The sequence below is a fragment of the Cherax quadricarinatus genome, chromosome 13, assembly GCF_038502225.1.
Source record: "Cherax quadricarinatus isolate ZL_2023a chromosome 13, ASM3850222v1, whole genome shotgun sequence".
In the NCBI taxonomy this organism is placed as follows: Eukaryota; Metazoa; Arthropoda; class Malacostraca; order Decapoda; family Parastacidae; genus Cherax; species Cherax quadricarinatus.
Genome location: NC_091304.1, coordinates 26,810,963 through 26,949,424, shown reverse-complemented (window position 1 = coordinate 26,949,424; position 138,462 = coordinate 26,810,963). Strand labels below are relative to the sequence as shown.

Below are 138,462 nucleotides of genomic sequence, written 5' to 3'. Positions count from 1 at the left end.
AAACCTTTGTTCCATACCCGCTCAAGGACACTACCAGTGTTAAGTGCAGCTACATAGGTGATCATTTAATTCATGGAGCAGCTGGTGCTACATAGTGGAATGGTTCAAGAGAGCAGCTAATTCTGAAACCACGTTGACGGCCACGCAGTAGATAGAGATACTCGTAGAGATGTTGTTATTTGTTAGGAGATTATTGTTTCAAGGATTTTGTCAGTGACTGGTAGAAGTGACACCTGTGTCTGGTTGTTGGTCACCGATGGTGTCTTTTGTTTTGTGACATGGAACAATGTGTGTTTTCTTCCACTAACAGGACACTTAACCCTGTGCGAGGCAGCGTTGGTTGACGTGAGTTAGAGGTGATACTGGTCGTCATGTCTCGTAGGTGCTTGCTGGTCATCATGTCTCGTATTCTTCTCCTCGAAAATCATCTCAGTATCTTCTATTGTCTTGGGAATTAAGAAGGAAACATACGTCATCTTGTCTTACTTTCTTGCAGTTGGTCCTGGAGGTTAGTTAACTGAGTCTGGGACCTACGTACATATTGGCATCAAAATGGTCTGTTGGTCACTGGTAGCGACACTGCCACCCATCTCTTGCTTAAAGTGGAATAATGTCATCAGGTGAATATTGCTGCTGGCCCGTTAACAAAGACCACCAGGTGCTGGAGACCAAGAACCACCAGGTGCTGGAGACCAAGGATCACCAGGTGCTGGAGACCAAGAACCACCAGGTGCCGGAGACCAAGGACCACCAGGTGCTGGAGACCAAGAACCACCAGGTGCTGGAGACCAAGAACCACCAGGTGCTGGAGACCAAGGACCACCAGGTGCTGGAGACCAAGAACCACCAGGTGCTGAAGACCAAAAACCACCAGGTGCTGGAGACCAAGAACCACCAGGTGCTGGAGACCAAGAACCACCAGGTGCTGGAAACCAAGGACCACCAGGTGCTGGAGACCAAGGACCACCAGGTGCTGGAGACCAAGAACCACCAGGTGCTGGAGACCAAGAACCACCAGGTGCTGGAGACCAAGAACCACCAGGTGCTGAAGACCAAAAACCACCAGGTGCTGGAGACCAAGAACCACCAGGTGCTGGAGACCAAAAACCACCAGGTGCTGGAGACCAAGAACCACCAGGTGCTGGAGACCAAGAACCACCAGGTGCTGGAGACCAAGAACCACCAGGTGCTGGAGACCAAAAACCACCAGGTGCTGGAGACCAAGAACCACCAGGTCTGGAGACCAAGGACCACCAGGTGCTGGAGACCAAGAACCACCAGGTCTGGAGACCAAGGACCACCAGGTGCTGAAGACCAAAAACCACCAGGTGCTGGAGACCAAAAACCACCAGGTGCTGGAGACCACTCTTCCTAATGCTGAGTTTCTATCAGTGTGTCACTTTGCCGCCATCAAGAAATCTTGCACAGGTGAACTTCGAACATTTTCCTGCAGTCTTGCAATAATAGTTCTTCATCCATTTCTTAGTATTTCCACCTTTTTACCCCTCCCCATCGTCCCTTTCTCTTCACCCCTCCTCTTCGTCCCCTTTCTTCACCCCCTCTGTACCACAAACCAGTCGCCCCTCCAGGTGGCAGCTTTCGCTTTGAGAAAGTGGTCCTCCAATTCCTGGGCGCTGGGTAATTTAATGTTACCAGTGAAAGCGTTGTTCATCCTCTCGTCTAGACGCTGAAAAAACATACATACACACACACACACACACACACACACACACACACACACACACACACACACACACACACACACACACACACACACACACACACACACACACACCTGCCTGCTCTGAAACTGACTCTAATAAAAGAATTCCTGTCTTAAACTCACTGACAATCTTACATTTAGTCTCTCTAATTAAGTTTGAAACCAGTTGACTACACGAGGGTCAGTCAGGCTGCATCCTCACCCGTCAAGAAAAATTTAATCAATAAAATGGGGATTAAAACTGGGATTTTTAGGTTTTTTTTTAAGCGACTGTGGTTAATAATATTAAATTTATAATTTCTTTTATTTTCAGTTCAGAAATGTTTACCGAAATTTCAATATTGCGCTTGTAAAGTAAAAGGACACAAGTGCAACTAATGTGACATTTTATTGTGGCAACGTTTCGCTCTCCAGGAGCTTTGTCAAGCCGATACTTGACAAAGCTTGACAAAGCTCCTGGAGAGCGAAACGTTTCCACAATAAAATGCCACATTAGTTGCACTTGTGTCCTTTTACTTTACATATTGTCGGTAATTCTACCAACTTTATTACAATATTGCGCTTGCTAAATTCTATACAATTTTTGAAGTGGAACTCAAAATGATGAACATTTATTATGAGGTAATGATAATTGTAAAAAAAAAAAACGGTAATATTGGCAATAATAATATTAATACTCTTAATACTAATGAATATAATAAGTGGAATACGTTCATAATACCGCAGATGACAGGGAACACCAGGTAACTTGCACAAGTGTTGTCTCTGTGTGTGTTGGAGCCCGTCAAGCCACGTCCTGACTCACCTCTACACACACACGTCACTGGGATACACCAGGAAGATGATAATAATGGATATACTAGGTAGACAGGGAGAGGAACCTCGAAGTGGCTGACAGTTCTTTTCTTCCTAGGTAGACAGTGAAAGGAACCTCGGAGTGGCTGACAGTTCTTTTCTTCCTAGGTAGCCAGGGAAAGGAACCTGGGAGTGGCTGACAGTGCTTCTCTTCCTTGGTAAACAGGGAAAGGAACCTCGGAGTGGCTGACAGTGCTTGTCTTCCTCTAATATTATCTTTCATGGCTTTAAAACTTCTCGTCCGATAGACTTTAAGTATTGAGTTGTGATGTGCTGTAACGAGGTTGATACAACGGCAGGTAGAAGGTAGAGTGATACCCTCCGTTATACATGAGGTGACACAAGTACAAAGACACTGGTCATGTTTATTTGATATGTTAAGGTCCTGGCACCTTGATCACTCCAAATGGCCAACTCTTCAGGGCCTAAACGTGTCCGATAAAAACGTTCGAAATATACGCATTTACGTACTTTCACGCAAATTGTTGGTATGGACGAAGGCAGAATGAACACTCTTGCAGAACTGTGTCGTACGGAGATTAAGTCTTCTTGAAGATAACATAGAATGTATGGCAACCATTGGAATATTTACGTGTGATAACAGTAGGAGAGGTGAACAATTGTGAAGGTCACGTCAAGGGTGACCTGACCACGTGAACAACTGTGAAGGTCAAGTCGAGGGTGACCTGACAACGTGAACAACTGTGAAGGTCAAGTCAAGGAGTTTCTTGAACAAGTGGGACTTGCAACCTGATAATTTGTTAGAGGTGTGTGTGTGTGTGTGTGTGTGTGTGTACTCACCTGTTTGTGGTTGCAGAGGTCAAGCCATAGCTCCTGGTTCCGCCTCTTCACTGATTGCTGCTAGCTCCTCTCTTTCCCTGCTCCATGAGCTTTATCAAACCTCATCTTAAAACTATGTATGGTTCCTGCCTCCACTACGTCACTTTCTAGGCTATTCCACTGCCTGACTACTCTATGACTGAAGAAATACTTCCTAACATCCCTTTGACTCATAGGAGTCTTCAACTTCCAATTGTGACCCCTTGTGTCTGTGTCCCATCTCTGGAACATCCCGTCTTTGTCCACCTTGTCTATTCCGCATAGTATTTAATATGTCGTTTTCATGTCTCTCCTGACCCTCCTGTCCTCCAGTGTCGTCAGGCCGATTTCCCTTAACCTTTCTTCGTAGGACAATCTCCTTAACTCTGGGATTAGTCTTGTTGCAAACCTTTGCACTTTCTCTAATTTCTTGACATGCTTGACCAAGTGTGGATTCCAAACTGCTGCTGCATACTACAGTATGGGTCTGACGTATATGGTGTACAGAAGCTTGAGCGATTCCTTACTGAGGTATCGGAACGCTATCCTTGGGTTTTGTCAGACGCTCGTGTGCTGCAGCAGTTAGCTGACTGATGTGCGCCTCAGGAGATGTGCTCGGTATTATACTCACCCCAAGAGCTTTTTCCTTGAGTGAGGTTTGCAGTCTTTGGCTACCTATCCTATACTCTGTCTGCGGTCTTCTTTGGCCTTCCCCAATCTTCATGACTTTGCATTTGGCAGGGTTAAATTCAAGGAGCCAGTTGCTGGACCAGGCTTGTAGCCTGTCCAGGTCTCTTTGTAGTCCTGCCTGATCCTCGACCGATTTGATTCTTCTCATTAACTTCACATCATCTGTAACCAAGGACATTTCTGAGTCTATCCCTTCCGTTATGTCATTTACATATACCAAAAACAGCAGAGGTCCTAGGACTGACCCCGGTGGAACCCCGCTCGTCACAGGCGCCCACTCTGACACCTCGTCACGTACCATGACTCATTGTTGCCTCCCTGTCAGATATTCTCTGATCCATTGTAGTGCCTTTCCTGTTATGTGTGCCTGATCCTCTAGTTTTTGCATTAACCTCTTGTGAGGAACTGTGTCGAAGGCCGTCTTGCAGTCCAAGAAAATGCAGTCTACCCACCCCTCTCTCTCTCTTGTCTTACTTCTGTCACCTTGTCATAAAACTCCAGTAGGTTTGTGACACAGGATCTTCCTTCCCTGAAATCATGCTGGTTGTCGTTTATAAGCTTGTCTCTCAAGGTGCTCCACCACTCCCCTCCTGATGATCTTCTCTACGACTTTGCATACTCTACACGTTAGTGATACAGGTTTGTAGTTTAATGTCTCGTGTCTGTCTCCTTTTTTTAAAAATTGAGGCTTCACTTGCCATCTTCCATACCTCAGGTATTTGCCCAGTTTCAGTGGATGTGTTGAAGATCTTTGTTAGTGGCACACACAGCATCTCTTCTCCCTCTCTAAGGACCCACGGAGAGATGTTGTCTGGTCCCACCGCCTTTGAGGTATCAAGTTCACATAGCAACTTCTTCACCTCCTCCTCGGTTGTGTGTACCTCATCCAGCACTTGTTGGTGTACCTCCCTGTTCTGAATTCCTGGATTCCTCCCTGTCTTCACTATAAATACTTCTTTAAATCTCATGTTGAGCTTCTCACATACCTCTTGGTTGTTTCTTGTGAACTCCCAATCATCCTTCCTCAGCCTGATTACCTGGTCCTTGGCTGTTGTTTTCCTCCTGACTTGGCTATACAACAGCTTCGGGTCCGTCTAGACTTTCGATGCTATGTCATTTTTGTATTGTCGCTTACCCTCCCTTCTTATCTGTGCATATTCATTTCTGGCTCTTCGGCTGATCTGTTTATTTTCCTGGGTCCTTTGTCTTCTGTACTTTTTCCATTCTCTAGTACACCTAGTTTTTGCCTCACTACACCTTTGGGTAAACCAAGGACTCGTTCTGGTCTTCCCATTATTTCTGTTGCCCTTGGGAACAAACCTCTCCCCTGCCTCCTTGCATTATTTTGTCACATAATCCATCTTTTCTTTTACTGGTTTTCCTGACATTTCTTTCTCCTACTGAACGTCTTGCAGAAAGTTCCTCATGCCTGTGTAGTCCCCCCTTTTGTAGTTTGGTTTCTCCCTTCCTGTTCCTGCTACTCTCTCCAATTGTAGCTCAACTATGTAATCAAAGCACAGAACCACATGATCACTAGCTCCTAGGGGCCTTTCGTATGTGATATCCTCGATGTTCGAACTACTCAAGGTGAATACTAGGTCCAGTCTTGCTGGATCATCCTCACCTCTCTCTCTGGTAGTGTCTCTAACATGTTGATGCATGAAGTTTTCCAGTACCACATCCATCATCTTGGCTCTCCATGTTTCGGGACCCCCATGGGGCTACAGGCTTTCCCAGTCATTCTCCGTGTGATTAAAATCACTTATAACTAGTAACTTGGCTCCCCCCATGTGAACTCTTCTGGCCACCTCAGCTAGTGTGTCAACCATTGTTTTGTTGCTCTAGTCGTATTCTTGTCTTGGCCTCCTGCAGTTCTGTGGCAGGTTGTACATAACTGCAATTATCACCTTATGGCCCTCAGACTGGATTGTTCCTACTAAGTAGTCTCTTTCGCTCATTCCATCCATTTCTTCCATTTCCTCAAATCCCCACCGGTTTTTAATGAAGAGTGCTACTCCTCCTCCCCTCTGCTCCCTTTATCTTTCCTGAGGATTTGATATCTGGGTGGAAAGATTGCATCTGTCGTCATCCTGGTGAGTTTCGTTTCTGTTAGTGCTATTATGTCTGGGGATGTCTCCTTGATTCTTTCATCCCACTCCTCGCAACTATTTGTTATTCCGTCTACATTTGTATACCAAACCTTTAACTTCTTTTCTAAAACTGTGGTCTGGGTGGTTGCTGTGAAGGTGGAGTTTGTAATGAGTTGGGTGGGGGGGGGGAGCACTGGGGTATGGCATGTGTGTTTTGGGTTAGAATGTTTGGTTGCATTGAGGAGCTCCTGGTCGGGGGGGTTCTGTAGCTGGCTGTGAGGGAGGTTGTATATGATCCTCCTCCTGAGTCTGGCTTCTGTCCGGCTCCATCTTCATCTCTCTTTCCTTCTCTCGTCTTTGAACCCTTTCTTTCAGTTTTTGTGTGTGTACTCACCTAACTGTGGTTGCAGTGGTCAAGACTCGGCTCCTGCCCCCGCCTCTTCACTGCGTATGTGTTTGTGTGTGTGTGTGTGTGTGTGTGTGTGTGTGTGTGTGTGTGTGTGTGTGTGTGTGTGTGTGTGTGTGTGTGTGTGCGTGTGTGTGTGTGCGTGTGTGCGTGTGTGTGTGTGTGTGTGTGTGTCAGATTGTTGTAGATTCGCCAGTACTTTTCCCTGCCCGGGCCTTTTACAGAGAGTGTTGGTGGTGGAGAGTTGAGGTTGACACTGGTAAATAACAAAAAGGCACAATACCGTGACTGGAACGATACACAAATAACCCGCACATAAAAGAGAAAAGCTTACGACGACGTTTCGGTCCCACTTGGACCATTTACAAAGTCACACTGTCACAGTGTGACTTTGTAAATGGTCCAAGTGGGACCGAAACGTCGTCGTAAGCTTCTCTCTTTTATGTGCGGGTTACTTGTGTATTGACACTGGTAGCCACAGGTCTGTGTACTGACAATGACTGTTGGAACAGTGAACAGCGAGAACAGCAACAGTAGCGACATAGTGCTTGGTATTGTTAGTTTTCCTGTCCAAAACTGTGTTCCTGTCCAGGACTCTTGCTATCCCAGTCTGTGTTCCTGTCCAGGACTCTTGTTGTCCCAGTCTGTGTTCCTGCCCCAGTCTGTATTCCTGTCCCAGACTGTGTTTCTGTTCATGACTGTGCTCCTGTTCCACACTGTCTTCCTGTCCCAGACTGTGTTACACTCCAGGACTGTATTCCTGTCCCTGACTGTGTTGCTGTCCAGGACTGTGTTGCTGTCCCAGACTGTGTTCCTGTTCAGAACTGTGTTCCTGTCCCAGACCGTGTTTCTGTCCAAGACTGTGCTCGTCTCTCCGTCTGTGTTCCTGTCCCCGTCTGTGTTCCTGTCCCAGACTGTGTTAATGTCCCATTCCCTGTTCCTGTCCAGGACTGTGTTTCTGCACCAGACTGTGTTACTGCCCAGGACTGTGTTCCTGTCCAGAACTGTGTTACTGTACAGGACTGTGTTCCTGGACAAGGCTGTGTTCCTGTCAACGACTATGCTACTGAACAGGACTGTGTTCCTGTCCCTGATTATGTTCCTGTCCAGGACTGTGTTCCTGTTAAGAACTGTGTTACTGTACAGGACTGTGTTCCTGTCCAGGAATGTGTTCCTGTCCCAGACTGTCTTCCTGCCCAGGATTGTGTTCCTGTCCAGGACTGTGTTACTGTCCAGGACTGTGTTCCTGTCCCTGACTTTGTTCCTGTCCAAGACTGTGTTCCTGTCCAGGGCTGTGTTCCTGTCCAGGACTGTGTTCCTGTCCCTGACTGTGTTCCTGTCCAGGACTGTGTTACCGTCCAGGACTGTGTTCCTGTCCCTGACTGTGTTCCTGTCAAGGACTATGTTCCTGTTCAGGACTGTGTTCCTGTCCCTGACTGTGTTGCTGTCCCTGACTGTGTTCCTGTCCAGGACTGGGTTCCTGTCCAGGACTGTGTTGCCGTCCCTGACTGTGTTCCTGTCCAGGACTGCGTTCCTGTCCAGGACTGTGTTTCTGTCAAGGACTGTATTCCTGTCCCAGATTGTGTTCCTGTCCAGGACTGTGTTCCTGTTCAGGGCTGTGTTCCTGTCCCTGGTTGTGTTTCTGTCCAGGACTGTGTTCCTGTCCAGGATTGTATTCCTGTCCCAGACTGTGTTCATGTCCAGGACTATGTTCCTGTCCCTGACTGTGTTCCTGTCCAGGACTGTGTTCCTGTCCAGGACTGTGTTCCTGTCCCAGACTCTTTTCCTGTTCAGGACTGTGTTCCTGTCCCAGACTGTGTTCCTGTACAGGATTGTGTTAATGTCCCAAACTGTGTTCCTGTTCAAGACTGTGTTCCTGTCTCAGACTGTGTTCCTGTCCGGGATTGTATTCCTGTCGCACACTGTGTTCCTGTCCAGGACTGTGTTCCTGTCCCACTCTGTGTTCCTGTCCAGGACTGTGTTCCTGTCCATCACTGTGTTCTTGTCCAGGACTGTGTTCCTGTCCCAGACTGTGTTCCTGTCCAGGACTGTGTTCTTGTCTAGGACTGTGTTCCTCTCCCAGACTTTGTTCTTTTCCAGGGCTGTGTTACTGTCCAGAATTGCGTTCCTGTCCCAGACTGTGCTCCTGTCCAAGACTGTGTTCCTGTCCAGAACTGTGTTCATGTAAATGACTGTCCTTCTGTCCAAGACTGTGTTTCTGTCTCAGACTGTGTTCCTGTCTCAGACTGTATTCCTGTCGCACACTGTGTTCTTGTCAAGGACTGTGTTCCTGTCCAGAACTGTGTTCCTGTCCCAGTCTGTGTTCCTGTCCAGGACTGTGTTCCTGTCCATCCCTGTGTTCCTGTCCATCCCTGTGTTCCTGTCCAGGACTGTGTTCCTTTCCAGAACTGTGTTACTGTCCAGGACTGTGTTACTGTCCAGAATTGTTTCTGTCCCAGACTGCGTTCCTGTCCAAGACTGTGTTCCTGTCCAAGACTGTGTTCCTGTCCAGGACTGTGTTCATGTCCAAGACTGTGTTCCTGTCCAGGACTGTGTTCATGTCCAAGACTGTGTTCCTGTCCAGGACTGTGTTCATGTCCAAGACTGTGTTCCTGTCCAGGACTGTGTTCGTGTCTCAGACTGTGTTCCTGTCCAGGACTATATTCCTGTCTCAGAATGTGTTCCTATCCAGGACTGCGTTCCTGTCCACTACTGTGTTCCTGTCCCAGACTGTGTTCCTGTCCAAGACTGTGTTCCTGTCCCTGATTATGTTCCTGTCCAGGACTGTGTTCCTGTTAAGAACTGTGTTACTGTACAGGACTGTGTTCCTGTCCAGGAATGTGTTCCTGTCCCAGACTGTCTTCCCGCCCAGGATTGTGTTCCTGTCCAGGACTGTGTTACTGTCCAGGACTGTGTTCCTGTCCCTGACTTTGTTCCTGTCCAAGACTGTGTTCCTGTCCAGGGCTGTGTTCCTGTCCAGGACTGTGTTCCTGTCCCTGACTGTGTTCCTCTCCAGGACTGTGTTACCGTCCAGGACTGTGTTCTTGTCCCTGACTGTGTTCCTGTCCAGGACTGAGTTCCTGTCCAGGACTGTATTCCTGTCCCAGACTGTGTTCCTGTTCAGGACTGTGTTCCTCTCCAGGATTGTGTTCCAGTCCCAGATTGTGTTCTGTTTTCCTTTCCAGGACTGTGTTCCTGTCCCTGACTGTGTTCCTGTCAAGGACTATGTTCCTGTTCAGGACTGTGTTCCTGTCCCTGACTGTGTTGCTGTCCCTGACTGTGTTCCTGTCCAGGACTGGGTTCCTGTCCAGGACTGTGTTGCCGTCCCTGACTGTGTTCCTGTCCAGGACTGCGTTCCTGTCCAGGACTGTGTTTCTGTCAAGGACTGTATTCCTGTCCCAGACTGTGTTCCTGTTCAGGGCTGTGTTCCTGTCCCTGACTGTGTTCCTGTCCCTGGTTGTGTTTCTGTCCAGGACTGTGTTCCTGTCCAGGATTGTATTCCTGTCCCAGACTGTGTTCATGTCCAGGACTATGTTCCTGTCCCTGACTGTGTTCCTGTCCAGGACTGTGTTCCTGTCCAGGACTGTGTTCCTGTCCCAGACTCTTTTCCTGTCCAGGACTGTGTTCCTGTCCCAGACTGTGTTCCTGTACAGGATTGTGTTAATGTCCCAAACTGTGTTCCTGTTCAAGACTGTGTTCCTGTCTCAGACTGTGTTCCTGTCCGGGATTGTATTCCTGTCGTACACTGTGTTCCTGTCCAGGACTGTGTTCCTGTCCCACTCTGTGTTCCTGTCCAGGACTGTGTTCCTGTCCATCACTGTGTTCTTGTCCAGGACTGTGTTCCTGTCCCAGACTGTGTTCCTGTCCAGGACTGTGTTCTTGTCTAGGGCTGTGTTCCTCTCCCAGACTTTGTTCTTTTCCAGGGCTGTGTTACTGTCCAGAATTGCGTTCCTGTCCCAGACTGTGCTCCTGTCCAAGACTGTGTTCCTGTCCAGAACTGTGTTCATGTAAATGACTGTCCTTCTGTCCAAGACTGTGTTTCTGTCTCAGACTGTGTTCCTGTCTCAGACTGTATTCCTGTCGCACACTGTGTTCTTGTCAAGGACTGTGTTCCTGTCCAGAACTGTGTTCCTGTCCCAGTCTGTGTTCCTGTCCAGGACTGTGTTCCTGTCCATCCCTGTGTTCCTGTCCATCCCTGTGTTCCTGTCCAGGACTGTGTTCCTTTCCAGAACTGTGTTACTGTCCAGGACTGTGTTACTGTCCAGAATTGTTTCTGTCCCAGACTGCGTTCCTGTCCAAGACTGTGTTCCTGTCCAAGACTGTGTTCCTGTCCAGGACTGTGTTCATGTCCAAGACTGTGTTCCTGTCCAGGACTGTGTTCATGTCCAAGACTGTGTTCCTGTCCAGGACTGTGTTCATGTCCAAGACTGTGTTCCTGTCCAGGACTGTGTTCGTGTCTCAGACTGTGTTCCTGTCCAGGACTATATTCCTGTCTCAGAATGTGTTCCTATCCAGGACTGCGTTCCTGTCCACTACTGTGTTCCTGTCCCAGACTGTGTTCCTGTCCAAGACTGTGTTCCTGTCCAGGACTGTGTTCCTGTCCCAGACTCTTTTCCTGTCCAGGACTGTGTTCCTGTCCGAGACTGTGTTCTTGTCCAGGATTGTGTTAATGTCGCAGACTGCGTTCCTGTCCAAGACTGTGTTCCTGTCTCAGACTGTGTTCCTGTCCAGGACTATATTCCTGTCGCACACTGTGTTCCTGTCCAGGACTGTGTTCCTGTCCAAGACTGTGTTCCTGTCCCAGTCTGTGTTCCTGTCCATCACTGTGTTCCTGTCCAGGACTGTGTTCGTGTCCCAGACTGTGTTCCTGTCCAGGACTGTGTTCTTATCCAGGACTGTGTTCCTCTCCAAGACTTTGTTCCTTTCCAGGACTGTGTTACTGTCCAGGACTGTGTTACTGTCCAGAATTGCGTTTCTGTCCCAGACTGTGCTCCTGTCCAAGAATGTGTTCCTGTCCAGGACTGTGTTCATGTCCAAGACTGTGTTCCTGTCTCAGACTGTGTTCCTATCCAGGACTATATTCCTGTCCCAGAATGTGTTCCTATCCAGGGCTGCGTTCCTGTCCAAGACTGTGTTCCTGTCTCAGACTGTGTTCCTGTCCAGGACTGTGTTCCTGTCCCAGACTATGTTCCTTTCCAGAACTGTGTTCCTGTCTACGACTGTGTTCCTGTCCAGGACTGTGTTTCTGTCCAGGACTGTATTCCTGTCCCAAACTGTTCCTGTCCTAGACTGTGTTCCTGTCCAGGACTGTGTTCCTGTCCAGGGCTGTGTTTTTGTCCAGGACTGTGTTATTGTCCCAGACTCTGTTCCTGTCCACTACTGTGCTTCTGTCCCAGACTGTGTTCCTGTCCAGGATTGTATTCCTGTCCCAGACCATGTTCCTGTCCAAGACTGTGTTCCTGTCTCAGACTGTGTTCCTGTCCAGGACTGTATTCCTGTAGCACACTGTGTTCCTGTCCAGGGCTGTGTTCCTGTCCAGGACTGTGTTCCTGTCCCAGACTGTGTTCCTGTCCAGGACTGTGTTCCTGTCCAGGACTGTGTTCCTGTCCCAGAATGTGTTCCTGTCCAGGACTGCGTTCCTGTCGAGGACTGTGTTTCTGTCCCAGTCTGTGTTCCTGGCCAGGACTCTGTTCTTGTCCCAGACTATGTTCCTTTCCAGGGCTGTGTTCCTGTCTAAGACTGTTCCTGTCGAGGACTGTGTTTCTGTCCAAGACTGCGTTCCTGTCCAGGACTGTGTCCTTGTCCAGGACTGTGTTCCTGTCCAAGACTGTGTTCCTGCCCAGGACTGTGTTCCTGTCCAAGACTGTTTTCTTGTCTCAGTCTGTGTTCCTGTCCAGAACTATATTTCTGTCCCAGACTCTGTTCCTGTCCAGGACTGCGTTCTTGTCCAGGACTGTGTTGCTGTCCAGAACTGTGTTGCTGTCCAGGACTGTGTTGCTGTCCAGGACTGTGTTCATTAATCTCTTGGTTGTGTAGGTGTTGCTGGTGTGTTCCTTGGGTTCCACTGTGTTGGACCCTCCCTGGAACTATGTTACGGTCTCTGAGGTGCTTCAATGGTTGTTCTTGTTGTCACCTCACGTGTTAAAAACGGTGGCAACTTTGCTGAGTTAGGTATAAACATTAACACCTAGGTGTCTACACTGTAAACTTAATTATTTGTATCGTAATGGCGCTAAAACTAGCTTATGACACTGAGCTTGACTCTGCCATCATTGTAGGCTCTTGACTCACAAAATGACTCCAACAACATGCTCATTGGAAAAACCAGGTATAGATACTAAAAAATCCGGGAAAAGTGAATTAATGTACAATTGCTATGGATCCCATCAAACATTGGATTACTCCTTCATGATAAAGTTGATATGTTAGCCAAGAAGAGTATCCAGAAGGAGAATGTAGAATATAACTTTGGTATAACTGTGTCTAGCATTAGGAATAATATTAGGAGAGAAGTAAATAATGAAAATGATTGTTATAGGAATGCAGTTAGAAGCCTGAGTAGATCTATAACCCACTATGATAACATGAACGTAGATAAGTATGTTCATGGAGCAACTTGCAATGTGAACAGACTGACTGATGTTGTAGTGGCCAGGCTTAGGCTTGGTTACAAGTACTTCTGGAAGTTTGGCAGACACACAGATGATGATCAAACTAATTGCAAATTACATCAGGCATATGGTCACTGTCTTGAACACTATGTGCTTAATTGTCCACTTATTGAGGAATACAGAGATAGACAGTATAATAACCTATGTGACATGTTAAGATATCTTATTGATGAAAATAAGATACCACATGTTTTAAGCAAATTTCTTAAATTTGCTTGTAACAGATAAGTGAACTGTAGATGTAAATCCAAATATAGTCCTCTTAACCCTTTTGGGGCCTAGTTATTAGACCTTTTGTGTATCCACATGTTCTTGCTCTACCGTCCACAGGATGGATGTGCGGTGGCAATAAACTAGCCTCTTCGGTGGCAAAATCTAAATCTTCAATGGTTGTTGGAACAGTGTTGCAAGAACACGGTTAAGGAACACAGTGTTGCAAAAACACGGTTAAGGAACACAGTGTTGCAAGAACACGGTTAAGGAACACAGTGTTGTGAGAACATGGTTAAGAAACACAGTGTTGTGAGAACACGGTTAAGAAACACAGTGTTGTGAGAACATGGTTAAGAAACACAGTGTTGCAAGAACACGGTTAAGGAACACAGTGTTGTGAGAACATGGTTAAGAAACACAGTGTTGTGAGAACACGGTTAAGAAACACAGTGTTGTGAGAACATGGTTAAGGAACACAGTGTTGTGAGAACATGGTTAAGAAACACAGTGTTGTGAGAACATGGTTAAGAAACACAGTGTTGTGAGAACACGGTTAAGGAACATAGTGTTGTGAGAACATGGTTAAGGAACACAGTGTTGTGAGAACACGGATAAGAAACACAGTGTTGTGAGAACACGGTTAAGGAACACAGTGTTGTGAGAACACGGTTAAGGAACACAGTGTTGTGAGAACACGGTTAAGGAACACAGTGTTGTGAGAACACGGTTGGGAAACACAGTGTTGTGAGAACACGGTTAAGGAACACAGTGTTGTGAGAACACGGTTAAGGAACACAGTGTTATGAGAACATGGTTAAGAAACACAGCGTTGTGAGAACACGGTGAAGGAACACAGTATTGTGAGAACACGGTTAAGAAACACAGTGTTGTGAGAACACGGTTAAGAAACACAGTGTTATGAGAACACGGTTGAGAAACACAGTGTTGTGAGAACACGGTTAAGGAACACAGTGTTGTGAGAACACGGTTAAGAAACACAGTGTTGTGAGAACACGGTTAAGAAACACAGTGTTGTGAGAACACGGTTAAGAAACACAGTGTTATGAGAACACGGTTAAGGAACACAGCGTTGTGAGAACACGGTGAAGGAACACAGTATTGTGAGAACACGGTTAAGAAACACAGTGTTGTGAGAACACGGTTAAGAAACACAGTGTTGTGAGAACACGGTTGAGAAACACAGTGTTGTGAGAACACGGTTAAGGAACACAGTGTTGTGAGAACACGGTTAAGAAACACAGTGTTGTGAGAACACGGTTAAGAAACACAGTGTTGTGAGAACACGGTTAAGAAACACAGTGTTATGAGAACACGGTTAAGGAACACAGTGTTGTGAGAACACGGTTAAGGAACACAGTGTTGTGAGAACACGGTTAAGGAACACAGTGTTGTGAGAACACGGTTAAGGAACACAGTGTTGTGAGAACATGGTTAAGGAACACAGTGTTGTGAGAACACGGTTAAGAAACACAGTGTTGTGAGAACATGGTTAAGGAACACAGTGTTGTGAGAACACGGTTAAGAAACACAGTGTTATGAGAACACGGTTAAGAAACACAGTGTTGTGAGAACACGGTTAAGAAACACAGTGTTATGAGAACACGGTTAAGGAACACAGTGTTGTGAGAACACGGTTAAGGAACACAGTGTTGTGAGAACACGGTTAAGGAACACAGTGTTGTGAGAACACGGTTAAGAAACACAGTGTTATGAGAACACGGTTAAGGAACACAGTGTTGTGAGAACACGGTTAAGGAACACAGTGTTGTGAGAACACGGTTAAGGAACACAGTGTTGTGAGAACACGGTTAAGGAACACAGTGTTATGAGAACACGGTTAAGGAACACAGTGTTGTGAGAACACGGTTAAGAAACACAGTGTTGTGAGAACACGGTTAAGGAACACAGTGTTGTGAGAACACGGTTAAGGAACACAGTGTTGTGAGAACTTGATTAAGCATAAATCTTTGATGAACATCAGTCTTGATAGATGGAGTGAACACAACAACTCCGGGCTCAGGGATTGATTCCTTCAACCTCCTCCTCAACTTCCACTCTTTCTCTACATTAGACTGAAGAATCCACTGCCTGGCGATACCTTCCCTGTTTACAGACACCCAAATATTACACAAGCGTTTTAAATGTTATGTTGTTAGTACTAGGCTGTTGTGTGGGACATCCTGACACCTGCTGTCACTCTTCACCTAGCAGTAAGTAGGTACCTGGGTGTTAGTCTCATGTCACCTACTGTCACTCTTCACCTAACAGCAAGTAGGTACCTGGGTGTTAGTCTCCTGAAACCTGCTGTCACTGTTCACCTAGCAGTAAGTAGGTACCTGGGTGTTAGTCTCCTGGCACCTGCTGTCACTGTTCACCTAGCAGTAAATAGGTACCTGGGTGATAGTCTCCTGTCACCTGCTGTCACTGTTCACCTAGCAGTAAGTAGGTACCTGGGTGTTAGTTTCCTGTCACCTGCTGTCACTCTTCACCTAACAGCAAGTAGGTACCTGGGTGTTAGTCTCCTGACACCTGCTGTCACTGTTAACCTAGCAGTAAGTAGGTACCTGGGTGTTAGTCCCCTGTCACCTGCTGTCACTGCTTACCTAGCAGTGAGTAGGTACCTGGGTGTCAGTCTCCTGACACCTGCTGTCACGGTTCACCTAGCAGTAAGTAGGTACCTGGGTGTTAGTCTCTTGACACCTGCTGTCACTGTTCACCTAGCAGTAAGTAGGTACCTGGGTGTTAGTCTCCTGTCATCTGCTGTCACTGTTCACCTAGCAGTAAGTAGGTACCTGGGTGTTAGTCTCCTGACACCTGCTGTCACTGTTCACCTAGCAGTAACCAGGTACCTGGGTGTTAGTCTCCTAACACCTGCTGCCACTGTTCACCTAGCAGTAAGTAGGTACCTGGGTGTTAGTCTCCTGACACCTGCTGTCACTGTTCACTTAGCAGTAAGTAGGTACCTGGGTGTTAGTCTCCTAACACCTGCTGCCACTGTTCACCTAGCAGTAAGTAGGTACCTGGGTGTTAGTCTCCTGACACCTGCTGTCACTGTTCACTTAGCAGTAAGTAGGTACCTGGGTGTTAGTCTCTTGACACCTGCTGTCACTGTTCACCTAGCAGTAAGTAGGTACCAAAGGCGTTGACGGGGGAAAAGGGGGAAGGAAGGGGGATATGGGGAGGGAGGCCGGGGAGGCCGGGGAGACCGGGGAGACCGGGGAGACCGGGGAGACCGGGGAGGGGTAGGGGGATGCAGGAATCATAGGAGAGAGAGAGAGAGAGGGGGGGATGAGGGGGATGAGGGAGGGGGAAGGAGTGGAGATGAATATGGGGGATCGGGTAGGGGTAGGGGGAGGGGGAGATGTAGGGGGAGGGGGAGGGGTAGGGAGGGCGGGGAGGGGTATGGAGGGCGGGGAGGGGTAGGGAGGGCGGGGAGGGGTAGGGAGGGCGGGGAGGGGGGAGGTGCACTAAGCTATATATACATGGCAGCGGGTGCTGGGAGCGTTTGTTTCCCAGCTGGAGCGACGAAGGACGTTAACTTTGCTAAAGGGTTGAGAGACGACCATCCTAGGATACGTAGTGTGTCATATCTAGTGTGGGTGAGTGGGCTGGAGAGTGTGATCTTAGCAGTGATTTTAGAGGTGAAGAGTGTGTGATCTTGGTGGCGATCTTAGCAGTGATCTTAGAGGTGGGTAGTGTGTGACCTTGGCAGTGATCTTAGCATTGATCCTAGAGGTGGAGAGTGTGTGATCTTAGCACTGATCTTAGAGTTGGAGAATGTGTGACCTTAGGAATGATATTAGAGGTATAGAGTGAGTGATCTTAGCAGCGATCCTGTGTGTGATTTTAGCAGTGATCCTAGAAGTGGAAACTGTGTGATCTTAGCATTGATCCTAGAGGTGGAGAGTGTGTGATCTTAGCAGTGATATTAGAAGTGGAGAATGTGTGACCTTAGGAGTGATATTAGAGGTATAGAGTGTGTGATCTTAGCAGTGATCCTAGAAGTGGAGAGTGTGTGATCTTAGCAGTGATCCTAGAAGTGGAGAGTGTGTGATCGTAGCAGTGATCTTAGAGGTGGAGAGAGTGTGTGAGCTTAGTAGTGATCTTGGAGAGTGTGTGATCTTTGCGCTGTGAGCTCAGCGGTGGTTCACGGTATTAACGCTTCTCTTATGATCTTAACGATGAGATGGGATCCTAGCGCGTTTTTTGTGATCTTAGCGATATGTTCTGTGATCTTAGCATAGTGATATGTGATATAAGTGCGGTGATCTGTGATCTTAGCAGAGCTCTGTGATCTTAGCAGTGCTCCGTGAGCTTAGCAGTGCTCCGTGATCTTAGCAGTGCTCCGTGGTCTTAGCAGTGCCCCGTGATCTTAGCAGTGCTCTGTGATCTTAGCATTGCTCTGTGATCTTAGCAGTGCTTCGTGATCTTAGCAGTGCTCCGTGAACTTAGCAGTGCTCCGTGATCTTTGCGGTGCTCTGTGATCTTAGCATTGCTCTGTGATCTTAGCATTGCTCTGTGATCTTACCATTACTCTGTGATCTTAGCAGTGCTTCGTGAACTTAGCATTGCTCTGTGATCTTAGCATTGCTCTGTGATCTTAGCATTGCTCCGTGATCTTAGCAGTGCTCCGTGATCTTAGCATTGCTCTGTGATCTTAGCAGTGCTCCGTGATCTTAGCAGTGCTCCGTGATCTTAGCATTGCTCTGTGATCTTAGCAGTGCTCCGTGATCTTAGCAGTGCTCCGTGATCTTAGCATTGCTCTGTGATCTTAGCATTGCTCTGTGATCTTAGCAGTGCTCCGTGATCTTTGCGGTGCTCTGTGATCTTAGCATTGCTCTGTGATCTTAGCATTGCTCTGTGATCTTAGCAGTGCTCCGTGATCTTAGCAGTGCTCCGTGATCTTAGCATTGCTCTGTGATCTTAGCATTGCTCTGTGATCTTAGCAGTGCTCCGTGATCTTAGCATTGCTCTGTGATCTTAGCATTGCTCTGTGATCTTAGCAGTGCTCTGTGATCTTAGCAGTGCTCTGTGATCTTAGCAGTGCTCTGTGATCTTAGCAGTGCTCCGTGATCTTAGCAGTGCTCTGTGATCTTAGCAGTGCTCCGTGATCTTAGCAGTGCTCCGTGATCTTAGCAATGCTCCGTGATCTTTGCGGTGCTCTGTGATCTTAGCGGTGCTCTGTGATCTTAGCGGTGCTCAGTGATCTTAGCAGTGCTCCGTGATCTTTGCGGTGCTCTGTGATCTTAGCGGTGCTCCGTGATCTTAGCAGTGCTCAGTGATCTTAGCAGTATTGTGTGGTCTTAGCAGTATTTTGTGATCTTGGTAGTGCTCTGGTTTTAGCACGGTGCTCTGTGATCTTAGCAATGTTCTGTGATCGTAACAGTTTTCTGTGATCTTAGCAGTGTTCTTTGGGCTTTACACTGTGCTCTATGATCTTAGAACACCTCTATATGACGTGTTACGTGTTCCACTGTGATGGTGTTCTGTGTTCCATTATGGTGGTATTCTGTGCTCCACTGTGGGAGTGTTTTGTGCTCCACTGTGGGAGTGTTTTGTGCTCCACTGTGGTGGAATTCTTTGCTCAACTGTGGTGGTATTCTATGATCCGCTATAGTGGTGTTCAGTGCTCCACTATAGTATTCTGTGCTCCACTGTGGCGCTCAATGCTCCTCTATTGTGTTCTGCTAGACGGAGGTGTTCTGAGCTTCTGGATGGCGCTTTTCTTATCTCCCAACGGTGTTCTGTTACCTAGCATGGTGTTATGTTGCCTAGCATGGTGTTTTGTTACCTGGCATGGTGTTCTGTGTGTTAGTGGCAACCATTGTGTTCTGAATGTTAGTGGCAGCCATTATGTTCTATGAGGTGGTGTTCTGTGTGATAGTAAGGAACCATTGCGTTCTGAGTGGTGCTCTGTGTGGTAGTTAGGAGCCACTGTGTTCAATGAGATGGTGTTCTACAGAAGATGTGTTGACGCTGAGGATGACCTCTGTGGAGGTGGAATTTGTGGGAGGGGGAGGAAAGAACCGGTTTTTGGGAAGTGGTTAGGGGGGGGGGTGGAAGGTGAGCCAGTGACCTACACTACTGATCTTGTTTTGGGGGTTAGACGAGGTGGCACCTTAATAATAATATTAATAATAATAATAATAATAATAACACCTAATAACTAACCAGTCACACCTCAGAACACCTGGTAATTAACCAGTCACACGTCAGAACACCTGGTAATTATTATCCAGTCACATGTCATTAACAGGTCATGCCTGTCAGTCTTGTTGATTCCCACGGTCATCTAGCAGGCTAGACTGGTTCCATCCTCTAGCCACACCGTGACGCTCTTGTAGGTGAGGTCAGTAGCAACAGCCTGGTTGACCTTGCAGCAACTGCCGAAGCTGGTGGAAGCCTTCACAGGAAAGGAGGAACGATCCTCCACCACTTGTGCTGCATCATCCACACGGTCAGTGGATGACATAGGCTTGCTGGAAGCTTATATTAACAGACAGAGAGCCGGCTGTCAGCCTGATTACGTTGTCTTTAGAGGCACGTAAGTTCCCCCGTCTTCTAATAAGAAGTTCATTTATCCACTATAATCTATCTTGTCAATAATTACTATCACATTTGCTTTGTCTGTTTCGTGAGGTGAAGTCCAGGATCTTTCCTTAATTCATGGTATAACTTAACAAATCTTTGATGACAGTTGTGTTGTAGATGTGTGAGCGACCTTCAGGTGTGTTGTAGTGAATGGTCGCCGTCCTTGGTGCTTAATATGCAACACATGTGTCAGTTACGCACACTCTGCTTCATTAACTAATAAAACATATAAGCTTCACCTTGTCAATTAATATCTCTGGATAAAACAACAGAGAGATTACTACTTACTGTCCGGTTGAAATCACTTAAAGCACACACACACACACACACACACACACACACACACACACACACACACACACACACACACACACACACACACTCACCTACTGAACGAGGGTTCCAACGGGAAGGAAAAAGACAACTTATGCTAAGGCCCTATCAGCTCATTAAGCAGGGCCCAGGAATGGAGGAGGAGAGCAGCTGGGAGTGGGGATGGAGGTGGGGGATGGGGATGAAGGTGCAGAGGCACGACCATGCCACTAAGAGCTACACGAAAAAAATAAGGGAGAAAATGGCCCATGTACAAACAGAAACCAGAGACACAGAGGGAAAGGCAATGGGAAGAGGAGAGGGCTAAGTCAGTGTATATTCATGGGCTTCAGGAGAGTGAGGGAAGGACACATACTGAAAGACGGCAGGCAGAAAGACAGGAGAGTGAGAACATCATCAAAGAAATAGGCGAAAAAGACATGTCTGAGATTGTAAATTTTCAGAGAAAAGGAGGGTACTTGAATGTGAGAAAACAGCCGATCAAGCTGATTTTCAGAACAGAAACAGTGCTGAACAGGATCCTGTAAGAGAAACCACGGTTGACGGAATCGTCAATATACGAGATGGTGTTCCTAGACCAAGACAGAACAAAATCAGAACGACAGCAGCTGAGGGAGAGGACATAAGAACATAAGAAAGGAGGAACACTGCAGCAGGCCTGTTGGCCCATAGTAGGCAGGTCCTTAACAATCCTTCACACTAACAAAATATTTGCCCAACCCAATTTTCAGTGCTACCCAAGAAATAAGTTTTGATGATTCTATTTACTCATTATACAAGTCTCACTCAAATCCAAGCCCTCTCACTCATGTGTTTACCTAACCTAAATTTAAAACCACCCAACGTTTTAGCTTCAATAACCGTACTAGGCAGACTGTTCCACTCGTCAACTACCCTGTTTCCAAACCAATACTTTCCTATATCCTTTCGAAATCTAAACTTATTTAATTTGAACCCATTATTGCAAAATGGGCTAGAAAGAGAGACAAGGACAGAATCAGCAGAGGACAACCAGAGCAGGGCAGAGCAACAAGAGCAAGCACACACAGAACCATCCCCAGAACCCCACAACCAAACATGCTATCCCAACACGGACCCCAACTCCACACTCACAGCCCCCACCCCACACTATGCTGTAGAATCCCGCAGCACACTGCCAGGGCCCCCACCCTTACAGACCCCCAAAACGCAGTGTTGGAGAGGAAACTGAAGGTATGGTACACCAAAGCTGATGGAATAACGAGAGAGTCAAAGAGGCATCACCGGACATCATAGCCCTCACAGCAACCAAGTTCACAGGCATGATAATAGATGCCATCTTTCCAACGGGATATCAGAGCCTGAGAAGAAACAGAGGGAACAGAGGGTGTGGAGGTGTGGCACTGCTGATCAAAAACCAATGGGATTTTGATGAGCTGGAAAGAGGAGACAGAGGAGAAGCAAGAGACTACATAATAGGAACGCTTCAGTCTGGAGGTCCCAAGGTGGTAATTGCATTGATGTATAACCCACCACAGAACAGCAGGAGGCCAAGTCAAGAGTATGATGAGAATAATAGGGCGATGGTTGACACATTGGCTGAAGTGGCCAGAAGGGCTCATGCGAGCAGGGCAAAGCAATTGATCATGGGTGACTCCAACCACAAGGATATCGTTTGGGAGAACTTGAAGCCACATGGGGGCCAAGAAACGTGGAGTGGTAAGATGTTGGAAGTGGTACTGGAAAACCTCATGTACCAACACGTAAGGGACACTATCAGAGAGAGAGAGAATAGGATGAACCAACAAGACTGAACCTAGTATTCACCTTGAGTAGTGCAGATACTGAGGACATCACATATGAAAGATCCCTTGGGGCCAGTGATCATGTGGTTCTGAGCTTCGAATACATAGTAGAGCTACTTGTGAAGGGGGAAGCAGGAAGGGCCGGACGAATGAAGCCAAATTACAAGAAAGGGGACCATGTATGCATGAAGAACTTCCTGAACAGGGTTCAGTGGGACAGAGAACTGGCAGGGAAGTCAGTAGACGAGATAATGGAATATGTGGCAACAATATGGAAGGGAGCTGAAGAGAGGGTTGTACTCAAGGGTAACAGGAATAACAAAAAAGCCAGGATGAGCCCGTGGTTCACTCAAAGGTGCAGAGAGGCCAAAACCAAGTGTGCTAGGGAATGGAAGAAGTAAAGAAGGCAAAGGACCCAAGAGAATAAGGAGAGCAGTCGTAGAGCCAGAAATGAATATGCACAGGTAAGAAGGGAGGCCCAAAGGCAATACGAAAGTCAAATCTGACCCAAAGCTGTTGTACAACCACATCAGGAGTAAACAACAGTCAAGGACCAGGTAATCAGGTTGAGGAATAAAGAAGGGGAGGTCACAAAAATGACCGCAAAGTATGCAAGGAGCTCAACATAAGATTCAAAGAAGTGTTCACAGAGGAGACAGAAGGGACTCCAGAAAGGTGGAGAGGTGGGGTACACCATCAAGTGTTGGACACAATACATACAACCGAGGAAAAAGTGAAGAGGCTGCTAAGCGAGCTAGATACCTCAAAGGTGATGGGTCCGGATAACATCTCTCCATGGGGCCTGAGAGAGGGAGCAGAGGTGCTTTGTGTACCACTTACAATTATCTTTCAACACATCTATCGAAACAGGCCAACTACCGGAAGAAAGGAAGACATCAAATGTAGTCACAATTTTTAAAAAAGGAGACAGAAACGAAGCATTAAATTACAGACCAGTGTCACTGACGTGTATAGTATGAAAGGTCATGGAGAAAATTATCAGGAAAAGAGTGGTAGAGCACCTTATCAACAACAGCCAGCATGGTTTCAGGGACTGGAATCCTGCTTCACAAACCTACTGGAGTTTATTGACAGGGTGACGGCAGTAAGACAAGAGAGAGAGGGGTGGGTAGATTGCATTTTCTTGGACTGTAAAAAGGCGTTTGACACAGTTCCACACAAGAGATTAGTGCAAAAGCTGGAGGACCAATCAGCGATAACAGGGAAGGCACTACAATGGATCAGGGAATACCTGTCAGGAAGACAACAGCGAGTCATGGTGCATGACAAGGTGTCAGAGTGGGCCCCTGTAACGAGCGGGATGCCACAGGGATCAGTCCTAGGACCGGTTCTGTTTCGGGTATTTGTGAACGACATGACGGAAGGAATAGACTCCGAAGTGTCCCTGTTTGCAGATGATGTAAAGCTGATGAGAAGAATTCAATCGGACGAGGACCGGGCAGAACTACAGGGGGATCTAGACAGGCTGCAGGAGTGGTCTAGCAAACGGCTCCTGGAGTTCAACTCCACCAAGTGCAAAGTCATGAAGATTGGGGAAGGGCAAACAAGACCACAGACGGAGTACAATCTAGGGGGCCAGAGCTTACAAACCTCACTCAAGGAAAAGGATCATGGGGTGAGTATAACACCAGGTACATCTCCTGAGGCGCACATCAACCAAATAACTGCTGCAGCATATGGGCGCCTGGCAAACCTAAGAACAGCATTCCGACATCTAAATAAGGAGTCATTCAGGACCCTGTACACTGTGTACGTTAGGCCCATATTGGAGTATACAGCGTCAGTTTGGAACCCTCACCTAGCCAAGCATGTAAGGAAACTAGAGAAAGTGGAAAGGTTTGCAGCAATACTAGTCTCGGAGCTAAGGGGTATGTCCTGCGAGGAGAGGCTAAGGAAAATCGACTTGACGACAGTGGAAGACAGGAGAGATAGGGGGGATATGATAACGACATATAAAACACTGAGAGGAATCGACAAGGTGGACAGAGATAAGATGTTCCAGAGATGGGACACAGCAACAAGGGGTCACAGTTGGAAGTTGAAGACTCAGATGAATCATATGGACATAAGGAAGTATTTCTTCAGTCACAGAGTTGTCAGGGAGTAGAATAGTCTGGGAAGTGATGTAGTGGAGGCAGGATCCATACATAGCTTTAAGAAGGGGTATGAAGGCGCATGGAGCAGGAAGAGTGACCCAGCAGCGACCAGTGAAGAGGCGGGGCCAGGTGCTATGACTCGACCTCTGCAACCACAACTAGGTGAGTACACACACACACACACACACACACACACACACACACACACACACACACACACACACACACACACACACACACACACACACACACACAGGATCTGTGAATCGACCCCTGCAACCTCAATTAGGTGAGTACACAGACAAACATCGTTTGGGAGGGTTTTTAAACAACATTATTACTTACCACTTGGGGCAGAGAGTTTCGCTGAGTGACAAGTGGTAACAACTATTTAGATATTATTATTATTATTATTATTATTATTATTATTATTATTATTATTATTATTATTATTATTATTATTGTTGTTGTTGTTATTTAGAATAAAAGGGAGTAAAGCAGCTCGGACAGACGGATTGAAGCAGAGATATTATAAGCAAGTGAGGGCACAGTTTTGAGAAGATAAGACCATAAGAATGAAGGAGGACTAGAGCAGGTTTACCGGCCCTTGCTAGGCAAGTCTTTGTATGGTTCTTGGAGTCAATATTTCAATGAAAGGTTGGAAAATACCCGAGAACTGGCAGAGATCACGCATGGCTTCTTTGTATTAATGAATAAGGTAGAACAAGACAGCTTGGTAGTGAGTATTGATACTGGAAGAGACAGTCAAGGCTGACAGTATGAGAGTGGAGGATCACGGATGAGTGAGGAAGATTAGATGTGTAGATCAAGTGGTTACACTGAACCACATAAGTGAACAATACTTTAAAGTAAGGAACTATTTGTTACACTTATGGATTTAGAAAAGGTATATGATAGGGAGGATAGAGGGAGCAATGTGTCAAATGTTGCAAGTGGATGGAATATTTGGTTGGTTACTGAAATCAGGCAATAGTTAGTATGGTAAGATATGGTTAGTATGGCGACGAAGTGGACAATATTAAGTCAGTGTGGGAGTGAAGGTGTCGGTGGATGGATCAGTTACAAGTCAGTGTGGGAGTGAAGGTGTCGGTGGATGGATCAGTTACAAGTCAGTGTGGGAGTGAAGGTGTCGGTGGATGGATCAGTTACAAGTCAGTGTGGGAGTGAAGGGGTCGGTGGATGGATCAGTTACAAGTCAGTGTGGGAGTGAAGGTGTCGGTGGATGGATCAGTTGCAAGTCAGTGTGGGAGTGAAGGGGTCGGTGGATGGATCAGTTACAAGTCAGTGCTAAAACTAGCAAGGAAGTGTAATAGCAATGTTAGTTTTAGCAGTGACTAGTCCAGGCTTCAAGCTCCGCTTCAGTTGTTTACACTCTTATTATCCACATTTCGCCAGTCAGAGCGAAGTATTGCCTCAAATAAAAGCTTCTTTTACATGGTGTCTCTTCACTGTTGTCTGCAGTCAACAATGTGAATCCAGATCATGTCTTATTTTATTTTCACTACGAAGGATTGTTTGTACCACTGAGAACTGCTTGTTATGTTACTTTTCTCCTCTGTGTAGTTAGACTCCTCAGGCACTGTATTATCCCTGGCACTGTAGTGGTTAATGCCTTGCGAGTCGTGGGTCACTGTTTCTGTAGTTAAAAGCGTGTCAGCAAGCACAGGGATATGTTTATTTTTCGGTTCCTGACCACTTCTGATAAAGTTTGCTCACGTCTGTTTTTAACCAACTTGTCCGTATTTATTGCTATGTATTATATTATGTTATTTCTATGTTGCAGGAGCAGCTGATGATGCTGTGGCTTCTTATGTTGGTGGCGGCGGCGGCGGCGGGGACGGCAGGGCACCCGTTGGAGGCGCAGCGGCTAGAGGGCAGAGCCATAGGGCAGGGTAGAGGCGTAGGTTGGCTGTGGAACCTACCCTTCGCTGACCATCCTCGTCAGCAATTTGGTGAGTGACCTTTCCCGACCCTCAGTGCTGATCCCTCTCACCTCCTTGTCTCTGTGACCTGCAACTGGGTCCGTGACCTTCCGCTGGGACTCTGGGACTTCCTACCATTTGTGTGACCTCCCACTCTCTCTCTGTGACGCCTCACTGTATCTCACACTCACTTTCTCTCACGGAGTCTGTTCTACTTTCCACTTTAGGGGTGATCTTCACCGCACCCTGCCTAGGTACAAGGATGACCTGTGACCCCTCAGGTAATCCTGAGGGTCACACTTCCCTTCCACAACATTCAACATTTTTGTGAGGACTGTCATTCAGTTACATTAGACTGGTATCAATATCAATATTATTGTTTGTACAACTGTGTACTTAGCCATGTTCTGTATCATAGTTCTTCTCAGGTGCACTTGCTCTTTCTCGCGATTAACGAACGGTGGATCAAACCTCCATTCCTTGTACTGAATGACTCCAACAGGTTTAATGCTTCAAATGATGGTGATGTTGATGATGATGATAATAGTATAAGTGTGGATGTGTGAGTGTGGTTATGCTGCCTGACATATTATTTACAATGTGTCGTGTCTGCTGGAGTTGCTGCACCAGCCTCACACTTATAACTGACTCACGAAATCGCAATACTCTCCATATACTCTACTCTTCTTATAACACTTCTGCTTTGTAAATACCTCTCGTAAGCTACCCTTTTCTCTTTCATCACACCCTTTACTTCATCATTCCACCAATCACTCCTCTTTCCTCCTGCACCCACCCTCCTATAACCACAAACTTCCGCCCCACATTCTAATACTGCATTTTTAAAACTATTCCAACCCTCTTCAACCCCCCCCCCCCCACTACTCATACTTGCACCAGCCGTCTCCCACCGAGGCAGGGTGACCCAAAAAGTGTATCTCTCAGTGTAAATACACTGATGCTTACTTTAATTCCTATTTTTAAGTATTCAAGTATTCTTACCAGGTGGTGAACAGGTGACATGTGACCTTAATGATCGAAAACGATCATTGATGAGTAAGACCACATATACGTACAACACGTGGGTATCTTTGTTGTTGAAACGTTTCGCTTACACAGTAGACTTCAGTAAAATACTGAGGCAGGAGTGAAATGAAGACGATGTAATCAGTCTATGAACCTTGGAGAAATAGTATTAAAGGCGGTCAGTCGCTCATCCTGGAGAAGAGTTGTGCTCCATGAAGGTGAACTCTTCTTCAGGCTGAGCACTGTCTCACTACTACACTGATGACCCTGTACTGGACTGAAGAACACTACTGCCTAGAGGAAACATTTCAATAATAAGGATATCCAAATGTTGTTCATGTGTCTTACTCATCAACCTTAATGATCCTCTACGGAATCGATAATTTGTAAGTCCAATTAGCAAACCATCATGACCACCAGTGTCTGTACTCGGCCTATCGTCCTCAACTGCAGAAGTACCAGAGGCGCGGGAGGAGGGTCGCAGGAGGAGTGACTCCGTCACTAAGGTCAAGGAGGAATTGGTGGAGGGTGACCTCAGCGGTGGCAGTCCCGTCACTCATCACGAGGAGGAGCTCCTGGAGGAGGGCCGACGGAGAAGCAGCCCTGAAGACAAGCCTAGCAAGCGGAAGCCTTCCAAGACTCTTCGTGATGGCACTCTTTCTGGCAACGTTGGGGTGCAGTTGAGTGCCACTGGATTCCAGGGTGCCGCTGCTGCTCCAGCTGCCTCTGGTGCCAGCACTACCACCCTCGTTGGTCATAATGTGAGTGCCATTCTGTGTGTGTATTTAATATTCGTATGTATGGGGCAAGTGTAGGGTACAAGGAATTAATTCAAAATATATCTCATACACAAATAACCCGCACATTGTAAATGGTCCAAATAGGAACGAAGCGTCGTAGTAAGTTTCTCTCCTATGTCCGGGTTATTTGTATATTGTTCCAGTCAGGGTATTCTGCCTTTTATGTTTTTTATATCTATATTATCAACTACTTGTTCAAGGGACAAGCGCCCCCGCAGCCGCTCACACACCACGACTCCTCAGTAGGGTTAAAAATATAACATAACCAGGAACTATCAAGAGACACGAGTCAAGAAAACTCGGCTCCATCCATACAAGACTCATCTTCAAATAAATCCTTTATAAAACTGGAAAATTGATAAATGACACACTTGGGCAACATTTTGGAATCTTTATTCTGGAAACGTTTCGTCAGCCAGTGACTTCTTCAGTCCAATACAGTGGAAGAAGAGCAGAAATTTGAGGTAATCAGTCCCTCAGCCTGGAGTTGTCGCCTTCACTCCATCAGTCGTGACTGATGTACCCAACACATTACCCTGTCTAGTTATGTCTCTCATTGAACACACTAGTAATGTCTCTCATTGTACACACTAGTAATGTCTCTCATTGTACACACTAGTAATGTCTCTCATTGAACACACTAGTAACGTCTCTCATTGTACACACTAGTAATGTCTCTCATTGAACACACTAGTAACGTCTCTCATTGTACACACTAGTAATGTCTCTCATTGTACACATTAGTAATGTCTCTCATTGTACACATTAGTAATGTCTCTCATTGTACACACTAGTAATGTCTCTCATTGTACACATTAGTAATGTCTCTCATTGTACACACTAGTAATGTCTCTCATTGTACACATTAGTAATGTCTCTCATTGTACACATTAGTAATGTCTCTCATTGTACACACTAGTAACGTCTCTCATTGAACACACTAGTAATGTCTCTCATTATACACACTAGTAATGTCTCTCATTGTACACACTAGTAATGTCTCTCATTGTACACATTAGTAATGTCTCTCATTGTACACATTAGTAATGTCTCTCATTGTATAGACTAGTAATGTCTCTCATTGTACACACTAGTAATGTCTCTCATTGTACACACTAGTAATGTCTCTCATTGTACACATTAGTAATGTCTCTCATTGTACACACTAGTAATGTCTCTCATTGTATAGACTAGTAATGTCTCTCATTGTACACACTAGTAATGTCTCTCATTCTACACACTAGTAATGTATCTCATTGTACACTAGTAATGTCTCTCATTATACACACTAGTAATGTCTCTCATTGTACACACTAGTAATGTCTCTCATTGTACACATTAGTAACGTCTCTCATTGAACACACTAGTAATGTCTCTCATTATACACACTAGTAATGTCTCTCATTGTACACACTAGTAATGTCTCTCATTGTACACACTAGTAATGTCTCTCATTGTACACATTAGTAATGTCTCTCATTGTACACACTAGTAATGTCTCTCATTGTATAGACTAGTAATGTCTCTCATTGTACACACTAGTAATGTCTCTCATTCTACACACTAGTAATGTATCTCATTGTACACTAGTAATGTCTCTCATTATACACACTAGTAATGTCTCTCATTGTACACACTAGTAATGTCTCTCATTGTACACACTAGTTTACCTGGAGTTTACCTGGAGAGAGTTCTGGGGGTCAACGCCCCCGCGGCCCGGTCTGAGACCAGGCCTCCTGGTGGATCAGAGCCTGATCAACCAGGCTGTTGCTGCTGGCTGCACGCAAACCAACATACGAGCCACAGCCCGGCTGATCCGGAACTGACTTTAGGTGCTTGTCCAGTGCCAGCTTGAAGACTGCCAGGGGTCTGTTGGTAATCCCCCTTATGTGTAATGACTCTCATTGTACACGCTAGTAATGTCTCATTGTACACACTTGTAATGTCTCTCATTGTACACACTAGTAATGTCTCTCATTGTACACACTAGTAATGTCTCTCATTGTACACACTAGTAACGTATCTCATTGCATAGACTAGTAATGTCTCTCACTGTACACACTAGTAATGTCTCTCACTGTACACACTAGTAATGTCTCTCATTGTACACACAAGTAATGTCTCTCATTGTACACGCTAGTAATGTCTCATTGTACACACTTGTAATGTCTCTCATTGTACACACTAGTAATGTCTCTCATTGTACACACTAATAATGTCTCTCATTGTACACACTAGTAACGTATCTCATTGTACACAGCAGTAATGTCTCTCATTGTACACACTAGTAATGTCTCTTATTGTACACACTAGTAATGTCTCATTGTACACACTTGTAATGTCTCTCATTGTACACACTAACAATGTCTCTCATTGCACACACTAGTAACGTATCTCATTGTACACAGTAGTAATGTCTCTCGTTGTACACTCTAGTAATGTCTCTCATTGTACACACTAGTAATGTCTCTCATTGTACACACTGGTAATGTCTCATTGTACACACTTGTAATGTTTCTCACTGTACACACTAGTAATGTTTCTCACTGTACACGCTAGTAACGTATCTCATTGTACACAGTAGTAATGTCTCTCATTGCACACACTAGTAACGTATCTCATTGTACACTAGTAATATCTCTCATTATACACACTAGTAATGTCTCTCATTGTACACACTAGTAATGTCTCATTGTACACACTTGTAATGTCTCTCATTGTACACATTAATAATGTCTCTCATTGTACACAAAAGTAATGTCTCTCATTGTACGCAGTAGTAATGTCTCTCAGTGTACACACTAGTAATGTCTCTCATTGAACACACTAGTAAAGTCTCTAATTGTACACACTAGTAATATCTCTCATTATACACACTAGTAATGTCTCTCATTGTACACACTAATAATGTCTCATTGAACACACTAGTAATGTTTCTCATTGTACACACTAGTAATGTCTCTCATTGTAGACACTAGTAATGTCTCTCATTGTACACACTAGTAATGTCTCTCATTGTACACACTAGTAATGTCTCTCATTGTACACACAAGTAATGTCTCTCATTGTACAGAGTAGTAATGTCTCTCATTGTACAGAGTAGTAATGTCTCTCATTGTACACACTAGTAATGTCTCTCATTGAACACACTAGTAACGTCTCTAATTGTACACACTAGTAATATCTCTCATTATACACACTAGTAATGTCTCTCATTGTAAACACTAATAATGTCTCATTGTACACACTAGTAATGTTTCTCATTGTACACACTAGTGTCTCTCGTTGTACGCACTAGTGATATCTTTCATTATACACACTTGTAATGTCTCTCATTGTACACACTAGTAATGTCTCATTGTACGCACTACTAATGTCTCATTGTACACACAAACAATGTCTCTCATTGTACAAATTAGTAATGTCTCTCATTGTACACACTAGTAATGTCTCTCATTATACACACTGGTAATGTCTCTCATTGTACACACTAGTAATGTCTCTCATTGTACACACTAGTAACGTCTCTCATTGTACACACTAGTAATGTCTCTCATTATACACACTGGTAATGTCTCTCATTGTACACACTAATAATGTCTCTCATTGTACACATTAGTAATGTCTCTCATTATGCACACTAGTAATGTTTCTCATTGTACACACTAGTAATGTCTCTCATTATACACACTAATAATGTCTCTCATTGTACACACTTGTAATGTATCTCATTGTACACACTAGTAATGTCTCTCATTATACACACTAGTAATGTCTCTCATTGTACACACTACTAATGTCTCTCATTATACACACTAGTAATGTCTCTCATTGTACACACTAGTAAAGTCTCTCATACACACTAGTAATGTCTCTCATTGTACACTCTAGTAATGTATCTCATTGTACACTAGTAATGTCTCTCATTATACACATTAGTAATGTCTCTCATTGTACACACTAGTAATGACTCTCATTGTACACACTAGTAAAGTCTCTCATTGTATAGACTAGTAATGTCTCTTATTGTACACATTAGTAATGTCTCTCATTATACACACTAGTAATGTCTCTCATTGTACACACTAGTAATGTCTCTCATTGTACACACTAGTAAAGTCTCTCATTGTACACACTTGTAATATCTCTCATTGTACACACTCGTAATGTCTCTCATTGTACACACTAACAATGTCTCTCATTGTACACACTAGTAATGTGTCTCATTGTACACACTAGTAATGTCTCTCATTGTACACACTAGTAATGTCTCTCATTGTACACACTAGTAGTATCTCTCATTATACACACTAGTAATGTCTCTCATTGTACACACTAATAATGTCTTATTGTACACACTAGTAATGACTCTCATTGTACACACTGGTAATGTCTCTCATTGTACACACTAGTAATGTCTCTTATTGTACACACTAGTAACGTCTCTCATTGTACACACTAGTAATATCTTTCATTATACACATTAGTAATGTCTCTCATTGTACACACTAATAATGTCTTATTGTACACACTAGTAATGTCTCTCATTCTACACACTAGTAATGTCTCTCATTGTACACACTAGTAATGTCTCTCATTGTACACACTAGTAACGTCTCTCATTGTACGCACTAGTAATATCTCTCATTATACGCACTAGTAATATCTCTCATTATACACACTAGTAATGTCTCTCATTGTACACACTAATAATGTCTTATTGTACACACTAGTAATGTCTCTCATTGTACACACTAGTAATGTCTCTCATTGTACACACTAGTAATGTGTCTCATTGTACACACTACTAATGTCTCTCATTGTACACACTAGTAATGTGTCTCATTGTACACAGTAGTAATGTCTCTCATTGTACACACTAGTAATGTCTCTCATTGTACACACTAGTAATGTCTCTCATTGTGCACACTTGTAATGTCTCTCATCGTACACACTAGTAACGTCTCTCATTGTACACACTAGTAATGTGTCTCATTGTACACACTAGTAATGTCTCTCATTGAACACACTAGTAATGTCTCTCATTGTACACATTAGTAATGTCTCTCATTGTACACACTAGTAATGTCTCTCATTGTACGCACTAGTAATATCTTTCATTATACACACTGGTAATGTCTCTCATTGTACACTAATACTGTCTCATTGTACACATTAGTAATGTCTCTCATTATACACACTAGTAATGTCTCTCATTGTACACACTAGTAAAGTCTCTCATTGTACACACTTGTAATGTCTCTCATTGTACAGACTCGTAATGTCTCTCATTGCACACATTAGTAATGTCTCTCATTGTACACACTCGTAATGTCTCTCATTGTACACATTAATATCGTCTCTCCTTGTACACATTAGTAATGTTTCTCATTGTACACACTAGTAATTTGTCTCATTGTACACACTAGTAATGTCCCTCATTGTACACACTCGTAATGTCTCTCATTGTACACACCAGTGATGTGTCTCATTGTACACACTAATAATATCTCTCATTGTACACATTAGTAATGTCTCTCATTGTACACACTAGTAATGTCTCTCATTGTACACACTAGTAATGTCTCTCACTGTACACACTCGTAATGTCTCTCATTGTACACACCAGTAATGTCTTTCATTGTACACACTAGTAATGTCTCTCATTGTACACACTAGTAATGTCTCTCATTATACACACCAGAAATGTCTCTCATTGTACACACTAGTAATGTCTCTCATTGTACATACTAGTAATGTCTCTCATTGTACACACTAGTAATGCCTCATTGTACAGACTAGTAATGTCTCTCATTGTACACACTAGTAATGTGTTTCATTGTACACACTAATAATGTCTCATTGTACACACTAGTAATGTTTCTCATTGTACACACTAGTAATGTCTCTCATTGTACGCACTAGTAATGTCTCATTGTACGCACTACTAATGTCTCATTGTACACACTAACAATGTCTCTCATTGAACAAATTAGTAATGTCTCTCATTGTACACTCTAGTAATGTCTCTCATTATACACACTGGTAATGCCTCTCATTGTACACACTAGTAATGTCTCTCATTGTACACACTAGTAACGTCTCTCATTGTACACACTAGTAATGTCTCTCATTATACACACTGGTAATGTCTCTCATTGTACATACTAATAATGTCTCTCATTGTACACATTAGTAATGTCTCTCATTATGCACACTAGTAATGTCTCTCATTGTACACACTAGTAATGTCTCTCATTATACACACTAATAATGTCTCTCATTGTACACACTTGTAATGTCTAATTGTACACAGTAGTAATGTCTCTCATTATACACACTAGTAATGTCTCTCATTGTACACACTACTAATGTCTCTCATTATACACACTAGTAATGTCTCTCATTGTACACACTAGTAAAGTCTCTCATTATTCACACTAGTAATGTCTCTCATTGTACACACTAGTAATGTATCTCATTGTACACTAGTAATGTCTCTCATTGTACACACTAGTAATGTCTCTCATTGTACACACTAGTAATGACTCTCATTGTACACACTAGTAATGTCTCTCATTGTATAGACTAGTAATGTCTCTGATCGTACACATTAGTAATGTCTCTCATTATACACACTAGTAATGTCTCTCATTGTACACACTAGTAATGTCTCTCATTGTACACACTAGTAAAGTCTCTCATTGTACACACTTGTAATGTCTCTCATTGTACACACTAACAATGTCTCTCATTGTACACACTAGTAATGTGTCTCATTGTACACACTAGTAATGTCTCTCATTGTACACACTAGTAATATCTCTCATTATACACACTAGTAATGTCTCTCATTGTACACACTAATAATGTCTTATTGTACACACTAGTAATGACTCTCATTGTACACACTGGTAATGTCTCTCATTGTACACACTAGTAATGTCTCTCATTGTACACACTAGTAACGTCTCTCATTGTACACACTAGTAATATCTTTCATTATACACACTAGTAATGTTTCTCATTGTACACACTAATAATGTCTTATTGTACACACTAGTAATGTCTCTCATTCTACACACTAGTAATGTCTCTCATTGTACACACTAGTAATGTCTCTCATTGTACACACTAGTAACGTCTCTTATTGTACGCACTAGTAATATCTCTCATTATACGCACTAGTAATGTCTCTCATTGTACACACTAATAATGTCTACTGTACACACTAGTAATGTCTCTCATTGTACACACTAGTAATGTCTCTCATTGTACACACTAGTAATGTGTCTCATTGTACACACTAGTAATGTCTCTCATTGTACACACTAGTAATGTGTCTCATTGTACACACTAGTAATGTCTCTCATTGTACACACTAGTAATGTCTCTCATTGTGCACACTTGTAATGTCTCTCATCGTACACACTAATAACGTCTCTCATTGTACACACTAGTAATGTTTCTTATTGTACACACTAGTAATGTCTCTCATTGAACACACTAGTAATGTCTCTCATTGTACACACTAGTAATGTCTCTCATTGTACACACTAGTAATGTCTCATTGTACGCACTAGTGATATCTTTCATTATACACACTAGTAATGTCTCTCATTGTACACTAATAATGTCTCATTGAACATATTAGTAATGTCTCTCATTATACACACTAGTAATGTCTCTCATTGTACACACTAGTAAAGTCTCTCATTGTACACACTTGTAATGTCTCTCATTGTACACACTCGTAATGTCTCTCATTGCACACATTAGTAATGTCTCTCATTGTACACACTCGTAATGTCTCTCATTGTACACATTAGTAATGTCTCTCATTGTACACATTAGTAATGTTTCTCATTGTACACACTAGTAATGTGTCTCATTGTACACACTCGTAATGTCTCTCATTGTACACACTCGTAATGTCTGTCATTGTACACACCAGTAATGTGTCTCATTGTACACACTAATAATATCTCTCATTGTACACATTAGTAATGTCTCTCATTGTACACACTAGTAATGTCTCTCATTGTACACACTAGTAATGTCTCTCATTGTACACACTCGTAATGTCTCTCATTGTACACATTAGTAATGTCTCTCATTGTACACACTAGTAATGTCTTTCATTGTACACACTAGTAATGTCTCTCATTATACACACCAGAAATGTCTCTCATTGTACACACTAGTAATGTCTCTCATTGTACACACTAGTAATGTCTCATTGTACACACAAGTAATGTCTCATTGTACACACTAGTAATGTCTCTCATTGTACACACTGGTAATGTCTCTCATTGTACACACTAGTAATGTCTCTCATTGTACACACTAGTAATGTCTCTCATTGTACACACTAGTAATGTCTCATTGTACACACTAGTAATGTCTCTCATTGTACACACTAGTAATGTCTCTCATTGTACACACTAGTAATGTGTCTCATTGTACACACTAGTAATGTGTCTCATTGTACACACCAGTAATGTGTCTCGTTGTACACACTAGTAATGTGTCTCATTGTACACACTAGTAATGTGTCTCATTGTACACACTAGTAATGTGTCTCATTGTACACAATAGTAATGTCTCTCATTGTACACTAATAATGTCTCATTGTACATATTAGTAATGTCTCTCATTATACACACTAGTAATATCTCTCATTGTACACACTTGTAATGTCTCTCATTGTACACTAATAATGTCTCATTGTACATATTAGTAATGTCTCTCATTATACACACTAGTAATATCTCTCATTGTACACACTAGTAATGTCTCTCATTATACACACTAGTAATATCTCTCATTGTACACACTAGTAAGGTCTCACTGGAACAGTTTGTTAGGTAAGATCACTGAAGTGTTCAGTTTGTCACTTTAGACTGGGAATGTGTATGGGAATAGGATGTCTGGAATGAGTCAGTAGGTCTCCTGCAGTGCTCCTTCATTCCTGTGTTTCTGTTTTTACAGACACCACTGCTTCCCCTTGCCGGGAAACCTATCGTGCTGCCCGGCGTCTTTAATGTCCCGGTTAACCCCCCTGCTGCTGCCGCCCCTGCCGTCGCTGCCGCCCCTGCCGTGGCTGCCGCTCCTGCCGCCACCGTAGCCGCCACCGCCCCTGGCTGGGCGTGGGGTTGGCTGCAAGGTCTCTTGAACAAAGTGAACAGACCCGCAGTGGGAGTAGGGGTGGCCGCCCCCACCGGTGTGGACATCAACGCTAATCTTCAGGGTCAACTGACTATCAACCAGGCTGCCGCGGCCCTGAAGCCGGTGGTTGCGCAGGCACCAGCCGTGGTAGTACCTCCCAAGCCTAGCAAGTCTGAGGTGATGGTTCTCAGGTACCCAGAATTTATCAAGACCATAGGACAAGGCATTAAGAAGGTAAGACCACGGGTTGAGCCTGAGACATGCTTAGTGAGTGGCCAGGGTGAGTGAGGGTGCTCAGTGAGTGGACAGGGTGAGTGAGAGTGCTTATTGGGTGGCCAGAGTGAGTGAGGGTGCTTAGCGAGTGGCCAGGATGAGTGAGGGTGCTTAGTGAGTGGACAGGGTGAGTGAGGGTGCTTAGCGAGTGGCCAGGGTGAGTGAGGGTGCTTATTGAGTGGACAGGGTGAGTGAGGGTGCTTAGCGAGTGGCCAGGGTGAGTGAGGGTGCTTATTGAGTGGACAGGGTGAGTGAGAGTGCTTATTGAGTGGCCAGAGTGAGTGAGGGTGCTTAGCGAGTGGCCAGGATGAGTGAGGGTGCTTAGTGAGTGGACAGGGTGAGTGAGGATGCTTAGTGAGTGGCCAGGGTGAGTGAGGGTGCTTAGTGAGTGGCGAGGGTGAGTGAGGGTGCCTAGTGAGTGACCATGGTGAGTGAGGGTGCTTAGTGAGTTGGCGAGGGTGAGTAAGAGTGGTTAGTGAGTGGCTAGGGTGAGTTGGCCAGGGTGGGTGGGAGTGGTTAGTGAGGGGCCAGGGTGAGTGAGGGTGCTTAGTAAGTGGCCAGGGTGAGTGAGGGTGCTTAGTGAGTTGGCCAGGGTGAGTGAGGGTGCTTAGTAAGTGGCGAGGGTGAGTGAGGGTGCTTAGTGAGTGACCATGGGGAGTGAGGGTGCTTAGTGAGTTGGCGAGGGTGAGTAAGAGTGGTTAGTGAGTGGCTAGGGTGAGTTGGCCAGGGTGGGTGGGAGTGGTTAGTGAGGGGCCAGGGTGAGTGAGGGTGCTTAGTAAGTGGCCAGGGTGAGTGAGGGTGCTTAGTGAGTTGGCCAGGGTGAGTGAGGGTGCTTAGTGAGTTGGCCAGGGTGAGTGAGGATGCTTAGTGAGTGGCCAGGGTGAGTGAGAGTGGTTAGTGAGTGGCCAGGGTGAGTGAGGGTGCTTAGTGAGTGGCCAGGGTGAGTGAGGGTGCTTAGTGAGTTAGCCAGGGTGAGTGAGGGTGGTTAGTGAGTGGCCAGGGAGAGTGAGGGTGCTTAGTGAGTGGCCAGGGTGAGTGAGGGTGCTTAGTGAGTGGCCAGGGTGAGTGAGAATGGTTAGTGAGTGGCCAGGTTGGGTGAGGGCGTTTAGTGAGTGGCCAGGGTGAGTGAGGGTGGTTAGTGAGGGGCCAGGGTGAGTGAGGGTGGTTAGTGAGTGGCCAGGGTGAATGAGAATGGTTAGTGAGTGGTCAGGGTGAGTGAGGGCGGTTAATGAGTGGCCAGGGTGAGTGAGGGTGGTTAGTGAGTGGCCAGCGTGAGTGAGGGCGGTTAGTGAGTGGCCAGGGTGAGTGAGAATGGTTAGTGAGTGGCCAGGGTGAGTGAGGGCGGTTAGTGAGTGGCCAGGGTGAGTGAGGGTGGTTAGTGAGAGGCCAGCGTGAGTGAGGGTGGTTAGTGAGTGGCCAGGGTGAGTGAGGGTGGCTAGTGAGTCGCCAGGGTGAGTGAGGGTGGTTAGTGAGTGGTCAGGGTGAGTAAGGGTGGTTAGTGAGAGGCCAGGGTGAGTGAGAATGGTTAGTGAGTGGCCAGGGTGAGTGAGGGCGGTTAGTGAGTGGCCAGGGTGAGTGAAGGTGGTTAGTGAGTGGCCAGGGTGAGTGAGGGTGGTTAGTGAGTGGCCAGGGTGAGTGAGGGTGGCTAGTGATTCGCCAGGGTGAGTGAGGGTGGTAAGTGAATGGCCAGGGTGAGTGAGGGTGGCTAGTGAGTCGCCAGGGTGAGTGAGGGTGGTTAGTGAGTGGCCAGGGTGAGTTAGGGTGGTTAGTGAGTCGCCAGGGTGAGTGAGGGTGGTCAGGGAGTGGCCAAGGTGAGTGAGGGTGGTCAGGGAGTGGCCAGGGTGAGTGAGGGTGGTCAGGGAGTGGCCACGGTGAGTGAGAGTGGTCAGGGAATGGCCAAGGTGAATGAGGGTGGTCAGGGAGTCGCCAGGGTAAGTGAGGGTGGTCAGGGAGTAACCAGGGTGGGTGAGGGTGGCCAGGGAGTGGCCAGGGTGAGTGAGGGTGGTAAGAGAGTGGCCAGGGTGAGTGAGGGTGGTCAGAGAGTGGCCAGGGTGAGTGAGGGTGGTCAGGGAATGGCCAGGGTGAGTGAGGGTGGTAAGGGAGTGGCCAGGGTGAGTGAGGGTGGTCAGGGAGTGGCCAGGGTGAGTGAGGGTGGTCAGGGAGTAGCCAGGGTGAGTGAGGGTGGTCAGGGAGTGGCCAGGGTGAGTGAGGGTGGTCAGGGAGTGGCCAGGGTGAGTGATGGTGGTCAGGGAGTGGCCAGGGTGAGTGAGGGTGGTCAGGGAGTGGCCAGGGTGAGTGATGGTGGTCAGGGAGTGGCCAGGGTGAGTGAGAATGGTCAGGGTGAGTGAGGGTGGTCAGGGTGAGTGAGGGTGGTCAGGGTAAGTGAGGGTGGTCAGGGAGTGGCCAGGGTGAGTGAGGGTGGTCAGGGAGTGGCCAGGGTGAGTGAGGGTGGTCAGGGAGTGGTCAGGGTGAGTGAGAGTGGTCAGGGTGAGTGAGGGTGGTCAGGGAGTGGCCAGGGTGAGTGAGGGTGGTCAGGGAGTGGCCAGGGTGAGTGAGGGTGGTCAGGGAGTGGCCAGGGTGAGTGAGGGTGGTCAGGGAGTGGTCAGGGTGAGTGAGGGTGGTCCGGGAGTGGTCAGGGTGAGTGAAGGTGGTCCGGGAGTGGTCAGGGTGAGTGAGGGTGGTCAGGGAGTGGTCAGAGTGAGTGAGGGTGGTCAGGGAGTGGCCAGGGTGAGTGAGGGTGGTCAGGGAGTGGCCAGGGTGAGTGAGGGTTGTCAGGGAGGGGCCAGGGTGAGTGATGGTGGCCAGGGAGAGTGAGGGTGGTCAGGGAGTGGCCAGGGTGAGTGAGGGTGGTCAGGGAGTGGCCAGGGTGAGTGAGGGTGGTCAGGGAGTGGTCAGGGTGAGTGAGGGTGGTCAGGGAGTGGCCAGGGTGAGTGAGGGTCGTCAGGGAGTGGCCAGGGTGAGTGAGGGTGGTCAGAAAGTGGCCAAGGTGAGTGAGGGTGGTCAGCGAGTGGCCAGGGTGAGTGAGGGTGGTCAGGGAGTGGTCAGGGTGAGTGAGGGTGGTCAGGGAGTGGCCAAGGTGAATGAGGGTGGTCAGGGAGTGGCCAGGGTGAGTGAGGGTGGTCAGGGAGTGGTCAGGGTGAGTGAGGGTGGTCAGGGAGTGGCCAGGGTGAGTGAGGGTGGTCAGGGAGTGGTCAGGGTGAGTGAGGGTGGTCAGGGAGTGGCTAGGGTGAGTGAGGGTGGCCAGGGAGTGGTCAGGGTGAGTGAGGGTGGTCAGGGAGTGGCCAGGGTGAGTGAGGGTGGTCAGGGAGTGGCCAGGGTGAGTGAGGGTGGTCAGGGAGTGGCCAGGGTGAGTAAGGGTGGTCCGGGAGTGGCCAGGGTGAGTGAGGGTGGTCAGGGAGTGGTCAGGGTGAGTGAGGGTGGTCAGGGAGTGGCGAAGGTGAATGAGGGTGGTCAGGGAGTGGCCAGGGTGAGTGAGGGTGGTCAGGGAGTGGTCAGGGTGAGTGAGGGTGGTCAGGGAGTGACCAAGATGAATGAGGGTGGTCAGGGAGTGGCCAAGGTGAATGAGGGTGGTCAGGGAGTGGCCAGGGTGAGTGAGGGTGGTCAGGGAGTGGTCAGGGTGAGTGAGGGTGGTCAGGGAGTGGCCAGGGTGAGTGAGGGTGGTCAGGGAGTGGCCAGGGTGAGTGAGGGTGGTCAAGGAGTGGCCAGCGTGAGTGAGGGTGGTCAGGGAGTGGCCAGGGTGAGTGAGGGTGGTCAGGGAGTGGCCAGGGTGAGTGAGGGTGGTCAGGGAGTGGCCAGGGTGAGTGAGGGTGGTCAGGGAGTGGTCAGGGTGAGTGAGAGTGGTCAGGGACTGGCCAGGGTGAGTGAGGGTGGTCAGGGAGTGGTCAGGGTGAGTGAGGGTGGTCAGGGAGTGGCCAGGGTGAGTGAGGGTGGTCAGAGAGTGGCCAGGGTGAGTGAGGGTGGTCAGGGAGTGGCCAGGGTGAGTGAGGGTGGTCAGGGAGTGGCCAGAGTGAGTGAGGGTGGTCAGGGAGTGGTCAGGGAGAGTGAGGGTGGTTAGGGAGTGGCCAAGGTGAATGAGGGTGGTCAGGGAGTGGCCAGGGTGAGTGAGGGTGGTCAGGGAGAGGCCAGGGTGAGTGAGGGTGGTAAGGGAGTGGTCAGGGTGAGTGAGGGTGGTCAGGGAGTGGCCAGGGTGAGTGAGGGTGGTCAGGGAGTGGTCAGGGTGAGTGAGGGTGGTCAGCGAGTGGCCAGGGTGAGTGAGGGTGGTCAGGGAGTGGTCAGGGTGAGTGAGGGTGGTCAGGGAGTGGTCAGGGTGAGTGAGGTTGGTCAGGGAGTGGTCAGCGTGAGTGAGGGTGGTCAGGGAGTGGTCAGGGTGAGTGAGGGTGGTCAGGGAGTGGCCAGGGTGAGAGAGGGTGGTCAGGGAGTGGTCAGGGTGAGTGAGGGTGGTCAGGGAGTGGCCAGGGTGAGTGAGGGTGGTCAGGGAGTGGTCAGGGTGAGTGAGGGTGGTCAGGGAGTGGTCAGGGTGAGTGAGGGTGGTCAGGGAGTTCTCAGGGTGAGTGAGAGTGGTCAGGGAGTGGTCAGGGTGAGTGAGGGTGGTCAGGGAGTGGTCAGAGTGAGTGAGGGTGGTCAGGGAGTGGTCAGGGTGAGTGAGGGTGGTCAGGGAGTGGCCAGAGTGAGTGAGGGTGGTCAGGGAGTGGCCAGGGTGAGTGAGGGTGGTCAGGGAGTGGCCAGGGTGAGTGAGGGTGGTCAGGGAGTGGTCAGGGTGAGTGAGGGTGGTCAGGGAGTGGTCAGGGTGAGAGAGGGTGGTCAAGGAGTGGCCAGGGTGAGTGAGGGTGGTCAGGGAGTGGTCAGGGTGAGTGAGGGTGGTCCGGGAGTGGCCAGAGTGAGTGAGGGTGATCAGGGAGTGGCCAGGGTGAGTGAGGGTGGTCAGAGAGTGGCCAGAGTGAGTGAGGGTGGTCAGGGAGTGGCCAGAGTGAGTGAGGGTGGTCAGGGAGTGGTCAGGGTGAGTGAGGGTGGTCCGGGAGTGGCCAGAGTGAGTGAGGGTGGTCAGGGAGTGGTCAGAGTGAGTGAGGGTGGTCAGGGAGTGGTCAGGGTGAGTGAGGGTGGTCAGGGAGTGGTCAGGGTGAGTGAGAGTGGTCAGGGAGTGGCCAGGGTGAGTGAGGGTGGTCAGGGAGTGGCCAGGGTGAGTGAGGGTGGTCAGGGAGTGGCCAGGGTGAGTGAGGGTGGTCAGGGAGTGGCCAGGGTGAGTGAGGGTGGTCAGGGAGTGGCCAGGGTGAGTGAGGGTGGTCAGGGAGTGGCCAGGGTGAGTGAGGGTGGTCAGGGACTTTGCATAAGAATCATAGTTAAAGAAATAAAACGGTATTTTCATAATTTAAACAGTTAGGCCTAAGTGGTGCCTGTGATTTCCACGATTACATCAGGAAAGCTGCGTGTCATACATACTGCTGGCTGCGTGTCATACACACTGCTGGCTGCGTGTCATACATACTGCTGGCTGCGTGTCATACATACTGCTGGCTGCGTGTCATACATACTGCTGGCTGCGTGTCATACATACTGCTGGCTGCGTGTCATACATACTGCTGGCTGCGTGTCATACATGCTGCTGGCTGCGTGTCATACATACTGCTGGCTGGTGTCATACATACCGCTGGCTGCGTGTCATACATACTGCTGGCTGCGTATCATACATACTGCTGGCTGCGTGTCATACATACTGCTGGCTGCGTGTCATACATACTGCTGGCTGCGTGTCATACATACCGCTGGCTGCGTGTCATACATACCGCTGGCTGGTGTCATACATACCGCTGACTGCGTGTCATACATACTGCTGGCTGCGTGTCATACATACCGCTGGCTGCGTGTCATACATACCGCTAGCTGGTGTCATACATACCGCTGGCTGCGTGTCATACATACCGCTGGCTGCGTGTCATACATACTGCTGGCTGCGTGTCATACATACTGCTGGCTGCGTGTCATACATACCGCTGGCTGGTGTCATACATACCGCTGACTGCGTGTCATACATACCGCTGGCTGCGTGTCATACATACTGCTGGCTGGTGTCATACATACCGCTGGCTGCGTGTCATACATACTGCTGGCTGGTGTCATACATACCGCTGGCTGCGTGTCATACATACCGCTGGCTGGTGTCATACATACCGCTGGCCGCGTGTCATACATACCGCTGGCTGCGTGTCATACATACCGCTGGCTGCGTGTCATACATACCGCTGGCTGCGTGTAATACATACTGCTGGCTGGTGTCATACATACCGCTGGCTGCGTGTCATACATACCGCTGGCTGGTGTCATACATACTGCTGGCTGCGTGTCATACATACCGCTGGCTGCGTGTCATACATACTGCTGGCTGGTGTCATACATACCGCTGGCTGCGTGTCATACATACCGCTGGCTGGTGTCATACATACCGCTGGCTGCGTGTCATACATACCGCTGGCTGCGTGTCATACATACTGCTGGCTGGTGTCATACATACCGCTGGCTGCGTGTCATACATACTGCTGGCTGGTGTCATACATACCGCTGGCTGCGTGTCATACATACCGCTGGCTGCGTGTCATACATACCGCTGGCTGCGTGTCATACATACTGCTGGCTGCGTGTCATACATACTGCTGGCTGCGTGTCATACATACCGCTGGCTGGTGTCATACATACCGCTGACTGCGTGTCATACATACCGCTGGCTGCGTGTCATACATACTGCTGGCTGGTGTCATACATACCGCTGGCTGCGTGTCATACATACTGCTGGCTGGTGTCATACATACCGCTGGCTGCGTGTCATACATACCGCTGGCTGGTGTCATACATACCGCTGGCCGCGTGTCATACATACCGCTGGCTGCGTGTCATACATACCGCTGGCTGCGTGTCATACATACCGCTGGCTGCGTGTAATACATACTGCTGGCTGGTGTCATACATACCGCTGGCTGCGTGTCATACATACCGCTGGCTGGTGTCATTCATACCGCTGGCTGAGTGTCATACATACCGCTGGCTGCGTGTCATACATACTGCTGGCTGCGTGTCATACATACCGCTGGCTGCGTGTCATACATACTGCTGGCTGGTGTCATACATACCGCTGGCTGCGTGTCATACATACCGCTGCCTGGTGTCATACATACCGCTGGCTGCGTGTCATACATGCCGCTGGCTGCGTGTCATACATACTGCTGGCTGCGTGTCATACATACCGCTGGCTGCGTGTCATACATGCTGCTGGCTGGTGTCATACATACCGCTAGCTGCGTGTCATACATACCGCTGGCTGGTGTCATACATACCGCTGGCTGCGTGTCATACATACCGCTGGCTGCGTGTCATACACACTGCTGGCTGGTGTCATACATACCGCTGGCTGCGTGTCATACATACTGCTGGCTGGTGTCATACATACCGCTGGCTGCGTGTCATACATACCGCTGGCTGGTGTCATACATACCGCTGGCTGCGTCTCATACATACCGCTGGCTGCGTGTCATACATACCGCTGGCTGCGTGTCATACATACCGCTGGCTGCGTGTCATACATACTGCTGGCTCCGTGTCATACATACTGCTGGCTGCGTGTCATACATACTGCTGGCTGCGTGTCATACATACTGCTGGCTGCGTGTCATATATACTGCTGGCTGCGTGTCATACATACCGCTGGCTGCGTGTCATACTGCTGGCTGGTGTCATACATCCCGCTGGCTGCGTGTCATACATACCGCTGGCTGCGTGTCATACATACTGCTGGCTGCGTGTCATACATACTGCTGGCTGCGTGTCATACATACTGCTGGCTGCGTGTCATACATACTGCTGGCTGCGTGTCATACATACCGCTGGCTGCGTGTCATACGTACTGCTGGCTGGTGTCATACATACCGCTGGCTGCGTGTCATACATACCGCTGGCTGCGTGTCATACATACCGCTGGCTGCGTGTCATACATACAGCTGGCTGCGTGTCATACATACTGCTGGCTGCGTGTCATACATACTGCTAGCTGCGTGTCATACATACTGCTGGCTGCGTGTCATACATACTGCTGGCTGCGTGTCATACATACTGCTGGCTGCGTGTCATACATACTGCTGGCTGCGTGTCATACATACCGCTGGCTGCGTGTCATACATACTGCTGGCTGCGTGTCATACATACCGCTGGCTGCGTGTCATACATACTGCTGGCTGCGTGTCATACATACTGCTGGCTGCGTGTCATACATACTTCTGGCTGCGTGTCATACATACTGCTGGCTGCGTGTCACACATACTGCTGGCTGCGTGTCGTACATACCGCTGGCTGGGTGTCATACATAACGCTGGCTGCGTGTCATACATACTGCTGGCTGCGTGTTATACATACTGCTGGCTGGAGTCATACATAATGCTGGCTGGGTGTCATACATACTGCTGGCTGTGTGTTATACATACTGCTGGCTGGTGTCATACATAATGCTGGATGGGTGTCATACATACTGCTGGCTGTGTGTTATACATACTGCTGGCTGGTGTCATACATAATGCTGGATGGTGTCATACATACTGCTTGCTGCGTGTCATACATACTGCTGGCTGGTGTCATACATACTGCTGGCTGCGTGTCATACATACTGCTGGCTGGTGTCATACATACTAATGGCTGGGTGTTATACATACTGAAGTATGTATGACACGCAGCCAGCAGTATGTATGACACGCAACCAGCGGTATGTATGACACGCAGCCAGCAGTGTGTATGACATGCAGCCAGCAGTATGCTAGCTGGTGTCAAACATACTGCTGGCTGCGTGTCATACATACTGCTGGCTGGTGTCATACATACTGCTTGCTGGGTGTTATATATACTGCTGACTGCATGTTATATATACTGCTGGCTGCGTGTTATATATACTGCTGGATGCATGTTATATATACTGCTGGCTGCGTGTCATACATACTGCTGGCTGCGTGTTATATATACTGCTGGCTGGGTGTTATATATATTGCTGGCTGCATGTTATATATACTACTGGCTGCGTGTTAAATATACTGCTGGTTGCGTGTTATATATACTGCTGGCTGCGTGTTATATATACTGCTGGCTGGGTGTTATATATATTGCTGGCTGCATGTTATATATACTGCTGGCTGCGTGTTATATATACTGCTGGCTGCGTGTTATATATACTGTTGGCTGCGTGTTATATATACTGCTGGCTGGGTGTTATATATATTGCTGGCTGCATGTTATATATACTGCTGGCTGCGTGTTATATATACTGCTGGCTGCGTGTTATATATACTGCTGGCTGCATGTTATATATACTGCTGGCTGCGTGTCATACATACTGCTGGCTGCGTGTTATATATACTGCTGGCTGCGTGATATATATATACTGCTGGCCGAATGTTATATATACTGCTGGCTGCATGTTATATATACTGCTGGCTGGGGGTTATATACTGCTGGCTGCGTGTCATACATACTGCTGGCTGCGTGTTATATGCTGCTGACTGCGTGTTATATACTGCTGGCTGTGTGTTATATACTGCTGGCTGGGTGTCATACATACTGCTGGCTGCGTGTTATATACTGCTGGCTGCGTGTTATATACTGCTGGCTGCGTGTCATACATATTGCTGGTTGCGTGTTATATACTGCTGGCTGCATGTTATATACTGCTGGCTGTATGTTATATATACTGCAGGCTGCGTGTTATATATACTGCTGGCTGCGTGTTATATATACTGCTGGCTGCGTGTTATATATACTGTTGGCTGCGTGCTATATATACTGCTGGCTGCGTGTTATATATACTGCTGGCAGCGTGTTATGTATACTGCTGGCTGCGTGTTATACATACTGCTGCATGCGTGTTATATATACTGCTGGCTGCATGTTATATATACTGCTGGCTGCGTGTCATACATACTACTGGCTGCGTGTTATATATACTGCTGGCTGCGTGTTATATATACTGCTGGCTGCGTGTTATATATACTGCTAGCTGCGTGTTATATATATACTGCTGGCTGCGTGTTACATATACTGTTGCATGCGTGTTATATATACTGCTGGCTGCGTGTTTTATATACTGCTGGATGCGTGTTATATATACTGCTGGATGCGTGTTATATATACTGCTGGCTGCGTGTTATATATACTGCTGGCTGCATGTTATATATATTGCTGGATGCGTGTTATATATACTGCTGCATGCGTGTTATATATACTGCTGGCTGCGTGTTATACATACTCCTGGCTGCGTGTTACATATACTGCTGGCTGCGTGTCATACATACTGCTGGCTGCATGTTATATATACTGCTGGCTGCAGGTTATATGTTCTGCTGGCTGGGTGTCATAAATACTCCTGGCTGCATGTTATATATACTGCTGGCTGGGCGTCATACATACTGACGGCAGGGTGTCATACATACTGCTGGCTGCGTGTTATATATACTGCTGGCTGGGTGTCATACATACTGCTGGCACGTTGTCATACATACTGCTGGCTGCATGTTATGTATACTGCTGGCTGCATGTTATATATACTGCTGGCTGCGTGTTATATATACTGCTGGCTGGGTGTTATATACTGCTGGCTGCGTGTCATACATACTGCTGGCTCCGTGTTATATACTGGCTGCATGTTATATACTGCTGGCTGCGTGTTATATAATGCTGGCTGGGTGTCATACATACTGCTCGCTGCGTGTTATATACTGCTGGCTGCGTGTTATATATACTGCTGGCTGCGTGTTATACACTGCTGGCTGCGTGTTATATACTGCTGGCTACGTGTCATACATACTGCTGGCTGCGTGTTATATACTGCTGGCTGCATGTTATATATACTGCTGGCTGCGTGTTACATATACTGCTGGCTGCGTGTTACATATACTGCTGGCTGCATGTTATATATACTGCTGGCTGCGTGTTATATATACTACTGGCTGCGTGTTATATATACTGCTGGCTGCGTGTTATATATACTGCTGGCTGCATGTTATATATACTGCTCCATGCATGTTATATATACTGCTGGCTGCATGTTATATATACTGCTGGCTGCGCGTCATACATACTGCTGGCTGCGTGTTATATATGCTGCTGGCTGCGTGTTATATATACTGCTGGCTGCGTGTTATGTATACTGCTGGCTACGTGTTATATATACTGCTGGCTGCGTGTCATGTATACTGCTGGCTGCGTGTTATATATACTGCTGGCTGCGTGTTATATATACTGCTGGCTGCATGTTATATATACTGCTGGCTGCGTGTTATATATACTGCTGCATGCGTGTTATATATACTTCTGGCTGCGTGTCATACATACTGCTGGCTGCATGTTATATATACTGCTGGCTGCATGTTATATATACTGCTGACTGGGTGTCATACTTACTGCTGGCTGGGTGTCATACATACTGCTGGCTGGGTGTCATACATACTGCTGGCTGCATGTTATATATACTGCTGGCTGCATGTTATATATACTGCTGGCTGCGTGTTACATATACTGCTGGCTGCATGTTATATGTACTGCTGGCTGCGTGTCATACATACTGGTGGCTGCATGTTATATATACTGCTGGCTGCGTGTTATATATACTGCTGGCTGCGTGTTATATATACTGCTGGCTGCGTGTTATATATACTGCTGGCTGCGTGTCATACATACTGCTGGCTGCGTGTCATACATATTGCTGGCTGTGTGTCATAGATACTGCTGGCTGGGTGTTATATATACTGCTGACTGGGTGTCATACATACTGCTGGCTGGGTGTTATGTATACTGCAGGCTGGGTGTCATACATACTGCTGGCTGCGTGTCGTACATACTGCTGGCTGCGTGTCATACATACTGCTGGCTGGGTGTTATATATACTGCTGACTGGGTGTGATACATACTGCTGGCTGAGTGTTATATATACTGCTAGTTGCGTGTCATACATTCTACTGGCTGCGTGTTGTATATACTGCTGGCTGCGTGTTATATATACTGCTAGCTGCGTGTTATATATACTGCAGGCTGCGTGTAATATAAATTGCTGGCTGCGTGTTATATATACTGCAGGCTGTGTGTCATACATACTGCTGGCTGCATGTTATATATACTGCTGGCTGGGTGTTATATATACTGCTGGCTGCGTGTTATATATACTGCTGGCTGCATGTTATATATACTGCTGGCTGGGTGTTATATATACTGCTGGCTGCGTGTTATATATACTGCTGGCTGCGTGTTATATATACTGCTGGCTGCGTGTTATATATACTGCTGGCTGCGTGTTATATACACTGCTGGCTGGGTGTCACACATGCTGCTTGCTGCGTGTTATATATACTGCTGGCTGCGTGTTATATACACTGCTGGCTGCGTGTTATATACACTGCTGGCTGGGTGTCACACATGCTGCTGGCTGCGTGTTATATATACTGCTGGCTTCGTGTCAGACATACTGCTGGCTGCGTGATATATATACTGCTGGCTGGGTGTCGTACATATTTCTGGCTGCGTGTTATATATACTGCTGGCTGGGTGTCATAGATACTACTGGCTGCGTGTTATATATACTGCTGGCTGGGTGTTATACATACTGCTGGCTGGGTGTCATACATACTGCTGGCTGCGTGTCATGCGTACTGCTGGCTGCATGTTATATATATTGCTGGCTGCGTGTCATACATACTACTGGCTGCATGTTATATATACTGCTGGCTGCGTGTTATATATACTGCTGGCTGCGTGTTATATATACTGCTGGCTGCGTGTTATATATACTGTTGGCTGCGTGTGAGACATACTGCTGGCTGCGTGTTATATATACTGCTGGCTGAGTGTCATACATACTGTTGGCAGTTGTCAGACATACTGCTGGCTGCGTGTTATATATACTGCTGGCTGGGTGTCATACATACTGCTGGCTGGTGTCAGATATACTGCTGGCTGCGAGTCATACATACTGCTGGCTGGGTGTCATACATACTGCTGGCTGGGTGTCATACATAATGCTGGCTGGTGTCAGACATACTGCTGGCTGCGTGTTATATATACTGCTGGCTGGGTGTCATACATACTGCTGGCTGCGTGTCATACATACTGATGGCTGCGTGTTATATATACTGCTGGCTGCATGTTATATATACTGCTGGCTGCGTGTTATATATACTGCCGGCTGCATGTTATATGTACTGCTGGCTGCGTGTCATACATACTGCTGGCTGCATGTTATATATACTGCTGGCTGCGTGTTATATATACTGCTGGCTGCGTGTTATATATACTGCTGGCTGCGTGTCATACATACTGCTGGCTGCGTGTCATACATACTGCTGGCTGCATGTCATACATACTGCTGGCTGGGTGTTATGTATACTGCTGACTGGGTGTCATACATACTGCTGGCTGGGTGTTATGTATACTGCATTCTGGGTGTCATACATACTGCTGGCTGCGAGTCATACATGCTGCTGGCTGCGAGTCATACATACTGCTGGCTGGGAGTTATATATACTGCTGACTGGGTGTCATACATACTGCTGGCTGGGTGTTATATATACTGCTGACTGCGAGTCATACATACTGCTTGCTGCGTGTCATACATAGTGCAGGCTGCGTGTCATACATACTGCTGGCTGCGTGTCATACATACTGCTGGCTGGGTGTTATATATACTGCTGACTGGGTGTCATGTATACTGCTGGCTGGGTGTTATATATACTGCAGGCTGGGTGTCATACATACTGCTGGCTGCGTGTCATACATACTGCTGGCTGCGTGTCATACATACTGCTGGCTTGGTATTATATATACTGCTGACTGGGTGTCATACATACTGCTGACTGGGTGTTATATATACTGCTAGTTGCGTGTCATACATACTGCTGGCTGGGTGTTATATATACAGCTAGTTGCGTGTCATTCATGCTGCTGGCTGGGTGTCATACATACTGCTGGCTGGGTGTCATACATTCTGCTGGCTGCGTGTCATACATACTTCTGGTTGGGTGTTATATATACTGCTGGCTGGGTGTCATACATACTTATGGATGGGTGTTATATATACTGCTGGCTGCGTGTCATACATACTTCTGGCTGGGTGTAATATATACTGCTTGTTGCGTGTCATACATACTGCTGGCTGCGTGCCATACATACTGCTGGCTGCGTGTTATATATACTGCTGGCTGCGTGTTATATATATTGCTGGCTGCGTGTTATATATACTGCAGGCTGGGTGTTATATATACTGCTGGCTGCGTGTTATATATATATTGCTGGCTGCGTGTTACATATACTGCTGGCTGCATGTCATACTGCTGGCTGCGTGTTATATGTACTGCTGGCTGCGTGTTATATATACTGCAGGCTGGGTGTTATATATACTGCTGGCTGCGTGTTATATATACTGCAGGCTGGGTGTCATATATACTGCTGGCTGCGTGTTATATATACAGCTAGCTGCGTGTTATATATACTGCTGGCTGCGTGTCATACATTCTGCTGGCTGCGTGTTATGCATACTGCTGGCTGGGTGTTATATATACTGCTGGCTGCGTGTTATATATACTGCTGGCTGCGTGTTATATATACTGCTGGCTGGGTGTTATATATACTGCTGGCTGCGTGTTATATATACTGCTGGCTGCGTGTTATACATACTGCTGGCTGCGTGTTATATATACTACTTGCTGCGTGTTATATACACTGCTGGCTGGGTGTCACACATGCTGCTTGCTGCGTGTTATATATACTGCTGGCTGCGTGTCATACATACTGCTGGCTGCGTGTTATATATACTGCTGGCTGGGTGTTATATATACTGCTGGCTGGTTGTTATACATACTGCTGGCTAGATGTTATACAAAGTGCTGGCTGGGTGTCATACATACTGCTGGCTGCGTGTTATATATACTGCTGGCTCGGTGTTATACATACTGCTGGCTGCGTGCTATATATACTGCTGGCCGGGTGTCATAAATACTGCAGGCTGCGTGTTATATTTATCATGTGGGAGTTCGATACGTGGATTAGGGTAGAAATACTCACGTAGGCTGTTATACGTATAATTACTGTTATGTGGACAGAGCCCTTGCCAGCCATGCCTATCTCCTTGCTTCCACTCGTAACACTGGCTAGGCGGCTGGCCAGTACCCCGCAGTGGGTGTTTTGAAATAGTGTCAGCTCAGCACAATATGAAGACGTGACTCAAGACGGTTGGTCGTGAGTCAACGGACACTGGTTACTGGTAACTGGTTACTACGTTACTACTACTGAGATTACTGGTAACTGGTTACTACGTTACTACTACTGAGAGCTCGGCGACGCTAACGTATGTCGTCCCGACATACAACTAATACAAACTAGAGATGGCAGGTATACGGCTTGGGCTGATTCTATACAATGTCAAAGTACACAACATGAACATTATAGATACATAAGTAGAACATTGGAATGAAAGCTTACGTAACTGAAACTGTAATGTAATACAAGGTATACTATAGTACAACTTAAAACTCAACAAATGAACAACGAACTCAACATTGAGATTACAAGTGATAAAAACAAAAATTTTGATCGATCGATCTGTATTCGTGTGATCTACGGATTCTGAGGAAGGAATATATACAAAGAAAGAGTGTTTAACAGAAAGGCAGATTCGGTGCACGCAAATCTAGACTGTTAACTCTCAGAATGCGGAGAGAACATGAACACAAAAAAAAAATTCTTGAATACTGATAAGTTGATACTGTAACTATTCATCTATACAGGTTATTTACATTTAACCCCAACTCTGCTAGGGTGTGATTGACATATGCAGAATGGGTGTCCTCTCTGGGAGGATCAAATTCTGTAGCATTGGCTAACTCATGCTGTATTTGAGGCAAATCTGAATTGGAAGTTACAAATGATACTTGAGGATTTCTCAATACCTGTCGTGTACGCAGGGAATAACGACATTCAGGTTGATCATCTGACTGAGTATCAGAGGAAGAGAGTACAGGATCAGGAGGATTGTCAGAGTCTGTCACATTAGTCTGGGTTGGAACATCATTATCATCACATACTAACTTCATATGATCCAAATGCGATTCTTTATACTGACCAGTACTAATCTCTCTAACCTTATACTTATTTCCAGTGATATGTTCAACTACTCGATAAGGACCAACAAACTTTTGATCAAGCTTTGGCATTGCAGACGTTTTGTTAAAATTAGTCAGCATAACTCTCGAACCTACTTTGATTTTGGATGGCTTTACTCGAGTATTTGCGACTCTTGTAAATTCAGCTGTTGATTTATGAAGTGTTTCACGGATTCTTCTAAAAACACTTTGAGCTAAGCTGGTACGAGTTGCTACGAAATCATCAGGGTTGTAATTTGGTTTCGGATTAGAATATAACAACTCATAAGGCAAACGCTTATCTACACCATACAATGCATAATGTGGAGTGTCACCTATAGAAACATTGTAAGCAGAATTTATAGCACACTGCACATCAGGTATAACTTCATCCCAAGTTTCACTGTTGGGATTGATAGTGGCTCTCAAGACATCAAGTACTTTCTTATTGGTTCGTTCCGCTAACCCATTGCTGGCAGGATGATGAGGAACAATGATGGATTTAGTGATCTTGTACAAGGTACACAATTTTTCAAGAATTTAATTACAGAATTCACCTCCATTATCTGTTACTAGGGACTTAGGGGTGGTATGCCTGCAGATAATGCGTTCTTTAAACGCTTTAGCTACTGTCTCGGCAGTCTTATCTGCAATAGGAACTAACTCACAATATCTGGTGAAATGGTCTACCATAACACACAGATGTTTGTTACCTTGGAGGGAACATTGGAAATTAGTTAACAAATCTAGCGCAACTCTTTCCCAAGGTTCGCTAGTAGTTGGATACACTTGGATTGGATTAGGACCATTAGCATTGCCTTTATGTTGCATGCAGACACTACATTTCCTAACATACTCAGAAATATCAGTTGCCATACGAGGCCAAAAGTATTTCAATCTGGCTTGTTTTACTGAACGATCCATACCAGGGTGTGCAACACCTGGTACATCGTGAACTAGCTGTAAGGCTACATTCACTAGTGACTGTGGAATTACTAACTGGTATACTCTTCTGCTAGGAGTACCCAACTCTGCTGTTCGATACAGTAATTCTTGGTTCATGAGAAAGTCACTAATGGGTGCTGGTGGTTTCACATTCAGAATAAGATCTTCCTGGAGCAGGAATCGAATCACACCAGACCACATGGGATCTGTTCGTTCTTACTGGAGGAATGAACAAACTCGGTGGAGTGGATGACTCCCCCCGGTTGAAAAATTAACGCTATAACACGCAATATGAGCAAGGGAGAACGAATCTACTATCTCAAACTGCAAGCACAATGAACACGGTGAACAATGCTGATATTCTGAGTCGCACACAGTGACACGAGGTATCAACTATAAACTTCACTTGCAAACATTAACAACATGGAAGTTACTCGAGAAATAACTTCTTACAATGCACTGATTACTGTCAACTAGGATGGGATCACAATCTGAAACACAAGGGACAACAACAACACTCAAGTGAGCACACTAGCCACAGAAACGTCTTTCTGCAATGGCTGGTGGCATCAGCAAGAGATGGCATAACTCGTTGCAAGTAAAGTTCTTCTCAAAGCGTCCCCTGGGAAGGAACGAATACTTGAACAAGTCGCCATCGCAAGGATAGTAAGCACTATCCTGCGTGCACGATATTGTGGCTGGAGTCCAGACAGGAGTGACAGCATTACTAGTGCCTGACCGCTCGGCTACGTTAATAAGTAATTCACGGATCTATAGGAACTTAATCTGAACTTCACATTTCGCAGCACTTTAACAAATCTCAGATACAAGCTGTGAGAACAAACACATTGCTCAAGGGCTAGGTATTGTCTTTCAGTCAGTAAGGGAATGTTGGTACTGTAGACTGATTCATATTGACTTTGACAGGCATGATACACTAAGTGAACATTCAAAAGTGACTGGGACATGACCGCAAACCATGCTTCAAGACTATGTACATGGCCATTGAATAAAGGTAACGCATCAAGGGAATCACGAGTATTACTATAATATCTCGGTGTCTGAGTCGGTCTGTCAGTCGGTAAGGAACTGTGAGGACTGATGACAGGACCAGCAGTAGTAGCCTGAGAGGTCTGAGTGTCGACATTCACTAAAGTATCACTTGACGGTATGTGAGACATAATGGCAAAGTAGCACGAGAACAAATAAGGCAAAAATAATGAACAATAAAAATGATATAAAATTCTAGAATTGAAATGAAAAGATATACAACTAATTCTGCAGAATAATGTTTAAATACACTGCAAGAGGAATGAAAACTCAATTTAAAGGACTATTGACCAAGGAAAAAAAATTTACATTGAAATATACAAGTAAAAATATTACTGGTGACTGAATTAAATGCAAAATGAGCTGTCTTTACTCTTGCTACTAAAGAAATTAATTAATTAAAATTTTAAATCAATGTGAAAGTGTAAAATAAAATTATTAAATTGTAACTGGGGAATTTTAAATATTTTCTAAGAATGCATAGACAAAACTAAAATATAATTCACAAGATATCAATAAAAGAAAATAATTCACTGCAGAACAAGTTCAAAAATAATTCACTTCAGAACAAGTGCAACAAAATAAAGTATAGAAATAATCACTGCAGTAATAAAGTGTCACTGGGAAAACTCAGGTAAATTAATGAATTAAAATATGAAGATCAAAAAAAAATAAACTGATTGAACACTTTAACTCTTAATTTTAAATTAGACAAAACAATTTACTCAAACAGAGTAAGGAAAACACTTTACGTTAAAAGTAATTGAAATTACATCAAGAGTGAATTTGTTCAAGAATATAAAAATATGAAAAAATAAAACACAGGTACAAACAGGTAATATAACACTTACAGTTGCGTGGCACACTTCACTATAACAAATTCTTACAACAACATCCTGCTGTGACTGATACAACAAAGTCTTGCTGTGACTGATACAACAAAAATCTTGCTGTGACTGATACGACAAAAATTTTGCTGGCAAAAAATAATGGTACACAGTCTGCGAAAAAATTAGAGAAATGAGACACTGTTGGCATACGAAAAAAAATGACACACATAGAAATAAATGGAAAATTTGGTATACTGGGGTGAATATCACTGTAGAATACAACGCTGAAAGAATACAATAAAAAAAATGAATCACTTCACACAGAGTGACTGACTGGTACACTACACAATAATACTTACTACAGACAGGAGTAGCATAAAGAAAAACACAGCAGAAAAATATAAGATAAGTGAAAACACTGAAAAAATATTGTAAAAAAAATACTGAGTCAAAGAATACTGCGTTTACACTGAAAAACACAAGGTTTAGAGTACACAAGCAAATTTACTATAAATGTCTCACACACGCAAATGTCTTTAAATGCAAGAAAAATGTCTCAAGAAATTATCACTGAAGTCGAGAGTAGGAGACGGGCGATGAGTGGTATGGTGTCCCGCGCGGTGATGACGCCTCCTAGCCTCCTACATTCACTGTTGTCGGAAGAAATGTGCGTTCTAGACGAACTCACATAACTGGCTTTATCGGTGGCACCAGCTACAATCTCTTGACCAATTATGTGAGCCAAAACAGTACTAGGACCCGGTACAAGGGTGCAGACAACCACAGGTAGAAGAGTGGATGGCTGGTGGGAGAGAGTGGGGGGTGTGACTCTCGCTGGGGTACTGCCGCGCACCCCGGGAGGTGGAGGAGAGGTGGGGGAGAAGACTCCCTGGCGGACGCGCTCACTCCACTACCCACGAGATGACGAACAACCCACTCTATGCCACAGGAATGGTAAAAACCACTCTTAGCATCCAACAGGAAGCACAAAGCGAGATACACAATACTTCAGAGGAACTTGGCTTACTTCTTACTGCGTGGCTTACTTCTCTCTCTCAGCTGGGTTAGAAGCTGGGTTGGCTGGCTGGCTTACCCCACGAGAATGGATGACTGGAAGACGTGTAACGATGCACAAAGCACGGAGGAGCAGTTGGATGACAGGAGACAGGCTGGATGATAGGCTGACTGGCGTTCACTTCCACAGTCTGGCTTACTGACTGGCTTAATTGCAAAATCCGGGTCAACCCCTCGGAGATTGAAGCAATTAGCACACGAACTAAGCCAGGAAGCTTGAAACGGCTGCAACAGGCTTGCAGGCTGAAGCTGTGAGGGTATAAGCTGCTGGCTCGAGGTGGTGCGGATGGGTAGTGGCTGGTGGGTGTGAGGGGAGGGCATTCACCGTTGACCCTGCCGGCTACTCACAACAGTCTTCAAACGCCTTGAATTACCCTTAAAAACGTAAATCCACGCTCCACACCGCTGTACACCATTTATCATGTGGGAGTTCGATACGTGGATTAGGGTAGAAATACTCACGTAGGCTGTTATACGTATAATTACTGTTATGTGGACAGAGCCCTTGCCAGCCGTGCCTATCTCCTTGCTTCCACTCGTAACACTGGCTAGGCGGCTGGCCAGTACCCCGCAGTGGGTGTTTTGAAATAGTGTCAGCTCAGCACAATATGAAGACGTGACTCAAGACGGTTGGTCGTGAGTCAACGGACACTGGTTACTGGTAACTGGTTACTACGTTACTACTACTGAGATTACTGGTAACTGGTTACTACGTTACTACTACTGAGATACATACTGCTGGTTGCATGTTATATATACTGCTGGCTGGGTGTCATACATACTTCTGGCAGCGTGTTATATATACTGCTGGCTGGTTGTCATACATACTGCTGGCTGCGTGTTATATATTCTGCTGGGTGGGTGTCATACATACTGCTGGCAGCGTGTTATATATACTGCTGGCTGCATGTTATATATACTGCTGGCTGCATGTTATACATACTGCTGGCTGCGTGTTATACATACTGCTGCCTGGGTGTCATACATACTGCTGGCTGGGTGTTATACATACTGCTGGCTGCGTGTTATACATACTGCTGGCTGCGTGTTATGCATAATGCTAGCTGGGTGTTATACATATTGCTGGCTGGGTGTCATACATACTGCTGGCTGCGTGTTATACATACTTCTGTCTGGGTGTCATACATACTGCTGGCTGGGTGCCATACATACTGCTGACTGGGTGTCATATATACTGATGGCTGCGTGCCATACATACTGCTGGCTGGGTGTCATACATACTGCTGGTTGGGTGTCATACATACTGCTGAATGGGTGTCATACATACTGCTGGGTGGGAGTCATGCATACTGCTGGCTGGGAGACATACATACTGCTGGCTTGGTGTAATACCTACTGTTGGCTTGGTGTAATACCTACTGCTGGCCGGGTGACATACTGCTGGCGGGGTGACATACTGCTGGATTTGTGTCATACATACTGCTGGCTGGGAGTCATAAGTACTGCTAGCTGGGTGTCATACATACTGCTGGCTTGGTTTCATACATATCGCTGGCTGGGTGTCATACATACTGCTGGCTGGGTGATATATATACTGCTGGCTGGGTGTCATACGTACTGCTGGCTGGGTGTCATACATGCTGCTGGGTGGGTGTCATACTGCTAGCTGGGTTTCATGCATACTGCTAGCTGGCTGTCGTACATACTGCTGCCTGGGTGTCATACATACAGCTGCCTGGGTGTCATGCATACTGCTGGATGGTTGTCATACATACTGCTGGCTGAGTGTCATACATGCTGTTGGCTGAGTGTCATACTTACTGCTGGCTGGGTGTCATACATACTGCTGGCTGGGTGTCATACATACTGTTGGCTGAGTGTCATACTTACTGCTTGCTGGGTGTCATACATACTGCTGACTGGGTTTCATATATATTGCTGGCTGGGTGTCATACATATTGCTCGCTGGGTGTCATACTGCTGGCTGGGTGTCACACATACTGCTGGCTGGGTGTCATACATACTGCTGGATGGTTGTCATACATACTGCTCGCTGAGTGCCATACATACTGTTGTCTGAGTGTCATACTTACTGCTCGCTGGGTGTCATACATACTGCTGGCTGGGTGTCATACATACTGCTGGCTGGGTGTCATACACACTGCTGGCTTGGTGTCAAACATACTGCTCGCTGGGTGTCATGCATACTTTTGGCTGAGTGTCATGCATACTGCTGGCTGGGTGCCATACATACTGTTGGCTGGGTGCCATACATGCTGCTGGGTGAGTGTCATACATACTGTTGGCTGAGCGTTTTACATACTGTTGGCTGGTTGTGATACATACTGCTGGCTGGTTGTCATACATACTGCTGGCTGAGTGTCATACTTACTGCTGGCTGAGTGCCATACATACTGCTGGCTGTGTGTCATACATACTGCTGGCTGGTTGTCATACATACTGCTGGATGAGTGTCATACATACTGCTGGCTGAGTGCCATACATACTGCTGGCTGGGTGTCATACATACTGCTGGCTGAGTGTCATACGTACTGCTGGCTTGCTGACATACATACTGCTGGTTGAGTGTCATACATACTGTTGGCTGGTTGTCATACATACCGCTGGCTGGGTGTCATAGATACTGCTGGCTAGTTGTTGTACATACTGCTGGCTGAGTGTTATACATACTGCTGGCTGAGTGTCATACATACTGCTGGCTGTTTGTCATACATACTGCTGGCTGGGTGTCATACATACTGCTTGCTGGTTGTCATACATACTGCTGGATTGGTGTCATACATACTGTTGGCTGAGTGTCGTATATACTGCTGGTTGGGTGTCATACATACGGCTACCTGGGTGTCATACATACTTCTGGCTGGGTGTCATACATTCTTCTGGCAGGGTGTCATACATACTGCTGGCTGGGTGTCATGCATACTGCTGGCTGAGTGTCATACATACTGTTTGCTGAGTGTCATATATACTGCTGATTTGGTGTCATACATTCGGCTGGCTGGGTGTCATACAAACGGCTGGCTGGGTGTCATACGTATTGATGGCTGCGTGTTACACATACTGCTGGCTGGGCGTCATAGATACTGTTAGCTTGGTGTCATACATACTGCTGGCTTGGTTTCATACATATCGCTGGCTGGGTGTCATATATGCTGCTGGCTGGGTGATATATATTCTGCTTGATGGGTGTCATACATACTGCTGGCTGCGTGTCATACTGCTGGCTGAGTGTCATACATATTACTGGCTGGATGTCATGTATACTGATGGCTGGGTGTCATACATACTACTGGCTGGGTGTCATACATACTGCTGGCTGGGTGTCATACTGCTGGCTGCATGTTATATATACTGCTGGCTGCGTGTTATGTATACTGCTGGCTGGGTGTCATATATACTGCTGGCTTCGTGTTATATATACTGCTGGCTGCGTGTTATATATACTGCTGGCTGCGTGTTATATATACTGCTGGCTGGGTGTCATACATACTGCTAGCTGCGTGTTATATATACTACTGGCTGCGTGTTATATATACTGCTGGCTGGGTGTCATACATACTTCTGGCTGCGTATTATATATACTGCTGGCTGCGTGTTTTATACACTGCTGGCTGCGTGTCATACATACTGACATACTGCTGGCTGAGTGTTATATATACTGCTGGATGCGTGTTATATATACTGCTGGCTGGGTGTCATACATACTTCTGGCTGCGTGTTATATATACTGCTGGCTGCGTGTTATATATACTGCTGGCTGGGTGTCATACATACTGATATACTGCTGGCTGCGTGTTATATATGCTGCTCGCTGCGTGTTATGTATACCGCTGGCTGGGTATCATACATCTGGCTGCGTGTTATATATACTGCTGGCTCCATGTTATATATACTGCTGGCTGCGTGTCATACATATTGCTGGCTGCGTGTTATGTATACTGCTGGCTGCGTGTTATACATACTGCTGGCTGCGTGTTATACATACTGCTGGCTGCGTGTTATATATACTGCTGGCTGCGTGTCATGCATACTGCTGGCTGCGTGTTACACATACTGCTGGCTGGGTGTCATAAATACTGCTAGCTGGGTGTCATACATACTGCTGGCTTGGTTTCATACATATCGCTGGCTGGGTGTCATATATACTGCTGGCTGGGTGATATATATACTGCTGGCTGGGTGTCATACATACTGCTGGCTGGGTGTCATACGTGCTGCTGGGTGGGTGTCATACTGCTAGCTGGGTTTCATGCATACTGATTGCTGGGTGTCGTACATACTGCTGCCTGGGTGTCATCCATACTGCTGCCAGGGTGTCATACATACTGCTGGCTGGGTGTCATACATACTGCTGGATGGTTGGCATACATACTTCTGGCTAAGTGTCTTACATGCTGTTGGCTGAGTGTCATACTTACTGCTGGTTGGGTGTCATACATACTGCTGGCTGGGTGTCATACATACCGTTGGCTGAGTGTCATACTTACTGCTGGCTGGGTGTCATACATACTGCTGGCTGGGTGTCATACATACTGCTGGCTGGGTGTCATACTCACTGCTGGCTCGGTGTCAAACATACTGCTCGCTGGGTGTCATACTTACTTTTGGCTGAGTGTCATACATATTGCTGGCTGGGTGTCATACATACTGTTGGCTGGGTGCCATACATGCTGCTGGGTGAGTGTCATACATACTGTTGGCTGAGCGTTTTATATACTGTTGGCTGGTTGTCATACATACTGCTGGCTGAGTGTCATACATACTGCTGGCTGAGTGCCATACATACTGCTGGCTGGGTGTCATACTTACTGCTGGCTGAGTGTCATACGTACTGCTGGCTTGCTGTTATACATACTGCTGGCTGAGTGTCATACATACTGTTGGCTTGTTGTCATACATACTGCTGGCTGGGTGTCATAGATACTGCTGGCTGGTTGTCGTACATACTGCTGGCTGAGTGTTATACATACTGCTGGCTGGGTGTCATACATACTACTGGCTGGGTGTCATACTGCTGGCTGCATGTTATATATACTGCTGGGTGCGTGTTATATATACTGCTGGCTGGGTGTCATATATACTGCTGGCTTCGTGTTACATATACTGCTGGCTGCGTGTTATATATACTGCTGGCTGCGTGTTATATATACTGTTGGCTGGGTGTCATACATACTGCTGGCTGCGTGTTATATATACTACTGCCTGCGTGTTATATATACTGCTGGCTGGGTGTCATACATACTTCTGGCTGCGTGTTATATATACTACTGGCTGCGTGTTATATATACTGCTGGCTGCGTGTCATACATACTGACATTCTGCTGGCTGCGTGTTATATATACTGTTGGCTGCGTGTTATATATTCTGCTGGCTGGGTGTCATACATACTTCTGGCTGCGTGTTATATATACTGCTGGCTGCGTGTTATATATACTGCTGGCTGGATGTCATACATACTGACATATTGCTGGCTGCGTGTTATATATACTGCTGGCTGCGTGTTATGTATACTGCTGGCTGGGTGTCATACATACTTCTGGCTGCGTGTTATATATACTGCTGGCTGCGTGTTATATATACTGCTGGCTGCGTGTCACACATACTGCTCGCTGCGTGTTATGTATACTGCTGGCTGCGTGTTATACATACTGCTGGCTGGGTGTTATATATACTGCTGGCTGCGTGTTACACATACTGCTGGCTGGGTGTCATAAATACTGCTAGCTGGGTGTCATACATACTGCTGGCTTGGTTTCATACGTATCGCTGGCTGGGTGTCATATATACTGCTGGCTGGGTGATATAGATACTGCTGGCTGGGTGTCATACATACTGCTGGCTGGGTGTCATACATGCTGCTGGGTGGGTGTCATACTGCTAGCTGGGTTTCATGCATACTGCTTGCTGGGTGTCGTACATACTGCTGCCTGGGTGTCATCGATACTGCTGCCAGGGTGTCATACATACTGCTGGCTGGGTGTCATACATACTGCTGGATGGTTGTCATACATACTGCTGGCTCAGTGTCATGCATACTGCTGGCTGGGTGTCATACATACTGCTGGCTTGGTTTCATATATATTGCTGGCTGGGTGTCATACATATTGCTGGCTGGGTGTCATACATACTGCTGGCTGGGTGTCATACATACTGCTGGCTGGGTGTTATACATACTGCTGGATGGTTATCATACATACTGCTCGCTGAGTGTCATACATACTGTTGGCTCAGTGTCATACTTAGTGCTGGCTGGGTGTCATACACCCTGCTGGCTGGGTGTCATACATACTGCTGGCTGGGTGTCATACACACTGCTGGCTGGGTGTCAAACATACTGCTCGCTGGGTGTCATACATACTTTTGAGTGAGTGTCATACATACTGCTGGCTGGGTGTCATACATACTGTTGGCTGGGTGCCATACATGCTGCTGGGTGAGTGTCATCCATACCGTTGGCTGAGCGTTTTACATACTGTTGGCTGGTTGTCTTACATACTGCTGGCTGGTTGTCATACATACTGCTGGCTGAGTGTCATACATACTGCTGGCTGAGTGCCATACATACTGTTGGCTGGGTGTCATACATACTGCTGGCTGAGTGTCATACGTACTGCTGGCTTGCTGTCATACATACTGCTGGCTGAGTGTCATACATACTGTTGGCTGGTTGTCATACATACTGCTGGCTGGGTGTCATAGATACTGCTGGCTGGTTGTCGTACATACTGCTGGCTGAGTGTTATACATACTGCTGGCTAAGTGTCATACATACTGCTGGCTGTTTGTCATACATACTGCTGGCTGGGTGTCATACATACTGTTTGCTGGTTGTCATACATACTGCTGGATTGGTGTCATACATACTGTTGGCTGAGTGTCATATATACTGCTGGCTGGGTGTCATACATACGGCTACCTGGGTGTCATACATACTTCTGGCTGGGTGTCATACATTCTTCTGGCAGGGTGTCATACATACTGCTGGCTGGGTGTCATGCATACTGCTGGCTGAGTGTCATACATACTGTTGGCTGAGTGTAATACATACTGCTGCCTTGGTGTCATACAAACGGCTGGCTGGGTGTCATACAAACGGTTAGCTGGGTGTCATACATACTGATGGCTGAGTGTCATACATACTGCTGGCTATGTGTCATACTGCTGGCTGAGTGTCATACATATTACTGGCTGGATGTCATGTATACTGCTGGCTGGGTGTCATACTACTGGCTGGGTGTCATACATACTGCTGGCTGGGTGTCATACATACTGCTGGCTGCATGTTACATATACTGCTGGCTGCATGTTACATATACTGCTGGCTGCGTGTTATATATACTGCTGGCTGGGTGTCATATATACTGCTGGCTTCGTGTTATATATACTGCTGGCTGCGTGTTATATATACTGCTGGCTGCGTGTTATATATACTGCTGGCTGGGTGTCATACATACTGCTGGCTGCGTGTTATATATACTGCTGGCTGGGTGTCATACGTTCTTCTGGCTGCGTGGTATATATACTGCTGGCTGCGTATTATATATACTGCTGGCTGCGTGTCATACATACTGCTGGCTGCGTGTTATACATACTGCTGGCTGGGTGTCATACATACTGCTGGCTGGGTGCCATACATACTGCTGGCTGCGTGTTATACATACTTCTGGCTGTTTGTCATTTATACTGCTGGCTGGGTGCCATACATACTGCTGACTGGGTGTCATGCATACTGCTGGCTGGGTGCCATACATACTGCTGGCTGGGTGTCATACATACTGCTGGCTGGGTGTCATACATACTGCTGGTTGGGTGTCATACATACTGCTGACTGGGTGTCATACATACTGCTGGCTGGCTGTCATACATACTGCTGGCTGGGAGACATACATACTGCTGGCTTGGTGTAATACCTACTGCTGGCTGGGTGACATACTGCTGGCTGGGTGGCATACTGCTGGATTGGTGTCATACATATTGCTGGCTGGGTGTCATAAATACTGCTGGCTGGGTGTCATACAAACTGCTGATTGGGTTTCATACATATCGCTGGCTGGGTGTCATACATACTGCTGGCTGGGTGATATACATACTGCTGGCTGGGTGTCATACATACTTCTTCCTGGGTTTCATACATATTGCTGGCTGGGTGTCATACTGCTAGCTAGGTTTCATGCATACTGCTTGCTGGGTGTCATGCATACTGCTGCCTTGGTGTCATACATACTGCTGCCTGGGTTTCATACATACTGCTGGCTGGGTGTCATACATACTGCTGGATGGTTGTCATACATACTGCTGGCTCAGTGTCATACATACTGCTGGCTGGGTGTCATACATACTGCTGGCTGGGTTTCATATATATTACTGGCTGGGTGTCATACATATTGCTGGCTGGGTGTCATACATACTGCTGGCTGGGTGTCATACATACTGCTGGCTGGGTGTCATACATACTGCTGGATGGTTGTCATACATACTGCTGGCTGAGTGTAATACATACTGTTGGCTGAGTGTCATACTGCTAGCTGGGTGTCACACATACTGCTGGCTGGGTTTCATACATGCTGCTGGCTGGGTGTCATACACACTGCTGGCTGGGTGTCATACATACTGCTCACTGTGTGTCATACATACTTTTGGCTGAGTGTCATACATACTGCTGGCTGGATGTTATACATACTGCTGGCTGGGTGCCATACATGCTGCTGGCTGAGTGTCATACATACTGTTGGCTGAGCGTTATACATACTGTTGGCTGGTTATCATACATACTGCTGGCTGGTTGTCATACATACTGCTGGCTGAGTGTCATACGTACTGCTGCTTTGCTGTCATACATACTGCTGGGTGAGTGTCATAGATACTGTTGGCTGGTTGTCATACATATTGCTGGCAGGGTGTCATAGATACTGCTTGCTGGGTGTCATACATACTGCTGGCTGAGTGTCATACGTACTGCTGGCTTGCTGTCATACATACTGCTGGCTGAGTGTCATAGATACTGTTGGCTGGTTGTCAAACATATTGCTGGCTGGGTGTCATAGATACTGCTTGCTGAGTGTGTACATACTGCTGGCTGTTTGTCATACGTACTGCCGGCTGGGTGTTATACATGCTGCTTGCTGGTTGTCATACATACTGCTGGCTTAGTTTCATACATGCTGTTGGCTGAGTCTCATATATACTGCTGGCTGGGTGTCATACATACGGCTATCTGGGTGTCATACATACTGCTGGCTGGGTGTCATACGTTCTTCTTGCTGGGTTTCATACATACTGCTGGCTGGGTGTCATGCGTACTGCTGGCTGAGTGTCATACATACTGTTGGCTGAGTGTCATATATACTGCTGCCTGGGTGTCATACATACGGCTCGCTGGGTGTCATACAAACTGCTGGCTGGGTGTCATACATACTGATGGATGAGTGTCATACATACTGCTGGCTGGGTGTCATACATACTGCTGGCTGGGTGTCATACGTACTACTGGCTGGGTGTCATGCATACTGCTGGCTGGGTGTCATACATACTGCTGGCTGGGTGTCATACTGCTCATTGGGTGTCATACTACTCGCTGGGTGTCATACATACTGTTGGCTGAGTGTCATGTATACTGCTGCCTGGGTGTCATACATACTGCTGGCTTGGTGTGATACATTCTGCTGGCTGGGTGTCATACTGCTGGCTGGGTGTCGTACATGTTACTGGCTGAGTGTCATACATACTGTTGGCTGAGTGTAATATATACTCTTGTCTGGGTGTCATACATACTGCTGGCTTGGTGTCATACATACTGCTGGCTGGGTGTCATACATACTGCTGGCTGGTTGTCATACGTACTGCTGGCTGAGTGTCATACATGCTGCTGGTTGAGTGTCATACCTACTGCTGGCTGGTTGTCATTCATATTGCTGGCTGGGTGTCATACATGCTGCTGGCTTGTTGTCATACATACTGCTGGCTGAGTGTCATACATACTGTTTTCTGAGTGTCATATATACTGTTGCCTGGGTGTCATACATACGGCTCGCTGGGTGTCATACATACTGCTGGCTGTGTGTCATACATACATACTGCTGGCTGGGTGTCATACATACTGCTGGGTGGGTGTCATACATACTGCTGGCTGGGTGTCACACATACTGCTTTCTGGTTGTCGTACATACTGCTTGCTTGGTGTCATACATACATACTGCCGGCTGGGTGTCATACATAGTGCTGGATGTGTGTCATACATACTGCTGGCTGGGTGTCATACATACTGCCGAATTCATTCTGACGAGGACACTAGAGCACTCCAGGAAGATTTGAATAGACTGATACACTGTTCGGAGAAGTTGCATATGCAGTTTAATATAGAGAAATGCAAAGTTCTGAATGTTGGACAGGACAATAACCATGCCTCATATAAACTAAATAATATAGATCTTAATATTGCGGATTGCGAAAAAGATTTAGGATTTCTGGTTAGCAGTAATCTGAAACCAAGACAACAGTACGTAAGTATTCACAGTAAAGCTAACAGAATCGTTGGCTTCATATCAAGAAGCATAAACAGTAGGAGTCGTCAGGTTGTTCTTCAACTCTGTATATCCTTGGTTAGGCTTCATTTAGATTATGCTGCACAGTTTTGGTCACCGTATTACAGAATGGATATAAATGCTCTGGAAAACGTATAAAGAAGGATGTCAAAGTTGAACCCATGTATCAGAAATCTTCTCTATGATGATAGACTGAATGCCCTGAATCTGCACCCTCTAGTAAGGCGTAGAATTAGGGGGGATATGATTGAGGTGTATAAATGGAAGACAGGAATAAATAAAAGGGATGTAAATAACGTGCTGAAAATATCTAGCCTAGACAGGACTCGCAGCAATGGTTTTAAGTTGGAAAATTTCAGATTCAGGAAGGATATAGGAAAGCACTGGTTTAGTAATGGAGTTGTGGATGAGTGGAACAAACTCCCGAGTACAGTTATAGAGGCTAAACCGTTGTGTAGTTTTAAAAATAGGTTAGATAAATACGTGAGTGGGTGTGAGTTGGACCTGATTAGCTTGTGTTACTAGGTCAGCTGCCGTGTTCCTTCCTTAAGTGAATGTGACCTGACCTGACTAGGTTGGGGCATTGGCTTAAGCTGGTAGGAGACTTGGACCTGCCTCGGATGGGCCAGTAGGCCTGCTGCAGTGTTCCTTCTTTCTTATGTTCGTATGTTCTTCTTATGTTCTTATACTGCTGGCTGGCTGTCATACATACTGCTGGCTGGCTGTCATACATACTGCTGGCTGGGTGTCATACATGCTGCTGGATGGGTGTCATACATACTGCTGGCTGGGTGTCATACATACTGCTGGCTGGGTGTCATATATACTGCTGGCTGGGTGTCATATATACTGCAGGCTGGGTGCCATATATACTGCTGGCTGGGTGTCATACTGCTGGCTGGGTGTCATACATACTGCTGGCTGGGTGTCATACATACTGCTGGCTGGATGTTATACAAAGTGCTGGCTGGGTGTCGTACATACTGCTGGCTGAGTGTCATATACTTCTGGCTGGGTGTCATACATACTGCTGGCTGGGTGCCATATATACTGCATGCCTGGTTGTCATACATACTGCTGGCTGGGTGTCATACAAAGTGCTGGCTGGGTGTCATACATACTGCTGGCTGGGTGTCATACATACTTCTGGCTGCGTGTCATACATACTTCTGGCTGGGTGTCATACATACTGCTGGCTGGGTGTCATACATACTGCTGGCTGGCTGTCATGCATACTGCTGGCTGGGTGTCATACATGCTGTTGGCTGGGTGTCATACATACTGCTGGCTGGGTGTCATACATACTGCTGGCTGGGTGTCATATATACTGCTGGCTGGGTGTCATATATACTGCTTGCTGGGTGCCATATATACTGCTGGCTGGATGTTATACAAAGTGCTGGCTGGGTGTCATACATACTGCTGGCTGGATGTTATACAAAGTGCTGGCTGGGTGTCATACATACTGCTGGCTGGGTGTCATATATACTGCTGGCTGGGTGTCATACATACTGCTGGCTGCGTGTCATACATACTTCTGGCTGGGTGTCATACTGCTGGCTGGGTGCCATATATACTGCTGGCTGGGTGTCATACAAAGTGCTGGCTGGGTGTCATACGTACCGCTGGCTGGGTGTTATACAAAGTTCTAGCTGGGTGTCATATATACTGCTGGCTGGGTGTCATACATACTGCTGGCTGCGTGTCATGCATACGTCTGGCTGGGTGTCATACATACTGCTGGCTGGGTGCCATATATACTGCTGGCTGGGTGTCATACATACTGCTGGCTGGGTGTCATACATACTGCTGGCTGGGTGTCATACATACTGCTGGCTGGGTGTCATACATACTGCTGGCTGGGTGTCATACATACTGTTGGCTGGGTGTCATACATACTGTTGGCTGGGTGTCATACATACTGTTGGCTGGGTGTCATACATATTGCTGGCTGGGTGTCATACATACTGGTGTTCATGACTGGTGTTCAGCTTCCTGTCATCAGACTGCTGTTCATGACTGGATGTAAGCTGCAGGAAGCACCACACTGTATGAATAATGGCAGTATGAAGAACGTGTTTACATAACATCCGAACATACGGGATTTAAGACTCTCCGTCTCATTTGAAAATCGTATGATTATATTTTCCTGTCGTAAGATGAGAGTAAGTAAGCAAGTAAGTAAGTAAGTAAGTAAGTAAGTAAGTAAGTAAGTTCATTCCGGTGTACACAATTACATAGAATATCATACATAGCAGCTTATGTGCACAGAATCTAGGATAACCCAGAAAAGTCAGACGAAGTGACTTATTTCCACTGGGGTCCTTAATATTTCCACTGGGGTCCTTGATGTTTTCACTGGGTCCTTGATATTTCCACTGGGGTCATTGATATTTTCACATGGGCCCTTGATATGTCCACTGGGGTTCTTGATATTTCCATTGCGGTTCTTAATATTTCCACTGGGGTCCTTGATATTTCCACTGGGGTCCTTGATATTTCTTCTGTGGTCCTTGATATTTCCACTGGGGTCCTTGATATTTCCACTGGGTCCTTGATATTTCCACTGGGGTCCTATATATTTCCACTGGGTCCTTGATATTTCCATTGGGGTCCTTAATATTTCCACTGGGGTCCTTGATATTTCTACTGGGTCCTTGATATTTGCACTGGGGTCCTTGATATTTCCATTGGAGTCCTTGATATTTCCATTGGTGGTCTGTAGTTCTTTAATATATCTCTGTTTATATCTACCATACTTCTCAGATAAAATAAACTAACCTGCTCTGAAAGCCTCCTGGATATAATTAGAAAGTCGATGTTCCTGTCTGAGAAAGTTGCGAGTTTATTTAACCGATTAAGAGGCAGTCAAGTGGGTCACTGCTCTCCTCTGCTGCCATTATACAATTATGGCCTCTCGTCCCAGGTTCTGTGATTACTGAAGTGGAGTTTCTACCCGGTAATGTATGAGTAGATGGAGACACCTCCGGGGGTTAGATGACCCATATGTGTTAGAAGATGAAGACACACGTGTGGGTCGTCTACCCCCGGTGGTGAGAAAGCGTCGCACCTGTGGCAGTCTTGATGACTTGCACCAGGGAAAAATGGGATTCTTATTTTTTATGTTGTCACTGAACACGGTCTCGGCCAGTTATCCACACAATCTTGGCCGGTTATTAACACAGTTTTGTGAGTTATCCACACAATTTCCACTGCACAACCTGGCAGGGAACGTTCACCTCGAGGTATGACCTTTATGGGTTTAGCGATTTCCCCTAACTATAATATTGTGCCGTTCCAGACTGCAGTATGGTACCAGATCTACTCAGCCAGCTCTTCCCGGCTGCGCTTGATAAACACTGTTAATCACCTAGGAATACAACTCTTGAGTGCATTCCGCATTTCACCTATGGGGAGCCTTTCTGAAGTCTATTGACCTTCCATTGGATCTCCGCCGGGAGGAGTCCGACCTATTTGAAGTTTAGTGTACTACAGCTTAGGCTGTGGTCTTTGCGGAAGGAGAAACAGAGGGGTCTTTATCCTTCACAGGATGGGTATGGGGTGCATAATAAACATATTAAACTAACTAACTCTTTATCCTTGTTGTGGAAGGCTGCCTGTGATGGTTGGCGTTCGTATGCGGTGTCCCTCTACTGGACTATGGCCTCGATGTGTCCGTGGTCGGAGATGTTGGCTTCTCTCCCTACCCTCCGTGGATGGTGTCTGGAGTTCATCTTTGTAGCCAATGGATAGGAATCTCTAAACGCTGAGCCTCGGTGATGACCTTGGCTGATTTCCTGGAGCATGATCCAGTTCATATTTAAAGGATCAAGGTGTTTATGCTGGATCAAAGAGCGAGGGTGGTGTTAACTTTGCTGTGACTCCTGGTGAGGACTCCTACTGTGCACTGCTTCAAGAGCGCCATCTGTCTTCACTACGGTGTTCCATGCAATCCTCGCTACTCTTATCCTGATACCTGGCTTAGTTGGTTCTCGGTTCACTCTGTACTCAAATTCTTAGTGCACTCTTATCTACCATGGTCTGGTGTTCTTCTGGCCACACTGTGCTCCAAAAGATCTAGGACTGGTTCACTCTTCTTCATGTGTGGCACAAACATGAGATGTTCTGTTGGTGCCCTGGCCACAGTGGTGCCCTGGCCATGATGGTGCCCTGGTCATGTTAGTGCCCTGGCCATGATGGTGCCCTGGCTATGTTGGTGCCCTGGCCATGCTGGTGCCCTGACTATGTTGGTGCCCTGGCCATGCTGGTGCCCTGGCCATATTGGTGTCCTGGCCATGTTGGTGCCCTGGCCATGCTGGTGCCCTGGCCATGTTGGTGTCTTGGCCATGTTGGTGCCCTGGCCATATTGATGCCCTGGGAATTGAACGGCCAGATACAGAGGAAAAGTCTGCTTTAGTAAGCCTGACTAATTTACTAGACCATATCCACAGATATGTTCTTGTGAAGTGGTGGGTCCAGTGGGCCCTACAAACTGGCAACATGTTGTTCAAGGTCTGGCAGGACACGAATGTTTGATCCTCCTTCAGCAGGAATCCTCACTTTGAGTCTACTCTCTGTCAACAAAGAATCAGGCAACACATCTCACCCATAGCCACCGATTTACCTTTTTTGCATATCTCGTGATAAACCGTAGACTGTGTTTCACATCTGAAGTCTGGCTTAAGCTTTCATACCGTCGTCATGGGTTTCATAATTGCTGGGGTGCCTGCAGGGACCTCAGGGTGCCTGCAGGGACCTCGGGGTGCCTGCAGGGACCTCCGGGTGCCTGCAGGGACCTCGGGGAGCCTGCAGGGACCTCGGGGTGCCTGCAGGGACCTCGGGGTGCCTGCAGGGACCTCGGGGTGCCTGCAGGGACCTCAGGGAGCCTGCAGGGACCTCGGGGTGCCTGCAGGGACCTCAGGGAGCCTGCAGGGACCTCGGGGTGCCTGCAGGGACCTCGGGGAACCTTCTAATGCTCTTTTTAAACTTGGTCTGATTATATGATGATCACTTTGTGTATATTAACAACTGCTCTTGTTTATTTTTATTGTATAAAGTGATTAACATAGTGCTCTGACAACAACAACAACAACAACAACAACAACAACAACTACTACTACTACTACTACTACTACTACTACTACTACTACTACTACTACTACTACTACTACTACTACTACTACTACTACTACTACTACTACTACTACTACCGGTGGCCTGGTGGCTAAAGCTCCCGCTTCACACACGGAGGGCCCGGGTTCGATTCCCGGCGGGTGGAAACATTTCGACACGTTTCCTTACACTATTGTCCTGTTCACCTAGCAGCAAATAGGTACCTGGGTGTTAGTCGACTGGTGTGGGTCGCATCCTGGGGGACAAGATTAAGAACCCCAATGGAAATAAGTTAGTCCTCGATGACGCACTGACTTTCTTGGGTTATCCTGGGTGGCTAACCCTCCGGGGTTAAAAATCCGAACGAAATCTTATCTTATCTTATCTCTACTACTACTACTACTACCACCACCACCACCACTACTACTACTACTACTACCACTACTACTACTACTACTACTACTGCATATGAAAATGTCTTACTTACCGACAAGTTGATAAGTAAGGCACATGTGTAACAGTCAGGTATCTTTATTCCGAAACGTGTCGCCTACACAGCAGACTTCTTCAGTCGAGTACAGAGGAGGCAACAGAAGCAGTAGAGATGTAAAGACGATGTAATCATTCCATCACCCTCGAAGACGTGGTTTGAGGGTGTCAGTCCCTCAGCCTGGCTGAGGGACTGACACCCTCAAACTACGTCTTTAACTGTCTTCAGTATCAAGTGGAAAGTTATTTAAATAATTCTCGTGATATTTTATAGAACGTTTTTATATTGATATAATGTTTCCAGTAAGTGTACACTTGTACCAGGTATACAGCTAGTACTGATATAATGTTTCCAGTAAGTGTACACTTGTACCAGGTATACAGCTAATACTGATATAATGTTTCCAGTAAGTGTACACTTGTACCAGGTATACAGCTAATACTGATATAATGTTTCCAGTAAGTGTACACTTGTACCAGGTATACAGCTAGTACTGATATAATGTTTCCAGTAAGTGTACACTTGTACCAGGTATACAGCTAGTACTGATATAATGTTTCCAGTAAGTGTACACTTGTACCAGGTATACAGCTAGTACTGATATAATGTTTCCAGTAAGCGCACACTTACAGGTGTATACATATACACCTGTAAGTGCATATGTATACAGCTAGTATACATATACACTTACAGGTGAATATTTCTCACTGGGAGTTTACAAAATTCCCTATTAAAGTAATATTTTAGACCTGTGGTGAGCAGGTGCCAAGCAGTCTTAAATGGTCCTCGTGTAATGGATAGGTTTTAAACCCTATTAATTAACCAACCAATCATTCAGTAGTGATATTATTTTATAATCAAAACTAAGCGCTAAACGCACAAGGGTCATGTAGCACTGTCAGCAGTGGTAGAATATATTTAACGTAGATACGTTGCTCTTCGTCAGGTTTCCAACGCAGTTCAGGACTTCGGGAACGGCATGTCGACGTCCATAGCTAATAAGTTCAGCAACGGCCTTCAGAGTGTGCCTACTGCCGTGGGTGCTGGCGTGGCTGCCATCATACCACTGAATGACCAGACTAACCCACAGAAGCCACTCTTCCCATCCCCGCCTGCCATAAGTGTACCAGCATTGCCTACCATACCCAAGCCAGCACTGCCGTCTCTGGGTTCTCTCTTCACTAAAGCCACTGGCTTGAACGTGGGAGGTACTGGTACAGCAAGCGTTTCCGTCGCCAGACCAGGACAGACACCCACCAAGTCTACTATAGTTGTCAGCGCTAATAAACCTTAGGTAAGACCAGAGAACACAGTCAGACTCCATTATGGGTCACAAACACCTGTCTCACTCACAGAAAACGCTGACGTAGTCATCGAAGTTTTTGATAAGCGAATTATTATTAAGCAAAAATACTTTACCAACGTAACTTTACTAAATATTGTGTAATATAAAATATCTTAATTTATCTTGTCTTAAGAATTTGCTTCCTATTTCTCGACGTTTTTCTTCGGTAAAGTGAGAGGGAGGTTCAGGGCAAATATATAATGATCAATGTTTATTTTCATAATGTCTTTTAATGATATTTGTATCTGGTTTAAAAATGCAGCAGATTTACATATAGGAGAGTGTAGTACAGATTCTTGGTGTTGCACTGTGTACACAGTGGTACACTTGACACCAGCAACACATGATACAACACTTGACACCAGCAACACAAGTTATGATACAACGTCTCCACCTCTGCCAGTATGCCAGGATCATAACACACACACACACACACACACACACACACACACACACACACACACACACACACACACACACACACACACGCACACACACACAACGACAACATGAAAATGACATAGCAGAGAAAGCCAAATCTGACCCGAAACTGTTATACAGCCACATCAGGAGGAAAACAACAGTCAAGGACCAGGTAATCAGGCTAAGGAAGGAAGGAGGAGAGACAACAAGAAATGACCGTGAAGTATGTGAGGAACTCAACAAGAGATTCAAAGTGTTCACAGAGGAGACAGAAGGGGCTCCAGAAAGACGGAGAGGTGGGGCACACCACCATGTGCTGGACACAGTACACACAACCGAGGAAGAAGTGAAGAGGCTTCTGAGTGAGCTAGATACCTCAAAGGCAATGGGGCCAGATAACATCTCCCCATGGGTATTGAGAGAGGGAGCAGAGGCGCTATGTGTGCCCCTAACAACAATATTCAATACATCTATCGAAACAGGGAGATTACCTGAGGCATGGAAGACAGCAAATGTAGTCCCAATCTTTAAAAAAGGAGACAGACATGAAGCATTAAACTATAGACCACTGTCACTGACATGTATAGTATGCAAAGTCATGGAGAAGATTATCAGGAGAAGAGTGGTGGAACACCTAGAAAGGAATGATCTCATCAACAGCAGCCAACATGGTTTCAGGGACGGGAAATCCTGTGTCACAAACCTACTGGAGTTCTATGACATGGTGACAGCAGTAAGACAAGAGAGAGAGGGGTGGGTGGATTGCATTTTCTTGGACTGTAAGAAGGCGTTTGACACAGTTCCACACAAGAGATTAGTGCAAAAACTGGAGGACTAAGCAGGGATAACAGGGAAGGCACTACAATGGATCAGGGAATACTTGTCAGGAAGACAGCAGTGAGTCATGGTACGTGGCGAGGTGTCAGAGTGGGCACCTGTGACTAGCGGGGTCCCATAGGGGTCAGTCCTAGGACAAGTGCTGTTTCTGGTATTTGTGAACGACATGACGGAAAGAATAGACTCTGAGGTGTCCCTGTTTGCAGATGACGTGAAGTTGATGAGAAGAATTCATTCGATCGAAGACCAGGCAGAACTACAAAGGGATCTGGACAGGCTGCAGACCTGGTCCAGCAATTGGCTCCTGGAGTTCAACCCCACCAAGTGCAAAGTCATGAAGATTGGGGAAGGGCAAAGAAGACTGCAGACAGAGTACAGTGTAGGGGGCAAGAGACTACAAACCTCACTCAAGGAAAAAGATCTTGGGGTGAGTATAACTCCAGGCACATCTCCTGAAGCGCAAACCAACCAAATAACTGCTGCAGCATATGGGCGCCTAGCAAACCTCAGAACAGCATTCCAACATCTTAATAAGGAATCGTTCAGGACCCTGTACACCGTGTACGTTAGGCCCATATTGGAGTATGCGGCACCAGTTTGGAACCCACACCTAGCCAAGCACGTAAAGAAACTAGAGAAAGTGCAAAGGTTTGCAACAAGACTAGTTCCAGAGCTAAGAGATATGTCCTACGAGGAGAGGTTAAGGGAAATCAACCTGACGACACTGGAGGACAGGAGAGATAGGGGGGACATGATAACGACATACAAAATACTGAGAGGAATTGACAAGGTGGACAAAGACAGGATGTTCCAGAGATGAGACACAGCAACAAGGGGACACAGTTGGAAGTTGAAGACACAGATGAATCACAAGGATGTTAGGAAATATTTCTTCAGCCACAGAGTAGTCAGGAAGTGGAATAGTTTGGGAAGCGATGTAGTAGAGGCAGGATCCATACATAGCTTTAAGCAGAGGTATGGTAAAGCTCACAGTTCATGGAGAGTGACCTAGTAGCAACCAGTGAAGAGACGGGGCCAGGAACTTGGACTCGACCCTTGCAACCTCAACTAGGTGAGTACAACTAGGTGAGTACACACACACACACACACACACACATACACACACACACACACACACACACACACACACACACACACACACCAACAAGTGTTGGATGATATACAAACAATGGAGGAGGAGGTAAAGAAGCTGCTAAGTGACCTTGATACCTCAAAGGCGATGGGACCGGACATCTCCCCATGGGTCCTTAGAGGAGGAGGAGCAGAAACGCTGTTCATGCCACTAACCACAATCTTCAATACATCCCTTGAAACTGGGCAACTACCTGAGGTATGGAAGACAACAAATGTAGTACCCATTTCTAAGGAAGGAGACAAACGAGGCACTAAACTACAGACCAGTGTCTCTGACGTGTATAGTATGCAAAGTCGTAGAAAAGATTATCAGGAGGAGAGTGGTGGAGCACCTGGAACAGAACAAGATTATAAATGATTACCCGCATGGATTCATGGATTCTGGAGTTTTATGACACGGTAACAGAAATAAGACATGAGAGAGAGAGGTGGGTTGATTGCATTTTCCTGGACAGCAGGAAGGCCTTCGACACAGCTCCTCACAAGAGATTAGTGCAGAAGCTGAAGGATCAGGTATGTATAATAGGAAGGGCACTGCAATGGATCAGGTAATACCTGACAGGGGGTAACAATGAGTCATGGTACGTGAAGAGGTATCACAGTGGGCGCCTGTGACGAGTGGGGTCCCACAGGGGTCAGTCCTAGGACCAGTGCTATTTCTGATATATGTGAATGACATGATGGAAGGGATAGACTCTGAAGTGTCCCTGTTCGCAGATGATGTGAAGTTAATGAGAGGAATTAAATCAGATGAGGATCCGGCAGGACTACAAAGAGACCTGGGCAGGCTGGACACCTGGTCCAGCAACTGGCTTCTCGAATTCAACTCTGCCAAATGCAAAGTCATGAAGTCTGGGGATGGGCAAAGAAGACTGCAGACAGAGTATAGGTTAGGTGGACAAAGACTGCAAACCTCACTCAAGAAGAAAGATCTTGGGGTGACCATAACACCGAGCACATCTCCAGAAGCACACATCAACCAAATAACTGCTGCAGCATATGGGCACCTGGCAATCCTGAGAATAGCATTCCGATGCCTTAGTAAGGAATCGTTCAAGAAACCGTACACTGTGTACGTCAGGCCCAGACTGGAGTATGGGCCTGACACACACACACACACACACACACATAAACACACAAACACACACACACGTAGTGGAGGCGGGAACCATACATAGTTTTAATGCGAGGTATGATAAAGCTCATGGGGCAGGGAGAGAGAGGACCTAGTAGCAACCAGCGAAGAGGCGGGGCCAGGAGCTATGAATCGACCCCTGCAACCACAAATAGGTGAGTACAAATAGGTGAGTACACATACATGCACACATACACACACACATGCACACACACACACACACACACACACACACACACACACACACACACACACACACACACACACACACACACACACACACAGAGGCTCTAACAGACAACTGCCGTATCCAGGAACAGCTAAACACAGGGACACTGGATAGGGAAGAGACAGAAGGAAGGAACACTTGAACGACGGGAACTAATTCGCCCCAGAGGATGCTCAGGGAAGTACAGTGGGAGGACGAAAGGGAGAGGGCAGTTTTTGTCTATGGGCTCCAGAAAGTTAAAGGGGAAACTTACGAAGCAAGAAAACAGAATTAAAAAAAAAAAAAAGATTGAAAGCATCATGAAAGCAATAGGAGAGGACGACATGACCCAGATGACAAATTTTCACAGAATTGGGTGGTTTGCGAGAGGAAAAAAAGCGTCCAGTCAAAGTGATCTTCAAAGCAGCGTCAGCTGGAAACTGGATCCTGCAGGAGACAGCACGTCTAAGGGACAAACCGGAGTACCGGAGTGTGTACCTCGACCTAGACAGAACATAAAACGAGAAGAAGATACTGAAAGAGAGGGTGCAACATCGCAAGGAGGAATGGGAGGCAAAGAAGGAGGGGAGCGGGAGAAACCAGACCCAGGTGCAAGAAGGGCAAACACAACCTACTCCAGGACCATGCACAGAAGGGATGCAACCATGGCAACCTCAATGCAACCAAACAACCAAATTCAAAACCCACACACTGTACCCTCTGCTCCCATCCCTCTCACCATAAACCCCACCCCCACAGTAACTCACAGTAACCCACACACTGTACCCTCTGCCCCCATGCCCCTTATCATAAACCCCATTCCCACAGTAACCCACACACTGTACCCTCTGCCCCACCCCCCACATCACAAACCCCATCCTCCACACGACAAACTCCACCCCACAGGCCCCTGCCAGGGCACCTGTTCCCCCATTCTCCTCGGACCACAGTTTTAGAAAAGAAGTTGAAGGTTTGATACACGAACGCAGATGGAATAAGGAATAACTGTGAGGAGTGGCATGAGGAAGGGTTGCACTGCTCATTAAAAACCGATGGGGATATCACAAAATGGAAGGAATGGACGAGATTGTATTAAGAGATTACATAGTAGGTACAATTCAGTCAGGGGAACTGACTCATTGGAGTGATGTCTAACCCGCCACAGAACTGCAGGAGGCCAAGAGAAGAATATGATGAGAGCAGCAGAACAATGGTAGACACACTAGCTAAGGTGGCCAGAAGAGCTCACTTGAGTAGATCAAGGTTACTGGTTATGGGCGATTTCAACACAGGGAGATTGATTGGGAAAACCTGGAACCACATGGGGGTCCTGAAACACGGAGAGCCATGATGATGGGAAACCTTATGCACCAACATGTTAGGGATACTACCAGAGAGAGAGGGGAGGATGAACCAGCAAGACTGGACCTTGTGTTCACCCTGAGTAGCTCAGACATTGAGAGAATCATATATGATAGGCCCCTTGGATCTAATGACCACATGGTTCTGAACTTTGAATACATCATAGGGCAAGAAGTGGAGAGGGTAACAGAAGCAGAAAGGGAAAAGCCAAACTATAAAAGGGGACACTACACAGGCATGAGGACCTTCCTGCAGGTTCAGTGGGAAAGAGAGTTGGTAGGAGAGTCAGTAGACGAAATGATGGACTACATAACAACAAAATGAAAGGAGGCAGAGAAGAGGTTTGTTTCTAAGGGTACCAGAAATGATGGAAGACCAGAATGAGCCTTTGGTTTACCTGAAGGTGTAGGGAGGCAAAAACTAAGTGCACTAGAGAACGGAAAAAGTACAGAAGGCAAAGGACCCAGGAAAATAAGGAGATAATTCGACGAGCCAGAAACGGGCAGGCACAGATAAGGAGGGAGACCCAGCGGCAATATGAAAACAGTATCGAAAGTCAAGTCTGACCTGAAACTGCTTTATAGCCACATCAGGAGGAAGACAACAGTCAAGGACCAGGTAATCAGGTTGGGGAAAGAAGGCGGGGAGCTCACAAGAAACGACCAAGAAGTATGTGAGGAGCTCAATACGAGATTTAAGGAAGTATTTACAGTGGAGGCAGAAGGAACACTGGGAAGACAAAACAGAGGGGTACACCAACAAGGGATAAACTAACAAGCGTTGGATGAAATACACAATCGAGGAGGCGAAGAAGCTCCTAAGTGACCTTGATACCTCAAAGGTGGTGGGACCGGACATCTCTCCATGGGTCTTTAGAGAGGGAGCAGAGACACTGTGTATGCCACTAACTACAATATTCAACATATTTCTTGAAACTGGGCAACTACCTGAAGTATGGAAGACGGAAAATATAGTTCCCATCTTCAAGAAAGGAGACAGAAATGAGGCACTAAACTATAGATCAGTGTCACTGACGTGTATACTATGCAAAGTCATGGAGAAGATTACCAGGAGGAAAGAGGTGGAGCACCTGGAACGGAACAAGATTATAAACGACAGCCAGCACGGATTCATGGAAGGCAAATCCTGTGTCACAAACCTTCTGGAGTTTTATGACAAGGTAACTGAAGTAAGACATGATAGGGAGTAATGGGTTGATTTCATTTTCTTGGACTGCAGGAAGGCCTTCGACACAGCTCCTCACAAGAGATTAAGTGCAGAAGCTAGAGGATAGGGCACGTATAACAAGAAGCGCACTGCAATGGATCAGAGAATACCTGACAGGGAAGCAACAGCAAGTATGATGCGGTATCACAATGGGTGCCTGTGCCGAGTGGGGTCTCACAGGGGTCAGTCCTGGGACCAGTGCTATTTTTGGTATATGTGAATGACATGACAGAAGGGATAGACTTAGAATTGTCCCTGTTTGCAGATGATGCAAAGTTAATGAGGAGAATTAAATCAGATGCAGATCAGGGAGGACTACAAAGAGACCTGGACAGGCTGGACGTGTGGTCCAGCAACTGGCTCCTGGAATTTAACCCAGCAAATGCAAAGTCATGAAGATAGGGGGAAGAGCAAAGAAAACTGCAGACAGAGTATAGGCTAGGTGGACAAAGACTGCAAACCTCACTCAAGGAGAAAGATCTAGGGGTGAGTATAATACCGACCACGTCGCCGGAAGCACACATAAATGCTGCGGCATGTGGGCGCCTGGCATTCCTGAGAATAACGTTCTGAAACCTCAGTAAGGAATCGTTCAGCACTCTGTACACCGTGTACGTCAGGCTCATACTGGAGTATGTAGCACCAGTTTGTAACCCACACCTAGTCAAGCACATAAAGAAATTAGTGAAAGTGCAAAAGTTTGCAACAAGGCTCGTTCCAAAGCTAAGGGGAATGTCCTACAAAGATAGGTTAAGGGAAATCGGCCTGATGACACTGGAAGACAGGAGGGTCAGGGGAGATATGATGACGACATACAAAATACTGCATGGAATAGATAAGGTGGACAGAGGCAGGATGTTTCAGAGATGGGACACATAAACAAGGGGTCACAATTAGAAGCTGAAGACTCGGTTGAATCAAAGGGATGTTAGGAAGTATTTCTTCAGCCACAGAGTTGTTATAAAGTGGAATAGTCTGGCAAGTGATGTAGCAGAGGCAGGAACCATACAGAGTTTTAAGACGAGGTATGTTAAAACTCATGGAGCAGGGAGAGGGAGGACTCAGTAGCGGTCAGTCAAGAGGCAGGGCCAGGAGCTGAGTCTCGACCCCTGCAACCACAAACAGGTGAGTACAAATAGGTGATTACACACGCTCACACATACACAGGAGGGTTAGAGGAGACATGATAACGACAGACAAAATACTGTGCAGAATGGACAAGGTGGACAGAGACAGGATGTTCCAGAGATGGCACACAGAAACAAGGGGTCACAATTGGAAATTGAAGTCCCAGATGAGTCAAGGGGATGTTAGGAAGTATTTCTTCAGTCATAAAGTAGTCAGGAAGTGGAATAGCCTAGCAAGTGAGGTAGTGGAGGGAAGAACCCTACATAGCTTTAAGATGAGGTGTGATAAAGCTCATGGAGCAGGAAGAGAGAGGACCCAGTAGCACTCAGTGAAGAGGTGGGGCCAGGAGCTGAGTCTCGACCCCTGAAACCACAATTAGGGTAGTACAATTAGGTGAGTACACAAGCACACACACACACACAGGAAGACAGGAAGACAGCAGCGAGTCATGGTACGTGGCGAGGTGTCAGAGTGGGCACCTGTGACCAGCAGGGTCCCACAGGGGTCAGTCCTAGGACCAGTGCTGTTTCTGGTATTTGTGAACGACATGACGGAAGGAATAGACTCTGAGGTGTCCCTGTTTGCAGATGACGTGAAGTTGATGAGAAGAATTCACTCGATCGAAGACCAGGCAGAACTACAAAGGGATCTAGACAGGCTGCAGACCTGGTCCAGCAATTGGCTCCTGGAGTTCAATCCCACCAAGTGCAAAGTCATGAAGATTGGGGAAGGGCAAAGAAGGCCGCAGACGGAGTACAGTCTAGGGGGTCAGAGACTACAAACCTCACTCAAGGAAAAAGATCTTGGGGTGAGTATAACACCAGGCACATCTCCTGAAGTGCACATCAACCAAATAACTGCTGCAGCATATGGGCGCCTAGCAAACCTCAGAACAGCATTCCGACATCTTAATAAGGAATCATTCAGGACCCTGTACACCGTGTATGTTAGGCCCATATTGGAGTATGCGGCACCAGTTTGGAACCCACACCTAGCCAAGCACGTGAAGAAACTAGAGAAAGTGCAAAGGTTTGCAACAAGACTAGTCCCAGAGCTAAGAGGTATGTCCTACGAGGAGAGGTTAAGGGAAATCAACCTGACGACACTGGAGGACAGGAGGGATAGGGGGGACATGATAACGACATACAAAATACTGAGAGGAATTGACAAGGTGGACAAAGACAGGATGTTCCAGAGATTGGACACAGTAACAAGGGGACACAGTTGGAAGCTGAAGACACAGATGAATCACAGGGATGTTAGGAAGTATTTCTTCAGCCACAGAGTAGTCAGTAAGTGGAATAGTTTGGGAAGCGATGTAGTGGAGGCAGGATCCATACATAGCTTTAAGCAGAGGTATGATAAAGCTCACGGCTCAGGGAGAGTGACCTAGTAGCGATCAGTGAAGAGGCGGGGCCAGGAGCTCAGACTCGACCCCCGCAACCTCAACTAGGTGAGTACAACTAGGTGAGTACACACATACACACACACACATACACACACACACACACACACACACACACACACACACACACACACACACACACACACATGCACATCACAAACAACCACCCAAAAACACATAGGTTTTTCATTCTGTGGTGAGAAAAAAATGGATTACCAGTGAACAGGATGGAAAACCAGGGGACTGGAGGATAAGTCTGGGAAGGAAGATTGGGTGGCAGAGCTCATGAAAAGGAAACAAGAGTGGAGAAGGAAGCTAGAAGAGCTTAGCAAGAAGATGGAGGAGAGGATAGCTGCAGAGAGCAGAAAATGGGAGCTACAGCCACCACAGCAGAGGCCAAGATACAAAGATTAGAAGAACTAAAAATTCTGAAACAGTCTAAAGAACCAAAGAACACTATGGACATGACATCAGGAACTGCTATATCATTCACAAACGAGGGTACTGTAGGGAACAAAGGAGTTAAACTGTATGCAGAGGCCCTATCAGACCACTGTGGAGCCTGGAAAAGAGGAGTACACCAGGAACAAATAAGGGGGCTGAAGAAAATGAAAGAGCAAAGCTATACACAGAGTCCCTAACAGACCATAGCAGTGCCCAGAAAAAGCTGAGAAGGGAAAATGACAGACCACGGGGCACAGGGACATCAGATAGAGAAGGGATTGAAGAAAGGAAAGCTGTGATGCAGGCAACTAAATCGACTCAGGAGATGCAAAGGGAAATGCAGTGGGAAGATGAAAGAGAGAGACCAATCTTTGTTTATGGGCTCTAGGAAACTGAAAGGGAAACCTATGAAGCAAGAAGTCAGGGAAAAAAACGATTGAAAGTATCATTTAAAGCAGTAGGAAAGGACGACATGATCCAGCTGACAAATTTTCTGAGAATAGGGAGGTTTGCAAGAGGAAAAAAAAAACAGCCAGTCAAAGTGATTTTCAAGGCAGAATTGGCTTGAAACAGGATCCTGTAGGAGAAAACACGACTAAGGGACATATCGGCCTACTGGAAGGTGTACCTTGACTGAGAATGGGAATAAAGGCAGAATCTAAAAGAGAGAGTACAAAGAGCAAGGAGGAAAGAGAGGCAAGACAGAGATGGGCAGGAGAACCCAGACCCAAGAGAAAGAGCAAATACAAACTCCCTCAGAACCACCTACAGAAGGCCCTCAACTCCGACAACCTCAATGCAGCCAAACAATTTAACCCAAAATCCACACACCGGACACACTGCCCCCACCCCCCTTCATCACAAACTTCACCTTCACAGCAACCCCCCCCCATAGTCCCCTTGCCAGGTCTCCCACTTCCCAACTCCAACGCACTCCCCGTGCCACAGTTTTAGAAAAGAAGTTGAAGGTTTGGTATACAAATACAGATGGAATAACAAATAAATGTTAGGAGTAGCATGAAAGAATCAAGATGTCCCCAGGCATCATAGCACTCACAGAAACGAAACACACTGGGATAATAACAGATGTAATCTTTTCACCTGGATATCAGATCCTGAGGAAAGATAGAGGGAGCAGAGGGGGGGGGGTAAGAGTTGCACTGATCATTAAAAACTGGTGGGGATTTGATGAAATGGAAGGAATATATATAATGGGCGAAAGGGAATACGTAGTAGGAACAATTCATTCTGGGGACCCTAAGGTGGTAATTGCAGCAATGTATAACCCAGCAAAGAACTGCAGGAGGTCAAGAAAAGAATATGAAGAGAGCAGCAAAGCAATGGTAGACACACTAGCTGAGATGGCCAGACGAGTTCACACAGGTAGAGCAAAATTTCTAGTTATGGGTGATTTCAGTCACAAGAAGATTGACTGGGGAAGCCTGGAGCCACAAGGGGTCCCAAAACATGGAGAGCCAAGATGATGGAGGTGGTACCAGAAAACCTCATGCATCAACATGTTAGGGACACTACCAGAGAGAGAGAAAGAGGTGAGGATGAACCAGCAAGACTGGAAATTGTATTCACCTTGAGTACTTCACACATCGAGAACATCACACAGAAAAGGCCCCTCAGAGCTAGTGATCTGTGGTTCTGAGCTTTGAATACATGGAGTTACAAGTTGAGAGGGTAACAGAAGGATGGGAAAAACTAAACTACAAAGGGGAGGGGGGATTAAACAAGCATGAGGAACTTCCTGCAAGAGGTTCAGTGGGAAAGAGAATTGGTAGGAAAATCAGTGAACGAAATGATGGACTATGTGACAACAAAATGCAAGGAGGCAAAGGAAAAGATTGTTCCAAAGGCTAACAGAAATAATGGAAAGTCCAGAATGAGCCCTTGGTTCACTCAAAGGTGTAGGGAGGCAAAAACTATGTGTGCTAGAGAATGGAAAAAGTACAGAAGTCAAAGGATCCAGGAAAATAAAGAGATTAGTTGAAGAGCCAGAAACAAGTATGCACAGGTCATATCAGCCTGCCAAGAAGGGCCAAGGAGTGAAAGGGGAGAGCAGCTGGGTGCAGATGGAGATGGTCATAGGTCAAATGCAGAGGCACAACCATGCTACCAAGAGCCACTGGAAAAAAACAAGGGAGAAAATGACCACATACAGACAGGAACCAGTCACAGAGGGAAAGGCAATGAGAGAAGGAAAGGGCAAAATCAGTGTTTATCCATGGGCTTCAGGAGAGAGAGGAAAGGACACACACTGAAAGATGGCAGGCAGAAAGAAAGGAGATTGAGAACATCATCACAGAAATCGGTGAAGAAGACATGGATGAGATTGTAAATTTTCAGAGAATAGGGGGGTACTTGAAGGGGAGAAAATGACTGATCAAGCTGATTTTCTGGACAGAAACAGTGCAGAACAGGATCCTCCAAGAGAAACTACAGTTGAAGTACTCGGCAGAGTACAAGAGGGTGTTCCTAGACAGAGACAGAACACAAACAGAACGACAGCAGCTGAGGGAGAGGACAAAAAACGGAAAGGAGCTAGGAAGGGAGACAAGGATGGAACCAGCAGAGGTCAATCAGAGCAGGACAGAGCAGCAAGGGCAAGCACACACAGAACCATCCCCAGAACCCCACAACCTATCACACCATCCCAACACAAACTACAGTCCATACTCACAGCTTCCACCAAACACCCAGCTATAGAATCTCACAGTACGCTACGAGGTCTCCCACCCTCCCAGGCCCCCCAAACCACAGTGTTGGAGAGGAAACTGAAGGTATGGTACACAAATGCTGATGGAATAACAAATTAGTGGGAGAAGTGGCACAAAAGAGTCAAAGAGGCATCACCGGACATCATAGCTCTCACAGAAACCAAGCTTACATGTATGATAACAGATGCCATCTTTCCAATGGGATACCAGATCCTGAGGAAAGACAGAGGGAACAGGGGGGGGTGGAGGAGTGGCACTGCTGATCAAAAACCGATGAAATTTTGATGAACTGGAGAGAGGAGACAGCGGAGAAGCAAGCGATTACATAGCAGGAATGCTTCACTCTGGAGGTCCCAAAGTGGTAATTGCAGTGATGTATAACTCACCACAGAACAGCAGGAGGCCAAGGCAAGAGTATGATGACAGCAATAGAGCGATGATTGACACACTGGCTACAGTGGCCAGAAGAGCTCATGCATGCAGGGCAAAGCTCCTGATCATGGGTGGCTTTAACCACAAGGAAATTGATTGGGAGAACTTGGAGCCACATGGGGCCAAGACACATGGAGGGCTAAGATGATGGAGGTGGTACTGGAAAACTTCATGTACCAACACGTAAGGGACTCTACAATAAAGAGAGGAGAAGATGAACCAAGACTTGACCTAGTATTCACCTTGAGTAGTGCAGATATTGAGGACATCACATATGAAAGAACCCTTGGGGCCAGCGATCATGTGGTTTTAAGCTTTGAATACATAGTAGAGCTACAAGTAGAGGGGGAAGCAGGAAGGCCAGGGCGAATGAAGCCAAACTGCAAGAAAGGGGACTACAGGGGAATGAGGAACTTCCTGAATGGGGTTCAGTGGGACAGAGAACTGGCAGGAAAGCCAGTTAATGAGATGATGGAATATGTTACAACAATGTGCAAGGAGGCTGAGGAGAGGTTTGTACCCAAGGGTAACAGGAATAATGAAAAAGCCAGGATGAGCCCATGGTTCACCCGAAGGTGCAGGGAGGCAAAAACCAAGTGTGCTAGGGAATGGAAGAAGTACAGAGAAGTACAGGAGAAGTACAGGAGAATAAGGAGAGCAGTCATAGAGTCAGAAATGAATATACAGAGATAAGAAGGGAGGCCGAACAACAATATGAAAACGACATAGTAGCGAAAGCCAAATCTGACACGAAGCTGTTATACAGCCACATCAGGAGGAAAACAACAGTCAAGGAAAAGGAAATCAGGCTAAGGAAGGAAGGAGGAGAGACAACAAGAAATGAAGTATGTGAGGAACTCAACAAGAGATTCAAAGAAGTGTTCACAGAGGAGACAGAAGGGGCTCCAGAAAGACGGAGAGGTGGGGTACACCACCACCAAGTGCTGGACACAGTTCACACAACCGAAGAAGTGAAGAGGCTTCTGAGTGAGCTAGATAACTCAAAGGCAATGGGTCCAGTTAACATCTCTCCATGGGCCCTGAGAGAGGGAGCAGAGGCGCTATGTGTACCCCTAACAACAATATTCAATACATCTGTCGAAACAGGGAGATTACCTGAGGCATGGAAGACAACAAATGTAGCCCAAGTCTTTAAAAAAGTTAACAGACATGAAGCACTAAACTACAGACTAGCATCATTGACATGTACAGTATGCAAAGTCAATGAGAAGATTATCAGAAGAGTGGTGGAACACCAAAAAGGAATGATCTCATCAACAGCTGCTAACATGGTTTCAGGAATGGGAAATCCTACTGAAGTTCTATGACATTATGACAGCAGTAAGACAAGAGAGAGAGGGGTGGGTGGATTGCATTTTCGTGGACTGCAAGAAGGCATTTGACACAGTTCCACACAAGAGATTAGTGCAAAAACTGGAGGACCAAGCAGGGATAACAGGGAAGGCACTACAATGGATCAGGGAATACTTGTCAGGAAGACAGCAGCGAGTCATGGTACGTGGCGAGGTGTCAGAGTGGGCACCTGTGACCAGCGGGGTCCCACAGGGGTCTGTCCTAGGACCAGTGCTGTTTCTGGTATTTGTGAACATGACGGAAGGAATAGACTCCAAAGTATCCCTGTTTGCAGATGACGTGAAGTTGATGAGAAGAATTCATTCGATCGAAGATCAGGCAGAACTACAAAGGGATGTGGACAGGCTGCAGATCTGGTCCAGCAATTGGCTCCTGGAGTTCAACCCCACCAAGTGCAAAGTCATGAAGGTTGGGGAAGGGCAAAGAAGACCGCAGACAGAGTACAGTCTAGGGGGCCAGAGACTACAAACCTCACTCAGGGAAAAAGATATTGGGGTGAGGATAACACCAGGCACATCTGAAGTGCACATCAACCAAATAACTGCCGCAGCATATGGGCACCTAGCATTTTAATAAGGAATCGTTCAGGACCCTGTACACCATGTACGTTAGGCCCATATTGGAGTATGCAGCACCAGTTTGGAGCCCACAGCTAGCCAAGCACGTAAAGAATTTAGAGAAAGTGCAAAGGTTTGCAACAAGACTAGTCCCAGAGCTAAGGGTCTGTCCTACGAGGAGAGGTTAAGGGAAATCGACCTGACGACACTGGAGGACAGGAGAGATAGGGGGGACATGATAACAACATACAAAATACTGAGAGGAATTGACAAGGTGGGCAAAGACAGGATGTTCCAGAGATGGGACACAGCAACAATGGGACACAGTTGGAAGCTGAAGACACAGATGAATCACAGGGATGTTAGGAAGTATTTCTTCAGCCACAGAGTAGTCAGGAAGTGGAATAGTTTGGGAAGCGATGTAGTGAAGGCAGGATCTATACATAGCTTTAAGCAGAGGTATGATAAAGCTCACGGTTCACGGAGAGTGACCTAGTAGCGACCTAGTAGCGACCTAGTAGCGGGGTCAGGAGCTAGGACTCGACCCTTGCAACCTCAACTAGGTGAGTACAGACAAGGAGAGAGGCGCAGAGGTAATACAAAAATGACACAGCACTGAAAGTCAAGTCTGACTCGAAGCTGTTGCATAGCCACATCAGTAGGAAAACAACAGTCAAAGACCGGGTAATCAGGTTGAGGAAGGAAGGTGGTGGAGTTCAGATGAAACAACCAAGAAGTATGTGAGGAGCTCAACATATTTAAAAATAAGTATTTACAGTGGAGACAGAAAGGACTCCGGAGAATCAGAATAGGGAGGTACACCAACAAGTGCTGAGTGAAATACACACAACTGAGGAGGTGAAGAAGCTCCTACATGAACTTGATACCTCAACATTTCTCTGTGGATCCTTAGAGAATGAGCAAAGATGCTGTGTGTGCCACTAAAAACAATCATCGACACATCCATCGAAAATGGACAACTACTTGAGGTAGTCTTAATTTTCAAGAAAGGAGACAGACACAAGGCATTAAAGTACAGACCAGTGTCACTGACGTGTATAGTATGCAAAGGACAAGATTATGAGGAGAGTGGTGGAGCACCTACAAAGGAACAAGCTTATTCACGACAGCCAGCACGGTTTCTGGGAAGGGAAATCCTGTGTCACAAACCTAATCCAGTTTTATGACAAGGTAATGGAAGTAAGACATGAGAGAGAGAGGGGGGTGGGTAGACTGCAATTTTTTGGACTGCAAGAAGGCCTTCATCACAGTTCCTCACAAGATATTAGCACAAAAGCTAGAGGATCAGGCACATATAACAGGAAAGGCACTGCAATGGATGAGAGAATACCTGACAGGGAGGCAACAACGAGTCATGGTACGTGATGAGGCGTCAGAGTGGGCACCTGTGGCGAGTGAGGTTCCACAGGGGTCAGTCCTAGGACCGGTGCTGTTTCTGGTATTTGGAAACATGATGGAAGGGATAGACTCCGAAGTGTCCCTGTTTGCAGATGATGTGAAGTTGATGAGAAAAATTCAATCGGACGAGGACCAGGCAAAACTACAAAGGGATGTGGACAGGCTGCAGACCTGGTCCAGCAATTGGCTTCTGGAGTTCAACCCCACCAAGTGCAAAGTCATGAAGATTTGGGAAGGGCAAAGAAGATCGCAGACAGAGTACAGTCTAGGGGGCCAGAGACTACAAACCTCACTCAAGGAAAAAGATCTTGGGGTGAGTATAACACCAGACACATCTCCTGAGGCACACATCAACCAAATAACTGCTGCAGTATATTGGCGCCTAGCAAACCTCAGAACAGCATTCCGACATCTTAATAAGGAATCATTCAGTACCCTGTACACTGTGTACGTTAGGCCCATATTGGAGTATGCAGCACCAGTTTGGAACCCACACCTAGCCAAGCACATAAAGAAACTAGAGAAAGTTCAAAGGCTTGCAACAAGACTAGTCCCAGAGCTAAGGGGTATGTCTTATGAGGAGAGGTTAAAGGAAATCGACCTGACGACACTGGAGGACAGGAGAGATAGGGGGACATGATAACGACATATAAAATACTGAGAGGAATTGACAAAGTGGACAGAGACTGAATGTTCCAGAGATGAGACACAGCAACAAGGGGACACAGTTGGAAGTTGAAGACTCAGATGAATCACAGAGATGTTAGGAAGTATTTCGTCAGTCACAGAGTAGTCAGGAAGTGGAATAGTTTGGGAAGCGATGTAGTGGAGACAGGATCCATTCATAGCTTTAGGAAGAGGTATGATAAAGCTCATGGTGCTCGAAGAGTGACCCAGTAGCGGCCAGTGAAGATGCGGGGGCCAGGAGCTGTGACTCGACTCCTGCAACCACAACTAGGTGATTACACACACACACACACACACACCTATTTGAGGAGATTCAAATCAGACGAGGGTCAGGCAGGACTACAAATAGGCCTGGACAGGCTGAACATGTGGTTAAGCAACTGGCTTCTCGAATTCAACCCTGCCAAATGCAAAGTCATGAAGACTGAGGAAAGGCAAAGAAGGCCACAGACAGAGTATAGGCTAGGTGGCCAAAGACTGTAAACCTCACTCAAGGAGAAAAATCCTGGGATGACCATAACACCGAACACGTCTCTGGAAGCACACATCAACCAGATAACTGCTGCAGCATATGGGCGCCTGGCAAACCTGGGAATAGCATTCCGATACCTTAGTAAAGAATCGTTCAAGACACTGTACACTGTGTACGTCAGGCCCATACTGGAGTTGTTACAAAAAACGCGATTCTAAAAGCTTAGAGATCTCCAGTGAATACTAGAAAGGACTGATCTTCTAGCATCCAGCCTGTTACTGGGTTTTCGTAACAAGTAGTCAGTATCCTTGTCCAATTATCCATTAGAATTCAGTATTATTCAATAGTGCTTCAGGATTACAACTGGTAGGCTACTAACTAGAGAAATTAAAATTTAATAAATTTATTAAGTCTAGAGGTATATTATCAAATTAAATTAAATTAAATTAATCACTGTAATCAAAATAATATCACATCTCTCGAGTTCAATATTATTGTGCTGAAAGCACATATCACATTTATAATTCTTAAGTACCGTCTGGTACATTAACATTTAATAAGATATTACAAATATGTACAAGTAAGTATGTATGTGTGTAAGTGCTCTAAGTAGTTCTCTGTCTCACGACTCGACTAGACTTAAACAAGTGACTGACAAAGTCCTCAAATAAACTAACTTCTTGACCGACTGGCAACCAGAACAGTCTGCTTGAACAACAAAAAGAATGCTAAAGCCCAATAGCAATACAACAAGCAACTGCGGCACAGAATCAGGAAAAAGGAGATAATATAACGACACTAAGTAGGGACCATCAGCAGATCCTCCACAAAAGTTACAAAACTCCCATACTACTGAATCTAAGTTCAGCATAAGAAAATCCCCGACTGTGATAATACACAGAAACCAGTACAAATTAGGTCATAAGCTATAGTTCAGGACCTGAGTTACTCAGAGTGTCTATGTGTCACACAACCTCAGTACAACGTCGAAAATCACTAAGTCTATACAATGTTCTGTGAACAGAGTTCTACAGAACTAACAAGAATAATGAGACAGACAATCTGTCCAACCACCAAGCGAGTCTAGAGCAGACTGAATACTTCTGGCGAGGTGAGGACACCCCCCCCCTCGATCACGTGATAGCTCCGTGGGTTGCAGTCGCTGCCCAACAAGAAGCCGGCAGGGAAACAAGCAAAGAGCGATAATTACAGTAGTTAGACAATCAAGACTTGAACTGAGCACATAATATGTTACATCCTACCTAACAAAGGAAGCTACGTCAAATAACAATATAAAGCAATACATTTACGATTTAGCTATTATCACAAATATAAGCAATATAAAATTAAATGAAAAGGTAATAATTATATATATACATAATAATCATTGCAACCCATTCAGGGGTTGCAACACCCCCCCAACACGACAGACGGTCGCACTAGGAGTAGCATTAATGTCTTTCACATTATTACTGATTACTCATATCAATACAATTTAATATAAATATTAATCAGTCTCTCTCTTGTGCCAAGCACTTCTATCATTTCACAGCGTCTGTCACTAGGATATGCCCCTAGTACTAGGGCAGTACACAGTATCGTATCTCTGCATACTCGTGGTTATGTACATCAGTGTAGAGACAGGATAGCGCAGATGAGTAGGGCACGTTGAGGCTCGAACATAGTAGAGGAGACTGCATTCCACTCTTAAGTAGTGGTTGTGGAATGCTATGCAGTATGGACATCTGAGTATTAACAGCTTAAGGTGTGTAGTGAGGGGGGGGTCTGCGGCAGGACAGTGTTGCGTCATGCAGTACATCGCCCACATGACACTACCCACTCAACACTCAGCTTATGTCTCCTTACACACAACAATACTGTGAATATATAAATATAATAATTAGACATGAGTATACATAGTTAATATGGGCTGGAGGGATTAAGTTACTTTACTGAATTTGACATAGCAAGTAACAAAAGGTATTTGGGCATTAAAATTACGTTAATTTAATGTAACTGATAATTATTAAGGACGTGACAGAGCGTCAGCAATTACATTACAATGACCACTTATGTGTTTTATACTAATAGAATAAGGTTGGATTCTGAGTGCCCACCTCATGATCCTAGCAATTTTACTTTTCATAGTGTTAATATAAGTGAGTGGATTGTGGTCTGAAAAAACGTTAATTTTAAATGGGGAAGTGCCCAAATACACGTCAAAATGTTCCAAGGACACCACAAGAGCTAGAGCCTCTTTCTCAATAGTGGCATAATTTTTCTGGTGTCGTTTAAGCTTAGATGAATAGTAACATATAGGATGGAGAATATCAGTGGATGTTGACTGTTGGAGCAGCACAGCACCCACTGCATAGCAACTCGCATCTATATGTAAAAAGAAGGGAAGATTGAAATTAGGACTCTTCAACACAGGAGCAGAGGATAGCAAGCACTTCAACCTTTTGAACAAGTCTGAACAATCTCTAGTCCAGGTGAACTGAACTTTGCTACTAGAGAACACAGTGAGAGGTGTAGGTGGAGGTGTGTGTGCTAGCTTGCCTGTCACTTGACACACGTGGCAACGTCGCACATGATCAGCAACTGTTTCCTTCATCTTTGGCCAAGTAAAATGTTTTGCCAGTTTACCAAGTGTCTTCTTGACACCCAAATGTCCTCCTATAGGACTATTGTGAGCAAAATCAATGGCTTGTTCACGAAATGTAACTGGTAACACAACGAGATGCTTGACTGTGGTGGAAACGCTATCAGCTGACAACTTACATGTATTTTTCTCCATCAGTACACCGTTACTATAATAGTAACAATTATCGAGAACCTTTGCTTCACTCTCAGTAACTGCTATATCTCTCAGTCTTTCCAGTGACTGATCAACAAACTGATCCTTGATTAAATCATCATGAGTTAGAATTTTAACGTCAGGTGTGTCCTGACTAGGTTGATGACATGGGGAAGTTAATGTTAATGACCCTGGGCGCAGAGCGTCACTAAACAACATATTCAAGCCCAAATCATTGTCATCCACTAACTCAACAGGAGACAGGGATGGTTGTTGTATCTTTGACATAGCTCTAGTAATTGCGCTGAGAGGAAATAAAATAGGTTTCTCTCTACAAGCTTCAATGGCATAATTATCATCAGTGTTATTATCAATCACAAGTGGTTCTTTACATATACCAGCATGAAGGATATCGTTCCCTATCAACAAGTCCACTGACCTGATGGGAAATACACCACTGGATATACCCAGTGAAATATAGCCTGTATAATAGCTTGTTTGAATATAAACTTTGTGCAGAGGCACTTTTATAACAGCCCCTCCATAGGCTTCTAACAATACATCTATCTTGCAATAGGTATCATCAGTTATGGGCAGTACATCTTCTCTTAATAACGTGAGATAACTGCCAGTGTCTCTGAAAGTAATTATCTCAGTCAGATGTGATTCGTCAAATCCTATTCTACCTCTTGAAAAGTAAGGACTCATCGCTGAATGAATCTTTTCGTCAGATACACTTTCTGACGCTAGTCATCTATCCTGAGTAACATTATCTAAAACAGTAGGATCAGAGGTATTACTAGGATTTTGGTGTCTTTGTTGCTCGGAAGAAGATACGACTTGAGTGGGGGCGCCAGCCGCACGACTGCTTCTCGTATCTCTTTCTAACTTATAGCAATACTCTCTAGCATGTCCTTTTCTGTTACAATATGTACATTTAACTTTCTTCTTCTCGATATCAGATTTCTGTCTAGCCACAGAGACAGATTCAGGATTGTGAGTTTTCCTGGTAAAGGTACGAGAAGTTACAGTAGCAGATACATCAGGCCGGCAATGAGCAGCTGATTTAGGTTGCCAACTTCCAGGACAATCTTTAGTTACCTTGTTTCTTTGTGTTTTAGTACGTACAAGTTTGTGAGAAATCTCGTAATTGTCTGCTAATGCTGCAGTTTCCAGAATATCCGAGGTAGTATGATCGATCAGATATTCTTGTATGTCAGCAGGCATACAGTTGTTAAACTCTTCGTGTAGTAACAACTGAACAAGGCTGTTGTAGTTGTTACATTTAGCAGCTTTAGACCACTTCTCAAATGCAACTTTTTTCTCACGAGCAAACTCTACATAAGTTTGATCTTGTCGTCGTTGTAACGTACGAAATGCTCTTTGATAACCTACAGGCAACAAGTTATATGTCTCTAGAATAGTTTGCTTGACAGCGTCATAACTAATGTACTTGGCAAATGGTAAAGCAGCAGTACAAGTTTGAGCTCTTCCTGTCAAAGCTGTGTGCAACAAAGTTGCCCAGTGCTTACGTGGCCAGTTCATAGCACGAGCCTGGTTCTCAAACACATCAAAATAGGTGTCTAAGTCACTTTCAAAAAACTTAGGAACCATTGATGCAGCTTTCTGCACATTAAATGTGTCCTGTGATCTATCAAGTCTGTTGTCTTCCCAGACGAACATTTTCTCTTTGGAAATCTTCTTCGTTCAATTTCCTCTGTGCCTCTATTTGTGCAGTCTGCAACATAATGAGGCGTTCCAACCTTTCAAACTGTTCCTGAGAGATAGGACCAGTGGGTAATGGAGGAGTAGGGAAATTAACGTGGTCTGGACAGTCCTTAGGTCGGACACTTCGTCCAGCCATCTCTAGAGAGTCTAGATCTGGTCTAGGATAAGTAGATACAGGTGTAGCATACACTGTACTAGCGTGAGGCTTAGTCATACTTTCTAATTGTGACATTAGGCTTTCTGAATCTGAATCATAATCAGACATCTCTGTATGAGCAGGAAACAATATATCTTTAATTAACCCTCTGACAGTTTCTGCGGTGTAATTCCTGTTATACGTCACACCGAGATATTTGGCTACTCGCCAACACGTCTGAAGTTTTAATGTACTCAACTCAGACAAAGTCAGAGTATCAATTAACTGTTTCACTTTGGCATACATCACGAAAATAAATGTACTACGAGAGAGTGATTATGGGAAATTATAATCCTGATAGGAATTTTAGTGTTGGTTGTCTTAGAGTTAGAGCTCATAAACAGTATTTCCATCTCCTTGGATCAAGAGACTCAGTCAGGTACATACATCCACCTGGTATGTTGTACAAGACAAAAACTCAAAGTCTTCAGATTAGGAAAGTACTCAAAGTGTTTGATCATAGAGTTACTAGTATGTCAAACTGGACAATTTCTCCAACACCTTGGATCAAGAGCATCCCGGACAGGCCCCCATTTGTTACAAAAAACGCGATTCTAAAAGCTTAGAGATCTCCAGTGAATACTAGAAAGGACTGACCTTCTAGCATCCAGCCTGTTACTGGGTTTTCCTAACAAGTAGTCAGTATCCTTGTCCAATTACCCATTAGAATTCAGTATTATTCAATAGTGCTTCAGGATTACAACTGGTAGGCTACTAACTAGAGAAATTAAAATTTAATAAATTTATTAAGTCTAGAGGTATATTATCAAATTAAATTAAATTTAATTAATCACTGTAATCAAAATAATATCACATCTCTCGAGTTCAATATTATTGTGCTGAAAGCACATATCACATTTATAATTCTTAAGTACCGTCTGGTACATTAACATTTAATAAGATATTACAAATATGTACAAGTAAGTATGTATGTGTGTAAGTGCTCTAAGTAGTTCTCTGTCTCACGACTCGACTAGACTTAAGCAAGTGACTGACAAAGTCCTCAAATAAACTAACTTCTTGACCGACTGGCAACCAGAACAGTCTGCTTGAACAACAAAAAGAATGCTAAAGCCCAATAGCAATACAACAAGCAACTGCGACACAGAATCAGGAAAAAGGAGATAATATAACGACACTAAGTAGGGACCATCAGCAGATCCTCCACAAAAGTTACAAAACTCCCATACTACTGAATCTAAGTTCAGCATAAGAAAATCCCCGACTGTGATAATACACAGAAACCAGTACAAATTAGGTCATAAGCTATAGTTCAGGACCTGAGTTACTCAGAGTGTCTATGAGACACACAACCTCAGTACAACGTCAAAAATCACTAAGTCTATACAATGTTCTGTGAACAGAGTTCTACAGAACTAACAAGAATAATGAGACAGACAATTTGTCCAACCACCAAGCGAGTCTAGAGCAGACTGAATACTTCTGGCGAGGTGAGGACACCCCCCCCCTCGATCACGTGATAGCTCCGTGGGTTGCAGTCGCTGCCCAACAAGAAGCCGGTAGGGAAACAAGCAAAGAGCGATAATTAGAGTAGTTAGACAATCAAGACTTGAACTGAGCACATAATATGTTACATCCTACCTAACAAAGGAAGCTACGTCAAATAACAATATAAAGCAATACATTTACGATTTAGCTATTATCGCAAATATAAGCAATATAAAATTAAATGAAAAGGTAATAATTATATATATACATAATAATCATTGCAACCCATTCAGGGGTTGCAACAGGAGTATACAGCACCATTTTGGAACCTACACCTGGTCAAGCACATCAAGAAATTAGAGAAAGTGCAAAGATTTGTAACAAGGTTAGTTCCGGAGCTCAGGGGAATGTCCTACAAAGAAAGGTTGAGGGAAATCGGCCTGACGACACTGGAAGACAGGAGGTTCAGGGAAGACATGATAAGGACATACAAAATATTGCGTGGAATAGATAAGGTGGACAGAGACAGGATGTTCCAGAGAGGGGACACTGAAACTAGGGGTCACAATTAGAAACTGAAGACTCAGACGAGTCACAGGGATGTTAGGAAGCATTTTTTCAGTCATAGAGTTGTCAGGAAGTGGAATAACCTAGCAAGTGACGTAATGGAGGCAGGAACCATACATAGCGTAAGACGAGGTATGACAAAGCAGAGAGAGATGACCTAGTAGCGATCAGTGAAGAGGCGGGGCCAGGAGCCGAGTATCGACCCCTGCAACCACAATTTAGTACACACACACACACACACACACACACACTGGACGAATGAAGAATAAGATTTTATGCATAATATACCCGAATAAGACTGTTGATTAAGTTCCACATAATGGATGGATGAAGAAAGTAGCACTACATGATACGACAGAGAGACAACGTTGTGGAATCAATGGGGAGAAATCAGAATGGAAACCGGTTACAAGTGTGGTGCCACAAGGGTCAGTACTGGGACCCTTGTTGCTCATAGTCTACATGCACATGTCATTAATTCTCTCATCTACAAATAAGTTTGCAGTTGAGGTTAAAACAGGTTGTCAGATAATTTGTGATAAGTCGCTAGAGAAGTGTAAGATGACCTGGGTGATCTGATGTTGCAGTCACTCCTGGAAAAGAAAATAACACTGACATTTCTAAACTAAATAATGGAAATATTAGTTGAAGCTAATGTAATAAAGATTTAAGAGTTGAGGGCAGCAGAAAATTAAAGCCATGAGATCATTGCATAAATGTTCGCAATGAAGCTAATAGAATTCTTGGCTTCTTTTCAAGAAGTATAAACAAAAGAAGTCCTAAGATTATACGCACTTAAACTTTATGTATGTTTAGTTAGACGTCGCTTAGATTATGATGCACAGTTCTGGTCTCCATATTACAGGATGGACATATAGGTTCTCGAAAATATATAAAGATAATCAAGCTGATTCCATTTACGATATAACTTTCCAATGATAACAGACTGAAAACACTGAACTTGTACACTTTAGAAATGAGTAGAAGTACGGGAGATATGATTGAAGTGTACAAATTGAAAACAGGAATAAATAAAGGAAATATAACGTGTTGAGAGCATCTAGCGGAGACAAGACTCAACAGTGGATTAAAACTGGACGAATTTGGATTTAGAAAGAATATAGGAAAGTGCTAGTTAGGTACTAGAGTTGCAGAAGGATGGAAAAAAGTTCCGGGCGGCAAAGTGAACGCGAGAAGATCGGGTAATTAAATACAAGTGAAGGGGAATGTGAGTGGGAGTGACTTCGAGGTGCCTAGCATGGGCCAATACGACTACTGCTGTATTGCTTAATTCTTATGTTTTTAAGAGAAGGTACAAGCATGACAAACACGGCTTCAGGAGTAGATGTAACATGAGCAAGAGCTCATCCCATTCCAGGAAAAGTCATGTAATGAAAAAGCAATGAAGAAGGGAAATGAAAAAGTGCCATGAGACATATTCAAGCATAGACACAGACCTCAGGGTAGACATTACACCTAACCTCTCTCCTACAGTTAATGTCCTGCTCTCTGATAGTAAATGGCAAAGTTAATATTAGAGATATACACATATAGCCACACTCATCACTGTGGTTAACTAGTGCACTAACCTCACACAGTATTCTCTCTAATATTTTTTTTCTTTTCCAGATGTGACACAACTTCGGCTCAGTGGGAGATCAAGATGGTGGACTTTATTTACTGTCATTGTTGAAAATTTAACATGTTGATGTTTTGTGTGTGTGTGTGTGTGTGTGTGTGTGTGTGTGTGTGTGTGTGTGTGTGTGTGTGTGTGTGTGTGTGTGTGTGTGTGTGTGTACTACCATCATTGAATCTCCCTTGGTCTGCCATATTCAGGAAATGTTTATTATTTATAAATATATTTTAACTTATTTTGTAATTGTGTGTATATATATATATATATATATATATATATATATATATATATATATATATATATATATATATATATATATATATATATATAGTGCCGAATATGTAAAATTTGCACTTTTGGGTTAAATAGCAATGCTCTTCTTGCCGAATAAGACAAGCAAAATTTTGTGTGTTCAATAATTTCGCAAAAAATCATTCTGAATCTAACGAAAAAAATATATTTCATTATATTTGTTTGTTATTAAATTACTGTAAACCTATCTAAAATATATTTAGTTGAATTAGGCTAAATTAAATTGCGCTTTGTTAGGTCAGTTTTCTATGGTTCTCTTGGTACAAAATTATTAATTTTTTACACTAATATAAGTGAAAAGGTATATCTTTAAATGTATAAGATAAAATTTCAGAAAAGACCTAATTTTAAATGAGTCTTTGCTAATTGACCAATTTTACCTATTCGGCATAACATATATATATATATATATATATATATATATATATATATATATACAGTGGACCCCCGCATAGCGACTTTAATCCATGCAAGAGGGCTGGTTGTTATGCGAAATGTTCGGTATGCGAATGAATTTTCCCCATAAGAAATAATGGAAATCAAATTAATCCGTGCAAGACACCCAAAAGTATGAAAAAGAAAATTTTTTACCACATGAAATGTTAATTTTAATACACACAAACTGAAAAAGGCATGCACAATTACATGACACTTACTTTTATTGAAGATCTGGTGATGATTGATGGGATGGGAGGAGGGGAGAGAGAGTGTTAGTGTTTAGAAGGGGAATCCCCTTCCATTAAGACTTGAGGTGTCGAGTCCTTTTCTGGGGTTACTTCCCTTCTTCTTTTAATGCCACTAGGACCAGCTTCAGAGTCACTGGACTTCTTTCGCACAACATATCTGTCGATAGTGGCCTGTACCTCTCGTTCCTTTATGACTTCCCTAAAGTGTTTCACAACATTGTCAGTGTAATAATCACCAGCACGGCTTGCAATAGCTGTGTGAGGGTGATTTTCATCCATGAAGGTTTGCACTTCAAGCCACTTTGCACAGATTTCCTTAATCTTTGTAGTAGGCAACTTCTTCAATTTCTCTCTCCCCTCCTCTGAACCAGTTTCCTCAGGTCTGGCCTCTTGCTGTTGAAGTTGATCTATCAGCTCATCAGTGGTTAGTTCTTCATTGTCCTCCTCCACCAACTCTTCCACATCATCCCCACTAACCTCCAACCCTAAGGACTTTCCCAATGCCACAATGGATTCCTCAACTGGCATAATCCTCTCAGGGATAGCCTCAAACCCTTCAAAATCCCTTTTGTCTACACATTCTGGCCACAGTTTCTTCCAAGCAGAGTTCAAGGTCTTCTTAGTCACTCCCTCCTAAGCCTTACCTATAAGGTTTACACAATTGAGGATATTAAAGTGATCTCTCCAAAACTCTCTTAGAGTCAGTTGAGTTTCTGAGGTCACTACAAAGCACCTTTCAAACAGAGCTTTTGTGTACAGTTTTTTGAAGTTTGCAATAACCTGCTGGTCCATGGGCTGCAGGAGAGGAGTGGTATTAGGAGGCAAAAACTTCACCTTAATGAATTTCATGTCCCCATAAAGTCGCTCTGCCACGTCTGTAGGATGACCAGGGGCATTGTCTAACACCAGGAGGCACTTAAGTTCTAATTTCTTTTCAGTTAGGTAATCTTTCACATTGGGGGCAAATGCATGGTGTAACCAGTCATAGAAAAAGTCCCTAGTGACCCATGCCTTACTGTTTGCCCTCCACAGCACACACAAATTCTCCTTGAGGACATTCTTTTGCCTGAACGGTCTGGGAGTTTCAGAGTGATACACTAATAAAGGCTTCACTTTGCAATCACCAGTAGCATTGGAACACATCAACAAAGTAAGCCTGTCTTTCATAGGCTTATGTCCTGGGAGTGCCTTTTCCTCCTGAGTAATGTAGGTCCTGCTTGGCATTTTCTTCCAAAACAGGCCTGTTTCATCACAATTAAACACTTGTTCAGGTTTCAGTCCTTCACTGTCTATGTACTTCTTGAATTCCTGCACATATTTTTCAGCTGCTTTGTGGTCCAAACTGGCAGCCTCACCATGCCTTATCACACTATGTATGCCACTACGCTTCTTAAATCTCTCAAACCAACCTTTGCTGGCCTTAAATTCACTCACATCATCACTAGTTGCAGGCATTTTTTTAATTAAATCCTCATGCAACTTCCTAGCCTTTTCGCTTATGATCGCTTGAGAGACGCTATCTCCTGCTAGCTGTTTTTCATTTATCCACACCAATAAGAGTCTCTCAACATCTTCCATCACTTGCGATCTCTGTTTCGAAAACACAGTTAAACCTTTGGCAAGAACAGCTTCCTTGATTGCCTTTCTGTTGCCCACAATAGTAGCGATGGTTGATTTGGGTTTCTTGTACAACCTGACCAGGTCGGCGACACGCACTCCACTTTCATACTTATCAATGATCTCTTTCTTCATCTCTATTGGAATTCTCACCCTTATTGCTGTAGGGTTGGCACTAGAAGCTTTCTTGGGGCCCATGGTCACTTATTTTCCAGATAAAGCACCGAAAACTCTGTAATAATACAAAATATTCCGATTGTATGCTTGGATGTTACCGCGGAGGCTGGCTGGTAAACAATGCCACCGGCGGCACATGTGAGGCTGGCTGAGGGCGCACATTGGACGCGTCTCGGACGAAGAGCGGTGAGCGGGTTTTTGGGCGGTATGCGAGGCAAAATTTTTGCGATAAAAGCGAGCGGTATGCGGATTGTATGGTATGCGATGCGTACGGTATGCGGGGGTCCACTGTATATATATATATATATATATATATATATATATATATATATATATATATATATATATATATATATATATATATATATATATATATATATATATATATATGTATGTATGTATGTATGTATGTATGTATGTATGTATGTATGTCGTGTCTAATAAGCTGAATCGACCAGTCTGATATATTTAACAAAGGTTCATTTTGCCGAATAAGCAGAATTAAAATTTATTTTTGCCATAAATCGGCTGAAATCGATCTGAGCATAACGAAAAAAAAATGTATATCATAGATTTAATGTAATATTAAATATATTTAAGTTGTTCAGTGATACACATTGTGTTAGTTTTACGGAGGTCAGGTCAGGGGTCTAAATTTTGTTCCCCCCCCCAAAAAAAAAAAATAATTATATCATTGTTAATGAAAAAAATAGCTATCAGTCTGTAAAAAAAAAAAATAAAGAAAAATTGAAACAGTTTAATTTTTAGGGGAGTTGGACCTGTTAGGCAAATTTGTCTTAGTACGACACATACGTACATACATATGTACGTACATACATGGTATAAACCTTGGTAATAAATACCGACAAGTTGGTTTAGAAAGACACGTAAGCAAACACTATAACATATTCATTAGAAAACGTTTCGGTCCTGGGACCTTGATCACTTCTAACATACATTGATTAAGTTAAGGGCTTATACCAAGCAAAGAAGTCCAAAAAATTTCTGGTTTCACACTCTGTATACTTTATGAAAATGAAGTTAGTTATCATTGTTTCTGTATTTTATATGGAGAATGATGAAGCATCAATCAAGAATCCATAAATATTGTGAATTGTGTTTGTGCCACATCTCGAAGACTTTCTGCCAAAGTTGAAGATTTGTGGAAAACGTTAGCAGAAGTGCAATTGTTTTCTGCAAATATAACTTTCCTGAGAGTATTTCTAATTAGTACATATCTTTCAAGGCAAATTTCATAATCTTCCATAGCATTTAGCTTTTTCTTCGACATTCGAATGATGCTCTTCTTCTCGTCCAAGACAACGAACCTCTGAAAATGACAATCCATCTTGAAGAACTTGGGAACGACGGATTGAAACAAAGGCAAGAAATTCCTCAGTGCTGTGCTTGCCAACCTCTTCATGGAAAACCTGGAGACAGAGAAATTCAGCACCCTCATTCCCAACACCGTTACCTGGCTAAGATACGTTGATGATATATTGGTTTTCTATCCGAGACGTCTGAATATCCAGGCCCTTCTCAACAAGATCAATGCAGTTGAACCATCAATAAAGTTTACACTTGAACTCGAAAATGATGGCAAACTTCCTTTCCTCGACGTTCTACTGTGCAGATCTCCCGACAGTGACAAACTTCTCTTCAAAGTGTATAGGAAACCTACCAACAAGGACGATCTTATACACTTTTATTCACACCAAGACACCCGCACTAAGAGAGTAGTCCTAATTGGCTTCTTCTTGAGAGCTCTTCGCATCTCCAGCCCTTGTTTTCTAGAAGAAGAATGCACTTACATAACACAAGCCTTTACACGTCTTCAGTTCCCATCTTTCTTCATCCGAGATTGCAGACTCAAGGCACAAGCTATCCTCAACAAACCGCCCATGGAACAGCCCCCTAAACAGTTCATAGTACTCCCATGTGGCGATGTTGCCACGAATACTCGCAGGGCACTTGCTACGAGTAACATCAACGTTTCCACCATAAACACATCATCTATCAAAGACCTCACTATGAAACACAGCCCCACAACCCTAACTTCTACAGCAGGCATCTACACTATCCCCTGTGGGTTCTGTCCCAAGAAATATGTAGGCGAGACAGGCAGAGATCTTGCAGTCCGCCTGAATGAGCATCGAAATGCCTCTAACAGAGACGATGTAAGGTACGCATGTGTCCTCCACAGAGACTCCACGGGGCATTTGATGAACTGGAATGAGGCACAACTCGTTCTCACCAAACCAGACCTCAGACGCCGACGGTGCCTAGAAGCCTCACTAATCACCATCACCGACACTATAGAACGCAACACTGGAAACTACAAAATTTCAAAAACATTGGCATACATGATACTTAAGCAGCATCAACCCAACAACACAGGAGTCACATGATTTCATCGTCTACCCGTCCTCATCATAGGCAGAGGTTTTTGATAAGGACCTGCCTCGCATGGGCCAGTAGGCCTTCTACAGTGTTCCTCCATTCTTATGTTCTTATGACATTCCTCAGGTCACGTGCGTCACATCTCACTCTCCGCCTATATATAATGTCTTTCTACCTCTGTATGTTAGAAGTGATCAAGGTCCCAGGACCGAAACGTTTTCTAATAAATATGTTATAGTGTTTGCTTACGTGTCTTTCTAAACATACATACATACATACGTACGTACATACATACATACATATGTACGTACATACATATGTACGTACATACATACATACGTACGTACATACATACGTACGTACATACATACGTACGTACATACATACATACGTACGTACATACATACATACGTACGTACATACATACATACGTACGTACATACATACATACGTACGTACATACATATGTACGTACGTACATACATATGTACGTACATACATACATACGTACGTACATACATACGTACGTACATACATACGTACGTACATGCATACGTACTTACATACATACATACATACATACATACGTACGTACATACATACATACGTACATACATACATACGTACGTACATACATACGTACGTACATACATACATATATACATATGTACGTACATACATACATACGTACGTACATACATACATACGTACGTACATACATACGTACGTACATACATACATACATACGTACGTACATACATACATATACGTACGTACATACATACATACGTACATACATACGTACGTACATACACACAAACATACGTACATACATACATACATACATACACACATACATACATTCACACATACATACATACATACACACATACATACATACACACATACATATATACATACACATATGGATGTTTGACGATGTTACAGTTATGTGCGTTAAAGATAGTTCTTATATGTTAATATTTATACATTTTGTTAAAAAGTTGTAATTTGTTTAATTAAATTAGAGGTTGTTAAAGTCTTATATAATTTACCTGAGAGAGAAAAGTGACCTGAAGACTTGTAGAATAACCTGTGCAGGTCAGACACTTTTGTTGGACGCCCCATGTGGGTTTAGAACTCACTGGTGCACTGGATAGATGAGTCGTGTTATAGATAACTGAAGCTGAAGTGTTAACATTGTTATATTGGTGGTGACAATGTTAACATTGTTATATTGGTGGTGACGATGTTAACATTGTTATAGTGGTGGTGATGATGTTAACACTGTTATAGTGGTGGTGATGATGTTAACATTGTTATATTGGAGGTGACGATGTTAACATTGTTATATTGGTGGTGACGATGTTAACATTGTTATAGTGGTGGTGATGATGTTAACACTGTTATAGTGGTGGTGATGATGTTAACATTGTTATATTGGAGGTGACGATGTTAACATTGTTATATTGGTGGTGACGATGTTAATATTCTTATAGTGGTGGTGACGATGTTAACATTGTTATATTGGTGGTGACGATGTTAATATTGTTATAGTGGTGGTGACAGTGTTAACACTGTTATAGTGATTGTGACGGTGCTAACACTGTTACAGTGGTGGTGACGGTGGTAACACTGTTATAGTGGTGGTGACGGTGTTAACACTGTTATAGTGGTGGTGACGGTGGTAACACTGTTATAGTGGTGATGACAGTGGTAACACTGTTATAGTGGTGATGATGGTGGTAACACTGTTATAGTGGTGGTGATGGTGTTAATGCTGTTATAGTGCTGGTGATGGTGTTAACAGTTATAGTGGTGATGACGGTGTTAACACTGTTATAGTGGTGGTGATGGTGTTAACACTGTTACAGTGGTGGTGACGGTGTTAATGCTGTTATAGTGGTGGTGACGGTGTTAACAGTTATAGTGGTGGTGACGGTGTTAACACTGTTATAGTGGTGGTGACAGTGTTAACATTGTTATAGTGGTGGTGATGGTGCTAATACTGTTATAGTGGTGGTGACGGTGTTAACACTGTTATAGTGGTGGTGACGGTGTTAACACTGTTATAGTGGTGGTAGCGGTGCTAATACTGTTATAGTGGTGGTGACGGTGGTAACACTGTATGCTACAGTATGTTGGGTATGAAAAGTAATCATGTTTGATCCAAGGAAAATGAAGGTAGTTGTAGGTCTACAGATTAAAAGCCCATTGAGTAGCGTTGACACCTTCCCCTCATGTGTTGAATAGTGTTTGATGATGAGTTGTACAGTGTTAGATGATGAGTTGTAGTGTTAGGTGATGAGTTGTACAGTGTTAGGTGATGAGTTGCGCAGTACAGTGGACCCCCGACTTATGATATTAATCCGTTCCTGAGAGCTCATTGTATGATGAAATGATCGTAGCTTGAATTAATTTTCCCCATAAGAAATAATGGAAAACAAATGAATCCGTGCAAGACACCCAAAAGCATGAAAAATTTTTTTTACCACATTACGTTTACCACATGTACTACTCTACTAAATGAAGAATAAATGACACTTACCTTTATTGAAGCTGGAGCAATGACCGATGAGACACAGTGTCCTGGGAGTGCCTTTTCCTCCTGAGTAATGCAGGTCCTGTTTGGCATTTTCTTCCAGAACAGGCCTTATCACACTGTGTATGCCACTACGATTCTTAAATCTCTCAAACCAACCTTTGCTGACCTTAAATTCACCAATATGAGCACTAGTTCCAGGCATTTTTTCCTGTTCATGTCAGTGTTAGTCGATTGGTGTGGGTTGCATCCTGGGAGACAAGATTAAGGACACCAATGGAAATAAGTTAGACAGTCCTCGATGACACACCGACTTTCTTGGGTTATCCTGGGCGGTTAACCCTCTGGGGTTAATTATTTCTTGGTATTCTCGATAAGCCACACCTACAATGGTGCTACAGCAGCAGCAACAGCAGCAGCAGCAGCAGCTGACCATGGTACGATAGTATTTCGATAATACATGTATTTCTTCCCCCTTTTTACCACAAGGTTGGCACTAGAAGCTTTCTTTGGGCTCATGGTGGCTTATTTAGCAGTTAGAAGACTAAAACAATGGAATAATACAAAATATTCTGAATGTATGCTTGGGAGCGACCGCTTTGGCTTGTAAACATTGGCACACTAACTGAAGGCAGGCCATCTGAGGCGCGCTCAGGCGGACAGACAAGTGGACACGTACTGGACGAATGCTGTAGGTCGAGTTTTTCAATGTACGTCGGGGTCGAATTTTAACGCTGAAAAGCATCGTAGGTCAGTTTTAACGTAGGTTGGGGACATTGTACGTCGGAGGTCCACTGTATTAGGTGATGAGTTGTACAGTATTAGGTGATGGGTTGTACAGTGTTAGGTAATGAGTTGTACAGTATTAGGTGATGAGTTGTACATGTTAGGTGATGAGTTGCGTATTGTTAGGTGATGAGTTGTACAGTATTAGGTGATGAGTTTTAGTGTTAGGTACTGAGAGGTGCATGTTGGTGTGTCAACAATGGTTGGTGTGTCAACAGTGGTTGGTGTGTCAACATTGGTTGGTGTGTCAACGTTGTTTGGTGTGTCAACATTAGTTGGTGTGTCAACATTGGTTGGTGTGTCAACATTGGTTGGCGTGTCAATGTCATTCACAAACCAGTCTTCTCTCAAGGACTATGGAACTGTCTTGTATTTTGATATATGTAGCTCATGGGTAATTGAAACAATCTTACCATCAGAAATATATTATTGTTCTTTGTATTGTACATTTGTTTTATATAAAAGTTCTCACAAAAGTTACTTACATACTTGACAACTTTCTTGACAAACATCACAGCTGACAATTAATGTCACTTGACACTTCTCACAATGTAATATTAAACTTTTACACAATTACAGTAAGTGCACTGCAGTACAGTGTAGGCACATAAGTACAGTATTTGCACATATATAGTACTGTATCTGCACATGGCTACAATATCCTCACATACAGTATATACACTGACCCTCACAGATGTTACTAGTAGTATGATTTGCATGAGAGTCTGCCAACACTCACTTTCCACACACTAAATTTATGACTAGATCAGTTCCTGGATGTCTGTTATGTGTAGAACACTGGAAGTTCTGCACATTATGTGTAGAATATTGGTAATTCTATATGTTTTGTTTCCCCATGTGCATTTTCCATTTTTTTCTGCAAAGATTTATCTCGCCATCACCCTGGAAAATGTACTCATATATGACTAGATGGTAATGAGGATTCATCAGCTGAGTAATATCTATGGGTGGCATAGGCAGTGATGCATTACCTGTGAGTTTTATGTACCTCTACAAGCCATAGGGATTCACCATGGCTATACAAATGTTTCTGGCTCTGTTGGGTCAGATGCAATGATTTCCCAACGCTTCCAGAGCTGAGTCTGACCTTCCCCAGAAGGTTGAGCATCAATCGCAGTTGCACTACTCAGGTCAGGCAGATGACCAGTCACGTGACGCTCTCCTGTATATCTTCGGCGAATGTAGCGACGACCTCCAGGCTCTTTTTGTGCCCTGCTCTCACGAGATGCCTCTTCCCCTCGACTACTCCGCCGACTACCTGCCCCACTTTCACCAGAATCAGGGCTGATAACTCTTGTGACGCTCTGGCTAAGTTCCACTTTAATGCTGTCTGCTGTTTTAGAGCGTCCTATTGGAAAAAGACCTTGTGAAGCAACCACTGGGGAAATTTTGGTTTTTGATGGTGTGGCTGGAGGTTTTGAGCCAAAGGTATGAGTGACTGAATGTGAGAGAGGATTGTTCCGCATATCACCTCTACGTTTTGGTTGTAGAGGTGGAGAGTTTGGAGGGGAGAGACCTGGTGTTCCAGAATCTGGACTGAGCCAATGAGGGGGTGAGCCTGGTCTACTTAGTGGAGACGATGTGCCTGAAGCATAAAGATCAGAAAGTGGAGTGTTACGAGGAGATGGTGACAACGTGAATACATCAGCAGAGGATGATGAAAGCACAGAGTCATGGCTCTGTTTATCCCCGCTCTTCTTGGTGAGAGGCTGGAAGCTCATAGTGCCAGTGATGGGCTGCCCAAGGTAAGAGTCACTGCTGCCCGATCGTTGACGAGTTACGTCGCTACGTGGAGATCTACTCGCTTTATATGGAGAAGATCTATGGCGATTTTTTTTGTCTTCATCTTCAATATATGGAATTTCAGTGTCTTGTGTGAAGGATAAAGGACCCCCTTGACCTAAGGGAACTGGGATACGTAAAGAAGCAGTTATCACTCCAGAATTGTCAATTTCTGGCGATGATAACCTGCGCACTGTGGGTTCAGGAACACGTAATTGTTCCTGAGTACTTGTGTGTTCATTTGTGCAGTGTTCCACCCAGTCATCTTCCCCCTCCCTTGACACTCCTGGCCCCACTTTCTCCCCTTTCTCCACTGATACTATTCCACCTTTTCCTAATGTGTCCCCTTCTCGTCTTCTATCAGCTACTGTAGCTAAAGCTTCTCTGCTTTTTGCCTTTTCGCGCTGTCGCCGCTCACACTCTTCACGTCGGACATTCCTGTCTTCAGAGCCTCGAGGTGAACTCTTATCTCTCTTCCTGAACCACCGAGATTTTTCTGATTGGCGCTCTTCACTAGTGCGGTCCCGCTCACGTGAAGAGCTCTTATCACGTTTTCTGAACCAGCCTCGCTCCTCGCTGCCCGAAGTTGCAGGTGCCTCCCCGAGAGCCTTGTCATGCCAGGCACCCCTGCCATCCTCCTCTTCATCAGTGCGCTGTCTGTAAAGGCCTCAGACATTTATCTCTCATTATTCTTCTATCCTTTACTCAAATTGTTAAAAACTTACAAAATGCAAAATATTAGTAATAGTAATTGTGTTAACTGAGAGTTGCAGTGAGGGGCAATTAACTTTTTTTAAGCTAGACTATATAATGTACTGCATATATTTCAATTGCAAATATTTGACTAGATTAAAAATAACTTTGTACATGAAAGTAAAAAAGAAAAGACAACTACCACAACCACCTATAATCACTGCTAATTGCTAGCACCACTAGAACTCATTATCACCACAATTACTACCTGCAACTGACATATAGTACCATCTGACCAACAACTATTACCATCACAAACAACAACCTAGATTCATGTGATCTTTGGCATTACCACATCTATCCTTAAAACCATCACCACCATCACTACTGCCACCACCATCACCACTGCTGCTACCACCATCATCACTGCTGCCACCGCCACCACCACCCCCACTGCCGCAGCTGCCACCACCACCAACATCTTCAACGGTTATTCACCTTCTACTGGACTGCTCAACAACAACGACAGCAGCTCCCTCATGGACCACTTCCTCTCGCCGTCGCATTTGTAGACCCTCATTCTCCTCCATGCTCATGCGCAACCTGTAGTGACCAATTCATTATAATTATTATTATTATTATTATCATCATAAAGTTAAGTGGTAAACCTGAAGGATCATATAGCAAATTCATAATAAAGCCTTTGTATATAGCATAGGATTTAGTGCATATTTAATACAAAATTAAGCAGTCGTAACAGTCACTAACATGATTTAGTGACCAGCACAATGTGTAGTTAAATATTTGGTATCAATCCATCATATATTTGATCCATTTCTGATGACTGTAGAACTACCTCATCTCTTAATCTATTCAACTGTTCCACCACTCTTATTTGTGAAGGCAGCATACTAAATATGAAGCAATTCACTTTAATGTTCATGGGTGTTAAGTGAAAACACTGCCACACTCACCTGAACAAACTAGCTGTGTCAAAACCTGGCTGTACTGCACCAGTGTCACATAACCACCATTAAAATGTAAACATTTTGTGTAGATAAATGGTTCTGAGACCTGACAAGTTGATAAATTAGACATCATGTGTTGCTCATGTGTCTTATTTGCAAACATTTTAGGAAAAATTAATCACTTTCCTTAATAGTATGAATTGAAAAACTGACAAATAAAAAAAAAAACATGCTGACAGTGTCAACATTCATGATGCGAGGTTTTGCAGCATATTACCAACAAATATCTTGAGATACTGTTGGAAGGAGGATAGAAGTTTTCAAGCAGAAGACAGACATCTGCAACAAGTACTGAGTTACGAAGGTTGCGATGGCCATGTGGGCCTGTTGGAAGCTAACACAAACAGTCTGAGTGACCAGGTGGTCAAGAGGGAAGCCTGGTATCAGGCAGGACTGCAGGGGTAGAAGAGTCCTTGAAAGTGGTCATTGGTATATCACAGGTACCCTACACCAATACAACAAATGAAATCTGAAATTAATGTGCCTAGATATTTTTTCAATCATTGCTGTAAAAGATTCTGTTCAAATTATAAACCCAGAGGTAACATTAGTAACCCAGTAAAGCCACTGTCATTAAACTGTCTGGCTTATTTCCTCTGAGCTACCTCAATATTGCCCCCCCCCCAGGATGCAATCCTCACCAGTCAACTAATACCCAGGAAACGAGCAACAGGTGTAAAGAAACATGACCAAACAAAGCTTTAATCCTCATCCAAGGATCAAACACTGGTCCTTCAGTGTGTGAGTTGACGTGCACACCAGAGGATGAGGGAGGAAGGGAAGGAGGTGGGAGGGACAAAAACTGTTGCCAGAATGAGTAAGACAAACAAGCAACTCTTTTAGGCAAGTTCCTACATGGAAAATATTTAAAAAAATAGATGATATATGTCTTTGCCCAAGCGTGTCGTGAGAGGCGACTAAAATGCTGGGAGCAAGGGGCTAGTAATCCTTTCCCCTGTATATATAGTGGACCCTCAGTTAATGCCTTCAATCCGTTCCAGAGAGCTAGACTTTAACTGATTTAGCTTTTAACCGAATTAATTTTCCCCATAAGAAATAATGGAAATCCAATTAATCCATTCCAAACAGCAAAAAGTATTTAACAAAATAATTTTTTTTTACATGAGATATACATTTCCCTACACAGAAAACAATGTTACATGCACAATAAACATAGCTGAAATGACACTTACCTTTACTGTGGCATTGTTGATGAGTGATGAGACAGTAGGAGGGCAGATGATGCAGGTGTTCTATTGTTTGGAAGGGGAATCCCCTTCCATAAAGACTTCAGGTAACAAGTCCTTTTCTGGGGTTACCTCCCTTCTTGGATTTTTAATGCCACTAGGTCCAGCTTGAGAGTCACTGGACCCCTGTCGCGCAAAATATCTGTCCAGAGAGCTCTGTTTCTAGCATCCCTTTTTAAGATTTCCTTAAAATGGGCCACAAGAGTGTCATTGTACAAGTTGCCAATACAGCTTGCAACAGCTGTGTCAGTATAATATTCATCCATAAATGCTTGCACTTTTGTAAACATTGTACACATTTCCTTAACCCTTAAACGGTCCAAACAGATCGACGTTCAAATTCATAGTGCTACAAAAGTAGATCTACTTTTTTTTAAATATTTTCAAATATAACAAAAAAATAATGTAGATAAAAGTTTTTTTTACACGTTTTCAAATGTAAACCAAAAAAGATCTACATTTTTTACATACTTTCAGATGTTGAAAAAACGTATATATACGTTTGGACCGTTTAAGGGTTAATCTTTGACGAAGGCAACTTCCTCAGTCTCTCTTCCTCCTCCTCTGAAGGAAATCCCTGAGCTTTGGTCTGTTGCTGTTGCTTCCACATCCTCATCACTAACCTCCAACCCCAATGCCACAATAGATTCCACAACTGGCATAGGCCCCTTAGGGTCAGCCCCAAACCCTTCAAAATCCCTCTCTTGTACACACTGTGGCCACAGTTTTCTCCAAGCAGAGTTCAAGGTCCTGTTAGTTACTCCCTCCCAAGCCTAACCTATATGGCTTATGCAAGTGATCTTTCCAGAACTCTCTTAGGGTCAATTCAGTGTCTGGCGTCACTTCAAAGCACTTTTGAAACACTGCTTTGGTGTACAGTTTTTTGAAATTTGAAATGACCTGCTGGTCCATGGACTGGAGGAGAGGAGCGGTATTAGGAGGCAAGAACCTCACTTTGATGAAGCTCAACTCCCTCGCAATTTGCTCTTGCAAGTCATGAGGATGAGCAGGAGCATTGTCCATTACCAGGAGGCACTTGAGTTCCAATTCATTTTCCAGGAGGTACTGCTTCACAGTGGGGCCAAACACGTCATAGAACCAGTCAATAAACATGTATTTAGTGACCCATGCCTTACTGTTTGCTCTCCACATCACACACAATTTAGTCTTGATGATACTGTTTTTCTTGAACACTCTGGGAGTTTCAGAGTGATACATGAGTAAAGGCTTCACTTTGCAATCCCCACTAGCATTACTACACAACATTAGAGTTAGCCTGTCTTTCATAGGCTTGTATCCTGGGAGTGCCTCTTCCTCCTGAGTAGTGTAGGTCCTGTTTGGCATTTTCTTCCAAAACAGGCCTGTTTTGTCACAATTAAACACTTGCTGGGGTTTTAATTTTTCAGTGTCTATGTACTCCTTAAAGTCCTGCACATATTTTTCAGCCACTTTTTTGTTAGAACTGGCAGCCTCACCATGCCCTATCACACTGTGTATGCCACTACGATTCTTAAATCTCTCAAACCAGCCTTTGCTGGCCTTAAATTCATCAACAGCAGCACTATTTGGAACCATTTTCTTAATGAGATCCTCATGCAACTGCCTTGCCTTTTCACATATGACTGACTGTGAAACACTATCTCCTGATAATTATTTCTTGTTTATCCACACCAACAACAGTCTCTCCACATCTTCGAGTAATTGCAATCTCTGTTTTGTAATCACACTTGCACCTTTTGCAACAACAGCTTCCTTGATTGCCTTTTTGTTGCGCAAGATAGTAGTGATGGTTGAATGGGGTTTGTTGTATAACTTTTCCAACTCCGAGATACGCACTCCACTCTCATACTTTTCTATTATCTCCTTTTTCAATTCAATAGTACACCTCACCCTTTTTACCACAGGGTTGGCACTAGAAGCTTTCTTTGGGCCCCTGGTGGCTTATTTAGCAGTTACAAGCACTAAAAACAATGAATACAAAATATATCGCATGTATGCATGGAACTGTCCTCAGTGGCTTGTAAACAATGGCACACTGGCTGGTACACGGGGTGACTGGCCAGGCCCGCTCAGGGCACCGTGCAGACATGTTCGGGACAAAAGCTCCTAACCGAGTTTTTAGGTGTTATCCGAGCCAATTTTTTTACGCGAAAGTGAGGCGCTATCTGATTCTGGTGCTATACGATGCAGGCGTTAACTGAGGGTCCACTGTATTACTAAATTTAAAAGGAGAAGCTTTTGTTTTTCCTTTTGGGCTACCCTTCCTCAGTGGGATACAGCCGGTTTGTTGAAAGAAGATGTGTCTTTGTAACAGTTTACAGTGGTACCCAAAGTTTCGGCTATAATTCGTTCCATAAGGCTGTTCGAGTGTCGTTACCGAACGAATTTGTTCCCATAATGAATAATGTAAATTACATTAGTCTGTTTCAAACCCCAAAAATACACTTACAAAAGCATTTACAATAATACACTTAAATAATTGTTGGAGTTGGGAGCTGTACGAAACTCGAGGTACCACTGTACTGCATATCTACAATTTTCCGACATATTCTCAAAATTATGCATAACATAATTTACAATGTTTTTGGATAAAGATTTCAAATCTAATACTGTAATTTATATTTGACTTCCATATTTAAAAACAAGAAATTTTAAAAGATTTAAATTAAAAAATAATTGGGGAATTAAAATCTGTATCAGTAAATACAGTGGACCCCCACCTTACGAACGCATCGCGTTACGTTAAATCCGCCATACGAAGCATTTGAAAGCAAAAATTTTGCCTCGCCTCACGATAAAGAACTCGCCTTACATGATTCATCTGGGATGCGTCCCATGTGTGGCCTCAGCGCCAGTGTTTACAAGCCAGCCAGTGCGGTCGCATCTACGCATACATTCGGTACATTTCACATTATCGCAGTGTTTTTACTGCTTGTAACTGCAAAATAAGTCACCATGGACCCCAAGAAAGCTTCTAGTGCCATCCCTGTGGTAAAAAGGGTGAGAAATAGTATGGAATTGAAAAAAGAGATTAAGGAAATGTGTGGAAAGTGGGTTGAACTGCAAACCTTTACAGATGAAAATCACCCTGACACAGCTACTGCAAGCCGTGTTGGCAACCTGTACAATGACAGTGTTATGGCCCATTTTAGGAACATCTTAAAGGAACAGGAGGTACAGAGCTCTATGGACAAATTTGTTGTGCGGCAGAGGTCCAGTGACTCTCAAGCTGGTCCTAGTGGCATTAAAAGAAGAAGGGAAGTAACCCCGGAAAAGGACTTGCTACCTCAAGTCCTAATGGAAGGGGATTCCCTTCTAAACAATAACTTCCACACTCTCCCCTCCTCCCATCCCATCAATCATCATCAGATCTTCAATAAAGGTAAGTGTCATGTATTCTATTCTTAGTAGAATAGTAATTGTGCATGTCTTCTTCAGTTTGTGTGTATTAAAATTAATATTTCATGTGGTAAAATTTTTTTTTTTCATACTTTGGGGTGTCAGGAACGGATTAATTTGATTTCCATTACTTCTTAGTGGGAAAATTAATTCGGCTAACGGTAATTTCGGCTCTCAGGAACAGATTAATATCATAAGGCGGGGGTCCACTGTAAATAATGGTATAGCCTAGAATAAAAAAGTGTCAAAATTTTACCATATAACTGACCGATCAAAGTCATGGTGGTGAGTGGCGTCAGTTGGAGAGCGGGGCAGTGACGATGAACACTCACTGCCCTCGAACACACTGCTGCTTGTGTCCACCTCCAGGTCCTGCCTGCCAGGGAGAGCCGTGCAAGGTATGTTAGCTCATGCACCAGCCAGTGGAGTGAGATTATATAATAATAATAATAATTCTAATAATTTTATTTCAGCATGATACAATGTTTGTACAGAGATGGGTGACATTTAGTTGTGCATGCAGAAAACCCATAATTATGCAGAGCATTTCGGACAAACTAAAGCACAGTGGAAAAAACAAGAGATTTATGTCAGTGGAGGAATGCAGCAACGAGGATAAAAACATGAGATAAAATGTAGAATGAGAAGGTAAGAGAAGAGAGGAATAATTTTAATAAGTACGTATATGAGGTAATGAAGAAAAAATAGTGAATGAGATGGTGCATAGAAGTGAGGGCAGGTGAGGGGAGGTTAGGGGGGTGAGGCTCTTGATGCCAGGAACTGGATCTGTTCTTACTTTCCTTGGATCAAATCTGACTGCTTTCCATTCCTCCAGGAACTGTATGACCAATATGGATTGAGTGTTTTCTTAAATATAATAATATTAGCGAGTGAGGGACAGTATGGTAGGTAAAAGATGTGCCCAGGGTGATGGTACTAAGATGGTGAGTAAGATGATTACTGAAGGTACTAAGATGGTAAGATGATTACTGAGGGTACTAAGATGGTGAGTAAATGTTCCATCAATAAAGATACCAAACTGTTGCACCTATCTCATCTATAAAGAAATATCGTTCTCATGTTTTCTGTGTACAGTGGTACCCCCGAGTTTTGTACAGCTCCCAACTCAAACAATTATGTAAGTGTATTATTCTAAGTGTACTTTTAGGGGTCTGAAATGGACTAATCTAATTTACATTATTCCTTATGGGAACAAATTCTTTTGGCAACTGCACTCTAACAGCCTTCTGGAACGAAATATGGCCAAAACTCAGGGTACCACTGTACTTGCTACAGCTTCCACCAAGATGGAACATTGTAATAATAAAGTCGTCCCTGCTCCCTGCACTTAGTATCATCTTACATGTTAGTACATAAGAGAAAAATTAAAAACTATCTTATGTTTAAAATCAAGCTTGGGAAGAATAGTCCAAACTGTACTATGTGAAACTATCCAGCTCAAAGCTGGGACCAAGATACATGTGTATGAAATATAATGCACAACCTGTACATAGATTATGAAAACTTAATAAATTATCAGTGAATGAATGAGGTTTCAAAACAGCCACTAATGAGCTGCAACAGTCACTCCTGTCTTACTAATACAGTGGACCCCCGCATAACGATTACCTCCGAATGCGACCAATTATGTTAGTGTATTTATGTAAGTGCGTTTGTACGTGTATGTTTGGGGGTCTGAAATGGACTAATCTACTTCACAATATTCCTTATGGAAATAAATTCGGTCAGTACTGGCACCTGAACATACTTATGGAGTGAAAAAATATCGTTAACCGGGGGTCCACTGTACTCCCCAAAAATTTTTGTAAGCATATGAATTCTGAAATTCACATTGCAAGCTCTTCAATTAACATAATTTTTTCTACATCTGTCTAGTATTAAACTACAGATGTAGTTGACAGAGTGATAGAACATTACAATGTTAATGAGTGCTAAGAGGACATAAGACCCATACATGAAAAAAAAAAAACCATTAATCTGGAGTTACATATATTACAACTTGGGCCAAATTACTTAACAAAACAGAATATCTGAACCATATGAAAAAAAGTAAAAAGTGAGAAAGAGAATAATATTAAGGGAGCCAACACTAGTAGTGACTTCAAGTAACAAGTGGACCGTAGTTGCTACACCATGTATCACAAAATCACTTATATTCATACAGAGTTGTGGAAACTTTAGAAGAAAATACAGTACAGTACTCTACAGTATAAGACAATGACTGACTGTATCTTATAAAATGCTAAACTCATGTGGGACCCTCAGCATAAAGGGGGTGGTGGAAGTTCCTCCCTCCATTCACTAACTATGACCTGGTCTTTGACCAGTCAGGATGACGAATCTTATATGAAAATGAGACACGGTATAACAAAAACCATCAGTTAATTTTGCAATATTAACCCTTTGACTGTTTCGATCGTATATATACGTCTTACAAGCCAGTGTTTCGGACGTGCAGTAGGGCCCCGCTTTACGGCGTTCCACTAATACAGTCATTTCAAATTATGACCAAAACTCGTTATACGGCTCCCCCCACCTGACTTTCGAATACGGTCACCGCGCCCAACCCAGTTTGTTTACATTCTCTGTGAGATCCATAAGCACTAAGTCTCTTCATTATGTCTGGAAACTCCAAAATTTCAAGTGTTTTTAAAAGTTATTTCATATTTTATATATACTCTGATAATTATACTTGTGTATACCTGTACCTAAATAAACTTACACACTGTGCTGGCATGCAGGTACACATTAAAATCAATAAGAGTGTCTTATATCTAGAGACATCATATTAGTAATGATAATAATAATCACTGAGTCTCATTTAAATGTCGTATATTAAGTTAATATACACATTTTCATTAGTCCGTCTATGATGTTTTTTCAAAATTATATAATAAACAAGATGCATAATGTATAAAGATGATAAATACACCCCACAGTAGAATAAATAAACTTCACCCAGTGGCAGCAACAGCAGCGACCTCCAAGCTCCGTACTTTTCTCCAACTATCAGAGCCACCAATGCTCCTATGATGACCTAGTTACAAGCAAAACTGCACTACCCAACGTAGCACGCAAAATGACCAAAGATTACCAACAGTGAAACCTGCAAATCGAAAATAATAGAGATCAAACCCAAAGCAACACCCCACTGCCAGCCGAACAACGTAACCCTAAGCTTTGTATAACTACAACTTCTTAACTACAACAATTCCTGTAGTATTATGAGGCGCAATCTCAGAGGAAACAGCACCAAGGCCAGCAAGAAAACACCAAAAAATCAACTATTCAACAAGTGTAGCCAGGAGGACGCCGGCCCAGCTACCACCCCTCTCACCACCGCTCAGGGCGACACCACAACAATAACAACAAACATGGCTGCCACCAGCTCATCCACCCCTCTCTTCCCCGGATTCAACCTACCAAGTAGTCTCTCAGGTATGACCAACGATCCAGATACCCTAAAGTCATGCATCTCCACCTTAGTTATTGAAAATATGAATCTTCGAGAGACGCTAACAAAACAAGACACCAGGATGACACAACTCGAGAACAAAATCCTCAGTCTTGAACAAAAGTTATCAACACCAGGAATGACTAACTGTGGCAAGACCATCCAAACAGTCATAGATAGCAATGCAGAACAAATAATATCTCTTAATACAAAGGTTGAAGAAGCAGTAAACGAATGGAAGAACAACTTCGATAACCAGTTCAGTGACTACTTTGCACTCCAAGAAGATAAAATTGAACAAGATAAACTATCGGACGCAGTAATAGTTAACAGTCCACTTTTTCCCAGTGATATGAACCAAACAAACAGTAAAGAAATTACTCTCCAGATCATAAAGGACCAAGCAAAAGTTACAGTACCAGAGTCAGAAATAAAGAAAGCCAGGTTACTAGGATCCCATGGTAGAAAAAGTGTTATGCTTAGATTCCACTCACATGACAGGAAAAAAGACTTAATAATTGCATCTATTAAAGTAAAGAAAGAGGTATACATAAACGAGTGTCTTACCAAAAAACGTCAGAACCTCCTGTATAGAGTCAGAAAACTTAAGCGGGAGAATAATGACACAATACACCAATGCTTCACACGGGATGGGAAAATTCTAGTTAGGAAAACGAATGGAGTTCAACTGTACACAATCACGAATGAGAATGATCTATCACGATTTCTCAGGAATACTAATCTTACAGAGAATAACTAAACAATGTCCAACTTAAAAGCCTATGTAGTGTAGTGAATGTTTTGCTCTATTATTGTTCAAATTTCATAGTACAATCTCTTAGTAATTAAATAATCAACTACCTCATTATGTGATTTTACTAGTGAGCATAAGTCACCTTATGTAATTTTCTTATTTACTATTGTTTGCTTAAATATTAGCTGAATTGATACTTTCTCTGTTCATATTACTACCTCATATTTTTTTAAATACTATTAATTGATATTACTTACTAAAATTAATAATTACTATTTTTACTATCAATACAATTTACTCTTAACATTTTTGACATCATTTAATTACCATTATTTGTCTAATTACCATAACCTGTTTTAATACCACATTTACTATCTTAGAGCACTCCTAATTACCTTGTACTGCCAAATAACCTCTAGTATAACTACCAGTGCAATATTGAATCCAATTAACTGTTCTTAAAATTTAATACTTGAAATAAACATTACTTTTTCACTTTTTTTTTTTTTGCTAATTAATCTTTTTTTGTAATCATTATTTTTTATTATTATTATCACACTGGCCGATTCCCACCAAGGCAGGGTGGCCCGAAAAAGAAAAACTTTCACCATCATTCACTCCATCACTGTCTTGCCAGAAGGGTGCTTTACACTACAGTTTTTAAACTGCAACATTAACACCCCTCCTTCAGAGTGCAGGCACTGTACTTCCCATCTCCAGGACTCAAGTAATCATTATTACTTACTAAAATTTTATTAAACACCATATTTACTACCAGTCAATTTTACTTTTGTACATTAATCATTATTTTATACTTTTCATAACATTTTGTTGCCAAATTTTCAAGTTTGTATATTCAATTCCAACCTTTATATTATCCTTTGTACCTGTGTACCTGTGTACCTGTGTACCTGTGTACTTGTGTACCTGTGTACCTGTCTGCCATCTTACTATCATATTATAACCATTGTTATTTTTTACTTTTGGTACTTTAATTTGTGAATTTTATTTTGTCAATTTAAATCTAGTTATACTCTTGATCTTGTTGACAACCTATATCAGACCCTAGTGCAATTGCAAGCACCATTTTAATTTGTATTTTTATATTATAAGTTTATACCTAGTTGTACTTTAGCTCATTCTAGCTCAATACTTAGACAACACCTAAACTAACTATACCTAGTTGTACTTTAGCTCATTCTAGCTCAATACATAGACAACAATAAATTCATTGTATTAGACCTTAGTGCAATTACAAGAGTGAGTCTGGTGCCACTTGTATTTTTTTTTTTTTTTTTTTTTAGTATTAGTTTATACCTAGTTGTACTTTAGCTCATTCTAGCACAACACACAGACAATATAAATTTCATTATGTTTATTAGTGACTATACTCTATATGACCAAAGTGCTTTAGCGGTATACTGATCCAAACCTCCCACCACTACAGAAATCAGCATTAGAACTCACCACATAATACAGGATATAAACAACCACTATTTAAACCTAAAAGATGAATGATCACGTTGACCCTGATCTAAACCTCCATAATCTAACACACAATCAAAACTTATTGGAAAGTAACTGCCTTCATTACACAGCATCACAAGCCAGCACTATCCTGAACACTGCTCAAAGTCTATCAGTTCTTAACTACAACATCAGGTCCTTAAGCAAACACTATGATGACCTCCTGGCACTCCTTGAGTCACTAAAGACACCCTTCTCCTGCATTATTCTTACTGAGACCTGGCTTAAGCAGGACACAATTGATATCTACCCACTACCAGGATACACAGCAATCCACAACTGCAGACCATACCAAGTTGGGGGTGGTACTGCAATCTATTACTCTAACCAACTATCTTGTATTAGCACTAATTGCTTTAGTGATGAGTATGGGGAATACATTTTTGCTAATTTTACTGTAAAAAACCTCAAGACGCCTATAACAGTCGGTGCCATATACCGGATACCCCACACAAACATCCCAAACTTCAGTGAGAATCTAAAGTCACTAATAACAAACAGACAAATGAACAAGCACCACCTTCTCTTAGCTGGAGACTTCAATATCAACCTTGGCCTACCAGATGATCAGACTGTAACTGATTTCATCAACAATATGAACAATGCACTTCTCATTCCAACAATAACTAAACCAACCAGGCTGACTGAGACAAGTGCAACCATAATAGACCACATATGGACCAATATACTAGCCCCCCTTAAATCAGGGATAATCACAGACAGCACTACTGACCACTACCCAACCTTCCTCTTAACAAACATTAGTAAGCCACCACTCGAATACAACAAAGTTTCATTTAGACTCCATGACGAGGCCTCAATAAGGAATTTCACAGCAGACCTAGAGACTGTTGACTGGCCTACAGAATTCTCCAATGCCAATGGTATTGACGACTGGACAGGCATTTTTCTTAACAAAATACTTAGACTATACAACAAACATTGCCCTATAAAAATGAAACAGATCACGAATAAATGGCTTGGTTGCCCATGGCTAACCAGCAGCAATCTGAAATCCATTGATAAGAAACACCAATATAAAAAGCAATATAGACAGGGCTTAATACACAAAGATATTCTTAAACAATATTCAACAGTTCTCACCAAATTAATAAAGAAAGCCAAACAACTGTACTACTCCAGCAGATTCACTGACACAAGAGGAGATATAAAAAAGACCTGGAAAACACTTTCCCAGATTCTGAGGACCCACAAACTGAAGAAAACCAAGAATATTGTTCTAACTAAACCTCATGAAACACCACTGCATCCCACTGACACAGCTAACAAGATAAACGACTTCTTCTCAAACATAGGATCTAATCTCGCCAGTAAAATCCCACGTACCAATGCCCGTGCTGGGGACTACCTAGATGGGAATTTCCCAAATTCCTTCTATCTTGTACCAACTGAGCCCACGGAAGTCACTGCGATCATAAAGTCACTTAAAAATAACTCGGGGAATCTGTCTCACGTCCCACCATTATTGTACAAGCGAGCGGCCCATGTCCTTTCACGTGCTATTACATTACTTTTTAACAAGTCACTAGAAACTAGCACTTTCTCGACACTACTCAAGACAGCAAGGGTTACACCAATACATAAAGGTGGTGACCCTACAGATTTAAACAACTATAGGCCAATATCAAACTTACCATTGCTATCCAAAATCTTCGAGAAACTCGTGCACAGGAGACTATATTCATTTATAACGTCACAAAACATACTCAGCCCCTGCCAATTTGGATTCAGGAAAAATAAAAGCACTAATGATGCAATTATGAAAATACTAGACCTGCTTTACAAAGCATTGGAAAATAAGGAATATCTGCTAGGAATTTTTATTGACCTAAGAAAAGCGTTTGACACAGTAGACCACAGCATCCTACTCCACAAACTTGACCACTATGGTAAAAGAGGCCATGCGCTTGCATATTTTAAATCCTACCTTTCTAATAGGTATCAGTATGTCACCATTAAAGACAGCCTCATCAATACAGCCACTTGATACTGGAGTTCCACAGGGAAGTGTCCTTGGACCCCCTGCTCTTCCTCATTTACATCAATGATCTTCCAAACATATCCCAACACCTGAAACCCATTCTCTTTGCTGACGGCACGACTTATGTCATCTCCCACCCTAATCTTGCCACCCTCAATACCATTGTTAACGGGGAGCTGCTCAATATATCGACTTGGATGACAGCCAATAAACTTACACTTAACACTGGCAAAACCTACTATATTATGTTTGGCAGCAGAGCAGGTGTTGCGCAACTTAACATTAAGATCGACAACACTCTAATTACCAAACATAATGAGGGTAAATTCCTTGGCCTATACCTCGACAACAACCTAAATTTCAGCACCCATATTCAACACATAACAAAAAAAGTATCCAAAACGGTGGGGATCCTCTCCAAGATACGATACTACGTGCCGCAAACTGCCCTTCTCACACTATACCATTCACTTATATATCCATACCTTACCTATGCTATCTGTGCTTGGGATTCAACTGCAGCAACACACCTAAAGCCAATAATAACCCAACAAAAAGCCGCAGTAAGAATAATTGCTAAATCCCATCCCTGGCAACACACCCCCCCACTCTTCATAGATCTAAACTTACTCCCTGTTCAGAACATCCACACTTACTACTGTGCAATCTGTATCTAAAGGACCTTAAATTCCAATATTAACCTTGACCTAAAACACTTTCTTGATAGTTGTGACAGGATCCACAGGCATAACACCAGACACAAACATCTCTATGACATTCCCCGTGTTCGACTAAATCTTTACAAAAATTCAATGTATTTCAAAGGACCTAAAATCTGGAACACCCTACCTGAAAACTCTAGAACTGCAGACACATTCATCACTTTCAAAACTACAGTTAGAAAACATCTTATCTCCCTGATCCACCCTGACAACTAACTACACGATAACCACCTGGTGGTTCAAAATTACACTCACTCACCCACTGACTATAAACCCAGAAATACTAATCTTAATCTTAAAATAATAAATCCTAACTAGTCATAAGTTTGCCTATGTTACTCAAATATAGACACCTTGTATTGTGCCAAAACAAAAGCATTCACATTGCTAAACTCAAAATTATGATGTAGTCACTTAGCCTTAATACTATACTCTGTAAGGACTTAATATTAAGAATTAATCTAAGTCTGCTCGAAATGCCTAGCCATGCTAGGTGTCCTAGCGGCCCCCTCTGTAATTAGTATTTTATAACATGTACACAACACAATACCCAAAACCTGTAAACTCCACATTGTAACCATTATAGAGAATAAACTTGAATTGAATTGAATTGAATAAATATGAGATGTGGTAGCCAGACGACTTGCACAAATGACGCCATATTAAAAATGATAATAATAATAATAATAGTAGGTTGGTAGACAGCAACTACCCAGGGAAGTACTACCGTCCTGCCAGATGACTGTGAAACAGAAACCTGTAACTGTTTTGCATGATGGTAGGATTGCTGGTTTCTTTTTTCTGTCTCATAAACATGCTAGATAACAGGGATATCTTGCTACTCCTACTTACACTTTGGTCACACTTCACAGACACGCACATGCATATATATATACATACATCTAGGTTTTTCTCCTTTTTCTAAATAGCTCTTGTTCCTCTTTATTTCTTCTATTGTCTATGGGGAAGTGGAAAAGAATCTTTCCTCCGTAAGCCATGCGTGTCGTATGAGGCGACTAAAATGCCGGGAGCAATGGGCTAGTAACCCCTTCTCCTGTAGACATTTACTAAAAAAGAGAAGAAGAAAAACTTTATAAAACTGGGATGCTTAAATGTGCGTGGATGTAGTGCGGATGACAAGAAACAGATGATTGCTGATGTTATGAATGAAAAGAAGTTGGATGTCCTGGCCCTAAGCGAAACAAAGCTGAAGGGGGTAGGAGAGTTTCGGTGGGGGGAAATAAATGGGATTAAATCTGGAGTATCTGAGAGAGTTAGAGCAAAGGAAGGGGTAGCAGTAATGTTGAATGATCAGTTATGGAAGGAGAAAAGATAATATGAATGTGTAAATTCAAGAATTATGTGGATTAAAGTAAAAGTTGGATGTGAGAAGTGGGTCATAATAAGAGTGTATGCAGCTGGAGAAGAGAGGAATGCAGAGGAGAGAGAGAGATTTTGGGAGATGTTAAGTGAATGTATAGGAGCCTTTGAACCAAGTGAGAGAGTAATTGTGGTAGGGGATCTGAATGCTAAAGTAGGAGAAACTTTTAGAGAGGGTGTGGTAGGTAAGTTTGGGGTGCCAGGTGTAAACGATAATGGGAGCCCTTTGATTGAACTTTGTATAGAAAGGGGTTTAGTTATAGGTAATACATATTTTAAGAAAAAGAGGATAAATAAGTATACAAGATATGATGTAGGGCGAAATGACAGTAGTTTGTTGGATTATGTATTGGTAGATAAAAGACTGTTGAGTAGACTTCAGGATGTACATGTTTATAGAGGGGCCACAGATATATCAGATCACTTTCTAGTTGTACCTACACTGAGAGTAAAAGGTAGATGGGATACAAGGAGAATAGAAGCATCAGGAAAGAGAGAGGTGAAGGTTTATAAACTAAAAGAGGAGGCAGTTAGGGTAAGATATAAACAGCTATTGGAGGATAGATGGGCTAATGAGAGCATAGGCAATGGGGTCGAAGAGGTATGGGGTAGGTTTAAAAATGTAGTGTTAGAGTGTTCAGCAGAAGTTTGTGGTTACAGGAAAGTGGGTGCGGGAGGGAAGAGGAGCGATTGGTGGAACGATGATGTGAAGAGAGTAGTAAGGGAGAAAAAGTTAGCATATGAGAAGTTTTTACAAGGTAGAAGTGATGAAAGGAGGGAAGAGTATATGGACAAAAAGAGAGAGGTTAAGAGAGTGGTGAAGCAATGTAAAAAGAGAGCACATGAGAGAGTGGGTGAGATGTTATCAACAAATTTTGTTGAAAATAAGAAAAAGTTTTGGAGTGAGATTAACAAGTTAAGAAAGCCTAGAGAACAAATGGATTTGTCAGTTAAAAATAGGAGAGGAGAGTTATTAAATGGAGAGTTAGAGGTATTGGGAAGACGGAGGGAATATTTTGAGGAATTGTTAAATGTTGATGAAGATAGGGAAGCTGTGATTTCGTGTATAGGGCAAGGAGGAACAACATCTTGTAGGAGTGAGGAAGAGCCAGTTGTGAGTGTGGGGGAAGTTCGTGAGGCAGTAGGTATAATGAAAAGGGGTAAGGCAGCCGGGATTGATGGGATAAAGATAGAAATGCTAAAAGCAGGTGGGGATATAGTTTTGGAGTGGTTGGTGCAATTATTTAATAAATGTATGGAAGGGGGTAAGGTACCTAGGGATTGGCAGAGAGCATGCATAGTTTCTTTGTATAAAGGCAAAGGGGATAAAAGAGAGTGCAAAAATTATAGGGGGATAAGTCTGTTGAGTATACCTGGCAAAGTGTATGGTAGAGTTATTATTGAAAGAATTAAGAGTAAGACGGAGAATAGGATAGCAGATGAACAAGGAGGCTTTAGGAAAGGTAGGGGGTGTGTGGACCAGGTGTTTACAGTGAAACATATAAGTGAACAGTATTTAGATAAGGCTAAAGAGGTCTTTGTGGCATTTATGGATTTGGAAAAGGCGTATGACAGGGTGGATAGGGGGATAATGTGGGATATGTTGCAGGTGTATGGTGTAGGAGGTAGGTTACTGAAAGCAGTGAAGAGTTTTTACGAGGATAGTGAGGCTCAAGTTAGAGTATGTAGGAAAGAGGGAAATTATTTCCCAGTAAAAGTAGGCCTTAGACAAGGATGTGTGATGTCACCGTGGTTGTTTAATATATTTATAGATGGGGTTGTAAGAGAAGTAAATGCGAGGGTCTTGGCAAGAGGCGTGGAGTTAAAAGATAAAGAATCACACATAAAGTGGGAGTTGTCACAGTTGCTCTTTGCTGATGACACTGTGCTCTTGGGAGATTCTGAAGAGAAGTTGCAGAGATTGGTGGATGAATTTGGTAGGGTGTGCAAAAGAAGAAAATTGAAAGTGAATACAGGAAAGAGTAAGGTTATGAGGATAAAAAGATTAGGTGATGAAAGATTGGATATCAGATTGGAGGGAGAGAGTATGGAGGAGGTGAATGTATTCAGATATTTGGGAGTGGACGTGTCAGCGGATGGGTCTATGAAAGATGAGGTGAATCATAGAATTGATGAGGGGAAAAGGGTGAGTGGTGCACTTAGGAGTCTGTGGAGACAAAGAACTTTGTCCTTGGAGGCAAAGAGGGGAATGTATGAGAGTATAGTTTTACCAACGCTCTTATATGGGTGTGAAGCATGGGTGATGAATGTTGCAGCGAGGAGAAGGCTGGAGGCAGTGGAGATGTCATGTCTGAGAACAATGTGTGGTGTGAATATAATGCAGAGAATTCGTAGTTTGGAAGTTAGGAGGAGGTGCGGGATTACCAAAACTGTTGTCCAGAGGGCTGAGGAAGGGTTGTTGAGGTGGTTCGGACATGTGGAGAGAATGGAGCGAAACAGAATAACTTCAAGAGTGTATCAGTCTGTAGTGGAAGGAAGGCGGGGTAGGGGTCGGCCTAGGAAAGGTTGGAGGGAGGGGGTAAAGGAGGTTTTGTGTGCGAGGGGTTTGGACTTCCAGCAGGCATGCGTGAGCGTGTTTGATAGGAGTGAATGGAGACAAATGGTTTTTAATACTTGACGTGCTGTTGGAGTGTGAGCAAAGTAACATTTATGAAGGGGTTCATTGAAACCGGCAGGCCGGACTTGAGTCCTGGAGATGGGAAGTACAGTGCCTGCACTCTGAAGGAGGGGTGTTAATGTTGCAGTTTTAAAACTGTAGTGTAAAGCACCCTTCTGGCAAGACAGTGATGGAGTGAATGATGGTGAAAGTTTTTCTTTTTCGGGCCACCCTGCCTTGGTGGGAATCGGCCAGATAAAAAAAAAAAAAAAAAAAAAAAAAAAAATAATAATAATAATAATAATAATGATCACCGAGTCTCATTAAATGTCGTATATTACGTTAATATGCACATTTTCATTAATCCATCCATGACATTTTTTTCAAAATTATATAATAAACATGATACATAACATATAAAGATGATAAATACACCTCACAATAGAATAAATAAACATAAATATGAGAGGTCGTAGCCAGATAACTTGTACAAGCGATGGCAAGAATAACATTTTCTCTAGTCTGACATAAGAGAAAATGTGTTACTGGGGGTAACTGTAGAAAATTATTCCTTTCGTATGTAAGTTTATTCAGGTATACACAAATACAGTTACATAGCAGCATATGTGTAGAGAACCTAGGATAACCTAAAAAAGTCAGAGTGACTTATTTCCATTGTCTTCACTCAGAGCGTCATTTCTTCTAAAAATGGTGTTACATGAGAATGAGAGTGTTCTTCTTTATATATTCTACCGTATCAATGTAGAGACAACTTGTACACAATGTAACTTGTAGAAAAACCAGATGTGTACACTTTGTTTGTTTACAAAACTTACGTTTGCCTGGTTTGTTTACATAACACTGCACCTGTCCTCCCTCATGTACTCATTCTCTCTCTCTCACTTATTCGTTTTATCTCATTTAATCACCCCTGACCCTACATTAAGACTACAAATATTTTAAGGTAAGTAATGAGTGGACTGTACAGTGGACCCTCGACCAACGATGGCATCGTCTAACGTTAAGTCCGACTAGCGGTACATTTTAACGCAAAAATTTTGCCTCGACTAATGCTAAAAAACTCGACCAACACAATTCGTTCCGTCTGAGACGCGTCCACTTGTGTCCAGTGTTTACAAGCCAGCCAGCCACCGCGGTCCCATCCAAACATACAATCGGAACATTTCATATTATCACAGCGTTTTTAGTGATTGCACCTGCAAAATAAGTCACCATGGGCCCCAAGAAAGCTTCTAGTGCCAACCCTACAGCAAAAAGGGTGAGAATTACTATGGATATGAAGAAAGAGATCATTGCTAAGTATGAAAGTGGAGTGTGTGTCTCCGAGCTGGCCAGGTTGTACACAAAACCCCAATGAACCATCGCTGCTATTGTGGCCAAGAAAACGGCAATCAAGGAAGCTGTTCTTGCCAAAGGTGCAACTATGTTTTCGAAACTGAGATCGCAAGTGATAGAAGATGTTGAGAGACTGTTATTGGTGTAGATAAATGAAAAACAGATAGCAGGAAATAGCATCTCTCAAGCGATCATATGTGAAAAGGCTAGGAAGTTGCATGAGGATTTAATTAGATAAATGCCTGCAACTAGTGGTGATGTGAGTGAATTTAAGGCCAGCAAAGGTTGGTTTGAGAGATTTAAGAATCGTAGTGGCATACATAGTGTGATAAGGCATGGTGAGGCTGCCAGTTCGGACCAAAAAGCAGCTGAAAAATATGTGCAGGAATTCAAGGAGTACATAGACAGTGAAGAATTGAAACCTGAACAAGTGTTTAATTGTGACACTGACAATGTTGTGAAACACTTTAGGAATGTCATAAAGGAACGGGAGGTACAGGTGTCTATGGACAGATATGTTGTGCGACAGAGGTCCAGTGACTCTCAAGCTGGTCCTTATTTTATTATTTTTTTTATCACACTGGCTGATTCCCACCAAGGCAGAGTGGCCCAAAAAAGAAAAACTTTCACCATCATTCACTCCATCACTGTCCTGCCAGAAGGGTGCTTTACACTACAGTTTTTAAACTGCAACATTAACACCCCTCCTTCAGAGTGCAGGCACTGTACTTCCCATCTCCAGGACTCAAGTCCGGCCTGCCGGTTTCCCTGAACCCCTTCATAAATGTTACTTTGCTCACACTCCAACAGCACGTCAAGTATTAAAAACCATTTGTCTCCATTCAATCCTATCAAACACGCTCACGCATGCCTGCTGGAAGTCCAAGCCCCTCGCACACAAAACCTCCTTTACCCCCTCCCTCCAACCTTTCCTAGGCCGACCCCTACCCCGCCTTCCTTCCACTACAGACTGATACTCGCTTGAAGTCACTCTGTTTCGCTTCATTCTCTCTACATGTCCGAACCACCTCAACAACCCTTCCTCAGCCCTCTGGACAACAGTTTTGGTAATCCCGCACCTCCTCCTAACTTCCAAACTATGAATTCTCTGCATTATATTCACACCACACATTGCTCTCAGACATGACATCTCCACTGCCTCCAGCCTTCTCCTCGCTGCAACATTCATCACCCATGCTTCACACCCATATAAGAGCATTGGTAAAACTATACTCTCATACATTCCCCTCTTTGCCTCCAAGGACAAAGTTCTTTGTCTCCACAGACTCCTAAGTGCACCACTCACCCTTTTCCCCTCATCAATTCTATGATTCACCTCATCTTTCATAGACCCATCCGCTGACACATCCACTCCCAAATATATGAATACATTCACCTCCTCCATACTCTCTCCCTCCAATCTGATATCCAATCTTTCATCACCTAATCTTTTTGTTATCCTCATAACCTTACTCTTTCCTGTATTCACTTTTAATTTTCTTCTTTTGCACACCCTACCAAATTCATCCACCAATCTCTGCAACTTCTCTTCAGAATCTCCCAAGAGCACAGTGTCATCAGCAAAGAGCAACTGTGACAACTCCCACTTTATGTGTGATTCTTCATCTTTTAACTCCATGCCTCTTGCCAAGACCCTCGCATTTACTTCTCTTACAACCCCATCTATAAATATATTAAACAACCACGGTGACATCACACATCCTTGTCTAAGGCCTACTTTTACTGGGAAATAATTTCCCTCTTTCCTACATACTCTAACTTGAGCCTCACTATCCTCGTAAAAACTCTTCACTGCTTTCAGTAACCTACCTCTTACACCATCCACCTGCAACATCTGCCACATTGCCCCCCTATCCACCCTGTCATACGCCTTTTCCAAATCTATAAATGCCACAAAGACCTCTTTAGCCTTATCTAAATACTGTTCACTTATATGTTTCACTGTAAACACCTGGTCCACACACCCCCTACCTTTCCTAAAGCCTCCTTGTTCATCTGCTATCCTATTCTCCATCTTACTCTTAATTCTTTCAATAATAACTCTACCATACACTTTACCAGGTATACTCAACAGACTTATCCCCCTATAATTTTTGCACTCTCTTTTGTCCCCTTTGCCTTTATACAAAGGAACTATGCATGCTCTCTGCCAATCCCTAGGTACCTTACCCTCTTCCATACATTTATTAAATAATTGCACCAACCGCTCCAAAACTATATCCCCACCTGCTTTTAACATTTCTATCTTTATCCCATCAATCCCGGCTGCCTTACCCCCTTTCATTACTGGTCCTAGTGGCATTAAAAGAAGAAGGGAAGTAACCCTGGAAAAGGCCTTGACACCTCAAGTCCTAACGGAAGGGAATTCCCCTTCTAAACACTAACACCATCCACAGTCTCCCCTCCTTCCATCCCATCAATCATCACCAGATCTTCAATAAAGGTAAGTGTCATGTAATTGTACATGTCTTCTTCAGTTTGTGTGTATTAAAATTAATATTTCATGTGGTAAAAATTTTTTTTCAATACTTTTGGGTGTCTTGCACGGATTAATTTGATTTCCATTACAGTGGAACCTCAGAAATCGAACTGCTCCCAACACGACCAATTATGTAAATGTATTTTTGTAAGTGCTTTTATAAGTGTATTTTTGAGGGTCTGAAATGGACTAATCTAATTTACATTATTCCTGATGGGAATAAATTCATTCGGTAAAGGCACTCGAACAGCCTTCTGGACCAAAGAAAGTTTGATATTTGAGGTTCCACTGTATTTCTTATGGGGAAAATTAACTCGACTAACGATAATTTCGATTAACGATGAGCTCTCAGGAACGGATTAATATCGTTGGTCGAGGGTCCACTGTATATGCATTTTATCGCTCTGGGCTGCTTAACCCTTTGAGGGTCGGTAGGCCCTCTCCAAGACTCGTTCTCAGGGTCGGCCAAATTTAAAAAAAAAAAAATTATTTTTTCTTATGAAAAGATAGAGAATCTTTTCCCGATCATATTGACACCAAAAGTATGAAATTTGATGGAAAACGTACGGAATAATGCTCTCGCGAAGTTAGCGGTCTCGACGATGTTTACGCATCGGCGATTTTGCCCACTTTGAGCCCTATTTTCGGCCAATTCCAGTGTACTAGTCGACAAAAATCATAACTATTTCTCTAAAACTCTATTTTTTCTATTGAATGAGTACAAGAAACCACCCATTTACTGATTTCAACTATCCAATACATTGGTCAGAATTTAGCAATTTTGCCAATTTCACACAAATTTCAAAAGATGCCAATTTCCAAATAGGGTCCAGAATAAACAAGAAAGACATTCCTGGCACTAAAATAACATTTCCTCTGTTCGTTAGTCACATCCACAGGCCCCTCTTATATTTCTTTGGTTTTCCACTTTCAATTTTTATTCTTACAAAAAATAGAAGATTTACTGTTATGCAGACTGCTGCATTAGTGTAGAAATGGTATAAATAATATCAGCGCACTTGTGAAAGAATATTAGACTCACCAGTTGACGTGTATTGGACGCTTGGCATGATTTGTTTACTTTTGAACTTTGTTAAAAATCGAACATTTCTGCTACTTTGAGCTCAATTTCAAGGTACTTTTCATTGTAAAACCAGTCAAAATCATCTCAATTTCTGTAATATGTCTTCAATTCTATAAAATGAGACCAAGAAAACTAGAATACAACAATAAATACCATACGAAAATACAGTGCAAAGTCGCTGTTTTATTCCAAAAACACGGTCAAAGTTTTTTTTTTTTCTCATCATGCACTGTGTGCTGCAGGATTTTTTTTATACTGCGCACACTGACCACATAGACCCATTCTTTCATATGTATGCCTACCAGCTTCCTCCCACTAGATTTGAGGGTGCTAGAATTTAGGCATGTACTAGTACGTCAAAAACCCTGGGTCGTAAGCCGTACTAGTACGGCCGAAACCCTCAAAGGGTTAAATATCATAAAATATTATGTGTGGGTGGAATGGCCTGGTATGGTAGCCTGGCTGACTACCATACATACCACACTTGATTTCTTACAATAAATACTACTTGTCTCACCCTAGATTAAGACTATAAATATTCTAAGGTAAGTAATGAGTGCACTATGTGTGCATTGTACTTTGTTTTTTGACGCCTAGTTCTATTGCTAACTTACTATATGTTAGTGTAAACTTGTTATTTAGTATTTGTATGCATTTATAAGTTAAAAAAAGGGTGTTCCACTTTACGGTGATTTCCGCTTTACGGCGGTAGCCTGGAACCTAACCTGCCATATAAGTGGGGCCCTACTGTATATATACTCAATAATTCTAGCGGCTTCAAATCAAGCAGGATAAAGCTGTTAGGCCCACATGTGAGAGAATGGGTCTGTGTGGTCAGTGTGCACTGTATAAAAAAATCCTGCAGCACACATTGCATAATGAGAAAAAAAAACTCCAACTGTGTTTTTGGATTAAAACGCTGACTTTGAGGTGTATTTTCGTATTGTATTTATGTTGTATTCTCATTTTCTTGGTCTCATTTGATAGAATGGAGAACATATTACAGAAATATGATTAGTTTCACAATGAAAACAACCTTGAAATTGAGCTCAAAGTAGTGGAAATGTTCGATTTTTACCAATGTTCAAGAGTAAGCAAATCACACCACACGTCCAATACATGTCAACTGGGGAATCTAATATTCTTTCACTAGTGCACTGATATTATTTATACCATTTTTACAATAATGCAGTAGTCTGCATAACATTAAATCTTCTGTTTTTTTGTGTGAATAAAAAATCAAAATAGAAAGCAAGAGTAATATAAGAGGGGCCTGGAGACATGACTATTGAACAGAGGATATGTTATTTTAGTGCCAAGAATGTCTACATTGTTTATTCTGGACCCTATTTTGAAACTGGCATCTTTTGAAATTTGTGTGAAATTGGCCAAACTGCCAATTTCTGACCACTTTATTGGGTAGTTGAAATTGGTAAATGGGCTGTTTCTTGTACTCAGTTGATAGATAAAATGGACTTCTAAAGAAATAGCTGAGTTTGGTCGACTGGAATAATGGAATTGGCCGAAAATAGGGCTCAAAGTCGGCAAAATCGCCAATGTGTATACATCACCAAGATCGCTAACTTTGCAGGAGCGTAATTCCGTAAGTTTTCAATAAAATTTCGTACTTTTGGTGTCATTACTATTGGGAAAAGATTCTCTATTATTTCACAAGAAAAATAATTTTTTTTTTCCAAAAATTTTTCAGAAAGGGGAGTGCGACAATCAAAGGATTGACATGAGCAGCAGGAATCGCAAGAAACTAAGATACTAAAGTGCCACTGAAGGTCAAGAATTTAGTATAAAAATGTAAACAATAAGAGTTCTGGGCAATAATATACAGACATGGAAAATAAATCAGATGTAGCAAGCTTCAGTGAAAAATAAGCGACAATGTTGTGGTTGGAAAAATAAACTGGAAATGGAAATTAAGTGACCGTTCAGTTTGTCCAGGACCATCATCAAGTTACTTGCAATGCAATAATAGTTCAAAACAGAATGAAAAGCATCACCAAGTTTCTATTTCAGTATTGCAGGTTAGTTACGAACCATACTTCAGTGATGAAGAGAGGTCACAAAATTGACCTGGGCAGCAGCAGCAGCCCAGGTCAAACACCATAAAAGAGTAGTCACAAATTATGATTAATAGTACAATACATAAACTGTAGTACAGTACAAACACAAGCCACACTGTTTGCTTAAGTATACAGGTCCCCCTCAACATTCGCAAGTGTTAGGGGATCAAGAGCCTTGCGAATGTTGAAAAATCGCGAATGTTTGGTGCCCCAATATATTGTAGGGAAATATAATACAATACTTCTTCCTTAACTTGTTGAACTATGAACAATCATAAAATACATGAAAACGTCGTAAATTGTACTAAATACATACATGTTATGGTTTAATAACAGGTATGTTATTAAATACCACAGACTCCACCACTGCCTCCACTTCCTCGACCACTGCGAGTCCCTACTACCCTCCCTCCAACCCCCCCAACTGGCAGCCAGCCCTCCTACCAGTGTGGTGAGAGTTTTGTTTGTTCATTATTTACTATTAAACTACAGTATAAATAATGTAAACGCATTCATGACTGCATATTGGAATGACTATTCGGACAGGTATTGGACGGTGACATCATGTGTTGACTCTTGAACACAGCAAAGGATCAAACATTTCTGCTACTGCTAATAATAACAATAGTAGTAGTAGTAATAATACTACTACTAATAATAATAAATTATAATAATAATAAATACGACAGAATTGAAGAAGGAAATTGTACAAAAATACGAAGGAGTGGTTGGCACATCTTCAGTGTGGCTTTGTTTATGCTGGAGTGAGCATTAGTCTCCGTGCTCTTCTAAACATTTCACAACAATTGTGCTTGTAGATTGAGTGTGACTGGAGTGGTAGAGGCAGTGGTTGGGGAAGCGGTTGAGGCATTGGGTGAGGCAGTGGTTGAGGCAGTGGGTGAGGCAGTGGTTGAGGCAATGGTAGAGGCAGTGCGTGAGGCAGTGGTTGAGTCAGCAGTTGAGGCAATGGTAGAGGCAGTGGTTGAGGCAGTGGGTGAGGCAGTGGGTGAGGCAGTGGTTGAGGCAATGGTAGAGGCAGTGCATGAGGCAGTGGACCCCCGCATACCGTTGGCATCACATAACGTTAAATCCACATACCGATACATTTTATCGCTAAGATTTTGCCTCGCATACCGCTAAAAAACCCGCTCAACACTATTCGTCCGAGACACGTCTAACGTGCGGCCTGAGCCAGCCTCACATGTTCTGCCGGTGGCACTGTTTACAAGCCAGCCTCCGCGGTAACATCCAAGCATACAATCGTAACATTTTGTATTATTACAGTGTTTTTGGTGATTTTATCTGCAAAATAAATGACCATGGGCCCCAAGAAAGCTTCTAGTGCCAACCCTGTGGTAAAAAGGGTGAGAAATATTATCGAAATACTGTGGTACCATGGTCAACTGCTGATGCTGCTGCTGCTGTAGCACTGTCAGCTGCTGCTGCTGCTGTAGCACCGTCAGCTGCTGCTGCTGCTGCTGTACCACAGTCAGCTGCTGCTGCTGCTGTAGTACTGTCTGCTGCTGCTGCTGCTGTAGTACCATCTGCTGCTGCTGTAGCATCGTCTGCTGCTGCTGTAGCACTGTCAGCTGCTGCTGCTGCTGCTGCACTGTCAGCTGCTGCTGCTGCTGATGCTACTGCACTGTCAGCTGCTGCTGCTGCTGCTGTAGCACTGTCAGCTGCTGCTGCTGCTGTAGCACTGTCAGCTGCTGCTGCTGCTGCTGTACCACTGTCAGCTGCTACTGCTGCTGTAGTACTGTCTGCTGCTGCTGTTGCTGCTGTAGTACCGTCTGCTGCTGCTGTAGTACCGTCTGCTGCTGCTGTAGCATCGTCTGCTGCTGCTGTAGCATCGTCTGCTGCTGCTGTAGCACTGTCAGCT

The 138,462-nt window shown here is 44.1% G+C and overlaps 2 protein-coding genes across 2 annotated transcripts in view; one reads left to right on the top strand and one right to left on the bottom strand.

Moving 5' to 3' along the window:
* Nucleotides 1–16,990: 16,990 nt before the first annotated feature.
* On the top strand, nucleotides 16,991–100,559 carry LOC128688702 (uncharacterized). Its single transcript, XM_053776683.2, has 6 exons — nucleotides 16,991–17,087; nucleotides 26,118–26,286; nucleotides 27,736–28,043; nucleotides 37,074–37,484; nucleotides 74,639–74,986; nucleotides 100,395–100,559. The coding sequence occupies exons 2-5, from the start codon at nucleotides 26,127–26,129 to the stop codon at nucleotides 74,984–74,986; spliced, it is 1,227 nt and encodes a 408-aa protein (XP_053632658.1). The 5' UTR covers nucleotides 16,991–17,087; nucleotides 26,118–26,126; the 3' UTR covers nucleotides 100,395–100,559.
* Nucleotides 100,560–109,330: 8,771 nt separating this feature from the next.
* RhoGAP102A (Rho GTPase activating protein at 102A) overlaps nucleotides 109,331–138,462 on the bottom strand; it is a gene marked incomplete at its 5' end in the record, with an annotated part of 146,625 nt that continues 117,493 nt past the window's right edge. Inside the window, 3 exon segments of the mRNA XM_053776684.2 lie at nucleotides 109,331–111,381; nucleotides 111,916–112,020; nucleotides 117,348–117,467. Of these exon segments, the coding sequence (XP_053632659.2) occupies nucleotides 109,959–111,381; nucleotides 111,916–112,020; nucleotides 117,348–117,467 (1,648 nt within the window).

Bases quoted from the DNA above. Each gene is read 5' to 3' on its own strand.
- LOC128688702 (XM_053776683.2), top strand. From the start codon at position 26,127: ATGATGCTGTGGCTTCTTATGTTGGTGGCGGCGGCGGCGGCGGGGACG. The intron at 28,044-37,073 runs GTGAGTGCCATT...CTGTTTTTACAG, and splicing joins CCACCCTCGTTGGTCATAAT to ACACCACTGCTTCCCCTTGC. The intron at 37,485-74,638 runs GTAAGACCACGG...GCTCTTCGTCAG, and splicing joins TAGGACAAGGCATTAAGAAG to GTTTCCAACGCAGTTCAGGA.